The sequence below is a fragment of the Malus sylvestris genome, chromosome 4 (assembly GCF_916048215.2).
Source record: "Malus sylvestris chromosome 4, drMalSylv7.2, whole genome shotgun sequence".
Taxonomy (NCBI): Eukaryota; Viridiplantae; Streptophyta; class Magnoliopsida; order Rosales; family Rosaceae; genus Malus; species Malus sylvestris.
In genome coordinates, this window is record NC_062263.1 from 25,465,996 (window position 1) to 25,584,268 (window position 118,273).

Genomic DNA, 118,273 nt, shown 5'->3' on the forward strand with positions numbered 1-118,273 from the left:
AGTGGTATTTTGATTTGGAAAGGGATCCTCCTAATCCATCAAGTCCGAGACTGAATTGTTTCAACCGATACAATTATTAAAAATTTTAAAAGGACTTCTTATTTGCAGTCGTTAGATCAAATTTTAACGGTCTAGATCACAAACTTGATGGATTAGGTGGAAAGAGATCCGACTTTAGATTTGTTTTGATTTAATATTATTTTTTAAATTAACTTTTTAATATTTATTTAATTTTACCTGCCACATCATCACCTAAATATGGATCATCATGTGTTACATCATCACTTAATGGTAAATTTAACGAGTTAGTTAACGGATGTATGGTATTGAATAAAATGTAAGTAAATGTATGAAATTGAAATATTTTAAAGATATTGTATGAGGTTGCAATTACACTCAAACCTAAGGAGGTAAATGTTATTTACTGTTAATTTTTATTGCTATACAATCCTCCCTAGCATTAGTCCTTAAATCAAATTAAAATATAAATTTTTTGGTACTCCTATTGGCGCTTTAAAACCTATAAGTATCCTCGCCTGATCCTCGCCTAAACCCTAAACCTTAAACCTTAAACCTGATCTGAAGATCCCATAATCATGTCTATTCATCGTAAATTGTGCGATCAGAAATCATTTTAAATTTAAAATTTAAAATTAAATATAAATAGTACCTAACGAAAACTGATCGCACGATGTAAAATGAACGGATACAATTACGGGATCCCCCATATCCCCAGGAAAAGGCATAATAGAAAATTGGGGAGAACCAATAGTAGAAACAGGGAGAAAAGAAGGAGAAAAGGAAGAAGAGGACACCCGACCCCAGCCGAAGCTAGGGCCGGTGCCACTGAAGAGTCTGGAAGAAGATCTCACAGAAGTACTCTCACAGCAGAGAGAAAGAAACTCTCACATAGGAGAGAACTAAATTTTTTAAATGCTTGGTTTACATTTAAAATTTGCATATCCCATTAAAGATACTTTTATGTTGTGTATATGTTTAGCATCGAGTCTGCTCCATTTACCATGATGGCTTTTTTCCCAATAACAAGGAGAAATAAAATCTACGACAAGCAATTCAGTCCTTTCTATTGATTGGGTTGGCACCTTAAAGTGAAGAGTAGTAAATGAACCTACCATATTATAAGTAGTAAATGAACCTACCATATTATAAAGTGAAGAGTAGTAAATGAACCTACCATATTAAAAAGAGACTTGTCCATACTCGAAATGTCATTGTGTCGTTAATCCAAAACAATATATAACGCGTTATTGATTTGAGATACTACAACAATAACTTCATCAGCGTAAATAAGTCATCTTCCCAATCAATTTATTTGTATAACATGCATAATGGAATATCTGATCCAGACTCGAGAGAAAGATTTGTGATGAAATAAGATGGTCCAGATCAGATCATATAACTGGGAAATTGACTTGCATACTTGTGTATTATAGCTAGGCTGATTTTTACATGATAGGCCTTAATATGATTAGTCCTCTTGAAACCATATTTTTTCATCAGTTGTTTACATGCAAATATTGGAAAAGCATTTTCAGTGCCAACATATATAATCTCAGATATGCAACATATGGACCACGTTTCCAACATAGTATGTCTGAATGTAAACCCCTCCTCACCCAAATGTATTATCTAACTTGAATGCATCGATCTTTCGTATTTATTTGTGTAAAATCCACACCAAAACATGAAATGCAGCAAAATATAGCAGTAGATCATCAATAATTAGCCACATCGATCTCTCCTGATTTGGTAATTAATTAATCATGTAAAACAAAAAGAATAAATCATGCTCCAAACATAATGGAACTGATATACTGAAATTTTGGCAAGTGGACAATTAATCTAATGAGAATATTTAGGGGAAAACTTAGTTGGTTTGTTAGACGTAGGGAGTCATTTCTTTTTAAATAACGAAGTGACAATATTTGATTGTACAAATGTTAGTCATTCATAAGCGTTGAACTAATTGACGATTATAATAACAAGTAACTTCATTGTGATGAACTGTCTATTTTTTAAAATTAATAGATAACTAGACAATCTCTAAATCTAATGAATTTTTTCTCGTCTTATAATTATAGTAAAATGATGGTTCTTTCCTTACATGTAAGAAGTCAATCAGTGTTTGCGAATTGAGATCCTAGAAGGTCCAATTTGCGACCAAACGAAACCCTAATAGCTATGGGTGAGCATGTAACATGAGGCATTTTTTTTCCGAACATTATTTGAAATTACTCTAATCTATAAGAAGAGACTTAAGTGTAAAAAAAACATGCACAATACGTACTTTAACCAGCTGACCTAACATACGTCTATTCAACATGAGCCGCTTAGAATAATATCAAGTTCGGTTCCAACTACCATGACCCAAGCCCAAGACGTGCAGTGGTGGGCCCAAATCAGTCACATTGTTAGTTAGGCTAAGATGGAGTTGAGTTTGAGTAGGGTTTTTTTGTCAAATTTGGTTCTTGGTTTGCTGAATGCTGAGGTTCCGAATAACTTTAGCTTAACTACTTTTCTGCTTTAGTTGTTTCAAAACAGCCAACTGCTCCTCATTCCCTTCCCCACCCAACCCTAACAAACAAGATTAAATGGTGATCTAGTGAAGTGGTTCACAGAAATTTCCTACAGGGCCCACCACGAGCGACAGAAACTACACCTGACGTGACAGGGCCCATCAAATGTGTCCACGTTCATCACGGGCCAGGCCCCACCACCGTTTTTACCCCTGCATTCACTTTTGTCCTGGAATTTTCTTCACTAACCTACAATACGAATACTCGTATGACATAAGTATACTACTATTATAACGTTTCGTAAAATTAATGCAAAACGCTGGATATAAGTTTTATTTTACACAATGTTATATTATTGACGTGTAACGGCCCAATAGCGGTCTACTCTTTGTATAAATTTTTGTTCTATAATACGTACTCTTGTATTCATAAAAGTGGGGTCTGTAAACTATTTACATGCAGAACGCTAAAAGAAAAAACTAGGTATATTTACAGCGAAGCATGGGCACCGACACACGATTCAAATATGATAATATATAGGGGTGTGATATCCACACACCCCGTTTTACTTCTCACACATTTTTTTAATTTTCGGTCTTCGGATCAAATGAATTGAAAAAGATTAACGGATAAAAATTATCAATGATGTGTGAGAAGCAAAATAGGGTGTGGATAGCACATCTCTATATATATATGGTTGAGTGGAGTCTTGTAGTTAGGGCTTGAATTTTTAATTTCCGCATTATAGATTACCTAACTTTGAAAGGAATTGTTTTATTTTTATTTTTGTGCCAAATGATATACAAGAGAGGATGAATTGAACCTCATGTTCATAACATAAACGCTCTTAACCAATTTGGACAACCATGTCAAGAAGGATTATAGCTTGTAAACCAATTTGAAGATTCAAGCAGTCAGTCTTTAGACAATTTTGATGAAGAAGCTGTATTTTTAATACATGCAATAGCTAACTTAGGAGATTCTTTCATGCCACGCATTCGCCTGATTATTATCCGAATAAAAGTCATGTTGCAGTCAAGTAAAGACAAGTTAAAAGGAGAAGCAAGAGAATCTAATACCATGGACCTGAGAGGATATGTTTGTGTCCAAAGGAATTATGAGAACAATTGAAGTATACATATCTAGGTGATGGTGGAAAATCCACAAGAGATATTTGCAAAAACTAGGAGATGCAATGCAAGTAGGTCACCATGTTTTAGGTTAAAGTAACCTTTAAAAACTAGGTCGAAACGAACAGTCGTTCATATACATCCAAACCCTAACAACATCGGTTCAAGTGCGTGACCAGAGGTATCTTTTGCGTGCAGTAAAGGAGGGAAAAGGCCTACACATCTGTACCCGGTGATGTCAAAAGTAACGTACCACCGAAATGGAATATTGGCAACAAAATTTTCCACCGTGCCTGAAGCTGCATCGAAACGGGATCATGCATCCAACAGTTTGTCATTGGTTGAAACCATATAGGTATTACTTGGCTCTATTTACAGCTGCACAACATGTGATTAAGAGTAGATTATTGGAAGTAATCAAGGGTTTATTAAATTCTTAATCATGATTAGGTAGCTAAAGATGTCACAAAGTACCTCACTTTTCCCCAACTTTATATCCTTCCTTAAATATTAAATGCACATCTCCATACAAGCTGCCGGATGTCCATTTAGCCCGTCCCCCATACCCTCTTTTTCTATACAAAAAGACACCCCACAGCTTCTCAACATGTCTTCCATCCCAGTACTATTTTCGCTCAAAGTCTTTTAATAATTCTGATAGGATACTCTGATCTGGTATGATCGCCTCAGTTTCTTTACTGTGAGCTGGTATGTCACCTTATCTTATGTACATAACTGAAAGAAGAATCCTAGTCTTTTTTTCTCCTATTGATTCTTGACAAGTATGAATTTTAGCGACGAAACAGTAAGTCCGTCAAGCTGCTCTTCGATCCACTTCGCCAGGACCAGCTAAAAAGGGGTCTCCGATTCGGATAACATCCACTCGCATAAACAAAATAAAAATATGCTCTCTCCATGTCCTTTTCTAGCTGGAATCTTCACAACAATTATGTGACTTAAAACAACAACAAAACCCTTTCCTGTTCTTCCCAGAACTCTCCAACTGCAAATCCCTCCACTTCCTCTCTTCTTTTTACTTTCTTCCCTTTCTTCAACCATGCATCGACATCTCCTCGGAACAGAGGTTAACACGGCGGCGCCGTTGTCCAATGGAAACAGAGCCGCCGATTCGTACGTTAGCGAGGCCAAGTTCGACACCAACATGGTGATCATATTGGCTGCCTTATTGTGTGCTTTGATATGCGCACTTGGTCTCAATTCGTTCGTCCGCTGCGCCCTCCGCTGCAGCCACAGGTTCGCTCTCGAGACGCCGGAGCAGGCGGCTGCGCAGTTGGCCGCCACCGGCTTGAAGAAGAGGCATTTAAGGCAAATCCCAATTGCGGTGTACGGCTCCGGCGTGAATATTCCGGCCACCGAATGCCCCATCTGTCTTGCGGAGTTCGAAGACGGAGAAAAAGTTCGAGTCTTGCCGAAATGCCATCACGGATTCCACGTGAGGTGCATAGACACGTGGCTTTTGTCGCACTCGTCGTGCCCGAATTGTCGGCATTCGCTGCTGAGTACTAGTTCTGCTGCCCCGGCCGCCGCTGCTGTTGCGGCTGCAGATTCAACTCAAGAAGCTAATGCGGCGGCGGAGGGGTCATCGGCAGCCGCCACCAACGAGTCCATCCAGCAAGGTGGCAGAGTAGTCGTAGTGGTTGAGCAGGGGACTTAAACTTTGCCAATTGGCCAAAAGTCATAAACTTTTATTGTTTTATGAAATTTATGGATCTAATTTTGTGGAGGCCAATCAGCAATTAGGAAATAATGGGAGTTTTTCACTTTTATTTATTTTGTATATCATACAAAGAGCAGTATGAGTTCATATCACTATGATGAACTATGTCTTCTGGTGCACTTCTCTGATCATATGTATATTTCAGTTGATAATTAATCAAATCAAAAATCAAATGAACCAATGTTTATTAAGATTTGCAAATTCATAGTCAATTTTTAATTAAACAAAGTTTGCGAGCAGAACCTTCGACAGGTTTGGAAGTTCTCATATAGGGATAAGCACTAAGGTCAGTGAGATCAAAATATACGAGGAGGACATTCCTTTGTAAGTGGTTTATGGATGACGTGTCTATGCACCAAATTTTTCTTGAATTGGAGGAACACTAAACAATGAATGAAATGGACACTAAATTGCATTATATGTTTATTATTTAGTGTCATGAAATTGGGTAGAAGAACTAAAGAGGTTTAGTTCAATTTTTTTGTGTGGACAAAAGAGGTTTAGTCATATCGTGGTCCAATTATACATTTATAGAATGGTGAGTTGGAACGGACTTTATTCCCATAACCATAAATTATCCGAGTGAGGATCCTCGCCGGCCTTTTTGTGAGGATTCTGATGATCCTTAAATCATATCCGTTCATCGTATATCGTGCTGTCAGATATTATCGTAAATTTTTTTTATTTAAAATTGAATATAAACAGTACCTGACGAAAACAAACGCACGATGAACAAATGTGATTGGAAGATTCCTGAGATCCTCACAAAGATGATCCGTCGAGGATCCTCTCTCAAATTATCCCAAAGCCAACCGATCCACGACTAAAAGTGGAGCTCCTCCCCTCATCTTTGTACTTCAAACCAAAAACTTCTATCACTGGTCCTATGTGCAAGAGGATCTCCTCCCTTATATCTGCTTGGCTTTCTTTAGATTTTTTTTCTCTCCAAAGTAAAAATATCAAGACAAGTAGAGCGTTCATTCCCTAAAAACAAAAATTGTAATCTTTCGAACTGATTTTATACACCTTGGCAATAATAAGTGCTGAGTTTAACACTTGTTAACTAGTTTTTAGTCTACTGTTACGTTTCTTCTTAATGTTGAAAGGAATCCTAAGTTCGAATCTTATTTTTCATTGATAAATGAAAAACGCAGCTACAGAGTATCTTAGAAATTGATGAAGCCGGATATTGGGTCGTTTAAATGTAATTTTGATGTGGCATAGGACGAACAAAAGGGGTGTTGGTGGTGTTGGGGTGGTGATTCGGAGCGATAGGGGTGACTTTGTGGCAGCTATTGCAACTAGGCATGTCGCTATTTCCTCTCCTCAGCTGGCCGACACTATGGCAGCTAGGGATGCGGTTTTTTGGTCAAGGAGAGGCAACTACAGGCTGCGGTGTTTGAAGGTGATGCATTGCTTGTTATGGTAGCCCAACAACATGATGGTCATGAGGACTTTTCGCTGTTCGGAATATTCTAAATGATACTCGATCGTTGATTCATTCATTGCCCCAGTAGTGGAGGATTGGTTACAGCGGAAGGGAGACGAATAAAGTGGCGCACAGATTAACACGGATGAGTCTGAGTAATGATAATTTTATTCTTTGGTTTGAAAAACCTCCTAATGTAATTGTGGACCTTCTCTTTGAGGATAGTTTTTCTTAATTTGTTTGGTGCGGGACACTTTTTTTTCTTTTGACTGGGTTAAAATCCCAGACAAGATTTTTGTGGAGGCCCAATGTATGCACCATATCACAATTGATTGTACGTGTTATCTTCTTTATTGGATATCGTACATTTTCTCAAAAAAAAAGCTACACCTACACCTAAACTTGAACACGAAGGAGATAGTATTTCAAACCAATTATGTGTTAACATATGAATAAATTAAAACGCATGACGAAAAATGATGAACTTCTGATATCGTCCCAATTTGGCATCACCCTCCAAATTAGGATTTCATGAGCTTTGTCCTCTAATCTTGGTCATTTTATTTTATGTGGAAATAACTTACGTGCAACTAGAATGTCAAAATAATAGTATCACAAACAAAGCAGGCACTTCCATGTGAGTAAAAACTTAACAAATAAAAGAATGTTATACGTTTCAGATATCTTCTAAAATAAAACGTCAAATTGACAGCATCACAAGTTAATCAATTTCCCTCCAAAGTTGCAAACTAGGGTTTTGTGAGCTTATTCCTCTAAACTCATGTGGGTTTATTTGAGCCATGAATAATGGTCCATTTACTTAAGAAAGTTGCATGGATGACTCAATTACTGCTGTAAATAGCTGATCCTAGTCCTCTATGATTGCAAGTTATGCCAAAGACAATGTGAGAAAACTGTCGACATTTTGTAAGGTCTCCTTGTAACAGCAATAAGTGAACCATGGTCCATGGACCACCACTATTTGTGCCTACTCGTCATGTACCACTTCTTAGTAGGTACTTGTATCGAAGTAAAACCTTTCATCAATTGGAGAGGTGCATGGCTATGGATCTAACGTGATAAGTCAAGGCTAAAGGGGAAGAAATGGATGGTTTATTCACTTCTTCTTGTTTTGGGGTGGATGTAACGTAAAATCATGTGACGTATATAGATCATATAATAGAGTGTACTGAGTGAGCAAAAAGAGTTGGTAGATTCATACCGATCACAATAAATATAAGTGAAAATATGATCGGCAGTAAAATATACAATTCCTTTTATAGTCGACTGATCGCATTTGCTTAAAAGTATAGTAAGTTTTGTTACTGTATATCTATAATTGTAAGGTTAAAGTATTAATAATACTAAGGTTTTTTAGACAAAATAGTCTCTGAGATTGAAAATCAATAGAAATGGTCCCTAAGATTGTCCACTATCCATTATTTTGGTCATTCCGTTAAGTGTCCTAGAGTTCTTGGCCGAAAGTTTTGGCAATTTCAAAGCTTCATAACTCAATCGTTTCTTAACCAAATTCGACCCATAATATATCAAAATGAAGATAGTAAAGTTTAAAACAAGATTATACCTACTTGGAAGCCCAATGGTTGCCGGAGATTGCTGGAAAATAGTCAAAAAGGTGACTAGTCCACAGAAAAAAGGGAAAACTCGCCAGAAACTAGGTAAACTTTAAACGTTCATAACTTCTTCAATACTCAACGAAATCAAGTGATTCAAAAAATGAAAATCATACTTCTCAACGAGACGAAGAGAATGGTAACTTTCTTGATGGCTAATTCATCATGATTTGGCCAGAAAGTGGCTCGAAAGTGGCTAACTCGAGACCAAGATAGCCACTTTCGAGCCGTTTTCCTGCCAAACCATGACGATTTAGCCGTTGAGAAAGATATCATTCTCTTTGTCTCGTCGAGAAGTATGATTTTCATTTTTTGAATCACTCGATTTCCTTGAGCATTGAAGAAGTTATGAACATTTAAAGTTTACCCAGTTTCCGGTGAGTTTTCTAGTTTTCCTGCGGACCAATCACCTTTCAAGCTATTTTCCGCCATTCTCTAGCAACTATTGGGCTTTCAAATAGGTATAATCTTGTTCTACACTTTCCTATCTTCATTTTGATGTATTATGGGTTGAATTTGGTTAAGAAATGATTGAGTTACGAAGCTTTAAAAATTGCCCAAACTTTCGGCCAAGAACTCCGGGACACTCAACGGAATGACCAAAATAATGGATGGTGGACAATCCCAGGGACCATTTCTATTTATTTTCAATCTCATAGACCAAAGTGATGTGTTATGCACATCTCAAGGACCATTTTGGCTAAAAAGCCTAATGCTAATAATATCAATTACTTATCCACATTAAAAAGTGTAGTTAATCACATCGTAAAAAAAATCGTTAAATATTAATGGGAATAAAACCACATATTATAGTTTTTACGACGATTTGTTACTCTTGTAAGACCAACCATTGGTCTAAAACCTAAAATTTTTAGCCAAAAAAAATTAGGTTTTAACCCAAAAACAACTTTTTTGCTCCAACCATTTTAGCCTAAAATTTTAGCTCCAGATTATTAAAGAATGAATTTAGGCTTTTTTTAAAAAAAAAATAATTTTGTAGACTATCCTAAATTCTTTTTAAGAAAAACTAATGAAAACGGCTTGAAAACTTTGAGTTTTAACGAAAATGACAAAATAAAGGGTAAAGTGAATAGTACCATGATTGACTTTTTAGTGTAAAAATGTGGTTTTTCATTTAAGTGAACAGTACTGTGAGCTTTTCGTTAAAATTCCCCTAATTTTATGGACATTTTCACCTAAAATATTTAAATTCCGATAAATATTGAAAAATCACTAAACCGACACATGAAACACTAAAATTAATTAAGAATATGAAACACATGATAGAGATGTATAAACGCAAGACACATGAGCAAACACATGGTTTTGGAAGATGGTAGAAAGAAAAATTAGAAGAATTGTAGGAGAAAAGTGAGTTATGTGTGGATGTTTCAACAAATATATAGGTATTTACAGAGTTTTTGGGTGAATTTTGAATTAAATAATTTTTTATAATTATTTTAACCGTTGAATTTAAATTTGGACCGTTAGATCTTTTTTTTTCCGTTAGATTTAATAATATTCGATCTCAGTCGTTAAATTCAATAAAGTTATAAATATAAAACAAAAATATTAACTAAATTAAATGTGGATATAACCAACAACCCATTTGAATGTGAGCCGTTGATCACCAAAACAGTCGTTGGGCTCAATTTTATTGGCAGACAAGTGGGAGACACACCCACGTGGGTGAGGGCTCCATCACTAATATTGGCCTAAATACTGGGCTAAATCTGGCTTTTTTTAGGTTTTAGGTCCAAATTAGAACTTGGGTTGGAATGAATTGGGGGGAGAATAGAAGGGGAATTATATATTTTAGGCCATGGGTTGGAGTTGGCCTAAGATAAAGTATAATATGAGTGGGAATATATATGATTTGTCTACAAGTTTAGTACATTCTTGTATGTATATCATTTGACATGATATGGGGGATGAAATTAGATATATGAGATTTCCTTTTTTGTAAAAGCAGTCCACCAGGAAAAGAAGTAGGTTTCATTTTGCAAGTGTTTTTAAACGACTGAAAGCATTTTTAGAGAAAATGTTTTTGGATTTCAAAAGTACTTGAAGTGCTTCATGCAAAAAACATTAGTTATATGCTTATTACAAGAATCGCTTCAAGTGTTTTTTCATAATTAACTTACATTTTTACTAAAAAATTATTTCAAAAATATTTTCTCTTAAAACGCTTCTAGTCGTTTAAAAACACTTGTGAAACTAGCAAGTAAGATAAGACAATCCTTAGCACTTTCTCAAGGCCCAAGTTTATGAAACCCATAACACATGGCCCAAACCAACAAAATTTCTTCCTCTAAAAGTAGTGGCTTTTCGAAGAATTCAAAATATGGGACAACGGCTAGTAAAATCTACGAGATGTCGCCAAGCAGATCCACCTCTTCAGCGCCGCTCGTCTTTCTTCATCATGCAAGCAGAGGAGCAGCAAGCATTCAAAATCAACGTTCAAGCCAAATGCAAGAACTTCGATTTCAAATTTAAATCGACACAAATCGTGCCCGCTTGGAAGCTCCACCGAATCTCGATTTCCCTCAAGCTTCGCAAATTTTTTCTCAGAGTGAATTCAGAATCCACAGTTCATCAAACAAAAAAGAATCCGGAATTCGTTGCATCAATTTCTCGGCGGCAGCATCATCCGCAGCAGCAGAAACAATCCTTGAAATCCAAACTCAGTATTTTCAAGAAATTAAGTGTTCACCGCTCTAAGAAGCCTCGGTGCCCAGAAGCTGAATCCACTGTAAATCGACTGAAACAGTTTGCTTATGAGGTACGCATAAATCACAGTTTAACACGTATGCATTTTTTATTTATTTTGTTTAGTTTGGTTGTGTTGCTGCTTCTAATGGTTGGCTTAAATAATTATCTAAAGTATTGTGGAGAACTTGTTTTGGATTATATTCGGATGATGGATGGATGGCCTAAGTTCTTAATTTGATTCACTATTGTTTCACAGCACTTTATTACAACAAGATTTTATGTGGATTTTGAGGTTTAATTTGCATTAGTTTTGAGTGCTTAGATCTTGGTGTTTATTTGTGAGATGTGATTTGATATCTGGTATTTTTTTTCCGGCAAAAGATCATGTAGAGGATTCGCTTTACAACAGTAATTGAGAGCACAATTAACCGACTTAACACATTGTTCTAATTAACTGACTTAACACAGTGTTCTAATACGAGTCAAAAGGTAGTCTTGAAATTTGAAAAATAAAGTGAGAGAATAATGGCTAAAATATTGCTCTCGACTCTCGACATCTCACATAATTAGATTACCTCCTGTCTATAAAAAGGAGTTCAATTCCTCTAAAATGAGGAGCTGAGTTCCTAAATTCGTGCAGACTCTTTTTTTTAACAAATGATATTATTTATCCTAAGGGAGTGAGAGAGTAGTTAAGCATCATAAGGAGTAACGATAATGTGATTCAAACTCGTTTTTGACGAGAATCAAATATAAAATTTCTCATTTATAAATAAAAAGAAATACTTTAGACTACTTTAGTCGAGATTAGGGGTTAATGGACACTCATTATCTCGTTCATAACTTTTTCACGGTGTGACATTATTGGAGGCTTGCACACTTTTTAGGTCAACAAGACTGAACCTATGTAAATGAGCTATCATAATAGGCCCATGTGAGTAATCATTGGACTCACATCGAACCAGCCCGCATTGGATCTTGAGTTGATATGTGCCATTCGAAATCAAACCGAGATTGATTCAGCTTCCAAATCACAAAAGTGCTTTTCCAAAAGCACTCAACAATTTAATCATCACACATGTGCAAAAGAAATTTTTTTGGTTTACTTTTTGTTTTGGTCAATAAAATTATACTGATCCTTCATTTTTCCGTCGCTTAATAAGAGTTTAAATATCAGGTGATGATATTTTATGATAAATTTGTTAATTGTACATTTAAAGATTTATTGTATTCAAGCTACTTTAGATACTTTACGTTACGTTTTATCATATTATTTTGGATTCAGTTACCATAATTGAAATTTGCAATGACAACAACAATTCCTTTTACACAATACAAAAAATACAATATTTTTATTTCTTTTTGTAAATATATTGATCAAAGTATGTAACGAAATAAATTCAGATATTAGGAAATGATTTGTTAAGATCAATTTGTTAACCGTATATTCAAAAATTCACAGTATTCAAACCATTTCAGATACTTTACGTTACATTCGATCATATTGAATGACATTCAGTTATCGTAGCTGAAATTGAGAGCAACTACGACAATCCTATCATAGATACAAATATTTTTGTCCAAGTCTCCAAGATCTAAAACTCCCAAAATCAAAAGTTTGAAATTTGAAAGTAGGGTTCATCATAATTGCACTCGATGATGACCAACCTTAAAATTGTTCCAATTGTACACATATCAACAGTGTAAAGCGGCAAAGGGCCGGATGGGGCGCACACGGACCCACGTATGGGTTTGATGATAGAGAATTACTCCTCCATGGGGCAGGCGCGTGACAATGCTCACCAATTAACTAAAATACAAAAAAAGAGCTGATGTCAGTGGGTCCTACGTGCTTTTTTGTAGGCGGCACGTGGGCCGTCGATCTGCCCTAAGCCCGCAGATCCGACGGTGGAAGTTGCGAGTCAAAGACCCATCACCAAACTGGACACGTGCCGTTTTTAAAATACCAAATGAAAATTTTCAAAAACTTTGACTGGGATGTCACTTCAATCGAGGCGCTCTTCGTTGAAAACCGTGCTGAATCTTTGAATTTACCATTTTGGTCAGATTGTGTTCGCATACATTAAAAAATAGAATGACCAAAACGCCCTCGGATTTGGTACAAGGAAGTGGGGTCTTTTCCCGGTCACAGATGGTGAAGTGCAATGTATCATTGGCAGTTAGACACGTAACCGTTTTCTTGACAACAAGACACGTGTCAATTGTTTTTTATTTTTTCTTTTTTTTTTTTAAAAAAAAGAATAGTTTGTTGTGACTTCGTTATGACAGTTTTTCGAAGGTCGAAAAGGCTCACAAAAATATTTTAATCTCTTCCTAACCATCATCGTGTGACCCACTAACGTCAGAAATCGAATTCAATATGAGTAATGCTAGCCTAGAATTTACCTTCAACTACGGAACCACCTCATTGTGATTGTAAGATAATTTTGACCAAGGTCCATAATTATACAACTCAAGCATTTCCCAAGTAAAACTTTGACAAATCATGGTCGGCCACTTTCAACATCAATAGACGAAATACGATCATTTATGAATTTATTACTCATAGAAGTAAATCGCTTCAAAATGTTTTGTTTAAAAATATTTTTGCTCGTAAGTGTTTTGTTAAAACTAATTTTATTAGTCTTTTTTGCTATTTTAATTCAAACTCAAGGGGTTTTTATTTTTTTTTCTTTTTTGTATTACGTGATTTTGCAAAAACTACGCCTATGACCTTAAAAACATTTTAAGTTTCAACGTTATAATATTGTTGGAACTTGGAAGTGATTTTAGTTAGTAGAAAGCAACGTCAATTCTTGGATTAGTAATCCTAAATAAACAATAAAAATCACTCAAGAATTTCTAGTAAGTTTTTGTTGGTATGAGTGAAAGTCGAATTTAAGACATGCTAATCCTTAATTATACCACAAATTGTTGGTTGCTTTGGTATGATAAAGGATAGTTCAAAAACCAAGAACAATTTGTTTAAAAACAAATAAAATTTATAATTCAAATGTGAGTTTCTTAGAGTGTCTCCAATGGAAAATGCAAATTTGAGATACAAAAATAATATTTACATCCCATTTTACTTTTTCAAAATATTTTGCTTCTTACATTGAAGATATCCTAATACACTTCTAGAGGAAGACAAAGTTTATTGATGCAAACAAAACTCATTTTCCTCAAGGCTTGTATTTAATCCATATTCAAATATGAGCTCAAAAGTTATGGTCATTTTCTTTCCCAACTTTAAAAAAGTTACGAGCACAAAAGTTACAGTCTAAAGATATTCATCTTTACTTGTAAGTGAGATATCTTAGGTTCAATGCTCGTCAAAGACGGCAAATGCTAATTTAAACCACATTATTACTAGTTCATTGTGAAATTTAGTCGACTCTCATGTCTTTTTAATGTAAATAGTATAGTTTATTTATAAATAAATAAAAACCACTAAGGGCAATCTAAATGATGTTCTAGGTGCATGACGTTTCCAATCTCCATATAACTTTCATTGATTCAAGGGTAAAATCGTCAAAATAAAGAGATCCAATTCTGTTGTTTTAGGATAATTAAATAATGGTTTATGGTAGGTTTGACCATTGCTCATTGGGCTCCCTTCCTTTTTGAGACTCTCTCTCTCCTCTTCTCTCTCTCTCTCCCCCAATTCCAATATTCCCAAAACTTCTTTTGTCTACTTTTCTCTCCCTCTCTAAAATCCATCTCACTTCCCTCGCCCTTCCCAATCTGCTTTCTTTGACTTGTTTGAGGCCTTTTCTCCTCCAAAATCCAAGCCGCAGATTCCAATTTGTCCACCATTTCTCTCAAATCCATTTGAAGCTGCATGAAACCTGGTAAATATTTTTACTTTTTTTTTTAATTTTGGTTTTAAATTGTTCATGTATATTCAATTCCCTGTTCTTTTTGCTCTTTGAAATCTTGAAAATGTGAATTTTTGGTGGTTTTTTTTTCCTTCTGCCTGAGATTTTCTCGAGAAAGTTCTGGGCACGTGTGCTGTGGATTCATTTGTCTGTTACTTGTTTTGTTGGTATGCTGCTGATTTGAGGGTATTGTACAAATTGGTAATTTTGTTTCAGCTCCTTGGTGATTATCCAATTGTGATTGATTGGTTTTTGTCTAATTTTCGGGTTTTTATGGATCTGGGCTGGGAATTTTTGTGATTTTTAATGGGTAATTTGTCAAATTTCAAAAGGAGCAAGAATTGATTAATGGGTTTATAGTTTGATTCCATGGGAGTTGAAATTGAGTAGAAAAACTGTTCATTGGTGATGGAGAATATTATGTAATTTGCAAGTTGGCATTTGGGAGATTTAGGTATTTAAGTGATGTGATTTAGATTTCCACTCATCCAAATTATGCAGTGGAATGCATCTGTTTCAGAACCTTACTGTATAATTGGATCCCCCAATTTTTGTTGTTTTATTTTATTTTATTTCTGGAGAAGATGCATATTCCATCTATCAGTCAATTTAATTGGCTTCTTTTGTTTCGATTTCGATATCTGCTCATCCAGCCTAACATTGTTCCTGGACACGACTCTTTTGTGTTCTTTTCGTAGAGTTGTGATTGGTTCGTTGGTTTTGTTTTCGCTCACATAAAATAAGCTAACATCATGTTCACTTTGTTTCTCTGTCACAGAAAGGTAGGCCACCTGCACGCAGAAAAGAGTTTTGAACGTAAAATGGGGTGCTTCACAGGTTTGAAGAGCAAGAAGAAGAAGTCTGAGCAGACTATTCATATTAAACGTGTCCCGAAGGAGCAAAAACCAACTACGTTGCCTGAACCCAAGACCCGGTCATTACAGTCTGCACCCCCGAGTTTTAGGAACAGAGTGAAACCTATTCAACCAGCTAATAGAGTCGTCAGCAATAGAGCACGGGCATTATCAGCGCCATCGACCCTTGATGCGGCAGACCAAGACGATCTCTCTGAATATGAAGAACCAGAAGACTCAAAGTACCGGTCTGGAACAGTGAAGGAACAATTGTCACCGGTTCCCCAACCTCTTCCTCTCCCGTCACCCCAGGTTGCTGCTGCACTGAGGACTACAGGAAGTTTTAAGTCTGTGACTAATAGCGGCTCTCTCTATGCTTCTGGACCATTGCCACTGCCTCCTACAGCAGCACTACCAACTGGAACACTACCTGCCGGAACACTACGGAACTTTTTGTATGAAGAAATAGCATCAGCTTGTCACAACTTTTCTTCAGACCAATGCTTGTCGGAAGGCCTTTCGTCTATTATATATAAGGCTTCCTTTGGAGATGATTCATCGAGCTCAAAGAAGTTTGAAGCTACTGTTACTCGCCTTCACCCGTCCACTCAGGTAACAAATCAACATTCATTTTATTAGGATGAAGATTACAGATCGGATTTGTTGGATTTGTCATTCCCTTTTTCAAAACATGTTTTCACATCTATTCCTTGATTTCCATGCACTGTTTGATTATGTCTCGTGCCATGGAACAAGGTAAATTAATCATGTTTTAGGATTTGCCGCTTGCTTGTACACTTCAGATTGTTTGCGCAATAATCTCACTTTCTTTTTTCTTCTTTTTAGGGTTTAAAGGAGTTCATAAATGAGATAAACACCCTTGCGACTTTGCAACATCCAAACCTTTGTAAATTGCTTGGCTTCCATGCACGTGAGGGCTCGGAACAGAAAATGTTGGTGTATGAGAGGCTCAATCATGGAAGTTTAGACCGGCTTTTGTATGGAAGATCAGACAAGCCTCCAATAGACTGGAATACAAGAATGAAAATTGCTTTATGTGCTGCACAAGGTCTTACTTTCTTGCATGAAGAAGGGCCTTTCCAGGTAATTAGGACTTTTTCTTGAATCTGTTTTTTAAAAGCAGTTGAAATAAAGTGATGCGTGTATAAATGCACATGTAGCTGATATTGCTAGTTGCTCGTTAATTTGGTAAATGTAACTCTTTTTACGTTTTCACCTTAGTGTCAAAATGCTTGTGGTGTTTAGACGTTTTAAGTAACTCAGTCTTGTAAAAGATTATGTCATCACATGTATTCCTACATCTATGTGATGATTGATTTACCTCACATATCTACAGGCGATGTACTATGAATTTTCAACCGCCAACGTACAGATTGATAAAGATTTTAGTGCAAAGCTTTCAGGATATGGTTGTGTCGGCCAAATTCCGGAGGCAGAGATCTCTACTAATTCCGTTGTAAGTTCGTTGGTTCTGTTTCCATTTCAGAGTAGCTATTAGTCTTCAAACCTTGTACGTAGGCACTAATTTCCCACACAAACTAACAATTTTAACATGATCTGATACATCTCTAAATGTGTAACCTTTTTTTTTATCATTATGCAGGCTGTGGCAAATCTATCAATGGAGACACTCGAGAGAGGAATGCTCACTCCAAAAAGCAACGTCTGGAGTTTCGGGATTCTTCTTCTGGAACTACTCACTGGCCGGAGGAATTTAGACAGCCGTCATTCTAAGGAAGAAAGAAATTTAGTTAAGTGGAGCCGGCCTTTCTTAGCTGATGATTGCCGACTTTCACTAATCATGGATCCTCAGCTGAAAGGCCGCTTCCCATCCCAAGCAGCCAGAAGGGTGGCAGACATTGCACAGAAATGCCTTCAGAAGGACCCATCAGAAAGACCTACCATGAGAACCGTAGTTGAGCATCTCAAGATCATACAAGACATGAAGCACTCGTGCAGGTTTCCATTGCAAGAGCCAGCATTTGCCGGAAAACACATGTCAAGATCACCCAGCCTTAACGGAATTCTTACCCCTGCACCTCGGTTAAGTTTCTCTCCTTCACCACCATCAGCCGCCCGTCCATCCATTTCACCTACCAGACGACCTGCCCTACTAATGTCTCTTCCTCCGCGTGCTTGCTCCTCCACCCTCACCTTTGAGGAGTTAGACCGGCAGGAAAGCCGGAAATCATCATCATCGACTCTTCCTAGGGCTAGTGTTGAGGGATTTTGATTGTTTATAATGTGCCTTTTTATCATTTTATTTTTTAATTTGTTGTTCGTCGTGATTCAACACAATATATAGGAGATAAAAGATGTGATTCCACCTTACCGTCGTCTCGTCCGGCAGACGACGAAACAGCGAGGATGTCCTTTTGTAGATATAGTGCATGACTGGTTGTACTGGGAACATCTACTTTCCCTTTACTACGAAATCCAATCAGTTCAGTTTTCTTTTTGTCAAGCCTCCTCATCGTTTTAAGTTTTCCGGTTTTTTGTACACGAGCGATATTATTACTTTAATTTAAACTTAGGTGAAGGGGGGAAGGATTTGAATTCGGGATGCATTTATGTACGTCGAACTTGGATAATATGTTTATGTAGTGTATAAAATATGAAATGCAGAGGTGAGAATTTGAAATTGAGACTTATTTTTTACACATTAATTTACAAGTTAATCTATAATGTAACGTACATTCACACTCTCAGCTTGCAAACCAAAGAAAACAGGCATAAAAGTCTGTAATTACACACGAAACCAGTCGACAAAAATTTCGAAAAGAAAAAAATCGCCGGAATTTCATCATAGAGGGTCATCTTGGATTTGATCCGGCCTTTCTTCACCCCCGGTTTCTCGCTCCAGACGGTGATTATCGTCAAGTTGTTCGTCGGTCTCATTAGCGACTTGTGGCGGAACATGTGACGTCGAACTTTCCTGTTGCTCAGATATCAAGCTGGTAATACCATTGTGTTTCAAATATGTCTCAAGAGGAAGGGTTGCAACCTGTACAAGGGACATCATACTCACATGGTCTGGCCCTGCTTGCAAGTCTCCTTCTCGGCCCGGATGGGAATTCAAGTCTAAAATTCCCTTCCCGGTTTCAGCCAATTTGCTTTGGCTCTTGGATTCTGATTCATTTGCAGACCTGGCCTCGTTATCTGAAGGATCAACGTGCGACGATACAAGCCTAGAAGTGCTGTCTACTTCTGCTTCATCCCTAGGGGCCCATGTGTGCTGGCTTCTGCATGCAATCTCTGCTTCCCGCTCCGACTGACGTTTCTTCTTGTTGATCATCATGGTTTTAAAACGGCGTTTGACTGTCATGCACACGTTGCACGTGCATGTAGGCTTATGTTTGCCCTTTCCACTTGGGGGCTGAATGCACACAATGCATGAGCAGCCAGGACGATGCCTGGGATGTTTTGTTGTTGTAGCAACTAATGCAGCTTCTGGATCAGCCACACTGTCTCCGAGGATTGCAGCATTGGCCAAAGCATCAAGGCCAGGAGCTTCATGCTCCGGGGTTGGCCTAGGGTCTGCCGCTATTCTCCTTTTCTTCAATTCTATAAAAACGAGATGTTAATTCAAACATTTCCTAGATATATTTTGATAAGAAATTTTAACCTTTAATTTTCTCATGAAGAGTGCAATTCTACAAGAGTCAGGAGACTCGGGACCATAACAGATGAGCAACCTAAGTAAATCGAAAGATTTCATAAATGTAGGCACCTGCGATATAGCAACCTAAGTAAACAGATGATATCTGATCCTTAGAAGTTAAGAGAGAAATAAGATGGCATCATACCTTTACTCATTCTCAGAAAATTTTCCAGTTCCCTTGGGCTCAATTCATCTGGCATAGAGCACGAAGACCTGACGAGACAAAGTTAGAGACATATTAAGCACTACTGTTACTGCAAGAAACCTTGTAGGATAAAAGAAAAAAAAAAGTATTGCTAACCTGCTTCGATCCCAAGCATTGTCTGCACATATCCACTTAGATGAAAGTAGTGCATCAGCTGGCAATCTTCGCCATTTAGAGCAACTATCACACTGTACCCATTGCTCTTGTTCCCTAAAGAAGCAAATATATCAATTGAATCAGAACAAGACAAATTGTGTAATGAGTCGAATGGCAAAGGAGAATGCTCTTTGTATGTTCTTACCCAGTTGACCGGACTGTGAAAATACTCCTCTTTCCAAACACTGGAGGTTCCTAGATAATACAAATTTATAGTTATTAATAGCCACACAATCTATGACCATCAAAGTAGTATCTATCAATAGAAATAACTGCATACATAAATCAACAGTATGTTCTCTGGTGACCTGGAAAATCTCAATGAAACCACTTACTTCATATTCTTCAAACTCAAGATCTTCAATCACGACAGTGCTTGGCTTGGAAGCTGGAGGTGGACGAAGCAAATCCTGAGCCTCTTCCCAAGTAAGCTTCAGCTCTAGAGCATCTTGGTTATCAATGAGCAACCTCTTACTCTTGGACCCTATATTTCTAGTTCTTTTCCTCTCAGGAACTAATGACGGCAGCAGCAATCCCTCCCTTGTCCTCCCTTCCTGCTTCTCAGTTTTATTCCAGCTAATATCACCACTAGATGTAGTCAAGTGTTTCGACAGTGCATTTAGATGGGGATCCATGCTTCCCTTAAATGACTGAAGAAGGCCAGGGTAACCACTTATTACAGGAAGGTTCTCAAAAACACCCGAAAACAAAGTTTCACTTGAGTGAGGGCCATTCTGAATGGCAGTAAGATGGGAATCCTGTTTATTTTGATAACTTGCATATCAATAATATATTATCCATTTTGTTAATATGACAAATGAAAGAGGCTTTTACCTGCATTGCAACAGTATTCGATGCTTTCCGAAACCCCATAATTAGTTTTCCTTCAGGATCCATACGACTAAAAGTCACTGTTCAAAAATTAATTAAAAAATATCGCGTAAGTAATGTAAAACATTTCTCCACTGAAGTAATTTCGCTAATTACCCTGGAAAATCATTTAGAAAGAAAATAGGGCCTGACAACAAATTTTTTCTTTTCTTTTTTCAGAATTCACCATAATCAAAGGTCCAAGGTCCCAAGAGGCATTCTAGTGGAGTAAAAGAAAATTCCAAATCTACAAACACACACACACACTCGCAAATAGATAAAAACTAAACAAATGCAGTCACTGAGGATTACCAGTATCTCCAGCCTGCAACTGCATGGACTGTATGCAGGGGGTTACACCCTCCAAAACATACATCCTACTGTTGTTATTCGGCCAGAATCTGAACTGAAACATCCATTCTTTTCCCTTCACATCTTGAATCCTTAACGGAAGCCCCTCTGGTTGAGAGATGGGAGGAAAATATGCCTGCAGTGGTTCAAATTTGACTGAAACAAGAGCTTGTAGAGAAAAATATGGTAATGAATCCAATAAAGATGACGGCAAAGACCACAAATATCAGAGAAATGTTGGGATTAATAAACTAGTAAACTTACCTCAGCACAAGCTTTAGGAAGCACCAAACGACCAATTCGACCAGCATCACTGGCACTTAGCATCTTTTCAAACAAGGGAACAATTGTGGAATTTGAACTTGATAGAAGTTAAGGAAATCACAGGCTGAGTTAGAGGGATAATCATGAAAATTTTCCTTATTTTATTTATGGATTGATGAGGTAGTAATTAACATTTAAATAAAGCAAGAAATGAAATATGGATACTCTCCAGATATTTGCTGTAATTCCTGGTCTGTAATCCTGGGCCAATAGCGGGGAAGTAGCTGATTCCGTCCCCGTCCTTCGGCAGGTGGCCTTGCCACACGTACATGTGAAACCATTGTAGATTTTTCCTCCAAACCTGTGGAAAGGGCCAATTTTGGGGGCTTTGGAAAAAGATGTTGAGGCCTAACTCCTAGTGGGAGTGGAGAGGATGTCTTGCTGTGTTCCCTTTCATCAACAATGGCACTAGGAAAAGGATTTGCTTTTCCCAAAGGTGAACCGAGGGTCATACTCAAATTTGTATGCGGAAGTGATTCATATAAATTATTTATCCCTAAGTTTGCCTTGAAAACTTCTGCTTTGGAAGCTTCAGAAGATCCATGGGGTGCCTGATTAAAATTTGAAAAACATGCGCCTCCAATTTCACCCCCAGGAGGTGGAACATCATCATGTTTCAATTTGAGCATTAGCCCATTTGTGTTGTCGTTCCGAAGTTGAAGCAAGTTCATAAGTCCATTAGAATCTCTATTATTTCCCAACTGCACAAGCTTCAACTTTTCAACATCACGTCCATCCAATTGATTGTCTGTAATATTTGACTGCGGTTCACTGATTTTGGATGTTCCAAGACCATCAGGCTTTTCATCACTTGAAATCTATGCGAACACATTTCAAAATCATCAGAGTACTAAGCTATATGAGTACACTTAAGCATGCAACATGATTCTACTATAGCCTTAAATGCAGGAAATAACCGAAGTTTTGTGATGGTAGAGAATATCACAAGACTTCGGTGTTATTAACCAAAATCAGACCATGGGACGCTTTGTCTTCCATGCTTACATTACACCCTTCTAGCAAGAAATACATAAGAATCCTTTAGGACTGTCACTCCCCAAGGATCATTATAAAAATCACAAATTTACCACCATAACTGTATGTTAAGGTTGATATGACTATAGCAATTGATCTTACAGGGTGAGGTCCCGAATCCTTTGCACATTTTATGCACTTCACACCACCACCGTCAAGAAGATCGAGCAGTAACGTGGAAGCAATGCATCCACAATGTAGATGCTGCAGAGAACAAATTCTATTAAGTGCGTAGTATTGAATGGAAGAGCCAAAGGGGAGAAGTCAAGAAACCAAACACAAAGTTCTTTCTTTGTTGGATAAATGCTCACCTTGCCACATACTCCGCATTCCCTCCAACCAGATTCCTCTGAGTGGTATACATCACAATAAATCGATTGCTCATACACAGACCTAGTGTCAAGGCCAATTCCACATCACAATACAAGCCATAAGCTTTTCAAGTGATCCGCAAGAAAGCATTTAGAATAGGTGTTACCATAGCTTCTAAAAGACAATATAATTCTACATTCTCTCCGTCGGAATAGGTGTTACCATAGCTTTACATAACTTGGTGGTACTGAAGAATTAAATGTATCTTAGATTTTAATTATCGACGCCGATTATTACATCATATCAAATACTACGTGTTAAATTCCATTCGTAATATGAATAATACAATCAGTTTGAATAAATAAGGATGTAAGAGATACAACAAATAACAAATAAAATGCCAAATAAACCAGTAAACTCGTGGAAAAATTAAAATTAAAATTAAAATCCAGACAAAAGCTACAATTTAGCACGTAGCCGTCGAAAATAAAAACCCAATAAGCACATGAAATTACAGACAAAAACAAATAAAAACAAAAAATCATCCAAATCCATGGCCGTAAAATTCCATCTAATTTATTTTCTAAACATCATAAATTGAAAATTTTAATCAAAAGTTAAAGATTCAATTACCAGCACTTGATGCAGAGATTGGCGAATCCGCCAGATCGCAAAGCCCAACCTCTCTTCCACTCGATCGACGTCGAGGTCCCGCAAGCTGCGTTCATGCAAGTCCGCCGCTCCATTTCCGCACTCAAATTCTATAAAATTTCAACAAATTTCAATCCAATCAGTATTAATCCAAAAAAATCCCCAAATCTAATCGTCACGACTTCGGAGAAAGCAAAAAACTCAAAATTGACCAATCAAACAGCAAACCTAAGAACAGAGAACCACAAAAGAGAAGAAATCAACCGCAAGCTTGCAACTTTCAGCTGCACAGAATCAGAACTGCTCCATTTGAGCAGGTAGGAGTGGAAGGCGGCGGCGGCGAGTCCGCTACCACTCTGATTTTTCGGCGGCGGAGGGATTGGAGTGGGATCGGCGATTTTGTCGAGAAGGAAGCGGCGGAATGGTTGAGGACTTGGAGTTGAAATCGGATTCCGGCGAGCAGAGAGTTGGATCGGCGGTTGTTGCTTAGGGAGAAGAGGAGACGTGTGCATGCAGAGTTGAAAATTGAAAGAAAAATACACAACGCATGCACGATGATGATTATGCTTCAAGACTCGGCCAACTAGCCCACCCTCTCTACTCTCTCGTTTTCACTTACTAACCATTTTTGCTTTAAATTAAACCAAAAAGAAAAGATAAATATTTAGTTAAATAGGTTTACTTAGTGAGATTAAGCGATTAAGCGGACGGAGCAAGAGAAACTTACATGCAACTGGAAAAATAGAGACTTAATTGCATGCAATTGAGACGACACCGTAATTTGAACACAATCATGAATTAAATCAATTTGTTTGTGAGATTTATAAGTTGTAGAAGTGAGAGAAACTTAGCGATGACGATGACGAGTAGATCTACTATGTGAGACTGCACTGACGAAAAAGATTTACCTATCATAGACCTTCCACCTTGATTTACAGCAAATTTTGAATTAAATTCATTAGTTTTGAGAGATTTAGCTGAATAAGCGAGAGAAATTTACCTATAATAGACCTTCCACAACTTAGCGATGACAATGACGAGTAGATCTCCTTTGCGAGACTGCGTTGACGAGAAAGATTTACTTTACATGAATGAGCTGATGAAACGAGGGAAACGTGTTACCTATAACGTAAATCCAACTAATACAAAACACTATAAAAAAAAGAAACAAGCGTAACCAAGTTATTAAGAGCAGTATATATGAAATGTGTGTGTATATATTTTAAGGGAGACAACTGGTGATAAGCCACGATTATCCACTCATTTCGAGGGCCGGGAAGACTCACAGAAGCATTTCGGCCTCTCCTGACCACAAATATGGCTTCCAACCAGCAGCATGTTTTGAACCCAAGATCTCCAGTTTTTTATTTGAAAGAAGCCTTGCAATCCGCCCTTTACTACTGTGCCACCAGCTTGTAGTTATGAAATGTATATTTGGCTTCTAGCAAGATTTGAGTCTAACGTTGAAATATACGTCAACATTGAAAAATTGTATTTAAAAAATAAAAATAAAACATTTGAATTTTAACTCTAGCTTCCTTCTTTCCATATTGTTAATATATGAATTTTAATTTTCACTAACAACTGAGTTTTTTAATCCAATATTTTATCTTTTATTGCATGCACTTAGACGTTAAAATTCAAGTTCGAGTATGGGATTGAAGGAGAAAAAAAAATCATCAAACCCTAGGCTAAATAAATGAATTGAGAAAATTAGGGTGGTTGTACCACACACATCTTCTTAATTTTCAACTGTTAGATTAAATAAATTAAAAAGTATTACGTCCGCAAATTAATAATGAATATGACAGTTAAAATGGATAAAAATAAAAATAACACCGGAAAATGCGCCGGTAGTAGCTCTCCTGTCCAATTGCTTATTTCGCATGCAATAAAGAATTAGTTGTGAATTTACAAGTAGCTCACTCTCGCGCCACTTATTTACGGTTTTACCGCGAAGCCCAGATTGTGTGCGGCGTCGAGTTCTGCGTTTTTCGGTCTTCAGGGAGTCTCCGGACCGCCAAACTGCGTGGAGTTTCGCGATGGAATGATTAAGCGAATCGCAGCCGTTAACACGTTTTTGTATTTATGACGCCATAATAGTAGGTAGTGACGTAACTGACGTTATATGTCGGCACCCACCAAAGCGCTGAAAGGGAAAGGGCAGCGCACGCGCTGTCGACGGAAGAGTCACGCCGGCAATTGTGTGGACTGGACGTGCTGCACGTGTTGGAGATGTCGTTTTGGACTATGAACAAGGAATGGGCCGGTGTTTTGGACTAATTAAATTGGTTATGATTGAAACCAAGAATGATTAACACGTTAATCGCAGTATTATAAATATAACAAGGAAACTAAGCAACAACAACGACAATTAAATATCAAGTAGTTGAGATTATCGTTGAATATTTTGTTTTCTCGATTTTGAACTTTATATATGAGTTGTGATTGCGGTCCCACGCATATTACAATTAGTGAAGAACGTTTATAACCAACTAAACTGAGATGGTAAATTACAACTAAGTAAAGGGCTACCTGTGCTAACTTTTGAGTTTAGTTGGGCTAGCCCTGCACGTAGTATTGCTAATACCTTGAGCTACAAGTAGGATTGGGCATGGGGAGTTATGGATGTAGGGTAGGAAAACTTGGGACGTTATAAGTTTGATTTACACAGATTAGATTACAATCTCATAGTATTTCTCTTTCTTAATTATTTTTATAGAAGCGGGAATGGAGAGGGTAGAACAAAATGTAGGACCTTTGGCGCTAATGTATATGCTCTAAACCACTTAAGCTATGAGTATTTTATCCATTCCTCACAGTATAAGACGGTCTAATTTTGAATCTCTCTTATTGATTTAAAACCTCTTTTAAGTCTAAACCCAAAAACATTTGAGGCCCAATGGGCCTTATCATGGACCCATGGAAGTCAGAGAAAGATAAGAAGAGCCCGGCCCAAGCCCAACACAAGGCTCGAAGCAAAGACTCCGACCCACCACAATTTGAAGTGAAAAAAGCACACACCTTTGCTTCTCAAACAATCCACAGCCATGGCGGGAACGGCAACCTCCTTCAACGTCTCCTCCGCCTCCTCCATCCTCAGCCGTCCGTCGCAGATTTCACCGCTTTCGATCTCATCCAAGCCGTTCTTTCTGCCAATGCGGAGTTCTTCCCGAACCCCCCCTGCGTCTCGGATTTCCCAGTAAACTCCTTTGACTCTCTTACTCTTCGATTTTACTTTTTCTTGAGTTAAGTTCATGTAATTTTGGTTTTGGTCAGTGAAATGCTGCCTGGATTGTGCGAATTTCAGGGATAATGGCTTTTTCTAGCAATGACAGTAAAGTGGGTTCCAACATTGAAGTCGATTGAGCTCCTTGGCGAGTTATAGGTACTTATGTTTTCTTCTTCTTCTTCTTCTTCTTCTTCTTTTGACTCATTTTTTAAGTCACTTTTTGAGTTAAAGTCGAAAAATTTGGACCTTTTTCTTATTGGGTACATAAAGTTTTGAGTTTTGATGATATAATTCAATTTTATTGTGTTTCTTTTTGTTTGATAATTTACCATTTTCAGTACTAATCTCATGGCATTTGTGTTTGTTTTCGGGTAAGTTTTACGGTAAACATACTTTAGGGAGCTTGTATCATTTAGTTGGTCTATGAGGGTCAAAATGTACATGTTGGTTTCTCATGGTATTGTGATGGGTATGCGAGATGCGAAAAAATCGAAAGCCTTTTGAATACCATGACGCTTAGCTGATATGAAAACCTTTTTCTTTCGCTGCGTCATGCTTTCAAATCATGTCTTTTGCTTCGGGTAGGGGGATGTTGGTGTGTCGAGCGTTGCTTAAGAAGTTCGGGTTGCGTATAGGTGTACTTGATTGCCATTTGCCTCTATATCTGAGGTGTCTGTTTTTGTTTGTCTAATATTCCCATTGAGGGGGGCTTTCTTTTCTTCAGGGAAACTATTCATAACCCAGTTGAAGCTTACTGGTTTGCTGCCTGTTGGCCTTATGTAGAGTTTCTTCACATGAAACCTGCGAAAGGGGCCGCATTTGCAAGGACCAAAATGCGCAATTATGCATCAGGAAACACTGTTGAGAAAACATTTCGAGCAGGCAGCACGGTAATGTTCATTGACCCATCATTAATTTCCGTGTTCAGATATATTTGAAGTTTATAGTATTTTGTTGCCGACATGCTTAACAAAGTCAACTGAAACATGTAGCATATGACAGTATTTATTTTGTACGATAGACGTTTCCCTCAACCCTCGCAAAGAGGGAAGCCTTGTTGGCTTGGTGTTGCCCTTTTTACATTTTTCTAGCAGTTTAATCTGAGTACCAAGTTAATATTTGTCTTAACTGATCGTGTCACATACTTTACTTTAGTTTATTTCAAACATATGACACTGTTTAACTTTCGGGATCTATACAATGACATATATATACCTTCCCATGTTTCACTGTTTTTGCAGATCAATGAGGCAAATATATACAAGGAAACAAAGCAATTCGTATACAAAGACGGTCCCCAGTTTGTCTTCATGGACCTGGTATTCTTTGCTCGAGTCTCTACTTACAAAATTAGGGAGCTCGTTCTTGTCTTCATGTGGCATCTAATGCTGTAAGTATCTTTATTTCTCTATCTCAAACATGTTTTTACATTCACTTGTCTCAGACTACCTATGAAGAAACTCGTGTAAATGAATCGAGTATTGGGGACAAAACAAAGTGGCTGAAAGAGGGAATGGACTGCAATTTGCTTCTTTGGAATGATAGAGTACTTTCCTTATTCTCTTTGAGCTATCCATTGCTTTCAAGCTATTAGATTTCCAGTTTTTTCTGCAAAATGATGCTCTAGATAGATTGTGCCAAGATGGCTCTTTTTTCCGAGGATAATTGTCCGAGTGCAGCTCTTACGCTCTACCTAATAAACTTAGAGAAGTCTCGAGTAATGTATTTAAATTCATTGACATTATGATAATACATCTTAGATTCATGCTGAGATGAATCGTGGTTGTTTGTATGGAAACTACGGTCTTTGAAAAGCAGTCTGTACTTTTTTGTGTACTTGCAGCTTATCGATGTTGATATCCCCATCACAGTGCAGCTGAATGTGGTTGATGTTGATCCTGGACTTAAAGGTGACACAGCTCAAGGTAATGTATTGAATTTTTGATGTATATTTCATGTATAAAACAGTTACAAGATCAAACATATATAGAAGAAGAAATGGGAAAGAAGAATAGAGGACAAAAGGTAGAGAATAATGGCAGCTAAGCAAGCATGATGATGACCTCCACTCTCACTAACTAGCTTTACAATGATGAGGGAATAACAGCTAACACTAGCAATAAGACTAGCCGAAAGCTCCCTAAACTGAGTTGTTAAAAGTTTTGATGTATATTTCATGTATAAAACAGTTACAAGATCAAACATATATAGAAGAAGAAATGGGAAAGAAGAATAGAGGACAAAAGGTAGAGAATAATGGCAGCTAAGCAAGCATGATGATGACCTCCACTCTCACTAACTAGCTTTACAATGATGAGGGAATAACAGCTAACACTAGCACTAAAACTAGCCGAAAGCTCCCTAAGCTGAGATGTTAAAGCTTGCATTATTCTTCCAACAACATTATTCTTCCAACACTCCCCCTCAAGCTGGATCTAGGGGATCCCTTGAGCCAAGCTTGGACAGAATGCACAGAAACGGAACCGTAGGAAGAGATTTGGTAAAAATGTCAGCCAACTAATCATGACTGTGAGTGTAGTAGGTGGTTATGATTTTGGATTGAACTTGTGCTCGAACATAATGACAATCCACTTCAATATGCTTCGTTCTCTTGTGGAAGACCGGATTGGAAGCAATGTGCATTGCAGCTTGATTGTCACAGAACATAGACATATGTTCATTGCTGGGAAAGCCTAGATCCAACAGAAGGCTTTTCAGCCAAATAAGTTCACACGCAGTGGAGGCCATAGCTTGATACTCAGCCTCTGCACTGGATCGAGCTACGACAGTTTGCTTCTTGCTGCGCTATGTTACCAAATTGCCACCTACAAAGGTGCAAAAACTTGTTGTTGATTTGCGATCAAGAGAATTCCTAGCCCAATCAGCATCTATATATCCCATGATGGCAGTGCTATCATTTTTTGTCATAAGGAGTCCTCGACCAATAGACCCTTTTAGATAACGAAGAATTCTCTTCACAATTTGCATATGAGCTAATGTAGGAGCATGCATAAATTGACTCACAATACTCATGGCATAAGAGATATCAGGACGCGTGATTGTGAGATAAATAAGCTTTCCTACAAGTCTTTGATACTTAGTAATATCAGAGAAAGCTTCACTGTGAGTACTAAGTTGTAGCTTGCTATCCAAAGGAGTACGTGCATGTTTACTATCTATTAAGTCAGAATCCTTCAAAAGATCAAGAATGTATTTCCTTTGATTGAGAAAGAGGCATTCCTGTGAATTTGCAAGCTCAATACCTAGGAAATATTTGAGACGTCCCAAATCTTTGATTGCAAATTTGTTTTGCAGAGCGAGCTTGAGAGAGTGAATTTCTTCAGCATTGTCACCTGTCACTATAAGATCATCAACGTAGATTAAAACGATTACTTTTCCAACTAAGCAATCACGAACAAATAGTGAGGAATCAACACTACTTCTTTGAAAGCTAAACTTTTCAAGAATGAAGCTCAGTTTTGCATACCATGCACGTGGAGACTGTTTCAATCCATAAATAGATTTGTGCAATTTACAAACCATGTCGGGGTCATCTGATTGAGGATGTTCGGGTGGTAGTTTCATGTACACTTCCTCCTCTAATTCCCCATGCAAAAAAACATTCTTCACATCCATTTGATAAAGAGGCCAAAACTTATTAACGACAACTGATAATAGAACCCTTACAGTGTTCATTTTGGCTACGGGAGCAAATATTTCCTTGTAATCCAAGCCATAAGTCTGAGTAAATCCACGAGCCACCAAATGAGCTTTGTGCCTTTCAATCGTCCCATCTGAGTTGAACTTAGTCTTGTACACCCAACGGCTGCCAACTGATTTCTTCCCTTCAGGAAGTTTAACTACACTCCAGGTTCGGTTGTCATAAAGAGCTTGCAGTTCCTCATCGCTTTTTGCCAAATTTCAAGTTCATTTACTTCTTGAAATGTTTGTGGTTCATGAGTATTGTCCAAGGTATTAAGAAAAGAAGTACGAGAAGGGGAAAATTGCTTATAGGAAACAAAGTTTGTAGGAGGATACCTAGAAGTGTAGGTGACATAATCATGTAGTCGAAGTGGAGGCTATCGAACCCTAGAAGGGTTTCGACGAATTGGAACTTAAGGTTCAATATCTGTGGTTTGAGATGAAGGTATCTCATGCAATAGAGTTGGTGGGTTACGTGAAATGGGACTTTCTTGATAGAGGGGAACACTAGGTAATGGAAACATGTCACTCAAAAACTCCCCCTGATCTGCATCACTTAGTTTCTTGGAGAAGTAGGGCATGTTTTCATCAAATCTCACATCCCTTGAAACCATTATTTTCTTTGTGATTGGATTGTAACACTTGTAGCCCTTTTGAGTAGATAAGTAACCAAAGAAAACACATTTGGTTGCTCGAGGATCCAGTTTATCACGGTGGAGAGATTGGTTGTGAACAAAGCAAGTGGACCCAAAAACTCTCAAGTGTGAGAGATCATTCTGTCTGTCCTTCAACACTTCATATGGAGACTTGAAACTGAGTACTTTACTAGGCAATCTATTGATTAGGTAGGCAGCTGTAAGTACTCATTGTGACCAAAATTTCTTTGGTACATTCATATGAAACATGATTGATCTTGTCTTCTCAAGAAGGTCTCTATTCTTTCTCTCAGCAATCCCATTTTGTTGGGGTGTGCCAACACATGTAGTTTGGTGCAGTATGCCATGAATACTAAGATATTGAGACATGTTATGGGACATGTATTCAGTGCCATTGTCGGATCTTAATATATGAATTTTTGATGCAAATTGAGTACCAACCAGTTTGTGAAAATCTTGAAAAACATTTGAAAGTTCACTCTTAAATTTCAAAAGATACAACCAAGTCATCCTTGTAAAATCATCAACAAAGGTTACAAAGTATTTATATCCATCAAATGACTCTAGTATTGGACCCCAAATGTCTGAATGAATGATTTTGAAAGGATGGCTAGCTCTAGAAGTGGAAGAATCAAAAGGCAACCTCGAAAATTTAGACAAGTGACAAACATCACATTTTAACTTGTCCTTACATATTTTTGGAAACAAAAAAGACATTACTTTATCAGAAGGATGTGCCAAACGTTGATGCCAAAGTTGTTGATCTTGAAAAACACTTGAACTGACTTGAAAAAACTTGGGATTCTTAGTGTCTTTAGCCAAGTAGTAAAGCCCATTCAACAAGAAACCTTCACCAATTGTTTTCTTGGTGATGATATCCTGAAAAATGACATTGTGAGGGGAGAAAATGACTAGACAGTTTAGAGAATTGGTGATAGCTCTTACTGATAGAAGTTGAAAAGGAAAAAAAGGTATGTAAAGGGCTGCTGACTCTATGTGTTTTGACAATAAGTTGATTTTTCCTTTTCCTACAACTGTGGCACCTTTCCCATTAGCTACTGACACTTGAGAAAAATTTGTCATTTTTGTAAAATCATGTAAGTTATTAATTTTATTTGTCATGTGATCCGTGGCTCCTGAGTCAATGATCCAATAATCATGTTCATTACTAGCATTTAGGGCAGTAGAGAAGGCACTGAAAATACTTGGGATATCTTTCTGTGAAACATGGTCATGTTTAGCCAGAAAACCAGCAAATTTTCCAAGAAAAGCTGTGTGATTCTTCTCTTCAGCTACAGGAGCTTCATCTCTATTGTTAAGCACCTGTTTGCTGTGGAGATATGCTGCAAAATCATTGTTTAATGCAACATGATTGGTAGTGAATTTTACCATTCCTTCTGTCGACAAGGTAATTGCATGGTTGGCCTTGTAGCTATTGTTGTTCAGATATTTTTGTGTACCCTTTATCTCTGGACCTTTTGTCTCCTTCAAGAACTTAGGCTTCAATTCCGGATGAAGAATCCAACATCTGTCTTTTATATGGCCAAGAGAATCACAGTAGCTGCACTTTAAATCTGATCTTTTTCCCTTGTAAACTTTGCTTTTAGGACGTTTGTTACTAGAGACATAAGCCCTAGTCTCAGAAACGCTGTCTTTAGTCTCTTGATTCATGACTTTCTTCCTTACTTCTTCCCTTTGGATTATGGCACACACACCAGTGAATGAAGAGAGTTCAGCATTCATTAAGATGTGACTTCTGAGGTCTTCAAACTCTGGACCTAAGCTTGCCAAGAGTTGAAAATTTTTGTCTTCTTCTGCTCTTTTGATCAACACAGTGGCATCAATGGTATGAGGACGATAAACATCGAGCTCATTCCACATGTTTGTAAGACTGCCAAGGTGTTGAACAAATGCTTTGCTTCCTTGTTGTAGACTTGCTAGATTCTTCATAAGCTGGAAAACACGGGCAGCATTATTTTGATTTCCATACATCTCTTTTACTTGCTTCCAGAGATGCATGGATGACTCGGAATAACTGAAAATTTCAGCAATCCTTCGCTCCATTGAATTGAGCAACAAAGACATGACCAACTGATCTTTGCACAGCCACGACTCGTATGTAGAAGAAGTGACTACTGGAGCTTCAATAGCACCATTTACATAGCCAAGCTTTGATCTTCCTCCAAGTGCAAGAGATACTGCACGACTCCAGGGAAGGTAGTTGAATTCATTCAACAAAACAGAACTAAGACTTTGATTAGGATTGGCGTCAGAAAATGCTGGAGCATCTATCGAGCTTTCAGTTTCAGAGAGTTCTTCAGCCATCTTGGCTTAGAGCAAAAGAAACTTAGCGAAAACGATTACTAGAGTCAGGAATTTAGAGTTCCTACTCTGATACCATATTGAATTTTTTATGTATATTTCATGTATAAAACAGTTACAAGATCAAACATATATAGAAGAAGAAATGGGAAAGAAGAATAGAGGACAAAAGGTAGAGAATAATGGCAGCTAAGCAAGCATGATGATGACCTCCACTCTCACTAACTAGCTTTACAATGATGAGGGAATAACAGCTAACACTAGCACTAAGACTAGCCGAAAGCTCCCTAAGCTGAGCTGTTAAAGCTTGCATTATTCTTCCAACAACATTATTCTTCCAACAGTAATGCAATTTATGTCCTCTTGCAAATTTCGAAATACCAAATTTAGTACTCTATTAGTGTAAATACCCATCAGTCCATGTCTTGTTTGAAGACATGAAGACTGGTAAAATACCACCGGACCGAAATGCTATTACAGGGTTAGGCCGAGAAGATGAGCTGATTAACCAGCTCTATGTGCAGAATGTCTGCCTCGTTTATCTCTCGGGTTTTAGAAATTTTTAGAATTCGCTATTGCACCGTCTCTCAGAGGAAATTTTTGAGAATGGAATATCTCCTCTTGGTGGCATATTAATTTTCGTTTTCCCGTTCTTAAGGTATCGTTTGATATGCAGACGGGACAAGACGGGACAGAACAGAATGGGATGGGACGGGATCAGACAGGACGGGACGGAACGAAAAGGGAGCAAAGATGCCCTCGGATGGAAACAAGGAGGAAGAAGAAGGAGACGTAGAGGTTATAATTTTGTGTTCCACGGATGTGGAACGAGTCGTCCCAGGGCGTGAGGTGGAACAAAAATTCACCCAAAACTCTTCTCGTGGAACAGCGAGTTCCACCAGTTTTAGGCACACCAAACATGGGACGCAACGCCTCGTCCCACTCTGTTCCATCCCATCCCACGTACCAAACGGTACCTTAGGGTGCGTTTGGTACGAAGACGGGACGGGACGGGACGGAACGAAGGTGTAATTTTTGAAAAAGACATGGGGTATATTTGTCTTAAAATGGTAAAACATTGTGTTCCACAGACGTGGAACAAACCCGTTCCAGGGGGGAGGTGGGACGCAAAAACACCCAAAATCTGTCCCGTAGAACAGCCCGTTCCACCCATTTTTGGCGCACCAAACGCGGGACGGAACGCCTCGTCCCGTCCCGTCCCACGTACCAAACGCACCATAAATTCACATGTGTTCTTGCCCAGGAGGTGGAACAAAGCGAGCGACTCTTGACACCGGTGCTGTTGTCTATGTCCCGCTGTTTGTAAATGTAGGTGATGAAATACTGGTGGATACCAGAACCGGATGACTCGTGCTGAGAAAAATTAGTAGAGTTCTGCCTCAGAGATTTCTTATCATCGGCCGCGGAAATTTTGTACTGTATTTTTGTTCACTATGCAGAGACTTTACTGCATTTGACGATAGAGCCTAGAAATGTTATCTGTACATCAAATTAGTGGAAGAAAGAAATGAGCACGAGCAAAGTTTTCTCATTGTTGAGGTTTTTTATTAGGAATTACACCTCTCTTCAACGCCGCGCCATAAACGCTACAAGCACCGAGGAAACTCCCCTGTCGATTCAGTTCTTGGATTACAGGGTTATACGATACCCTACCGGTTGCTCTACCCCCTTCGAACATGATGCTCAAAACTAACAATGCCTCGAATACCTTTCCCTCAACACAAAGGCCTTGAATCACATTGTTAAAGGTGACGATCCATGGCGAATGCCCCGTTCGAACCATCCGCTGCAAACTGACCAAAGACTCGTCCATCTTCTTCCCCATGCAAAGACTCTGGATCATGAGGCCATACGTACTCGCATCTATACCCGAATGCCCGCTCTGCATTTTCTCAAACACTTGGTGTGCATCTTCCAAGAGGTCTTTTTCCTTCCATGATATCCTACACAACCCTCTCACAAGATTGTTCATCAATCTCTCCTCCACTTCAAACCCATTTTCCACCATCTCCTCATAAACCCTAACCGCATTTCGAATCTTCCCCCACTTCAACAGTCCATGCAGCAAACTACTGTAAGTGATACAATCAGGAATGCAGTTCATCTCCTTCATCTTCTTCAACACATTGAGCCCCTCCATGGGCCTCCCTTCCTTGCAGTATCCATGAAACAGAGCATTGAAGCTCACCGCATCCGGAATCAACCCGGTCTCCATCGCTTCCACGAGCAATTCCATCGCCTCATCCGATCGACCCACTTTACAAAATCCATCCATAACAGCAGTGAATGTATATATATCAGGTTTCACTTCATCTTTCTTTATTCTCATCAGCATATCATATGCATCCTCCACTCTCCCCACATAACATAACCCCTTCAGCAAGCAATTGTAAATCTGCACTGTGGGCTTCAAACCAACCCTACCCATCACCTCAACAACCTCCATAGCCCTCTGCAATCTACCCCTCTTGCAGATTGCATTTACCAGAATAGTAAAAGTTGCAGGATCTGGGTAAAACCCATTTTCCACCATGTGGGTTAAAACCCCTCTGGCCCCATCCAGATCGTTTTTACCGCAGTAACACCTTATCAGGATGGAAAATGTTAGAGAATCTGGCACCAACCACAGAGCTGATGATATTTCATCAAACAAGCTCAAAGCAATATCAGGCTCTTGTGCTATTACCAGAGCCATCAGCAGAGAATTGAATTCAGATGCGGTTTGAAAACAACCATCTTTTTCAAAAACACCATGAATTTCACTCGTTTTTTTGGAGGGCATAGCTCTGATTCTGTCAATGAAATCCTGCACCTGCAATCTGCTGGCTGGGTCGTCAAAACTTGGATTTGGGTTTTCGTTTTTGGACTGAAAGATGTAATCTTTTGGGGGCTTCTGGTGGATTTTGGTCGGATTTGTAGCTGAGGATGAAAGTGCTGCGGGGAAAAGCAGCTTACTGCTGTATTGGGTTCTGCAGAAAGGAGATGGAGATGAAGATGGAGATAAAGAGTGAAAAAGTGTGCAGGGTGCTGGGTACGAAGAAGGCATCAGTGAGAGGTCCATTGATAATTTCTGGAGTTGTGTCAGCTAAAGCTTGGAACAACAATAAAAATTAAAAAGTTTTAAAATTTTGATTAGATTCGCGGAAAACGATATCAAATACCATGTCGTTTTTGGAGAAAATTTTGTGTACACTTGGATAAACATGTCATCCGTACGCTTACACTCAACGACGAGCACCCTCGGGTTGGTGAAAGTGGGTCTTTCTGGTAAAACTCTAGCGTGGCTGCATGAGTGGATGTATAAATGACAGTGGTTCTTTAAGTGGATTCAAGAATTCCACCGGCCATTGAGACGGACAGGAGAAAAACTTACTTTACATCAAAAATATTATTATGACATGATGGTGTTCAAGTTACTTATGAATTGTTTTGTATTTTTAATTTTTTTTTAAATTCCATAAATAGCTTAAGATACTGTCATAATCACATTTCGTTGTAAATCTTGTGATTAACGTTTAAATCCTCGTCAATCACCAAAAGTTTGCAACATTTCATGTACGCGTATCATGTAAAAATGTGCATAGAAGAGGCACTTACAACAGGAACTAAAAACATGGAATGAAACGTTGGAACTTCAGACACTATATAAAAAGTTTACTAATTCCCAAATGCTGCGACTTTCAAATGCGTACAGATCTACTAAATGTCTTCCAAAACCTGGGGTCTTTGGCATCCGGGATTGGGATGTCCTTCTTTTTTCCACCCATTCTGCTCAGAATCGGTTTGATCATCTTCCTCAGTACCTTGTTAAACCCCAACCGACGTCTCTTCTTCGCAACCAAATGTGGCGGTGATGGTGGTGGAGGTGGAGGTGGCGGTGGCGGTGGCGGTTCTGATGGACCTTGAGTGATTAAAAGAGGAAACTCGGACCGAATGTACGCCGGCTCGGAGAGACTCCGACGCAGCATTGCCTGGTTGAGTTGCAACTCGATGGAGAGCCTCTCGAAATGGTCGAGCAGGGAGCTCTTGTCGTCTCCGAGCTTCCACAGTTTCACCTGATTTTTTGCTTCAACTTCCTTCATCGCCTTCTTTGCCTCCACCATTTTCTGCACATTGATTGTGCTAATGGAACCGAGAGAGTACTAATAACCGAAGAATTTGGTTTACTTTTTTGATGTGGGGAGATTAAGGATTCGGATTCATTTGAAGTCTGCAAGGAAGCAAGGAATATCACCAACATGGAATCTGAAAAGGCTGTCATAATTTATGCAGTAGGTTGCAGTACCGGTCCAATATAATTCCTCCAAACGACAGAGGTAAATGTAGAGGACATTAATATGGAGCACCTTAAATCTAGGGAACTTGTAGAGGCAAAGAGACATGCGAGATGACTATTTTAAAGTGAGATTTTTATGAATTCTTTATCACCTCACAGTTTAATGTTAATTCTTGTGCTAATATTATAAATTATTGTACCAAAAACATGAAGTGGCAAAGTGCATTGCGAGTCCCAAGTTTGAGAGTCTCCTTTAGCATTTTCAAACACTTGTATATTGGACAACTGGATTTTAACAGTTTTAATCTGGTCATTCAAAAACTAGTGCATCATATACATATGTGTATCGCAGAAAAACCATGCACCATTATCAATTAAAATTTCAAACAATTTTTTGTTGTGTGATACTTAAATGCGATTACACAATACAACTCGTTCGCATGTTATAATTTACGTAAATGTTTAATGATATGGACCAAAAGGCAAGAGTTTAGAAGCCAAAAATTGGAGTCATGACTTTATTCTTTCTTGCATCAAAGATCTTGTGTTTTATTCCATAGATATCAAATCGACACTCTTTCCGGTGTTCAAGGCTTGTTTGGCACACAAGTAATATAGATTCATTTGCAATAGCAATTGCCTTTGTGTTCTTTTTTTTTTTTTTTTTTTGTGTTGTTTCTAGTAACTTGGAAGCATTATATTGTGAATTAGATCTACACTACACCAACACTAGTACAAGGATGACTTGTCCGGTCACCTTGCTCCTTTTTTTTTCTCCTTCTAATACCAATAAAGCCATTAAATCACGTTCTACTAGTCAAAACGTCTAATCAGAATAAGCCTAGATTAATATCATTTCGTACCTGGAGAAGAATTCATCGTGAAAGAGCTAATATTTCGATCTTCTCTTCTCTTAATTTCTCATAGTTCCGCTCTCAATAAAACAAGCTCCTCCTATCATGGAATCAGTTACAACAATTTCTTAAGAGGTTTTAACCATCTCTTAATCCAAAACGTTTTTTTTTATTAATTTATCATTAAATATATTAATTCCATTAATAATATCTATCTAATTACTTGTATATCAAAATATATATATATATATATACACCAAACACAATTTGGTCTCACTCGCATTAAGAATAAGCTCTTACATTCTTCCATATGAGAGTCTCCTAAGTTATTATTGTGCGATTCATTAGAGTTAGGAATCGAACCCATAACGTGTCATATAAAATACGAGCCAAAAATTCGTCTCCAAATTACTGAACCATCATGTGGTGTGGCTGATCAAATTATTAGTTTGTTTTGCTTAAAATTCATTAAGATATGACAAATTGCACAGAAAATAGCAACATATTAGAATAAATAAACAACAGTAATAGCTAGGAGCAAATAATGGTGTATTCAACAGTAATAGCTAGGAGCAAATAATGGTGTATTCAACAGTAATAGCTAGGAGCAAATAATGATTTGTAAAGATTCTATGTAAAATTTTAATTCAATTCCCTCAAAATCTCATGAGGAGATGTGAGATTTGTGAATGCTTAAAATACACCACAAAATCTTTCCAATTCCCTCTAATTCCTCCACTTTTCCAAATTCTTGAAATTCAAATTATAATTGAATTCTTTACAATTCTAATTGAATACACCCGGATTTCTAAGGATTTTAATAAACTATCTTAAAATCTTAATTGAATACACATTAAATTTCAAAGAATCATTTAAAATCCTAATAAAATTCATTAAAAGATTTAAGATTCCTTAAAATCCTTATCGAATAGATTCTCTTAATTTTTAATTTATTTTAATATTACCACCATCACATCGTATCTCAGTTGGCACAATTACTAGTTTGCTACGTGTCCCAAACCGTCCGATTGGAGTCTGGAATTTCTCTGCGCCTGCGAAGAAGCTGACTTCGCCAGCAAACCAGCGTCAAATCTCTGCAAGCACACAGATTCCAAATCCAAAACCATAATTCTCGATCCAAATCCCCAAACCCTGAAATCCCAATTCTCCCCAAACTCAAAATCCTAACACAATCCAAATCCACCTCAAATTCTAACCCATCTCGTCGTTTCCACCCAAATCTGCAGATTTCATCTTAATTCATAAATCCTGCAACTTTATCCCCAAAATGCGATTATTCGGATCGGGATTCGGAGCAATTTCTAGGGTTTTTCCGCGGAGAAGCTGAATCCGATCCGAAAAGGAGAATCGAATTCTGAATTGAATGGATAGAATCGGTTTTCTGGCGGTGTTCTTCATCATCTTCGTCGTCGTCGAGGTTTCCGATGCTACTTATCTTCTCTCCAAGCACAGAGTTTTGATTGGTGAGCCTCAAAACGACACTACGGCAGTACCAGTAACTCTCTTTCCCTCTCTAGAATATGAATTTCTTACTTTTTAAAGGTAAAAAATCGCAACTTTATTTGTTTTTGAAAATTATAGGAGAACGTCAAGGTTAAGGAGGATTCTCCGGTCCCGAGTCCGCTGCTGCCTTCTACGGTGTCAAGATCTGGTGGAAATGGGTCGGATACTAAGCCGGTTGATGATCCGAGTAAGGACAAAGTGGAGACTCCGCAACCCACGAAGACTACGAAACAGATAGTGGATCAGGTCCCCAAGGGGGGCTTGAATAATCAAACTAAAAAGGGTGAAGGGAATGATCCGGAAACAGAAAAGAAGGATCCGGAGCCTGACAAGACATTGAAGAAGGATCCCGAAACAGAAAAGAAGAAGCCGGACACTGACAAGGTGGATCCTCAGCTGGTTCATGACAAGTCAAAGGATGATAATGTGACTCGTTCCGTGGATGAAGGTGGTAAGAAAAAGAGTAAGGAGAAGGAGAAGGAGAAGAAGAAGAATGATGATGTGACCCAATTGCCAAAAGAGGATAAGGAAAGCTGTGATGGGGTAATCAAAACATGTGAGGTCAAGGGTGTGGCGATTGCTTGCATTAAGAGCTTCGATAGTGGTAATGCACATAACTGTTGATGCTATTTCACTGACATTCTACACTAATTGGTTTGCAAGAAAATGTGTTTTGTTGTGAGATGGAATTCAAAGATGAAAACTTAGAAATTATTATTGATTGGTTGGTTATGTCTTTGCATAAAAATCAATGCTTCTTATTTATGTAAGCTCCAGATGGTCGAAAGTCATTTCTTGCGAGTACTATTTGTTATCCCTTTTCTTTTTTTGGTGGAAAGGCATTGCCATTCAGTACAGGCTATATATTTGTAATTACATATAATTTGGCTTGTTCTATGACACAAGGCATGATAGGAAGGTTCGTAATGAAGTTTATAAACGTGATGCTGTATCTGAACCATCAATCAGTAAACATGAATATATTTTCAGTTTTGATGGAAAGATGAATGCCCTTGGGTTCTAAATCGCTATGTCTATAAGATTACTTTGAGATTATCTGGGGATTTATCTTGGATGTTGAAAAGCTTAAAGGCGCCACTGTGTTAGTTACATATCAGACTTGTTTTTTATGTAGTTGTTGTATATACTGTGATAGTGTGATCTTGCAGACCGTTTCTGTGACATAAATAGTTGATACTTTTTCCAGAGTTCTACCTTTCATTGTTGTTTATTCAGTTTGTTCAGTTGACCTAGATTTGGGTGTTTTATTGAAATATGTTTGGACTTAAAAAACAAAATCTGGCTTGCGGAGTTTGATGAATATAAGGAGCGGAATTAGACCTGATTTCAGTTTAGTGTCAGACGTATCAAAAGCTATGTACATCTTTTGAAACTGTTCTCTGAGGGAGAGGTATTCTCTTAAGTTTGCATGGGTAGTTGGAGATGTTAAATTGCATTTGTGCCGAGTGAAATTGCATCGACTTACCAATTAGCTGTGGATTTAGAGTAGTGTAGATCAATCAATACCACCTGACCTCATAATTATTAGTGAGATGAAAATACACTAATTTTCTGTTCTTTTCTCATGTTACAGGGTCCAAAGAAGTGGCCATTCTGGTCCAAAACGTAGGAGACAGCACTTTGAAGGCAAAGCTTTCTGCAGATGATGCCAACAAGGACCTAGAGATCCTCAAACACAAAAATAAAAAGGTAAAGATCATAGCATTCTACCAGTGTTCATAGGATAATAATCGAAGCTTTTCAATGTTGGATGACAACAAGGTTCTAAAAAACGCTAGGCGTTAGTCGGGCGGCGAGTTGGGGCCTAGCACCTAGGTGGACTAGGCGGATTTAAGTAAATCTATTATATTTTGTATAAAAAAGTCTTTCTTTACACTTCAAATATATATAATTTCATCATAAACTACAAAATAAAATGACATATATATATTATGAAGTATTGGAATATAATGAAAACATGGGGAACAAGCATATAATGTGTGTTCATTTAAGTATTAAACAAGTCTCTTACAAGTTATTAAAAAAATAAAATGCAAAATGAAAGTTATCTATTTTCTGTCTAAGTGAGTCGCAACCTAGGCAAGTGCCTAGGTGAGTCTGGACGGGCTAGGCAGGCGCCTCAACAGGTCTAGGTACCCTTTCTTAATTTTCAAACGCCTAGGCATTAATCGGGGTGGTGGCCAGCCGACTCTGCCTAGACGGGGATTTTTAGAATAGTGGATGACAAATGCTGTTGTATCCAACAGTCAATAGTCTTTGACAAAAAAAGAGTCAAAAGTCTAGGTACATAAGAGAATTCCTCGTCATAACTCTGCTACTTTGTTATTGGTTTTCTGTGGTGATGTATCTTTTCTTCTCATTTCTAGACAACAACAATAAAGCCTTTTCCCACTAAGTGGGGTCAGCTGTATGAATCCTAGAATGCCATTACGCTCGGTTCTGTGTCATATCTTCCGTTAGATCCAAGTACTCAAAGTCTTTTCTTAGAGTCTCTTCCAAAGCCTTTTCTTCTCTTTCTAAAAAAAGAAAAAAATTTGAAAGTCGCCATGTGATGACATAGTTTTCACCTTCTGATTAGACCACAGTCTTGCACTTTTCTTTGTTGTGTGGGTTTCCAAACACAAGAATGGCAGTCTTTTGTAAATTCCTGTGGGAACAGCATAATATTTTTGGATTGGCCTGAATGTGTAAAAAAAAGGGAAAGAAACATGACCAATAAGACTACATTTGGTAGCGTGTTTTTCTTCTCAGCTAAAAAAAACGAAGAGGAGAGGAGAGTGGAAGGGAGATAGGAAAAATAACAGACTGATTTTTAAAAGAAAAATAAAAAGCATAAAAAGTAAAAACTATTTTAGATAGTTTTTTGTTGTAGTTCTCTTCTCCCTCACCAGCTGGTAAAAAACAATTCGATTCTTCCTCTCTTATCCTCTCTCATCGAGCTTTCTCCCCTTAAAATGTTGGGAACATATTAGAATTGTGGCTGAGATAAGCGGAAGGGAGATGGGAAAGTTTATGAGAAGGGACATACATTCTACACTACCGGTGTTCTCCTTAGAACCGAAATGTTGATAACCCTGTTTCTGTTTAGATGACCAGCCGAATTGATAATACCATGCAAAAGACTTGCCATTGGATACATGACCTTACTTAAAGTTTGTTGACCTGCCTTGTATAGGTTCATTATTTGATGTCCTAAATGAACCATGGAATTATACTTGTGTTTTCTGTCACTGTTACGTGGGGCGTAAGTTGGCATTCTTTTTATAATCAAAATTGATCTGTTTACTATTTCTTTTACAGGTCAATATATCAGTTGATATGGGCAAAAGCACCACAATAACACTAAATTCTGGAAATGGAGAATGTAAGCTTCTTATGGATCCTCTCCCTCTGGCATCTGAAGGAAACTTAGTCATGCGTTTCCCTTCGCTCGAGACTGTAGCGACCCCAATCAATGCTGCCTACTTCTTGATTATTACGGTGCTAATTTTTGGAGGAACGTGGGCTTGCTGCTTGGTCAGGAAGAGGAAACAACGTACTGGAGGTGGAGTTCCATATCAGGAACTTGAAATGGGATTGCCAGAATCTGTTTCAGCAACTGCTGTGGAAACGGCTGAAGGTTGGGACGAAGGTTGGGATGATGATTGGGATGGCGATAATGCGGTGAAAACACCTGGGACGCATCTGGGAAGCATCTCTGCGAATGGCCTTACATCGAGGACCGCGAACAAGGATGGGTGGGATAATGATTGGGATGATTAGTTAGTTTAGAGCAGCTCAAAAGAAAGAAGAAAATGGGAGAAGAAGAAGAAGAAGAAAAGAAGGACGAGGTACGAAAGAACAAAGTAGGAAAGTCGAGATACAAAATGTAAAACCTTTGTTGACAAACTGCATTGTTGAAAGTAGCGGTTTTCGTGTAACAGTGAGATCCCAGGAATTAGGTCTGTATAAGTGATTGATTTTTACTGTAATTGCAAGAGGTAATATATTTTTGGCCAATGTAGTACACACTTTTGCTCCACTTGGTTCGGTTACTTCAAATTAATTTCAACAAGGTTAAACTTGAAGTCTTTACGTGACTCGTTCTATAGGTTATACAACCCTAGTAATTCAAGAAGTTTCTACAGCATCCTGGTTCGTTTAACACTGCATACGGGTGCCGATGAAGATATAGTGATTCTTGCTCGCTTATCATTGTGTTCGGGACACACAACACGTCACTTTCGGGTGACGACGTAGCTTTAGCACAATTTCGTTTACAACTTTAGCAATTCGAAAAAATAAGTTAGGGTAAAAAAGACATGTATGGATTAGTCTATTTACTTTTCTCATGGGAAATGGCGTTAGAGCTAAAAATACCGGATCATATTATCACACAATGAAAACTAGAAACTAGACACGATGGTCTCATTTGTTGTCTATGATTGAGCTGGACTGAATAGCTCACTAGATTACGTTGAAGGAATAAATGCAAGACGACTTTCAAATTTTTGTCGAAGTTGAAAGTAGAACATGCATTACATTTTCATGGAATCTTATCGTTTCCAATATGTCTATTTTTATGAGAGTTTGGAAGATATATATTTTCTTTATGACCAGTCAATTTAATTCCTTTCACTTTAACATATTTTGAAACTTGAGACCCATTTCTTTCTTCAACGTACCTTAAATCTAGTGAGTTATCTAATTCTACACACCAAACACGGCCGATATCTTCCCGGGGTTTCCCCAAATACAACAGGTAATTTCTTGTAAGCTAGGCAGTAAACTTTTGCCTTATAATATCATACCTCCTGTACCTGCAACGCTGCAAATTATAGTTATGCACTGTGGAAAGCAAACAAAAACAGTAACAGATGGGGAAACAGAAGAAAACCCCAGCTCGAATCGAATGCCTTTGCCTTTATACAATTTGGTTCCCATGTTCTAGCTGATAACTGGGACCCAACTGGAAAATACAGATAGTCGATATGGTGCTGTCTACTTCCCCTTTTTTGTCAGCACTCACCAGGTCCCCTCTGAAGTTGACATCACATCACTCACGTCCCTATCTCATCTCCAAAGCATACTTTCCTTTTACTCTTGCTTATGATCTATGAGCACATCCAATGTACAACAACAGAGCCAAACATACTTGGGTGACTTACATGTACTCGTAGTGTCACTGTGGTGGTCGTATTTCGTATCAGTAACGCGTTGTCGTATAGAAGTATTCCTCAGGTACCATCGCAATGACATTTAGAGTGTAGGTAAATTTTTCTTAGATACTAATGACATGAAACGAGAAGTGAAACAAGTAGAATTAAATCAGTCAAGGGCTTGATACTTGAGAGAGATTTGAGATTGAGTAGTGCTTAAGGGATATTAAGAGGGCTCGAGAACCGTTCGTGATGTCTTCAAGTGTCTATATTTTTATATCTTTAAAAAGATCATAAGTCAGTAATGAGAGATTTTTTAATGTGTCGAAAATACTGTCCAATACATCAAGTGTAATAATACAATTAGTTGGAAACTTAAAATAACAAATTTAACCAATTACAATTAATATATCGGACTATGTTTCTGACATATTAAAAATGACTCGCCGTTAACCAGTTAGTAAAGTATTGATTTTTCGAATTTTCATTAAAAAATAACCTAACACAGTTTAAATTCGATGGAGTTGGGACATGAACAAAATACAGTACTTTTTGGTATGATGATTTTGCCTTGACAGGAGTCTCACTCACGCATTTAGGTGGTTAGTGGAAGCGTGGTGGGTCTTTCACTCATTCTGTTACTCCTTGAAAAACACCAAGAAGCAAAGCCGACAACTTTCTCCTCCCTAAATGCATCCATTTCCAAGGTGGTGTTTTATTTTCTCTGTCTTCTTGGCCTTAATCAATTCGAAATTTTTTTATTATGTTCTGATGTATTTTATATATTATAATTTTTCATTGTTAGATTCTTGACAAAAAAACTCTAGCGTGGATGATAATCTCATTGACTAGTTTAGATTTGGTTGCACTTGCATTCTTACGAGAAATTCTGCAATATACTCAGGGTATTTTCCGCTCTCACATGACGAGAGCTGGAGAAAATGAGATATACACGCAATTGGACTCAAGATTTTGCCGGCCGAGGATATATTCTCTTATGCTCTTTAAGTTATCCATCACAAAACACAACAGAATATACAACCAGTTGCACCTTAGTCTCTCTACTATTAAAAAGGTGGTTTATTTGTTTGTTTTGGTTGCGTGATTATAAATCAAAATGTTCTTATTGTAATGTACAGGACATGGCATGATTGCGAATTTGCCGTGCACTACGAATAATCACTTTTGGAAAAGCGCTTCTAAGTGGCTTTTGAGGACGAAAGAGAGACCCATGTGAGGTGGTTTCATGATGTTCCAAAGGCCGCTTGATTAGGTTCCCCTCTCGGGTCCAACGCCATTTGATTAAACAAAAGCTTCACATCTAAGTGTTAATTATTATTCACCACGTTTGCAGGAAGTCATAAAGCTTTTCAAATTAAGAGAAAGATTAAACAACACACTAATCTTGATTAGGGTCAGTGGAGTACACATAAATATGCACATGATGATATTAATTTTGAATGATAAAAGTTAATTTTTTTACCACGTTTCACCTACAAATTCTTCAACTTGAGTAAAAAGATACTGTAATTAGAGCCTAGTAGTAGGACTAAAAAAAGTAACATGGCCAACAAAAAAAAAATAGAGGGTATAAATAAAGTAATCTGGCCTAGTTTCCACATATTTTTATTTGTGCCGTAAATATGACACGGTACAACAAGTGTAATATGATATAATTAGTTAGAAACTTAAAAAAAAAAAAATCCAACTAATTATATTATTACACTTGATGCACTGACTGATGTTCCTGACATGCTGAAAAATCTCTCCCCTAAAAATGCAAATGATGATGTTGCTTTTAATCTTTTGCAGTGTTTTTATAAGGAAAATTATGGGTATTATTCTACTTCGTCTTTTGAACTTTTAATTTGGTTTTTTAGCTTTTATGAATTATATCCATTATTCTATTTTGTCTTTGAACTTTCGAATGTCTTTTAACTCTCATAAACTTTCAATTTATGTTAATGTCGGGAGATAGCGACACAAATTGACATTTTAAGGAGGCTCAAAACCAAATTAAACGTTTAGAAGGCAAAGCTGAACAAGGTCCAAAGTTTAGGAATCATTGCTAAAGTTTTACATATTTTCTTTATTTTGAGGCACTATCTTTTAGTGAGAGTATTGAACTCCAGTTTAGTCTCTATTAGTATCTCCTTTTAATATTGGCCATGCGTTTGACTCTCCCCTCTCTATTGGTAAAAAACCAAGGACATTATGAAACATAGAAACGGAGAAAGACTTACATACACTTCCCGTACGCCACAAATAGCACGATGACATGTAGGTAACACACGAACACAAGTCCAGAGACGGATCGAGTAAATTGTTGTTTACACTCAGAGATCTTCAACCCAAACCCTAATTAAGTTGTTCAATTTCAAACCGGTGAAAAGCAATCCGGCACCTTATAAGTGCTATAGAATTAAGTGGGGAAAATAATACAGAAATAAATACATTACTGAAAAACGGATTTGAAGACATGGAGATGGAACTCCAACACTCTGTATTCTTTTTGCTTTTGCTTGAAACAAAACCGGATTGATCTTCACCGGAACATGGCGATTACCTGTTCATTTTCTCAATCTGTAAACTAAATTTATTCTAATTCTTCATGGCCTTCTGAAGGGCATTGGATGAGTTCTAAAATGTTGATCACTTCACTCATGTCCGGGCGATTTGATGGCACTTGAGACGCGCATATTAAACCCAGCTTTACCACCGGAATTGCCTCCTCTGCTGGAAAATTGCCAAGGAGATTTTTGTCAAGGCATTCCTCCACCCGGCCTTCCTCGAGCGCTCCCCTCACCATGTCACAGAGTACTATCACGTCATCCTCCAAATATTCGACAGGCCTCTTTCCAGTCACCACCTCCAATACCAGGATTCCAAATCCATACACATCACATTTCTCAGTAATCTTAACCGTTTGACATGCAAACTCAGGCGCCATGTAGCCAAGCGCGCTTTGGATTTTGCTGCTTAAGATGCACCGGTCTAGTGTTGGCAACAGCCTTGCCAAGCCAAAGTCTCCCACCTTAGGCTCGCCATTGCTGTCTATCAAAACATTAGTTGATTTCAAATTGTAGTGGATTATCTTCATTTGGTGCAAATGAGCCAAACCCTTTGCCATCCCGAGAATTATGTGGAACCTCTGCCGCCAGGTGAGACAGGTTTTGCCAGGTCCGTCATGCAGATTCTTAAACAGACTCCCGCATGGTATGTATTCATAAATGATGAGCTGCAAGGACGGAGTCCAGTAATACCCTTCTAGTGCCACAAGATTACGGTGCCTGATCTTTCCAAGTCCTTTAACTTCCCTCTCGAAATCTTCTTGGGACTTGATCAAACTTGAGACTGTCAGCTTTTTTATCGCAACTGAACGCCCATCTCGAAGGGCTGTTTTGTAAACTACTCCAAACCCACCACGACCAAGTTCGCAGTCCTTGTTGAGCAAGGCTTGTGTCCCAGCACCAAAGTCAGCATCACCAGAAAACATGACAAGCTTGCCGTAGTTTGGATCATTAGCCGGGGAACAACTATAATCTTCCCCGCCTGATAACTCAAGAGGAGCAGCAGAACGTGACAATGAAGACCGCACGTGCATATTGAGGACCGTTATAGCTATGACACCAATGGCAATGAATACAGCTGCACCAATAGCTATGAGAGCTGATATGCTGAATACGATCTTGTGACCATGAGTTGGAGAGGAAGAACCATGGACGGGGTTGGATGAATTAGGGTTGAGGACAATGGGTTTGGGGTGAACGGAAGGGCAGGCACGGGTAACAGCAGATCCACATAGGGATGGGTTGTCTGAGACAGATGATGGCGGGATAGTGTTGAAGAATCCCCCTAATGGCAGTTCACCCTCAAGGTGGTTGTGGGAGACATTGAAGTAGAGGAGATGGGAAAGATTTGTCAGCTCTTTCGGTATGCCTCCTGAGAATTTGTTCAAAGACAAGTCGACATATTGAAGATTGGTAAGGTTAGCAAGGGCTGTAGGAATAGGGCCAGTCAGATTGTTCTGCGATAGAATCCTGTATAATTCGAACACGCAAAAGAAAAACAATTCAGATCAATTTAAGCTCCATCTATACTTGTAAGTCAGGTGTTGCTTTCCGTTCGTTATAAATCGTGTGTAAAGGAACATAACTGAAGAAGTAGACATAAGAAGAAGAAGAGCGCTTACAGATTTGTCAGAGATGAGCACTTTGCAATTTCGGCTGGAACTTTCCCGCTTAGAAAGTTCTTCTGCAGTCTTATTTCCTTGAGCGAGACTGCCCCTCCGATTTCATCAGGAATGCTTCCATTGAGCCAATTGTCACTCAAGTCGAGAACATATGCCGCCTTTAATTCACCTATACTTGCTGGAATCCAACCCAACAGATGGTTCCCTGACATATTCAAAAACTGCAAGCTACTAAGAACACCAATGTCGGATGGAAGCACATCAGAAAACGCGTTCGACGACAAATCCAAGACCTGCAGGCCTCCATTAGAAGCTGCCATTGACGCCAATGAACTGTACTCCTCACTTCCACCTAATCGGTTGCCATAAAGCGAAACACTGCGCAGACCGAGCTTAAAAATCCACGAAGGAAGCTTACCTGCTAACAGATTATGGCTAACATCTATGGCTAGCAGATTGTTGCAATTTGCCAACGTATCAGGCAAGCTTCCAGTAAATCCATTCCTAGACAAGTTCAAATTTTCGAGTAGCTCGAGATTTCCTAATGAACTTGGAATTTCACCAGAGAAATTATTACCAGACACATCCAACACCTCAAGGTTCTTCAAATCGCCAAGCCAATTCGGAACTTGCCCCGCAAGCAAATTCCCCTGTAAGCTCAGAGAAGTGCATGAATTGAGCCTCTGAATCGATTCCGGTATTCTTCCAGAAAACAAATTCTCACTAAAATCAAGCAACTTCAACTGCAAACAGCTTCCAAAGTCCCCAGGAAGCTGTCCTGAAAATCGGTTTTTTGCCAAGTTAATCACTCTCAAATCATACAAATTCTCAATACCTTCAGGAACTTCACCCTCCACCAAGTTATCCGCCAAGTCTAGCGACTGAAGCATCCTCAAGTACCAAATCCCAGACGGCAACTTCCCGGACATCCGATTCGACGAAAAGTTCACATCCACCAACGTCTGGCACAAGCTCAGGGACTCTGGAATCCGCCCAGTGAGGTTGTTTCTGGCGAAAGAAACCACCCTGAGAGACCCACATTGCATGAAAAACTCCTCCGGGACCGACCCAGATAGGCTATTCCGGCTCAAATCGATAACCTGCAAGCTCCCGAGGTGTGGGAGATCCGGGTTTATGAACCCAGTGAAGTTGTTGTCGGAAAGCGAGAGTCTTTGGAGATTCTGCAGCCGCAAAAGGCCGCGGCCGATGTGCCCGGATAGCGAAAATCCGTCGAGAACAACCTCGGCGACTCTGCCGGTTGTCGGGTCGCATTTGACTCCGACCCAGCTGCAGGGACTGTCGTCGTCCTCGTTCCAAGAGGCGAGCTTGGCTTCCGGGTCGGAAAGTCCCGCCTTGAAGACGATCAGGCCCAGAACATCGTCGTTGAAAACGGTGTCCAGGGCGAGTACCAGAAGAGGAGCAAGAAGAAGCAGAAAACAGAGCTCAAACGCCATTTTTTTCAAGTCTGATAAAATCCCATGAAAATTTCAGAAGTCTGAAAGCTTGAAAGTTGTGAAGAAAAACAGAGGAGGAGGATTCTTGGTGGAATGTTTGAACTGAACAGAGAAATGCAACTAAGGCATGTGTGATAATGGGCGAAGAAAAAGGGCAAAAGGTAAAGTGATCAACCCACCAACATCAATCACAACACCCTTCCACTTTTTCTCTTGCTTTTTTTTAACCCTTTTTTTTTTTGTTGGGGTTTTTGAGAAAACCAGTGAAAAAAAAAGCAGAAAAGTGATTAAAGGTGGAGGCTTTGAGGTGGGAGAGTGGACGGGGGATATGGGTTTTGGGGGAGGAGACGGGAGGCGGAGGGTGGCGGGGCAAGAGGCGGGAGAGGGGTGGAATTCGAAGTTCAAACCCTAGAGAGGGAGAGGAAGGGAGGGAATTGAAGAAAGGGTGTCAGGGAGTCTGTTGGGGTTGGTGTGGAGAAAGAAGATGAGTGGGAGATGAATAATAATGGTTGGCGTGGAGTGGCTCTGATGGCTCTGGCAAGAGAGTAAAAGCGAAGCATTCAAAGCTTCTAACGGCGATGGCAGAGAGAGAGAGAGAGAGAGAGATAGATAGAGAGTGAGTGAGGAATAGTGTGAGCTCTTTATTTTATTGGCTTTATTGGAGTTGTGCATTTGGTCAAACTAGAATCCAAGGTGTTATCCACTTGGCTTTTTGGGCAATTACAACAAGACATTTGGTAGTGTTGCTTAATTAGTAGAGAAACATAAGTAGGGCATTCTAATAAGCTGGTTGGTCAGATAATTTCATAAACGAACGGGTTTTACTGTATTTGAGTACAAGACTTGCAAGACGCAAGTATAGTTCTCAATACATATAGACACGGTCATATTTTTTGGACTTATACAGTTTTTATCTTTAACTAAAACAGCTCTTGCATTGGGTAAGATTACGTGAAATTAGGTAAAATCAATTTACAAAAGGTCATATGTTTTTCAGTTTTTTGTTAGAATGTCTTAAAGATAAGGTGGTCAAACACATGATTTCAAAATCCTTGATACGAGATTCTCTTAAGTAGAAAAATAAAACCTAATCGACCCAAGACATTCTTTAAATTCGAATATTCATCAAATATAAAGAACAAGAAATAAATCATACAAGAAAAATACTATCTTGAAAACTTCTTATTTCAAATTCGGAGAAACAAAACTCAAAACTTGTATCGAACCTAACTCAAAAATTAATTTCTGCTTGAGCACACTTGCTCTAACTATCTTCTTGACGTCTTTTCTTGCGGTAAACATGTTACTCAAGCGCATGTGTCTCCATCTTTACAGTCTTTACTTTTTCCTTTTGTCCTACACCAGAAAGTACAGTCAAAGTTCCTTATAGAACTAGTCGACCAAGTACTAGACACCAAGCTTTGGCTTTGTTCAAATACTCTAAACCAACTTACACCAACTTCTTTTCGACCTCTTCTGTTTTTGTTTTGTTTGACTTCTGGAAGCTCAAATCTATGTGTTTTCCCCAATTAATTTAACCCCGAAGCTTCCAAAGTGCAAGAAAATTCTCCCTACTTGTTTCGAGTTTCCACACCTACATATTTTGTATCTTCTGTGTGTCTCGAGTTTCGATGTTTCAATTAAATGTGCTTCTTGGGAGGATTGGGAGTTGTCAGAGATGGCAGATGAGTGGCGTAACTGGCGCATCTTTGATTAGTAATTCTAAATTAATTAATCAAAGCTTTGTCAAAGTTCTTTGCTTTAAAATATGAAACGAGAATTCTGAAGATTTTTCAATTATATCTATCCATTATATATAGTGCGATTAGAAATTATTGTAAATTTTTTTATTTAAAATTGAATATAAACAATACCTGATGAACAATGACCGTATGATGTACAATGAACGAATATGATTGGAAGATTCCATAATCCTCATAAAAAAGATCTATAGAGGATCCTCATTCTAAAATATGGAAGCCATGGATTTCTAGAAAAGCACAAAGAATTCGTTGGAAGATTGGTACTCCTATCTCCCAAATTAAAGAACAATGACATAAAAGGTTGAGGGCCTAAAACTTATTAGGCCATTAGAGTTGGACTTTAGCGAGTCTCACAATGTGCGTGATTGGTTTTGTCTTAAAAGTTATTAAAGCATGATCGGTGTTTAATATATCGATATGTAAATTTATTAAAATATTAAGGATATATAGATACCGATTACCTTTGATAGAAATTATGAAAATTTGTAATGAGTGAGTATGTCAACTCATTTAGATTTAGTCGAAATTCTCAAAAAATTCTCAAAAAATTTTGAAAGTTCGAAATCTGCAATGGGTTACAACAAATTTTATGTAGTGAATCAATAAATATCCTTGATATTCATGGTTTTCCAATATTTTGCTGATACAAGGTGAAATTTCTATTTCAACCCCCTTCCTTTTCTATATCAACGAAAATATCGACAATTTCACAGATATTTTAAATACATATTTAATTAAATGAAGATGAGGTGTGCTAAATTTTACTAAATGAATGAACTTCACAAAGTTAGACATAAAATTTCAATTGCCTAGATTTTCCATTGGGCTAGTGCCCCAAGTGGCTTCGCCCTTGTGCTACAGTGTTCCCTTTATTGGCAAACCATTGTTACTATGTTAGTAATTGGCAAGTCTGTCGTGTAACTCATTGTATACGACGGACTTCTTTATCAGGCTGCTCTGCAAGCCTTCGAGTGGCAGTCTTTGGTACGGTTCAAGCGAAAATCTTCGATCCCATAGTCTCAAAGAAGAGACTGACAAGCAACATGCAACAGGAGGCTTGCACAAACAAATGCATGTGGATTCCCTTATGGTTTAAGCTTTCTGCTTTTGGCTTAGTTGTAAGAGAGAGCCTGTTAGCAAGCTGGAGGTGCCTTGCTTGCCTTTTGATTCCAAGCATTGCAAATATGGTTGTCCTTTAATTTGCATCTATTCCTTTCTTTGCTCATATATCTTGCCCAATGTTTTGTTCATGTTCTGCAAGAAATAAAGAATGTCCCAAGAATTCAAACATACACTTACTACAACTCTGCATCATGGTAGAACGTTTTTCATCCATTCAGCTTCGTAGTTCACGTGAGTACAACGTTTTACCTTTTTATTTGAGTAGAACCGTTTGCATGTGAAAATAATATCACAACAACAGTATCTCAAGTCAATCACGCACTGTTACGTGAGAAAGTTAAACGCATGACAATGCGTGACTGAATTATAATATTACCGCATAAACTTCTTGGGTGTGTGTAAGTTTCATCCCTTCAAAGATCATGTGTCCAATTATCCCTTTCTCTAAATAGGATTACGGTAAAAAAAATGATGGAAACTTATTAGTGATAGATCATAGAACCAAATGATTATGTTCAAATCATACGACACCCATATTAATGTCGTTTACCGAAACACAAGCACCACCACGTCTGCACTTCAACAAAAAGATTCGGTGGGCGCGCGTGGGACAACTGACCACATACTGATTACGTGTCACCCAGACATTAGCCAGATTCCTTTCTCCCACATCCAGGCAACCAAACACGCACTAACTGGCGCGTACCTCATCCCCTCGGCGCATTTTAGCCCCGGACCCCCTAAAACCCTTCAACTTCCCCTGTTCACTATTTTATAAATTCCCGTCTAGCGCTGTCTAGACATTAAACGGCTGACCACAATCCTAATTAATATATATGCGTTCATAAATTTATTTGGGCATCAGCTTAGACCGCTTAGTTCGCTTCGTAGAATTTCATCAAATTTTCCAACTTGGACTATAAAAATTGCACCCTTCGCCGCATTTTAGCTACCTCTCCTCGTCAGCCTCGCCTCAGTTTCAAACACTCTCTCTCTATCTCTCTCCGCTTTCTCTCTCTAGGATTGATTCACGATGAGTGTGACATTGCAGTTCGTCTCGCTCTTAAACCCTGACCCTAGCAGCTGTGGATTGAAGAAGTCACCTTCGCGTTCTTCTCTGCGGTTTGGACAATTGATTGCAGCACGTGGTTACGGAGCCTCGCCTATTGCCGTCCCGAAAGTGCATTCCGGCGCTTCTCTGTCCCTGCACCGGCGGAGCTTGTGGACTCGGCCGATTGTCGCCGTCTCTGCTTCCCAGGAGGAATCTGTAAGCTGAAATTTTGAGTTTTTTCTTTGTCAATGATGGAATTATGAGTGTTTGGTTATTGGTAATAGTGTTTTGATTTGGTTTTAATGAGAAATGGGGGTTTGAGGTTAATGCACGCGAAGTGTTTGATTAAAGAATGCTGGTGCTTGTGTGGGATTGTATCAAGTTTCGATTTTGGCATATGGGAATTGGGAAAAAAGTATGATTGTGGTGATGAATGTTTTTGGAAAATCGGGTTTGGGATTTTAGTTTTCATTTGTCCAGTTCTTTTGACTGGATGTTTGGTTATGCTATCCTGATATCATGACCATTTACTAAGAAATTTGGGACAAAGCGTTACAAAATGTTGGTTTCGGGTTTGTTTGAGGTTTATAGGAAGGTAGATATATGGATGAGCCGGGTTGTATTAATTGTTCATTGGGGACGCAACTTGTCCACTTATCGTGAGTCGTGACATTAAATTGAATTTTTGTTCTTAGCAGCATTCAGACATTGAGGTGGAGGATGAAAACAGCAATGCCAAACCGAAATCTGAAGAATCAGAAGAAGCTTGGAAACAAACTCTGGGTTCTTTCAAAGAACAAACCTTGAAGATGCGAAGCCTCTCGCGGGAATTCTCGAAGAAAGCATTGGTTATTATGAAAGATACTTCGGAGCAGTTAAAAATACATGCTGATAAGGCAAGGGATTTGAGTGGGATAGCAAATGAAATCAGTGAACATTTTATCACCATAGCTGAAGCCAATTCCCCTGAGCCAGTGAGGGAAATTGTTGAAGCATATCATATATCAACTATTGATCCCAATGATGCTGCGCAAGTCCGCGACTTTCGCGTTGGGATACCTTATGGTATGTTTAACCTATGGAAAAAGACTTGCCTTTTTTTTTTTTCACCCCAAAAGCTTTTAGTAAATTTATGTGTCTGTGCCTGTGCCTATGCCTTGTAGGTCTTTTGCTTTCTGTGGGTGGATTCCTTTCCTTCTTGGTAACGGGAAGCATTTCTGCAATTAGGTTTGGGGTTATCCTTGGTGGCACTCTTTTGTTTCTAAGCGTTTCAAGTTTAACATCATATAGAAAAGGAGAATCATCTCCCTTTTTCTTGACAGGGCAGACAGGTAAAGATACATATTGGAGCTTATCCAATTTAGGTTTAATTACATGATTTAGTTTATCTTTTGTATAATTTTAATAATTTTTTATTGTATTATTGGACCTGCAGCTATATCCAGTATAATTTTTCTAAGGGAGGTAATCGTTCTGGCTCAGGTTAGAAATTCTTTCTTTTTCTAATTTTTACAATTCGGTTTCTTTACTAGTGTAATTGACATGTCTTCCAAATTTCTGATATTTATTGTTTCTGTTTTTGTTTCTCCTATTTGCAGAGACCATCGTTTCCGAATATTTTAACAACCCTTGTCAGGTTATCTGATTCATGCGTCTTCTCATTTTTGTGATGCTATTTACTTTCTTGCCTTTCTTTAATCAGAGGAAAATATATTGTCTTTGTAGGACATAGAGACAATGATATAATTACTAAAAGAGTTTTTATTTTCGCTCTCAAAATCCCCGTTCTGGAAAGGTAAAAAATAACCGTTCGTTTTGGGAAAGACATGATGGCATCTAGTTTTAAAGAACAAGCTGAGAGAGGGAAAATAATGGAAAAGACTGGCATGGTTCTTTGACTGTTTCCGACTAGATGGTCTCTAGATGATACAGATTGCCGACTCCCGCCTAACCTTTGGATGCACACCCATGAGCAACAATGCGCACTTTCCAGCATAAAAATGTTAAGAGTGCATTATGTTTATTTGAAATGAAGATAAAATCATCGTGTTTTTTAGTAGCTAATACCAAAACCGTATAGTGTGAGTTTTTGATTTCGCATGTTCAGAATATTACGAGTTTTTAATCATTATCCTGCAGAGCTCAAAAGAGTTTGTTATCTGATAATATGGTTTTTTTCTGTGCAGTGGAGCAGTTGTAGCTTTCTATTTCAATAAGATTGTACAGAATCGCAAGGATCAAAAGGGTCCCAACTTTGAGAAGGAGACAGAGAGTTAGAGAGCGTTCAACGTGAGTTTGCAGATCGTTTCTTACATGAGGTGCGGTGCGATGCTTCTTTTATGTAAATGTACCAAGAGTGATCGAAACTGGAATATATAATATGGTTTGGTGTTTCCGGCAGAGCCAAGTAACCATCTCCATCTGCGCCGGGCTAATGATATTTGCGGGAAAGCAGTAGCTGTGAGAGAACGTTTATGCGCTTCTGTTGGGAACGAGCAACAGAACTTAAGGCGCTTTTCTTTCTTTCTTTTTTTCACTTTGTAGTACCATCATCTAGTTTATCAGGGCAATCATTTGATTTTTATATCTGTAATAATATATGGTGTTCTTGCTCCCCTTTTCGGCATTTCCTACTAGGGACTTTCTTGAGCGACTTCGGGTGTTCTAACTGTTAAATTTTATTTTAAAATATAGAAATTAAGATCGAATGATTATAACACCTGGAGTTGTTTCCTCGACACTATTCTCATTTTCTTAATTAACTTATTTATTGAGGAGCAATTCATTAATAACTTACCAGGAAAAAGGCACATGTCACATATGCTGGGAGTTTAAAGGAGTTTCTTTTTTTCATTCTTTGGAAAATAAAATAAGTGAAAAATAGCAGTGTTAAATGACAAAAGAGTCTGTCGGTATCCTATTAAAAGAATTTCATCAATTTTAAAAACATTTCTTAAGAATATCTATTGAAAACAACTATTTTTAAGACTCAAAAACTTGTTTGGTATGGGATTTAAAATTATTTTCATATTGCAAAATTTAAACTGGACAAAGAGATCAAAAGAAAGGGGGTCGCAAAAGAAAGGGGGTCGCAAGAGAGGGAGAAAGATGGGAGAGGTGGAAGAGAAAAAAAAGGATCAGAGAAGATAGAGGACCGGAGGAGATAAAGAGGAGGAGAGAGAAGAAAGAAGAGAAGAGAAAGGAGGGGAGAAGAAGAGAAAATGAAGAGAGGAGAGAGATGAAAAAAGAGAGATTTGGAGTGAGAGGGGAGGGGTGAGAAAAAAAAAAGAACTAAGCTAAGTTTAAAAACTCTAAACCACATCAAGTGACCCAGTGGTAAGGGCGCGAACTGCGACTCTCCAATAAACAAAAAAAATGTGATAAGTCTTAAGTTTGAGGCTCCGAGCTAGTTAATTTGCTATAAATATGGGGGTGAGTGATTTACTTTTCCTAGTGAACAAACTAAACCTACTTAATGGCTGGTTACTTCTGCCACTTTTAGGGCTCATTTGGGATTCCTCAACTAAAGATCAGTCACCATTGCCAAGATGAAGCTCCCCATAACCTCTATGGGCTAAAAAAAAAAAAAGTAACCGTGACTTGCCAATAGTTGTCCTCATTTTTTGTAAAAATAAAGGTTTAATTCTATATATATTTTTTAAAGTTAGTCTTGAGTACAAATTTTTAAAATAGTTTTACCAAACGAGTTTTTAAGACCTAAAACTTGAAAAGTGTTTTTAAGTTAAAAATGTTGAATTCAAATAGAATATCAAACAGGCGCTAAATTACTCCTACATTTTAAATTTCTTGTTCAACCGTATAAACTTGGAAAAAATAAATGATCAACTTTGCTTCAGAGAGTGAAAAAAAATGCTGATTCCAACGGTAAAATGTTTATTACTTTGAATAAAAAAACTAGTTGGTATCTAATGTTTCCTACTAGAATATATAATGTGAAACGCTAGATGCACATCTAAAACGTTACAATCTCACGCGAAATGAAACAAATTGCCAGCGCCTAGAGGCGAGAGGAGGACATAGGATTTCAGGACGTTGGTTGTCTTCCCTTTTCTCTCGGACAGCATCTTATGTCTTATGAATACGTCTCTCCGCCGGTTTCAGATATCCCCGCGGGCGACGTGGCTCGGAACTTCTCCTTGATTATCCAACGGCATGTACTGCGCCATGATTGCCCGGATCTCCGAATCCATGTATCTCTGCACAAGAGAGATTCAACAAACCACTTTTAGGACGGACACATCGTCGAAAGTGGACTCGTAGAGTGAACTGGATTTACATACGTATTTTTTGCATCGAGAATTTGAGAGTAAGGAAACATACCCGGATTCGGTACTTGTAAACTGCGAAGCCCCCAACTCCGACAGCACCCAAGCAGAGAATGATAACCCAAATTAGGCCCCAGCTAGACCCAGAACCACTTCCGTTTTTACCTGCTTAAAAAAAGTACGACAGAAGGTAGGAAACATGTGTCAAACATGATTTAATGAGAGGAAACACACAGCAGGGATTCTATCATTTAGATTAAATCTCCGTATGAAAAGGTAGTTCCAATGTCACAATCTAATGAATTGCGAGGTTGAAATGGCTGACTAGTTTGGTAAGAAAACTACACCAGCTGACCAGCATGTCATTCAAATGACTAAAACAGAAAAGAATTGAGAATACTCACCTATACATGCATCATTTTCTCGCATGTACAGTAAACCGCCACCGCAACTGCACTCGTAACTTCCCCAAGTATTCTTGCATTTGCATTGTGAACATTGGCAAGCCGTTTTCTCCTTGCACTCATCAACATCTGGAACATGAACAAAAGCAGAAAACCGGGTGGGCGAATTCATATCAATACAAGAGAATAACGTCCTTTAGTTGGTTACAATATGAAATAAAGCACCAGTGAAAGGCGGTAGCAGATTATGCGGAAATCCAACCATTCACCTGGGCAATGCGGGATGACAACCAAGAAGACTAATTAAAATCATAAGTATTTAACTTGTAATACCAGTGGTGGCCTTCAAATCCAAGACCCTACATTATGTGCTCATTTGGTAGCCTTATAAATTTAATATTTTATAAGAAACGACCGAGAAGTAGCCTTACAAACTTAAAAGTCCAGGAAGTTGGTAATCTTTGGTTGATGGTAAAACAGTGTATAGAAATGTGGTATAAACAGTTTCTGGTAGAAAATCCATGGAAATGGGACTGGGAGCTTAAGCTAAATATGCTTAACAAGCCATCGAGAATTACACTAATTAGAGACATCTAGACATAGCAGGTACCTTCACATGTTTTCTCTCCATCACCCTTGAATCCTGGTGGACAACTGCAACCATTTGTATGGTCATCCTGAACATCCATTAATCAGAAATCATAATCACTTTTACTTGAGGGGGGAGATAGACTCTTAAAATAGATTCATATCCAAACTTACACGACATGCAGAGTAAGTCCTGCCAGATCGGGTTTCCTTCCAACAACCTCCATTGTTTATTCCACAACGTAATGCTCCTGAAGCTGCTCAATCAAACAAGCAACATAATGGCTTGAGTAAAACAAAACAAGTACATAAAATGGCATGTTATTTCAAGAACCCAGTCCTAAAACTTCTGAGCATAATGATGGTACTTGTAACTTTTCTTTACAGCAAAAGAAAAATGAAAGATGAAAAAAGGAAATATAAACGAAGTAATGTCCAGTAAGTTAGAGACTATAACCTTGACTAAGATCATATAACCTCTACTGGCAGTACACGTGAAAATTTGGAATTTATGCCGCAACTAAACATATATGACATTCAAATAATTTACCTTCACAGTGAGTATAACCATCACCAACAAACTTTACGCCTTGCACAATAGGGCATTCGCACACTCTTCCGCGAAATGTATCCTAAAACAAAAGAACGCTCGGTAAATCCCAAAAAAACTCAAATATCAATAACTCTGAACATCCCCCACACCCACCCACCCACCCACACAAAAAGAATACATGAATGAAAGTTTACGACAATAGATACCCTGCACGCGGTAATGTTAGCAGCTTTGTCATGCCAGCAACCTCCATTGTTCTCTAAACACTCATTTGTCTGTACATCTGGAAAACACAAATAAACAGGCAAATGAAACCATCTCAGAGATAATAGAGTTCGCGCCAAGTAAGGATATAATTCTGCCATTCGATAATCTTTGTAAAAACATGCCACCCAGATATGGTTGGAAACTTATGATACCGTTACAAATACTTATTGCAAGCCTGCACGCACACATACATTCAAGTAGCACGGTTTTTACTGGAAGGGGCATCATCATTTTATTAAATAAATTATACTGCAGTTGGTTTTTATTGTGTACAAGAGTATTGTTTTGGTTGCTGGGAATCACCCTCTTTATAATAATGGTAAGTACAGCAAAGACAGGTAAGCAGTAGATTCAAAATATTCACATGTATCATCATATAAACTCACACGTGAAATAACAGAATCAATTGACATAACATACCAAAGAAAAACATAGGAAACAGTCATAGAAAAACAAGGCAAATGAGGACCTTCACTTAAACAAACAGAGGGCTCAGTGGTCTCTTGGAAACCAGCACAGATGGCTTTGAGAACAGCTCCTTTGTCCAGTTTCCCTTAACATACAAAAGGAACAAACGTGAGACAAGAAAAGTGATGTGAATAAATGCCTAACGGGATATGTAAACAAGTTGTTTTATACCTCTATACTGTCTGTTGTTTATTACAAGAGTTGGCAATATCGTAACATCTCCACGGGTGCCTTTGCCAATCTGAAACTCGATTTGAGAAGTGAAATATGAGAACAAAGTAACACACTATATACAAAAAATGAAAAGATGGAAAGATAAGGCTAGAACATGTTAAACAGTTCCCAAAAGCCCAACCTGTGCATCCTGTTCGGCCTTCAGAACTGCATTCTCCTCATCCGCTTCAGGGTCGCCAATACATTTCTGTATCTTCTTAAGATCAGCACCTTTAATGTTACAGAAAATACATTGAAATAGTTACTTTATGATCCTCAGAATTTAGCAGAGTAAATGACAATCCACAAAAACTGGCCAAGGAGAGATGAAGATTTTAGGCAACTCGCATCAAAGTTTTTGACATTTAATGAATTTCTATTACATTGACCGAGCCTAAAACTTTCAGGCATATAATAGCAGGTAAAAAAGAAAAATGATCACATGAACAATTCACTCACATACTCCAGTTAAATATTGAAGAATAACGCAACAATTAACACAAACCAAGAAAATAGAATTATGGCAAAATATAGACAGCCCAATCATAGAATTGCAAATAAACAAGCCATCCGAGAGATGGCACAAGATGGCAGTTCAAACTGACAAGGCAGCTTAAACTGGCAGATTGATATAATTTTCCAAAATACAATAGAATTTTAAAACTCGAGAAGCGAGCAGAAACAACTAGCAACAGAATCAAAATGCAAATCAGCAGAAATATTAAATTGTATGTAGGCTAAAGAATATATCTACAATGCCGCTAACAATAGTGCATTCGTTAACCAAATTTTGACTTTCTATAGATGAGCTGTTGCTACCATACCAAGGGATTCAATAACTTGATTTGCACACTCTTCGGTGTACTTCTTATCTTTCATTGGGCAACGTATCGCAAAGTCAGTTACATAGTCCCACCAAAGCCATGGCTTTCCACTTTCATTGGCCACTTTATATAAGCAAGCTTGGCGGAGATTTTGAACCACAACATCTTTCCCATCATAACCTTTACTGAAATCTTGCTCGGGATCTGGAGCACAGTACCTCCCATGGTTGATGCACTGAGACTTGCACTGTTTGCTCAAAACAAAAGCTTCTGGACAGTACCAGGTTATATAGTGTGGAGTAAACTGGGTGTACCCCTTCCGCTCAAGAACCTGAGCTGCTCCTTTAAAGCTTTTCACAAACTCAATCTGGCTATCACACTTTGGCCCACACTCATCATTGCTATTCGTCCAGAACTCATACTCAACACGTTCATCAGGATGTGGAAGAGCCTCTGTCCAGTCTAGATTTATGTTGACCATCTCCCCACCTGATAGAGATTTTTTTATACTTTCTCCCAACTCTTTGCTAATGAGAGCCGAGGGAATTGTGATTTTCTGCAGATAATCAGCATCCGCATTTTCTTCTTCAGGATTGTCCATGGTAATCAACGGTTCATTCCTGTCATCTGCAACAAGAATAGCAGCCGCTCCCCCTTTCTGCGCATTCCATGCCTTCAATGTGAAGTAACAATCTGCCAGGACATCACATTCAATCAGTCAAATAACGAAAACATTACCAGTGAAGGGGCACAGAAAAATTACATGCATGTCCATAGAAATGTCTCGATTAAAACCATCCGCTTACAGACTCGCAGAATTGAGTCATTAAAAAACCTTCCAAGTGCAGAAATAAAGGAGGGTAAGGGCTTGAATTATGAATACCCAAGAACCATAACAATAACGAATAAGCAACCAACCGAACCCAACTTGATCAGTTATCAATCATGTGATTAACTTTTAGAAAATACTTTGGAGTTTCGACATAAAACCACAAGTATGAACACAAAAAACACACCAAACTATTCCCATATAAATCAACTGCAAATTCCATAACACCCCATAATTGTTTCTACACGATTTTGCACACTGATACCAAACTATTTGTCTATTACCATAAAAGTTAACAATTTAGTGAAAAATATAAAAAATTGAAGATTCTAACATCCTCGATCGACAAGCAGAAAAGTTAACCAAACTATTTGTCTATTACCATAAAAGTTAACAATTTAGTGAAAAATATCAAAAATTGAAGATTCTAACCTCCTCGATCGACAAGCAGAAACGTCGGCAGACCACCGGGCTTCGGTTTGAAGGATTCATCGAAATCTTCAAACCCTTTGCATGCCTTCTGATTGGTCTTCGGATAGTACACAGTTCCGACCAACGTTCCTCCGTATTGAGGAACCCCAAAGTTCCCAATCGCACATTCGTACAATCCCTTCATCGAGCTTGGAGAAGTCACCTTCAAGCTGTTCTTCTCCACCACGAACCTCCCCACACAAACCCCACAAAGCAGAAACCACACCCCCACTAAAAGTCCAAGCTTTTCCTTCATTTTTTACTCACTGAAACACTAAGCCTCCAGTTTAGAAGCCGAAACAGAGAGACCCAGATCAAATGATTCAAAACCCAATAATCAAAAACGATTGTTTCGAACCCAATTTTACAAATTTACAGAGAAGAAAAGGGAAGTTTTCACGGATTTCCCCGAGAAAATATGGTTTTTCTCAAAACCCAGATCGCAAATTTGGTAATTAAGAAGGGAAACTTGTTCCTGTGCTCTGCAAGTTTTCTGGGTCTGGAAGTTAATTTCGTGGGAAAGCGTAGAAAGGTCAAAAAGACGTAGTTTTTCTTTCTTTTTTCGAGAAGTTATTTTATTTATTCTTTTGGTATTTAGAAGTGAAAATGTTTTAAATTTAAATAGTTAAACGAAGAAAAAATAGTTCTCAAATTATAATTCTGACATTCTTTTTATTTTCTGAAATTTCCAGGAAACAACGAAATTCCAATTTCCAATTCTTTTCCAATTGCGTGTAAATTGTAAATTTGTAATTGACATTTTGGCTTTAAGCTATTGATAAAACAGATGGGCCCATACTGGAGCAACATATCGATGTTTCGTTATGCTTTGCATGCAATCCAAGTGTCTCTTTCTCTGTGAACTCAAAAATAAATTCAGTATATTAAGAATACGATTTAGTGTATCCAAGTGTCATGATATATAAATAAATGATTAAATATTAGAAAATTTTATTATGATATTTAATGTTTCGAATGTTGTGTCGGCATCCTAAAAAATAATAAAAAAATTACAAATTTACGGGTATTTAATCAAAATTTTAAATAAGGTATCTCTTCTTAAAAAAAATTATGAATTCACTAGTTTATGAAACTTTACAAGAACTCCATCAAACTCCACATGTTTATAACTTTTTTAAAAACCTTCAAAATCTCAACTGAATACACCATCATTAATTTGTGGCAGAAGTTCATAGTTATTAACAACGAAAGCTTTTGTAATGTTGTCTGACAAGGACAATTCTAAATTTTTAATATGATGAAATGATCGTAAAAAAATCACATCTAATTAGATAAGATTTGTCATACGAGTAATGTGATCCAAATGTCTCTACACAAGTTTTATTATATTAATATGTATCTTCTGTATGAGTAGGTAACAAATCACGTACCAATAGAGATAGACACATTAATGTAGCATATGCAACATATAATAAAGAAGCTTATTTCCACTTTTAGGCTTCAAAGAAACACTAAGTAAATCTCCAACCATAAAAGTATTTCTCATTGAGGATGTTGAAAAAGATTATTGAATGTTTTGCTGTCTTAATAATTGGTTAAAGATACCATGTAAAAGCATTTATAATGGAAATGTCAAAAGATAAATGTCAAATATCAATTTGATGGCTCATGTGCAATGGCAAATTTTATCTTCCTCCAATTTGTATATTTTTTGTATCAATGATATTTGTAGGACTAATGGTTAAAAAGAACTCCATTAAAGTAATTTTTTAAGAATGCATTAGTGAGATCCAAATAGTAAAATAATTAAAAAACTTAATTGACAACCCATTTCTCATATGTCAAATTTAACAGCAAATTTTTTTTTATATCAATCCATGTACGATTGGTATATGAATTTGAACTTCTTTTTATCTTCAAATTTAATTGCATAGCGCTTTATTTTAGGATTGACATCTCCTCAAACTAATACGATCAAAAGAATATGGTCCTTGAATAAAGATAGAGAACACTACTTTGGTTTGGTAGTAACTTTACTGTTTAGTGCATGCTACTTCTGCCAAGTTGCATGGTATGGGAAACACGTGGTTGGATACAGGCCAAGAGGATCCTCTACGGATCCTTTTGGTGGAGAAATTTTTAGTTGTGACGGGAATATAAATAGTACACCACATGTTTTTATGTAAGTGGTGGAAAATTTTAATTTTAAAGTAATTAACCTTTTAATACATATAACTCACCATTTATATAGGGCCATGTAGTGGGGGGATCAGGATCTTCTCCTGAGCAAATGAAGAGGATCCTCCTAACTGGGCCCATCGGGCCGTTCAAAATTTATCCAACAGCTACAAACAGGGCGCTCCACTAAAAATTATAATAATTGTAGCCGTTCGATAAAATTTGAACGGTTCGATGGACCTGGTCAGGAGGATCCTCTCCATTTGCTTAGGAGAGGGTCCTGATCTCATATGGTGTACCACCTTGTGTGACGGTCACACTGAAAAATCTCTCATTTTGGTGAGGATTATGAAGATTTGTAAATCGTGTCCATTTATCGTACATCGTGTAGTTAGTTTTTGTTAGGTGTTGTTTGTATATAATTTTAAATAAAAATATTTAAAATGATTTTTGAATGCATGATGTATGATTTATGATAAACGAATATGATTTATGAATTTCCGAAATTTAGGATGAGAATACAAGATCACATCTGGGCACATTTAGTGGCGGCGGTCCTGTACCCAAATTTAACGCAATTCATGGGCCTCAGACAAAGAAAGGTAATGATATGGTTGCCAACATAGCAACATCAATTTACTTTATACTTTTTATCCAAAATAATTTCGACATAACTTTTTATTCAAAATGTTTTCGACATGAATTTTTAATTTGATATTTGAGAAATTGACAGAAATAATTTTTTGAGATTGTTTACCGTTATTTTAATCATTTTGTAAAAAATATATATTAAATTGAGAGTATTATTGTCAAATCAACTCTTCTCTTAAGCTGGTTGTTTCTTCAATTTAATGAAAAATTTTCACTGAATGATTTCAATGATTAACTGTGAACAAAATCTCATGAACCAAAATATAAATTATAACAATCTTATAAATCATTATAACTATAAAGCTCTTACTTTATTTTAGCCAAATAAAATATAAATATATCACGGTTAATAATGTACTTTTATTCAAGAAAAATGAAAGGATGGATAATAATTATTTAATATGCGAAACTATTGTTTTGATAAGGAAAGACGAAAACAGAAATAGTGGTTGATCCACATCAATCATTGATCATTTGTTCATTGATTGTGTAATATTTTATTTTCCTTCAAATAATTTCATACAGAATAACACACTAATTGGGATTAGGTGGATAACCAAATAACCGATCTAAAGGGTCAAAAAGCATACATAAAAATGGGAATGCAAGATTCCCTACACGGGACATTTGTATGGATTTTAGTTACTTTGTTTGTGGTTTTGAAGTTCTCATAGGGCATTTTATTGGTACAATTGTAGTTTTTTTACGACAGATCTTGATGTGTATTTTTGCTTGTCTAATCTTTTATAACATTCACTGTTGGTGTAAAGAAAAATAGCTATAGACAGAGTAGAACATAACGAAGTTCTTAAGGTCTTACAAATTGGTGCAATTGCAGTAAGGCCTAACGATAACCTATTATAGGAGTCAGTGTTTTTCGTGTGGCCGCATGGGCTGTGTAGGTTACAAAAAAATCATTCGAATTGAAAATTGTTTAATCATCCACATGTATTAAATAAGTGAACGATTCACCATGAATGTATTACTTGGTACATTTGAATGACTAAATGATTTCCGATTGAAATGATTTTTTGTAGAAGTAATCTTTAAAAGAAAATTAATAAATTGAACGTTATGAATATGAATTTCGTACTGTCAAGATACGTTATTCGTAAGGAATAAATGAGTTCATCCTTTTAAGGGGGGGGGGGGAATGCAAGTATTATTCAATATAATTAATACAAATTAGCCTATGATTTTAGGATAATACTGTATCCATCTTTTGGTGGATGAGCTCATTTCCCCCACTTGCAAATAAGGTATTTTGAATGTAGAATTTTCATAACAAAACAATTCAATATCTTAATCTTCATTTGAAGATCACCCTACAAAACATCATTCGAATTGAAGATAGTTTAGTCATATAAATATATCAAATAAATTGATGGTGTAGGTACCAAGTAACAATATTCATGATGAACAATTGATTTATTTGATACAATAGGATGACAAAATGATCTCTAATTCGAATGCTTTTATTGTAGGAATGTTCTTCAAATGAAGATTAAGATATTGAACGGTTTTTATTATAAAAATTCTACAGTAAATTTATGTATTTGCAAGTAGGAGAATGACTTCGTCATCCAAAAAGGGGATGCAAGCATTATCCATGATTTAATATCCTAATTAGGGGTGGGCAAACGGGTACAGGAACCGCGGGTCGGGCCGGGTAATCAAGGTTTAGGATGGGTACGGGCTGGTTCCTAATTTTTTAAAAGAGAAAGGGGTTGGGCTGGGCCGAGGCTTTAGAATTTTAGGGGCGGGCCGGGTCTAGAAGAATAAAAAAACAGGTACCCTAACATCCCAATTTAAAAATATTACTGTCTCACTCTCCGAGGCTTCCCGTGAGTTCTCACTCTCGAAAACTGAGAACATTGTTAGACACCCACCCCCATTTTTCGCACCTACTTGTACTTATCAGCTACAAAAGTCCTACAAGTTTATAATTGCATCAACATATTAAAAAAATAAAAAATTGATCTCTCTCTCTTTAAGTTCACCTACTGGCTACTGGGTGTGGCAGAGCCAGGGATTCTCAATCTCGATGCTTTTTCTCCCTCTCGGAGAACACACACACACACACACGCACACACACACACACCCAATCTTTCGATCATTCTCCCTCATTCCTCTCCTTGTTTCTTTTTCCCCATCTCTGCAACTCTCATTCCTGGAGCAGACACACTCCACCGTGACCTCCACCACAGTTTCTCACACCTTCTCGAAGACTCTTTCCTCTCCTCAGTCTCCTCCCTTTTTCTTTCTCTCTGCCCCAGTCTCTCTCTCTCTCTCCCAACGCCTCTGTCTCCGGTTTCTCACACCTTGGATTTGTCGATTCTCGACCTCCTCCCTCTCAATCTCTCTCTCTCCCCCAACCTTCTGATTTTTTATTTATTTATTTATTTTTGTTTGGATTGAGAATTGAGGTTTTAAAACAATTGGGTTTTGGTTTTGGGTTTTTGGTTTGGATTTGTAGGTGTTGGAAGATCTTGCAATTCACGGATAAGAGGTTCCAGTCTGTGCATGATTTTACCATCGATGTCGAGTTCGGAGCTCGAATGGTCACCATCGATGGTCGTCCCTTCTTGTTTTCTGTTTGGCTACTGAGAAAATAGAATTTTCGTGGTGAATCAATTGGGTTTATGGTTTTGTGCCAGATTTGGAAACGGCGCGGCAAGCGGAAGTGGGTCTTGATGTCGGAGATCGAGTTGAAGATCTGGAGGATGGTGAGTCCGGGAGGCGATCAAAACCGGAAAAAAAAAAGGACTCGTGGATCCGTCCCGACCCGGCCCGTTTCAAATGGGCCGGGTTAGGTCTGGTTCCAATAATCAGATTTGCAATACCTGGCCCGATCCAGCCCGTTTTCTTTTTAAGCGGGTTCGGTCCGATCTCTCCAAATTTAGGCCCGGCCCGGCCCGTGCCCACCCCTAATCCTAATCTTACATTTTTCTCACCACGGAAGCAGGGATGCCTTAGATAAACATTCCATATTAGAATAAGGAAATTCCATTGGCATATTGGAAAGCTCACAAACACTTCTTAGTGTGTGTGTGAACACGGAAAATTCCTGAAACGAAAGAGACAAAAACAACGTGCACAAACAAATATTTGTATTTGATGATTTTGGGTTACAATCTCTCTCTAATTTGATCATCTGATTCGATCTCCGTAAAGTCTGTATTTGTGGATGTGTGATTGATCCAAAGGGCCGTTGGGCTTGATCTAAGGATGAACGTTTCTTCAAGGGCTGCGAACTTGATCTTGAAGGTGGATTTGAGCGGATCTTCAAAGGGGCTTTTGGGCTTGATCTTTGAAGAACAGTGATGAACGAATCTCCAAGGGCTTTTGGGCTTGATCTTGAAAAACAGTGATGAACGGGTCTTCAAGGGCTTTTGGGCTTGATCTTGAAGAACGGTTGGATGTATGGATTTGTCGACGTTCGTTGATCCAAAGGGCCGTTGGGGCTTGATCTTGGATGAACGGATGATGAACGATGGTGCTTTCTTCAAGGGCCGTCGGGGCTTGATCTTGAATTGGTGGATGGTTGATCCAAGGGCCGTCGGGGCTTGATCTTGGAAGAACGATGAACGAAGAACGAAGAACACTTTCTTCGAAGGCCGTCGGGGCTTGATCTTGAATTGAATGATGAACGAAGAACGCTTTCTTGATTCTTCGGGAACCTGGATGCTTGAGAGCTTCGGAGTTTCAGAGCTTCAGGGCTTCAAGGTGTAATATGAATTGGTCCCCCTTGAATGAATGAAATGGGCTTGTATTTATAGAATTTTCCAAGGCCTAATTTTGAATATAATATCCCAGATGAAATAAGTCGTTTCTGCCAGGTGTTGACACGTGTCCTATTTGATGACTTTTCCAACTCATTTCAATTGTCGTTTAGTCACACGCCACGTGTAAAATTTATGTAATACATGAGCGTTGACACTTTGATTTATCAGTCAACATTTATTTACCGAAATTTCGATGTCTACAAATGCCCCCACTTCAAGGCACGTCGTATACATGTGCTTGTTACGTGTAGGAGATGCGTTTTGAAGTCCCTTACTGTAGATGTCGATCCAAGGGCCGTCGAGGCTTGATCTTGAATTAGGCTGGAGATTTCTTCAAGGGCCGTTGAGGCTTGATCTTGAATTGGGCTTGAGATTTCTTCAAGGGCCGTTGAGGCTTGTTCTTGAACTTTCGTTTGAAATTTTTTCAAGGGCCGTTGAGGCTTGTTCTTGAACTTTTATTTGAAATTTCTTCAAGGGTCGTCGAGGCTTGATCTTGAAGGTTGAAATTGGACCACAAGGAGCTTCATGTGGTAGATGATCTTTGGCTTTGGTAGTGGGTGAATCGGCACGTATTTTGTTGCGCTTGTTGACTTTCCACAGCTTTGATCTTGAACTGGGTTGAAGGATTTTCTGGATTCCTCCAATTGTTGATTTTCCACAGCTTATTCTTGAACTAGGTTTTGATTCAAGGGTGGTAGACACTTAATCTTGAATCGGACTTGTGATTTCCTCGATGGCCGTCGAGGCTTGATCTTGAATTTGGTTGGAAACTTCTTCAAGGGCCGTCGAGGCTTGATTCTTGAAGGTTGACTCGAACACATGGCAAGCAGGCACGAGGTGAAGGTGATGACTTGTTGCTTTGTTCAATCTTTCTAATTCACACCTGAGCAGTTTGGTCAACAGTATGATCTTCAAGATTGATGGGCTCTTCTTCCAGTTGGTGACTTGATCTTTAAGGATTTGATTCAAGGGTGGTGAATCGGCACGTGCAACCCACAACGCCTAGTAAGTCGACCCAAGAATTTGAAGGTCAAAACGAGTTCTTCATCTCAGACTCTTTCTGCCGAGTTGACTGAGCATGCTGCATTCTTCTCTGCTTGTTTCTTCAGGCAGATATGGCAGCTTCTTGAGTTCTTCAGCTCGGACTCCTTCTGCTGAGTTGACTGTGCAGACTGCATTCTTCTCTGCTTGTTCCTTCTGCACCTTGTCTCCACATGCTGCAAGGTATCATTTTCACTTGCCTCATCTATTCTTCAGGCAGATGTGGTAGCTTATTTGGAAGTACAGCAGCAGTGGGAGACGAGTACTCGAGAGCAGTGCTAGGTAGGCAATCAGGGAAGGGTTCCAAGCAGTCGGTTCCTTACCCGAGTTTGAGTGGAAGTTCCGGCATATTGTTTTCTTTATCCTTGTCTTTGTAGGTAAAAACAAGGACAAAGGAAAGGACAGGGAGAACGCATGATATGAGATACTCTTGCTTTCTACCCTGGTGATATGAGATACTTTTGCTTTGGAGTCATTGGCTTGCAGAGGTACCCCAAGGAATAAGAAACATTGAATGACTCGAGAGGCTTCGTTGGGAAAGCATTTTTAGAGATGAAGAAAGGCTCTATATGTCTGCCTTGCTATGGAAGGTGAAGGTGGACAGTTATAGGAAGTTCTTTGATACCTGTAGAGGTACTATTCTTTCACTCGTGTCGGCAACTAACGCGTGATTTGAACAGTAAACTTTCACGTGCTTTCTCCTTCACCGAAAATCTTCGACAAATTGCCCGTGATTTGCGCAAAGTTGAGTGTGCATATGATAGGTGATGACGCGGCTGAAAAAGACTGGCGCCTCTTCGATATCTGGGATCGGTTCTTCGACAAATTACCCGTGATTTCCGCAAAGCTGAGTTTGCGTGTGATGGGTGCCGACGCGTCTGGAAAAGCAAGATGCTTCTCCGATTTCCGAGCTTGCCTCTTCAATTTTTGAATGGCCTCTTCGAATTCTGAGCTCGCCTCTTCGATCTCTGAAATCTCGTCGAGTGCTGATTTTTTTATAGAGGCATGCAGTTCGTTTCAAAGCACACTTGAATTTTCGCTTGTGAAAACTCCCTTCTTGCACTTCTAAGATCTTGATTTGTCCGATTTCTTCTTCCTTCAACACTTTGAAAATGTCTGGACCCTCCGACCGTCGTTTTGACTTGAATCTTGGTGAAGAGGCAGTCCCGCCTTCTCCAGACAACATATGGCGCCCATCCTTCATATCCCCTACTGGTCCTCTTACCGTTGGGGATTCGGTGGTGAAGAATGATATGACTGCTGCGGTGGTGGCCCGAAACCTTGTCACTCCCAGAGATAACAGACTACTTTCCAAACGGTCTGATGAGTTGGCTGTTAAGGATTCTCTGGCTCTCAGTGTGCAGTGTGCAGGTTCTGTGTCTAATATGGCCCAACGCTTATTTGCTCGAACCCGTCAAGTTGAATCATTGGCGGCGGAAGTGATGAGTCTCAAACAGGAGATTAGAGGGCTCAAGCAGGAGAATAAACAGTTGCATAAGCTCGCACATAGCTATGTGACAAACATGAAGAGGAAGATTGACCAGATGCAGGAATCTGATGGTCATATTTTACTTGATCATCAGAGGTTTGTGGGTTTGTTCCAGCAGCATTTGCCTTCGTCTTCTGGGGCTGTACCACGTAATGAAGCTCCAAATGATCAACCTCTGGCTCCTCTTCTTCCTGGAGTTCCGCTGAGTGGTGTGGCTTCAAACAGTCAACCTCTGACGCCTTTTCTTCCTGGAGCTCTGCCGAGTGGTGAGGCGCCACCTGATCGTCCTTGAAGATCCCCTCTTGTAAATTTGATTTGATTTTTTTATTTTTTTTATTTTTTTTAGGTATGTATAATGCAAATTTATGTAAAATTTCCAGAAAAAATAAATAAAAACGGACTTTATTTCTCTCAGTGCATTTGTTTTTGTTTTTTGTTTTGTTTTGTTTTTTTTTGTTTTTTTTTTTTTTGTTTTTTTTTTTTTTTTTGCATGGTGCTAGCCACCAAGGATTCACTATATATACATATATATATATATATATATATATATATATATATATTCACATGATGCCCATGCCGACACCACCATTCCCTTCTCATTTTTTTTTATTTATTATATATATATATATATATATATATAATTTTTTTTTCTTTTTGCTGGCACATGGTGCGATGTCCATTTATATATATATTATTATTTTTATTTTCTTTGCACATGGTGCCTGATGCACCATCCATTTTTTTTTTTTATATATTTTCTTTTCTTTTCTTGCACATGGTGGTGCTGATCCACCAATATTTCACCATTTCTTATTCTTTCCAGACTGGTTTGTCCCCTTTCATTTTTTTTATATATATTCCCCACATGGTGCAGGGAGGATGACGGATGAAGCATACACAGAAGCTGGAGCAGCGGAGGGCATGAATAGGTCATTTCTCTGCATGTAGTGACGAGTATGAGGAGCCAGTGCCGACGATGCAATTTCTGTGTTCGAGGAGTTCTCCTTGAAGAGGCTCCGCGTTGTCCACGACGGCTCATGCAGGTTCGGTGCTAAAGCCATGAACACCGTCAACGTTGATTGACGGTTGCTGCTTGCAAATATCTCCATTGGTGGAGACGAAGAGGATGCAGAGCTGGTGTGGAGACGACGACGAGATTGCGTTGCCCCGTGTGGATGATGCTGGTGGTTAGGCAAACCTAGAGCCTCTCAGAGTTCCAAGCCGAGCTTATCCAGCTTGCACCTCAGCTCAATGGCGATCACGTCCTCAGCACCTACCTTAACATTGGCGAGACCATGACACTGCATGAAGCAACCATTTACGTAGAAGTTCGTGCATGGAGTTTCACGGAGACGGCGATTGGGGTCTTTGTCGAAGTTGCACATGAACTCGACTTCGTAGGAGGAGGATGAGAACAGTGAGAGTAAAAGTTGGTGGCGTCGGGAGTGCTAGAGCTCCCGGGATCCATAGAGGAAGAGCACCGGTGGGCTCGCTCCGATTGAATAGAAGTTGGCGGCGATTTCTATGTAAGTCACAGCTTTACAAACCTCATCGACGCTAATTATGGAAGTCGAACTGAATGGACAGAGACGGCGGAGCTCAGCGGTTCGTCGGATGACGTGCTTGGAGTCGTCGAGGTCGAGCTTCGAATCTCTCTGCACACCCATTCTCAAAAACTTCCTCTGGCATGGCGGCGATGGGCCTGGTGTTGGTCGAATCTCTTTGCACACCTATTCTTAAAAGCTGTTTATTTTACTGTGCAAGATCTTTGAAGGGTGGCCTCTATAACAGCATTCAAATCCAGGTCACTTTGTTTATAGGACCGGGCTTTCTAAGACATCGGGGAAGAGCTTTCTTTTACCACAATGCAGAAGAGATCTTTTGTATGTCTCTGACGCGAAGAGGGAGATGTGGGTGGTGTGTTGTCTAACCCCAGCAAGTAGAATCCTTGGTTTACTGTAATTCCAATAAGCGCAATGAGGAAGAACTGGATGAGAAAGTTTAGAGTCTGTGCAGGCCTGTCATTCTTCTCTAGAAAATAGGCAAAGGGAAGGAGGAAATTTGGGCTTGGAGGCTGCCACTTGGGCTTGGATGGCCTCTTTTCGAGAGGCTTGCTGCTGATGGATATACATACATACATACATACATATATATATGTATATGTATGTAAAAGAAATCCCTTTTTTTTTTTTTTTTTTTTTTTTTTTTTGGTAAATACATAATAACATATGTATTCATTTTTTTTGTAATAAAATTGACTCTATTTAATAAAACACTGATTTTTTTTTTTATTTTGATATGACTGAACTCGAAGTTGAATTATCAAGCTGCCTACGTACCCTTCCAAAGAAAGAGATCAAGTCAAAACGTAGTTCGAATACATACATATTTTTGGTATTTTCTTTTTGTGCCGTTTGCAATTTTAACTCATGCAGGCAAGGAGTGTTGGTGTCGTTTGCAGTTTCAACTCGTGCAGACAAGGAGCATTTGGTGTCGTATTGCAGCTTCAGCTCGTGCAGGCAAGGAGCGTTGGTGTCGTTCGCAGTTTCAACTCGTGCAGACAAGGAGCATTTGATGCCGTGTTGCAGTTTCAGCTCGTGCAGGCAATGAGCGTTGGTGTCGTTCGCAGTTTCAACTCGTGCAGACAAGGAGCATTTGTGCCATGCAGTTTAGGCTCATGCAGGCGAGGAGCTTTGTGTCCTGCAGTTTAAGCTCTTGTGGACAAGGAGCTTGTTTCATGCAGTTTAGGCTCGTGCGAACAAGGAGCATTTGGTGAATTTGTCAAGCAATTTTGGAGAGGCGTTCCTCGTAATTTTCATAGCAATGAGCCTTGACCGAGTGATTGAAGAAGTCTTCAGGAAAGAAATCACGCATTGTGATGGGGATGGACGATCTATGTGTCGAAATTTCATCATCTTCAACACGTTCATGTTGCTTTGAAGGTTGACAAGAGCTGCTTTGCCCCCTTTCCAATTGGCGGACATGTGGAGGAAACGTATGCTTCTTGTGCAATTTCTTAGGAGTGACTTGAGTCCATCCTTCAATTTTGCTTGTCTTGGAGGATGCCCCCAGCGGTTGAGGTGAAAACTTTGAGTCGGAAGAGCCAAAAGTGGAGGTGGTATAGTTTGACTCCACCATATCGTCAAGATCTAGCTCGATGATTCCTTTCTGAGCCAGCTTCATGATGAGATCTTTCAGCACGAAACATTTTTCTGTCGGATGACTGATGAAGCGGTGGAATTTACAGTATCTTGGACTGTCGGTACGATTCATCTCTTCCGGCCGTCTGCACTCAGGCAAACTAATCACCTTCTTGTCCAACAGGTCATCTAACATGGCAACCACATCAGAGTCGGGGAATGGATAAGTCTTCTCCTCAAGCTCCTTCAAAGTGCGTCTACGCATATCTTGATCACGAAAAGCTTCGGTTTGAATCGCCTTGCCTCGTGTGGATATTTTGACGGTAGATGTGTTTACCGTCATCGCTTCCTTGGTGGGTTTCCATGCAGCCTTTTCCACCTTCGTCCCAAGAACTTTGTCGTTCTTGTAGTCGGCGATCGGTTCTTTCTTCCCATGATGGGCGATGCTCAACTCCATGTCATGGGCGCGAGTGGCCAATTCCTCGAAAGTCCGTGGTTTAATGCCTTGAAGGATGTATTGCAAACCCCATTGCATGCCTTGGATGCACATCTCGATTGAAGAGGTTTCCAAGAGCCTGTCTTTACAGTCGAGGCTTAGAGTGCGCCATCTGTTGATGTAGTCAATGACTGGCTCGTCCTTCCACTGTTTTGTGCTCGTTAGCTCTAGCATGTTCACAGTGCGGCAGGTGCTATAGAAGCGGTTGAGGAATTCCCTTTCCAATTGCTCCCAGCTGTTTATGGACTCAGGCTCTAGGTCCGTGTACCACTCAAAGGCATTTCCTTTCAGCGAGCGCACAAACTGCTTGGCGAGGTAGTCTCCCTCCGTCCCCGCGTTGTTGCAAGTTTCAACGAAATGTGCAACGTGCTGCTTTGGGTTTCCTTTTCCATCAAACTGCATGAACTTTGGTGGTTGATAACCCCTTGGCATCCTTAGGGCATTAATCTTCTTGGAATAGGGTTTCGAGTAGAACAATGAGGTATGTGAGCTCCCTTCGTACTGTGCCTTGATGGTGTTGGTGATCATCTCCTGCAGCTGCTGGATAGAAAGAGATCCTATGAGTGCCGCTGCTTGGTCTGGCTCCGGCTTCCCATCGATTTTCTTCACCGGGGGTTCTTCGTCTCCGCCAGCTCCTCCCTTTAGTGGATCATCCTCTGGGTCGGGTTTATCGCCGTTCTGCGCCTCCAGTCGGTTGACTAGTGCTGCAATTTGCAAGTCTTTTTCTTCCACAGTTCGGGTTAGCCTTGCGATCGCTTCATTCATTTGAGCCAGTTGTTCTTCAACGGAGGTAACGCCGATAGTCATGACTTGTGCGACTAATAGACGTGACTTTCCTTTAGACATCCAGGATGCTGATGAAGAACGTCGTTGGCTGCTTTGGGATGTCAACTTGTGTGCCTCAGCAGCATGCTTCGGTGCCCCCAGCAAGGTCAGGTTGATGACAGACTCACACCTTTGATGCTCCCCTCGCTCTTTTAGCGGCACCAATTTTGAAGTGGCATGTTGAGGAGCGGTTGTGGCGCCAATGGATTGTCCGTTTGCGGCAGAAGTGCTTAGGATCCTTCCCTCAGTGGTTGCGAGAACGGCTTGTCCCTTGCTTGATGCCATTGACTTTGAGGTGTGTTTGGATTCTTTGAACGGAGAAAGAGATGAGAGGCAGAGATTGTCCCACTGGGCGTGCCAATTTGTGAACACGGAAAATTCCTGAAACGAAAGAGATAAGAACAACGTGCACAAACAAATATTTGTATTTGATGATTTTGGGTTACAATCTCTCTCTAATTTGATCCTCTGATTCGATCTCCGTAAGGTCTGTATTTGTGGATGTGTGATTGATCCAAAGGGCCGTTGGGCTTGATCTAAGGATGAACGTTTCTTCAAGGGCTGCGGACTTGATCTTGAAGGTGGATTTGAGCGGATCTTCAAAGGGGCTTTTGGGCTTGATCTTTGAAGAACAGTGATGAACGAATCTCCAAGGGCTTTTGGGCTTGATCTTGAAGAACAGTGATGAACGGGTCTTCAAGGGCTTTTGGGCTTGATCTTGAAGAACGGTTGGATGTATGGATTTGTCGACGTTCGTTGATCCAAAGGGCCGTTGGGGCTTGATCTTGGATGAACGGATGATGAACGATGGTGCTTTCTTCAAGGGCCTTCGGGGCTTGATCTTGGAAGAACGATGAACGAAGAACGAAGAACACTTTCTTCGAAGGCCGTCGGGGCTTGATCTTGAATTGAATGATGAACGAAGAACGCTTTCTTGATTCTTCGGGAACCTGGATGCTTGAGAGCTTCGGAGTTTCAGAGCTTCAGGGCTTTAAGGTGTAATATGAATTGGTCCCCCTTGAATGAATGAAATGGGCTTGTATTTATAGAATTTTCCAAGGCCTAATTTTGAATATAATATCCCAGATGAAATAAGTCGTTTCTGCCAGGTGTTGACACATGTCCTATTTGATGACTTTTCCAACTCATTTCAATTTTCGTTTAATCACACGCCACGTGTAAAATTTATGTAATACATGAGCGTTGACACTTTGATTTATCGGTCAACATTTATTTACCGAAATTTCGATGTCTACAGTGTGCCGTAACCAACTTTTCATATAATTTGTGACATGCTACCTAAATATTTTTGCTACTAAGTTCTGTCCCGTTTGTGTCAATGATCGTAAAATGAAATGTTTGTAAATTGAAACTTGGCCAATCTTGATAGGAATCTTATATACATGAAAACTCCAATCATCAGCCAAAGAATGGGTGACGACTCGTGCGTGAAGGGAGCATAGAATGCTGCCTGTAAGACCTTCAAGTACACGCATGGTTGACGATATCCCTCTTTCGTTATGCAGTTATCCAAATATACTCCGTCAAGAGGCAAACACAAAACCAAAAACATGCTAATTAATTCCCATATGTCATCCAAATGAACACACGTTTACAATTCCAAAGCTATTAATTTGCCATCAAATATATCGAAAACTATTCAGAACAACAAAAAGAGAAAAGGGACAACAACTTTTAAAAGGTTAGTGAAAATGTGTTTGGCGATGATGGTTGTATCTGTAGTTATCCAGTCCAAAACACTGCAGAACAGGGAAACAAGCCACAAGCATGCGTCTCCCGATTCTTCTGAAAAATGAAGAGACTAAAGAAGGACAGCAACAACCCCACAAGAAGAGGTCATCACAAGGACTGTCTCCACGGCAGTGGCGGCAGTGGTGATCATGTTGACCCATGTTCTTCGTCTTCCCCCAACTATTAGACAATCAGAAAACCCCAACAATCAAAAACCAGTTTTAGAACATCAATGAAGAAGCTTTAACTGAAATATGTACCTGAATGAAAGAGAACTTTGTTGTTGTAGAAATATTAAATTGAATGGGATGATTTCATCCATAGGGTAAACCCGTTTATATCTACATCACAAGCCGTAGGCTACAAAGAATATGATTCCTAAGTAGGAAATATACTTTTACAACAAATTACAAATAAATACTTACAAGGAATCCTAATTAGGGTTTTAATATAGAGAACTTTAACGAAAAACTTCCGGTATTATTCACTTTAATGAAAAATCACATTTTTACATTAAAAGTCAATCTTGGTACTATTCACTTTAGCATTTATTTTATTCTTATCGTTAAAACTCAAAGTTTTCAAATCATTTTCATTATTTTTCCTTTTAATATATCACAACTTGACGACATCGGAAATAAAAGTTAATGAAATCGGTGCTCGTTAGCCCTTTTGTCAAAATGTCGGTTGGTTGACCGAGGACAATAGCGAACACATATATTAGTCCAACTCCAATATGTTTAGTGCAACTCAATATGGTTGATGTAATTGTACGAGCATGAAAGGCATTAATTGAAGGAATCCTAATTAGGGTTTTAGTCTATCACACTCTCTTTACACGATGAAAGAACTATAACGTCGATGCAAACCAGGACGATTCTATGATCTATCAACTGATCCGAGCAGTTGGCAATACCCAGTTGCTTCATTCTAGGGCTTTGTGTGAAGCAACTTGCGTTCGGGTATCAAGTTATTTATTTTATCGAACGTTTTAATAACATCCTGTGGCTGTAGTTTAGTGGTAAGAATTCCACGTTGTGGCCGTGGAGACCTGGGCTCGAATCCCAGCAGCCACACAACTTAATAATTTTTTATTTGCTTTCTCTGATTTTGCTTTTCAGGCTGCAAACCCTACCTTACCTAATTTTATTTTACCTTTTATGTTTTTTGGGAAATAGAAAAGGCCATTTGGGTGGAGGATTCGAACATCACTAACACAATGCTAAATTAAATTTTGTTATAAAAAGCAAGATACATTAGGTACCATTTGGTGCGCATAAGGGACGGGACAGGATGGAACAGATGTTCCATGAATGATGTAAATATTGAAAAAGATAAGGGGGAAATTTTGTTTTAAAATGTTATAAATTTGTGTTCCATAGATATAGAATCAGTCGTTCTAGGGACAGGTGGAATGAAAAATAAACCAAATTTCGTCCCATAGGACGACCCGTTCCACGGTTTTTGGGCACACCAAACGTAAGACGGAACGCCTCGTCCCATTGCGTTTCGTCCCGTTCCGTGCCACGTACCAAACGGTACCTTATAGTTCAGTTTGTAGACCTCTGCTCTTATGATTGGATTGTCACGGAACTCAGCATTGAAAAACTCGCAACTATACTAAAGAATTGCGTTTGTAAGAGAGAATTGGCTTCAACATGACCAGAGGGGATTTTCCCTTGCGACTTCTCCTTACGTTTCCCTTTTTTTCTTCAAGAAACCTTTACGGTTCTTCCTTCAATATGCATTGAATCTACTGAAGCATCAAACTTATGATGCACTCGTTGCATATGAGAAAAACCCCCAAAATTAACCCTAATAGCGAGCCCTTTTCATACCAGAACCCTCTCTGTTCCATTTTTCTCTCACCTTCTCCTTCCTCCAGAAATCTCAGCGCAGTTTGAGATGGTGAAGTGGGGAAGAAACACACAACCCAAACGGAAACCACACCGCACCTTGCTTTTCCAAAGGCATGTTGGGCCTCATTTTACCCTTGATGGGTTCTAGATTTGGGCTTTCCAGGCTATTGTCTACTTTTATAATAATGGGGTTTTTTGTCAAATTATTGAAGCCCAAAAAAGTAGGAAGTATAAAGGAACAGGTGGCGTTTATTAGTTATCAGACAAGTCTCCCAATAGAAGCACCAATGCATCTAGGAATAACACATTTAGATGAGAAATTCAAGTAAAGAATTAACTAAGAGATTGAACAAATTCTGAAGAATGAGAATATGAATGATTTTACCTTTTCTAATTGATCACAAAAACAAAAAGAATGTCATTTCTATTAGGATTCACACATTTAGAGTATTTGTTTTTAGTCTGATATGTTAATTTAGTATCTTTACGGTATGTTTAAGAAAGTAGAAGATGAATTAGTCATGAAAGAAACTCATTTTTCCAATCGCAACAAAATGGTATGTCTTACTTGGTGTGTTAATCTAATCAGAACCTAATCACCAAAAGTTTAAGCTGTCCATGCTGTAAGTAGCCTTTTGTTTAGTGGGCATCAACCAATCTCTACTTTCGTTTGGCTAAACAATATTATCGAATTTAGGTCAACTTACATTAGCATGCCCATACAAATTATTTAGAAGTTTGATGCATTGCTCAAACCCTAGCCACAGAAAGTTATAATGTCAATCATACATCATTCCACAAGTGCTCAACCCTCTTCCTCATATAGGCTTAACCACCTCCAGAATATTATTTCATATATACCCTCTTATTGGGTGTCACAAGCATGCCTTCCATCCTCTGAAACAATATGGAAGTGCTTGTTTATTTAGACACCATTTTAGTCCCCTTGAGCTTCTTCCTTCTGATAGGCTACCATGTCTATCTATGGTACACCTTCAAGGCCAAACCCTCTCTTACCACCATTGGAATTGACTCAATGAGAAGAAGAAAATGGTTTCTAGAAATTATGGAGGTAAGTCCAAGACCCTCTTTCATCATCCCGCTCGAAAAAGCTTCCATTTTTTATCCTACAGAAGGAAACTTTAATTCTAGGTTTCTATCTGTATCTCTTAATTATCTGATTTGCAGGCTGATGGTATGAAGGGGATGCTGGTAATCCAAAGCTTGAGAAACACTCAGATGGTGGCAATATTCACAGCTTCTACAGCAGTTGCTTTAAGCTTGACTTTGGCAGCTCTCACCAACAATGCTTACAATGCAAGTCACCTCGTTATCAAAAGCCCATTTTTTGGTTCGCAGTCTGGAAGCATCTTTGCTCTGAAATATGGGTTGGCCTCATTTCTCATGTTGTTTAGCTCATTATTCAGCTCCATGGCGACCGGGTTCCTGATCGATACCATTTTTCTAATAAACGCTTCTTTTGAGTTCTCATATTCCGGAATCACAGAAACCCAACTTGAAAAAGGGTACATGTTGGCTCTTATTGGCAACAGGTTGCTTTGTATTTCCTTTCCCATGTTGTTGTGGTTGTTTGGTCCAATGCTTGTTGCATTGTCTTCCCTGGCCTTGGTTTGGTGGCTTTATGAGCTTGATTTTGCTGCCAAACTCAGCACAAGCAGTAGGCAAAGCCTTAGTTGAAGAAGAAATCAAGCATACATGCAACATGTACGTACGTATATTTTTGCAATAGGCATAGGGCTTGTCTTTCCCTAATTTTTATACATGTGCCATCAGCAAGTGTAGTTACAGGTATCACCTTTTGAAATACGACTTGTAGATGCAACAGACAGTTGCAAATTTTGAATATTGATGCATTGTGAGCCTCATGTGCATTAATATATAGTCAAAATTGCGTGGACTCACAATGCATCAACTGCAAAAAAATGTCGTTTGAATTTTATCGGCTTCTGTATCGTTTTCCACCTCTACAGAGAAACTTCCCTCTCGTTTCATTTGACATTAACATTTTAGAAAGATAGAAAAAGGAGATAGTGAAACCGAGACAGAGAAGCATTTTCCCATCTTTATCTTCCTTTGGACAAAACACATAAAAAGTAGCTATGTGGTTCACAGGGCGTCTCTGACATTTTGGAATCCTGTGCAAAATTAATAAAAAGACCCTCCTTATTTAAAAAAAAAATTGGACAATATATTCATGTAGAATTTAATGTATCAATATTCAAACTTAATTGAAATCAGCATCTCACTCTTATTAATTGAATAATCTCCGGTTGCCATAAAATTATGATTTAAGGTTCATCCATGAAAAGCAGAGCACGAATGAAAAAGAGATACGAAAATATGCTTGTATTTGTGAAAGAAGGTAATACACAAGTTTAATCAATTGTAATATAGATAAAATCATATGATGATGATTTTTCTTTTCAGTTAAAAACTTTTTTATTAGAATATTTATACTCATGGAATTTATAAGAGGATGAAATTTTTTGCGACCCTCAAAAATTCAGAACCCTGGAGCACTGCACATTTTACACACCCCAATGCCGCCTCTGATATTTCATTTCATATTCCTTCTGAAATTGTGTTGTTACACTTAGCATTGGTTAATTTATAATAATAAAAGCAAGTCTTTAATTTGAAGTAGATACAAAAGCACCCAATTAGAGAAATACGCACATAAGAAATACAAACCATATTTTCATTACATGTGGCTGAAAATTAAGAATTTTCTAAAAAAATCGAAACGAACTTTATGACGCAATAGTTGCACTAGTTATGCAACTTTCAAGATCAAATAGTCCAATTAAAATTAAACACATTAGTGGACAGACCACTGAACCAATTCTTAGGCTTTTGCATATGCCTCCAACCCTACATCAAACTTTAACGTCCATTACGTAAATTCCACAATTCTTCCAACCAATTGCAACACATTCCCAAAACGCAATTGCTTGTGACGCACATTCCACTACCTTACCCCTTTTGGCTCTCTTACAAGTCGTGAATAAATTGGATGCATTTGGCCGCCGATTCATCTCTGGTTCTATTCTGAAATTAAGCTTCACAGAAATTAAGATGGGAGTGATCGCTTATCTAGACAACGTTTTGGTCCCCATGAGCCTCTTTCTCACAGTTGGTTACCATGCCTATCTATGGCACAACCTCAAGAACAAGCCCTCTCGTACCACAATTGGGATCAATATGCTGAAGAGGAGAGCTTGGTTCCTAGAGCTAGATGGGGTAATTAAGTTCTATAATTAAGCTTAATATACATGGTTTTTCTTTCTCAATAGCTTAAATGTTTAGGGTCTCATGTTGTCTAATGTGAAATTATGGTCTCTTTTGCAAGCGGTCCTGTTTTTGACTTTCATTCCTCACTCATTTTTTGTTTGTCACTCTCCAGTGGGAAAAAGTGCAAGCTTGATATACATTGTTGACTCATTCTCTGACAGTATAATTAAGCGTTTAGCAGTCTAATAGTTGTTTAACTAAGCATATATATACATCTACTTAATCCTCTTAATACTATCATTATATCTTACTTACATGATTTATAGTTTCCTAAATTTATATATGATGTTGGAAAAATATTCCAGGGTGATGATAAGAAAGGCATGTTAGCAGTCCAAAGCTTGAGAAATACTCTTATGGGGACAACACTCACAGCCACAGTAGCAATTCTTATTCAAGTCTCGCTGGCAGCTCTAATAAACAATTCCTATAGTGCAACGCACCTCTTCAGCAATACCTTTTTTGGGTCACAATCCACCAAGATTTTTGCCTTAAAATATGGCTCCGCAGCTTTGTCTTTGTCAGTTTGCTTCTTGTGCAGCTCCATGGCGATTGCGTTTTTGATCGATGCCAACTTCTTGATCAATGCTTGTGATCAGGAGTTCTCATCTTCTGGACACGCAAGAACCATACTTGAGAAAGGGTTTATTTTGGCTCTTGTAAGCAACAGGATGCTGTGCATCACTTTTCCTATGCTGTTGTGGATGCTTGGACCTGTCCCGGTTTGGTTGTCATCTTTGGCGATGGTTTGGGGGCTTTATGGGCTGGATTTTCCTGGCAAGTTCAATAAAAGCAATAAGCAAAATCTCAGTTGATGACTGAAACGAAATATTTAGACTTTGCCTGCAGTAAATATTGGAACTTTTATTTTAGCTTGTTGCTCAGTTTGTGTTAGCACTAAAGGAACTTGGCACCAAAATAGAAACAACCTTACGTGCTTCAGTTGAAAAATGAAGCATAGCAAAATTGTCTAAGAGCGTCTTTTCTCTTGCATTTAAGTTCAGATCCTCTTCTCGTAGAGACGCGGCCATAAATGGAATAGGTAGGAATGATCACCGTTAAATCTTAGAACGTAAACTGAGCAATTCGTAATGCACCAGAAAATAGAGAACTTTACAGTTGAACCGATGATAATATGAATGATTGTTGAAATACAACCCTAAAGGTTGTTTATATAGTCTAAGAAAATCCTAAGTTCAAACGAAAAATAAAATAGGAAATAATAAAATTATAAAGACTTCCTAAATTATCAAAATTACTGAATACATGTTTATGGCGAGTCTCAAGACTAATAAATTCAGAATTTTTGGTGCAAGTCTTGATACTAAAAACCCATAGATTTGTCTCTTCTTTGTTTTTCTCTTGTGGAGTTATCAGAAAAGTCCAAAACATTAACTTTCAAGATATGACATTAGCAATAATCTTTTAATCTTGAAACTTTCAATTCTTCAATCACTTTCCTTCATTGAACGTCACTTTCTTCTTTTAATTTTATTACATCTTTAATAATTCAATTTCTGGCCCACATCATGTAGTTTTCATTCAATTAGAATATCGCACATATAAAAATAAATTGACTTCGATGTGCCATTTTTGGACTTCGATTTGTCAACAGTCGAACAACAATTCTACACAGATGTGGGTGCAACCGCGTCCAAAATAGTTAATTTTACGCCTCCATGATAACTTGTTTTCCCCAACTACTTATTCGCTCTCAACCCCATTAGAAGACTTGAAAGAAAGGAGTGTGCAAGCGTATACCATTGCTAGCTGCCAACAAACATAGTGATTGAGTGTTGGTTTGTGTGTGTTTTGCGTCTACAAGAGACTTCTTAACCAAGAGATTGTGTCGTTATAATTGGGATACTGGTCCAAGTGGTGTGCACCAATCTGACCAAACTGACCAAACCGATCGACTGATCCAAAAACCGTAGTAACCAATTCGGTTTGATTCAAATGATCTACAAAAATCGAACCATATTGTAATGAAGTACCTTAATTACAGTTTGGAGCTTTTGTAAACCAACCTAAGCCGAACAGGACCAACTACTTGCATATTTGCATTTTATTACTTTATTTACACATGTATTCTTTTTACTTGCTAATAACCACATATGAATGTTGAATCTGAAGGATAATGTGACTAAGAAGTTACTGATTTTTAAGTTGCAACTAATATACTTAGGATTGTTTGATGTTGTAATTGAAAATGAAAATATGTAGCAACTGTGAAATTTTTTTATTGTAATTGAGCTATCAAAGTTGAGATAATGACATTACTTAGTACTACGTCTAGTGGTATCTCTTCACTAGTAAGTAAGAGATCTTGAGTTCGATTCTCACCAAAGACGAATGTGTACCACATTATTATGGCTAGTCCATTGTGAGGTTTAGCCCACTCTCCCCACTCCGTTAGTATAGATAATATCGCTTATTAAAAAAAATTGAGATAGTGACACGGAAATTTCTTTTATTTTAGCCTTTTGGGTCCAAACTGCCCGAATTAAACAGAACCAAACCTTCAACATTAATTTGGTTTGGTTTGATTTTCTTAAGGATTTTTGTCACAATCGGACCAGACCAAATTGTTATATTGTAATTAGTTTAGTTATAATTTTAGGGTAAAGCCGACCTAATTTGGACTGTGCCCACTTCTACCTGCCTTGGTCTATGTTATTTCTTTTCCTCAAGTGCTGAGGAACTTCACAATTTTATTCACTATTTTGCCTAAGAGCAGGGATAAAGTGAATAAACACTAGTTTTAATTATTCCATCGATAAAGAGCAAGCATAAAATTTGTAAAAACTGTAAGTAAAAACAAGAAACTAATAAAAATAAGAAACCTATATCTGCCGCCAAGCGAATTTAGAACACCTTGCCCACACAACACTTCTTTGTAATGATTTTTGTCCTTGGTTTGAAGAACGTCCTGATTTCTTAGCAGATCTTTTGCTTGAGAAGGATCCCTTTTATGTGTAACTGATCTCTTTTATGTGTTTCTCTCTTCGAGTTTTTGGGTTTCAGCTTACAACTCACCATTTAAACTTTAAGGCCCAACTTGCACAGGTACGAGGAAGTGAAAGGATTAGGTCATTATTTAACCAAAAAAATATGAAAAAAGGGTAATCAAAAGAAGATAGACTTACATGTAATGAGTTCATCGTCATCATGACATTCTGGTATAATAATATAATATCATGTGTAAATTTTTTTTTATTTCTATTTACATTATTACTGGGACACCACGTGACGACAACACGATCCATATGAATTGTTCTCCATAAAAAAACAAACCTATTTTTCATATCCAACCAAACCAACATTGACTAAAACATTGTGCTTTCTTGTACATTCAAATTTAAATCCCCTCCTACTCATTTTAAAATAGTATGTCACTTCCTTTCCTTTTCGTCGCAATGACCAAGAGAAGCTAATACATGAGCATCAAAGTCTATGCTTTCCAAGTTTCTGTGCCGACAATCAGTGGCAGATCCAGGAAATAATATTAGGGGATTAGTAAGAATAGCGCGCACAGTGCGAAATTTTTTTTATACTAGAAATAGCATGCATATTATCATTTCATCGAGTCTTGGTAGGTCTGAAGTCATTTGAAAATGCATACTACAGACATGTTAATGTAAGTAAGGGGCAACACCCAAGGTATTCATGGACATTCATCAGGTTTTGGTAGGCCTGAAGTCGGTTGGAGGGCAAGTATGAAGCCAACTCTAATCTTCAAAAGGGCAACACTCAAGGTATCCATGGACATTCACCGAAGTTCGGAGGGTCAACAGGTGTCTATGGACGTTCATCGAAGTTCCGGGGGTCAGTTGACCTCCCTTGCCCCTTAATGGATCCGCCAGTGCCAACAATGTATATATATTGCATATTTGATTTATAGATAAATTCTTAGGATTGTCATGTAATGTGTGTATACTGTATTAGGATGACCCGTCATGTAGATCCTGTTTGGTGGGTTGAATGAGATAGGTTGTAATCAATTAAAATGAACTTGAGTTTAGTTCGTTGTTTGTTGTGTCAAAATGTGAGATGGACTGGACTAGACATGTTCATAATAGAGTGGGTTATCTAACTAATCTTTATATATGCGTTACATGTCCTGTCATATAAGTCTCTGCCAATCTAATCCTGTCTTTAATATCTAATCTCATCCAATCCACCAAACGAGCGTGTAATGTATATACTTTCCTCGCGCTAAGAAAATGATATTCAATCTAGATTAATTAATCACGGAGGGCTACGCGCGACTTACACATTTTAAATGTATTTATATGTGATGATTGGTTCAATGTATAGAAACATTAAATAAAGGCGATTATCATCTCTAATAATACAGACAGTAATTTAAAGTATTATATCTAGAATATGTAAAAAAAAATGTAATAAATAACAGAGAAGATCCTTATAATGTAGTTGCAACTAAAAGCTAAATAAAAAGTGTAAAAACAATCCAAGAACTTCAATTGACCTTGATACACTTGACAACAAAACTTATCATGAACCCATATTGTTCCGTCATGTAGTCTGTACCCCCAAAAGCTAGCGCGTATGTTTTCAACTATTTGCAAGCAAAACCCCATATATAGTTCCACAAAATCTTGGCGTGATTGATGTCCAACTCTCTGCAAAAGAAGAAAAAGATTTTCAAATGGATTATGGAACTAAAACAACGCACCATTCCACCAATTTTGATTTAAAACTATCAGCAACTCACTAGGAGAAAAATGATGAAAACAATAGAGACTATTGAGAAATCTTTTTTGGACGATTCAAAAGTGAATAGCATAAAAAAGACAATTTAATTTTTAATCTTATACCCTAATATTTTATAGGTGAATCCATTTAGTCAATCCGTCATCATCTGATCATCATGTGTGTTTTTTATCATAATCCTCTTTCTCCTTTACATTTGGCAGTTGTGTAGATTTGCATCTCTAGTAAAAAATTTATTCTATTGTACTTTGTTTGTTGACAAAGTATTTTGCAAAAAACAAATAAGCATCGGTGACAAAGAGTAAATGAAATACATATTATCAAACTGAAATGCATACCTTAGAATGATTATTCCCACCATCACAGCCTTGTTGGTTCGATATAAGTTTCACTAAGAGGAATAAAAAATCATGAAAATTAGTCTCAATATAGAGGTCAAGCAACATTTAACAGTAAGGAGAAAAAGAAAAGAAGTATCATAAAAAATAGGACCAATTGAAAATTATGGAAAGAAAAGAGGAATAAAACTCAGTTAATTTCACCAAAGAAATTTTATCATCACAATAGAATACTCAAACACACGGTAAACCTCATCTTACTATTTCACAGCAGAATAAGTAAATCTTTTCCTTGAAGTTGAATGCTCTCCAAATGGAGAAGAGCTTGTTCTTGGTCTTTAGAATTCCTCTGGACTCATGTAGAAAATCTCAGTTTAAGCCCTTCAACCATCCTTACAATTAGGAGTCTCTTCCTAATTTCTTCCTTCATCCTAGACATATGCTCTCTAAAAACTACAAACTCAATGAAGACACCTTCCTCATAAATACGATTTCTCAACAATATGCTCCCTAAACAAATAATATTGAACACTCAAAAATGTCAGGTTAGTTCTATAGTATGCAAGGAGTAACAGTTCTAGTCTTACCTATTGGGAGAATAATGTAAATTCGTGAGGGCATATCATAGAGACAAAAGATCGAAACAAATGGCTTACTAATTGAGTTGACTCCCATCTGAAACAAAGGAAGCATGCCAACATGCAACATACCTGAAAAAGTAAATGTTAAATAAGAAGAAATGTTGGAGAATCTATATACATGAAATATTCAGGATTTAAAAAACATAATCTTCAAAAGCGAACAATGACAAAATCACATACAATGATTCAAAAGAACCTGAATCATGTGATGTACCTTGTCCTTTATGATGAGCTTGCTGCAAGAGGACCAACACTGAAGGCTTGAGCAAGAAGCTTATCACTCATTCAAAATTAATTAGAAACAAAATGAAATTTGAGCAATTGATCTTTTGCAAGGCTGACATGCATACAATTCAGAGACGATGGTTTACCTTTTTGTTTATAGAAGTTGAAAACATAATCTTGAGAGACAATGAGATTTTGGAAAACCGAGGAAATTTGATTAAAAAGGGACATGAAAATGAAATTGGAGAAATTTGTGGAAACGTACAGTGGTTTCCAATCGCCCCTGCAGAACGTGGAATCGTTGGAGAAAACTGCTTCTATCTCTAGCTTTGGTAGTTTATCTTTCGTCAACCACGTTCTTTTTTCTTATTTTTTTTTAATGTTGATTTTTTTTTCAATAAATTGAATTATAAATTTATGTTGTTTTGACAAAAATATCCCTGCTGTTTTGATTGCATTATTTTCATTCAGTTTTAGATTTTTTTTGTTTGAGGGTTGTTTTAGTCCAATTAGTTTTGGTGAAGCCATGAGACACCAAAATTATCTTCTGACTTTCTAATATTAGAGATTAGAGATTAAGCACGTGACTTCTAGATAGTTCAACTTAATTTCCTTCATAGTATAAAAGTTTGCTTCAGATATGGAAAATCCATGATCCGCAATTAAAAAAACAAGAGAGGGGCTCACGAGGTTTACTTTGTTTTTGTTGAGCTAATTAAGATATATTTATGGGCAAACCGACTGTTGAATGAGATTAAATATATCTAATTTTCTACATGCTAGATGTTACATGTCACGAAAGCACATATGCCACCTCTTACGTTCTCAAATATTTTTTTAATAAAAATCAGACTCTCAACAATAAAAATATGTTTTTAAATTGTTAATTGCTTCCCGTCGGCATAGGTATGTTTTCTATTGTTTCCCGACACAAAAATAGAAAAGGAAAGCATAAGAAATTAGTGAGGATCCTCTTTGTGAGGATTTCTCGAATTCTCAAATCACATATGTTCATCATTTTGTTGAAAATTTGATATTACCCCTTGAAACTATATTTTCCCCTACTAAAACCCATCACTTTTTGTTTTATTGAATGAAGCTCGTTGACTAGCCTCCAACTAAACAAATTCTTTAATTAAGTTTGACTTTTCAAATTGTGTATTTTTCAAATGCCTAAACTACCCCTATTAATACTTGGATGGTTTTTGGATTAGTTACTTGTTATATGCATTTAATTAATTTTATGTATTTTACAAAATAATTCATGACATTCATTGTATATTCAATGTATTAACTTTCAAATCGTTATATAATGTGCCGATTAAAAAATAATTATACTAATTTCATAATTTTGTGCAATAAATATATAAGTTAATTTACCTACCAACACAACAATAAAACTAAAACGGCTTCGGCTAATACTCCAATCCTTAATACACAAGACAAAAGCTATATGTTCCGCACAATTTTCAAAATAGTCTAATTTATCTATTCCATCAAACCAAAATGTAAAAGGTCTAATTTACTTCCATTTACTTCCAAAATGGTCTATTTTAGCTACATGATTTATGTGCATTAGATTAAAAGCTTATTTAATTGCCTACAAGCACAAACCCACGTCATTCGAACATTATCTAATATCATTTAATTTTTTTTTGGAATAGGTAAATTAGCATAATATTTTACAAGTAGGTAAAATAATTTAATATTTTACAAGTAGGTAAATTAATTTAAATGTAGGTAAATTAGTATAATATTTGTATGTGGATAATTACATGATTCAAAATGCAGGTAAATTAGTATAATATTTTATAAGTAGGTAAATTAATTTGTATGTAGGTAATTACATGATTCAAACAATATTATTTTTTCCGTACAAGATATGTCTTTTTTATTTTTTTTTAAATCTGGTAAATTAATTTATATATGTTGCTAATATTTATGATACAAGTAAGGTAAAATATCCATAATGGATTTAATTGCTCATCATAATTAGGATGAGTAATAACATTTATTGACCAAATTAGGATTTTGTGGCATAAGTTGTAAATGTATTGTAATAGTTGGTCATATATTTGTCTATATGGCAGTCTATTTGAAATTTGGGTTTTATTTAAATTTAAGTGGGTTTATTTGGAAAATAGGAGTTTCAAGGACCTATATCTAAAAAACCCTTTTTTTTTTAAATTTAAAATTGAATATAAACAGTTCCTGACGAAAATTGGCTGCACAATGTACGATGAACGGATGTGATTGGAGGATTCTCGGGATCCTCACAAAGAGGTTCCAACGATGATCCTCTCATAAGAAATTACGAGGAGGATCCACGTGTTATGAGTTACAACAATGGCCCCACACGTTTAACACAATTATCTCATCATTTGTATAATAACACATGGTGTACCATCCCGTATTTTGGATACGCTGAATATTTTCTCAATCTCCAGAGCATCTGAGAATGTTTTCAAAAAGGTACAGTATGTTTGAGGCAGGGGTGGATCCACTTTTGGACCTAGGTGGTCCCGAGACCACCCGGACATCCGAAGAAGCGCCTGTGAAGACTTTTATGGACCACCCAACGGTTTGGACATGTGGCAAAATAGAGAATACACCATAGTTATGTAGATGTTATATAATATAAGCTTTGAACCAAAAAGAAAATTCTAATTTCAAACAAAGTGGAACAGAAAGAAGACCGTCATGGCTTTGCTGTTCTTGGACCTTGGTTATAAAGAAGAAGAAAAACTTTCTCTCTCCATTTCCCACGTGACCAATTCCTGTTTTACTTTTCTCTTTTAATTGTTTTCCAATTAGGTTGTGCTACCATAACATTTTACTTAGCAAAGAGATGGTGTATTACTCAACCAATATTTTTATACCATATGTTTAACACTGTTGTTTTTTGTTTTTTTTTTTAAATCTTATAAATTCATACGATCTCTTAAAAGTATTTCGTAAAGTACTATGAACTCGTAGTCACTTGCACTTTCATCACATACCATCAAATTTACTAAAATATTAAAGGAAGAAAACATGATATTTTTGTATGTTATATGTTATAATCATAAACCCCAAATTATCAATACAAGTATAAGTTTTTTATAAGTGTAAATAGGCACTTACTTGTATGATACATAGTAAATTTACTTAAATTCGCCTCGGTCTTTACCTAGACTCTAACTAGGCGCATAGGGGCCCCAACTCACCATTATACTAGTGCCTAACGTCCCTTGATAGAATCATCCAATGTTAAAATCCTCGATTTGGCGTGATGAATCTTGACTATGTTTTATAGTTTTGGGTGGCTTTGGCTTTAAATAATCTCCAATCGAATGCAGATTAGATGGAAACCCTAACCTACTACAAAACAAAACAATGAACAGAATTCAAATAAGGTCCTAATCGGATTTAAAGCCTTAGTGGCAGCCAGTCAACTTTAGCTTAATAGTAAAATAATAGGAAAACTAATGAAAAGGGCTTGAAAACTTTGAGTTTTAATGATAAGGACAAAATAAAGGGTAAAGTGAATAGTACCAGGATTGACTTTTTAGTGTAAAAATGTGGTTTTTCGTTAAGATGAACAGTACCGGGTGCTTTTCGTTAAAATTCCCTAAAATAATACCACTGTTAGATAAGCACGAAATTTGACATTGGCCTTAGTTAGCAATCTGTAGCCATAGTTAGGAAGTCAACTCCACAAATCAAGGAGTTAAATATGTATAAAACAATTGTATATATGACGTACTAGCCTAGTAAACATATATAGGATAGCTGTTACTCATCCGTGTCTTAGTTCTTCACCTACATTATAATTTCAACCACTATAAAAAATTAAAAAATTAAACTGTTCCCACTCACTATTATTCTAAAATAAGAATGTGTTATTTTCCCATCCACTATTGTTCCTTAAAAAATGAAGTTCTATTTCTCCAACAACAAATTCTTCTATGACGATAGTCTACCAGGAAATTAATGACCCTCCAAATGATCTGGTACTATGTGATTATGCACTTAAATAACTACAATTAATATTCCATCATCATTCAATTGTTAGCTTCTTACCCTTTAATTGGAAGGGGTGTGATATCCACACACCCCTTTTTACTTTTCTCACACCTTTTTGGCTTTCGACCGTCAGATCGGATAAATTAAAGAAGATCAACGGACAGAAATTAACAAGGGGTGTGTGAGAAGTAAAAAGGGGTGTGTGGATAGCACACCCCTAATTGGAAAGGGCATCTACACTTTTTCATTAGAGAATTCCTTGTATCCTTGTCCTTTATGTCTTTTTGTGAATCCGGCTTACATATTGTCCATTCCTTTCACAACCCTAAGGCTCTTGTTACCCTTCGCGCCCAACCTATTATTATTATTAGGGAGACTTTTGATGCGGTCCCTATCTATAAATATTCTTTGATTGAAATCTTGTTGGTTTTCAATTTTTGATTGAAGTCCCTGAAATTAATGTGATAATTTATTTCTATGTACGTTACAATATTTTTTAAATTAAAAATTAAATTTTTTAGTTTTTTTATATAAATGAGATTTTAAATAAAAAAAACCATAATTTGTGGGATTAAAAATATTAAAATATAAATATACTATTGTGTGTGTGTATATACATGGGTACATTCATCAAAATTAACCAAAAAATTATTGTATCAAAACATGGGTACATTCTTCAAAATCACAACAACAAAAAAAAGATATTTGGCTTAATAACATTAGTAAATTTCTTCAATTAAACTTGACATGGATACATTTTAAAATCAAATAAAAAAGAATGTACCCATATAAGTTTAAAAATGGATTAGAAAAAAATTGAATAGATTTTATATAAAAAAATGGTATATTTTACATATAACAAATTTGGTATATTTAAGAATGAGTACATTTTAAGATTAAAATTTTGAAAAAATTACATGAATGGGTACATATAATTAGCATGGGTACATTTGGTAAAATAAAAAATGGGTACAAATAAAGTTAAAAAACAGGTACAAATACAAATAAAACTTTAAAAAATATGGGCACAAAAAGAAATTAATATATGGGTACAAATTAAAACTAAAAAGAAAGTTGATACAAATTAAAAAATGATTGCAAATTAAAAATGGGTACAAACTAAAATTAAAAATATATGATAAAAAAACAGTGGGGTGAGAATAACAACACTTGTGTATAATATCATTCGAATGAATACAATCAATTATTCAAAAAATCTTCTTTTTATGATGATATCAGAGCAGGCTTTCTTGCGTACCTGAATCTCTTCTTTCTCAACGTTTTCCATTGTGGTTGAAGCTTTCAAGGGTTGCTCATCCTTGCCTTCAATCACTGATCTTTCACTAGATGATTCAAAGTCCAGGGACTCCACGATCGATACGTCGAGTCCATATTGTGTTCATTGTAAATTTTTAAGATGGTAGATGCAGGGGTAGAGATGGTGATTGTGGTGCGAGTTGTGTTGTTTGCAATGGCGGTTGAGGTGGTGGTAGTAGTTGTGACAATAGAAGTGTCAATAGTGGTGATGGGTATTGGTGTGGTGGCAATACAAGTCTTACTTCTCTATCTAGACTCTCTCTCTAGCTCTTCATCTTTCTCACCGGTTTCTTTTCTTCTTCATTTTCTCTCCAATTCTCAAATATTTCATTGTAGTTGATATATGTTGAGAATCACTTAACAAGAAGACAGAGAACAAGGTTGCTCCTTTTTCTCCTTTTATTTTTTTTCGGAAAATAACAGTGTTTACATGATTTTTATACCCTGAGAAAGCAACAAGTTTCTTCAAAGAAACTGAACATACATATGATTTTCCTAAATCCAATTTAAAATTCAAAATCCGTATTGCGAAACTTCATTCTCGAAGTAAGACTCGACAATCCTTGAAAACTCCTCGTCGTAATCATACTGATCGATGCTTGATGAGAACCCGCTCATGAAACCAGAAGACTCAAACGCCGTCAGATCATTCGACACAAGATGATCACACGGTGATGAATGGTTGTGGTCACTTTTCACCATATGATCAGTTGTTGGCATATCTTCTTTAACGGATGAGAAAAAAGGGTGCTCTTCTTTGTTTGTCAAACAGTTGGCGTTGTCAAAACAAATGAACTTTGAAGAATCTCTAGGACTTGCGGAATTCAAGACCAATTCCGAAGCGTTAAGGTAGTCTTTGCAGGTGTGATTCCCAAAATATGTGGTTCGAAACAGTGGTGGATGATCTTGAATTTGTTGCACATGTTTGGTTGCTTTGCACTCGAATTTGTGAGTGCATCTGAAGTAGTTTCTGCATATATACAACACATATAACTACGGTCAACTTCAATCTTGAACCAATTACCACTTTAATTATTGCAGTTTGTAACAATTTTACTAGATAAATCTTATATATGTATGTACCTTGAATGCTTGGCACTACGAATAAATTTCTGTCCGTACTTTCTCCATTCATGACCATCGTAAGTCAAAGCAGGAGTGTCTCTAGTCCAAGAGTTTTGTAAAGTCTTTCTGTAAGAAATCAACAAGTTGCAACTCCTTGTTAGAACTTTAAAATTAATTTATAAATTCATTGAATTAGGCAAAATTCCCATTTATCGATTTGAAATGAAAGGTTAAGGTTAACTGGCACTGCTACCATGGTAAGAGGGATATAGGAATTGCATTGCCATGGTGTAAAAGGGATTATAGGAATTGGATACTTTGATCATTACATATAAGGAACACCAGAAGCATCCAATTTTTTTTGTCAGAATATGGCATAACATGAGCATATGAGCAAGTGGTAATCTTCACTCTTTTCTCTCAATATAAATTCTGTGCATTATTGAATAAATAAAATAAAATTATATTCGTACACAGGAATCTAACAGGTGTTGTGAATAAATGAATTATAACTACAATTGTTCACACATTTACATACATCTAACAACTACTTTGAATAAATTAATTATGGTTGTTCATATCACGCCATCAGATGATTGCCAAAGTAAAACTCTTTAGTATTGTACGTTTCATACACAAATGTCCGATATTGAATTATCAATTAATCATACATGGAAAGAACTTTATCACTTTGAACAATATGTTAATGCAGATGTTGAATTGACCTAGGTAGTAATTAACAAGAGAAATATAACTAATTACCTTCTCTTGTAAGAACCTCTACGATCCTTGAAGGTTGAAGTGCTCTTACAACTGATCTGCTCCTCAGTATAATCTTCAGACGTAATAGCAGGCGCAGCATGAACATGATTAGCATCCCAAGATGATGAATCTGCACCGCCACCATCACCACTACCACCACTACCACCGTCACTAACACCACTACCACTACCACCACTACCATTCCCTTGAATTTGATCAGAAACAAACTCTTGATCAGACTCCTTCCCATTTATAATCAAAAGGGTATTCACAAATGACCCCAAAATCTTATTAACAATACCTTCAGCCGATCCCCCCTCAGCACCATCAACAAGAAATGACCTATTTTCAAAAATCCGACTAAGTTGACTTGCCAGTTCACGCCCTTGGATCAACTCCTCCATCGCTCTCTCCCTATTCGGTAGCACACTCTCCATCGCTCTCTACCTATTTGGATCAGCTCCTGTTTATGTATATGTTGGAGAGTTTCTGGTGCGTGCTTAGCTGCAGCCAAAGCGATAGATGGGAGGTATCCTTTTATATCCGTCAAGAGGAGGTCCTCATGTTACAATCTTACAGACTCCAGGCGATTAACGTGTTTCTTCCCACTAACGGCTGGATGAGCCTCCACGTAATGCTAAAAATGTTGTACGACGTCATTGCATGAGGTAACCCTGATGTCGTCAGCCAGTGGTTCCTTACCTGTCCTTGTCTCACCTTCTGGAAACTTTAATCATTTTCTATTTTGCTCACTTTTTTTAACCAAAAATTTAAGCCTCAAGTCGTTATATCAAGTTATCTTATCCAAATTCTGAAACAATACTCTCATCCCAATTGGACCATATAAAATTGTTGGCCAAAATGACGATTGCATCCTCAGGGAGATTGTGTGATTTGAGCCTTGATTAGATTGTTATGTTATAAATGATTAAAAGCGCGGCATTAAGACGACATTTAGGTGGTAGTTGAATCTCCATTGTCCTTATATTCATCATTTCACATTGTAAATGTGATCATGTGATAGTTATATATAACCTTTTATATATTATGATTAGCATCATTGTATTACAATATATTGTTATAATTTTTCATGAAGCATAAATGAGTTTGGTTGGAATATTCAAATTTCACAAGATGAAGTCCTCATGCTATTTGTGCATAAACATAAAAGATTTTAAAAGAAAAACAATATATATGTAAGAGTGAGAAGTTAGGGAGAAATGTCAAAGAGAGGAATAAAGAGAGAAAACATGGCAGTGGGGGGAGAGACTTTTTTCTTCAAATTAGAGAGACGCTTTGATGAATGTGGGTGAGAAAAGAAAGAAAAAAAAAACATTTTTTTGTGCAAAATTTTGTTAATGCCCATGATTTTTAATTGACTCAACTATAGATTTAGATTTCATCTTGACATTAACTTGTAAGCAAAAAGACAAATTATTGTTAACAAAACTCGATTACAATTGTTTTCATGATCTCAGTAGAGAACCCTCCTTCTAGTAAATTAGACTAATTTGATCTGCACCAGCTCAAATATTCAAGTGCTTTGAATTATACGGCCCTGGTCTTAAGGGTAATTTCATCGATCTTAAGCAAGATTTGTGAACTTGTAATTGCAAACAATTTAATAGGTTTCGTTTATGAAAAGAATAAACAATAAAAATAGAATAATAGCTAGAGCACTAGCCTCTACCATACTCAAGGGAGGATTTTAGACAAATATTTGAGATCAAGGAAATGCAACCACGTGTATTGTCGACCCAGATGGATTTACTCGTGAAGAAGGTTTTATATGGAATGGGTTCACCGTGCACAAGCCATGTACACCATGCACAAAATCGAAATTACTAAAATACCCACACATAAATACTAAAAATCATCAGCCCATTGCATCACTTTTTTCTTTTGGAAGATAGGACTGTGGAGAGAGCTCTATGAGCTCTGGTTTTCTGGGTTGAGCTCAAATTTCGAAGAGAGGGTAGTCCAAAAAGAGGTGAGAAAAGTGAGCTAGGTTTTGGGTTGACCTCATACCTCTGATTTCGAACAAAGTGATGCGAGAAAGAGGTGAGAGGAGTGAGCTGGGTTTTTCAGCATATTTTTTTGTTTTGGCCAAAAAGTTCCATTTTTTCCGGCGACTGAACCTTCGGCAGACATAATAAGGTAGGGTGTTTAGTTCCAAGTTTCTACATCAATGATTTATAGAATAAATGGTTTGTGTAAGCTCAATTAATACTTAAAAGTTAAATTAGGGTTTGTGTTTCATGTTGGGGCCTATGGGTTGTGGAATAAACTTTACTTTTTGACGTGCTACAAAGCTAGAATGGAACAATTTTTGGTTCAAGTGTTCAATTGTAGAAATTTGTGAAATTTTTTCCATAATGTGCATGTGGTGTGCATGGCTAGAACTTAATATGAGAAGTGGGAATGTCTACTAGTTATGATGTACGTATGTTGGGTCTTAGAATTTAGCGAGTATGACCACAACCTAGTTGGCCTCGGCGAAAAATAAAATTAAGAAAAAGCTTAGAGAACGTTAAGGGTCATGCGTGTCTATGAAATAACGACAACGAGTATCATGTTTTCCACGTGCATGGTTAAGTGGTGGTTGATATACGTAACAAGACTTTTCAAACTGTCATTTGTACTATTATTGTTGTTAAAGTTTTTTATTAATGCGAAAAAAAAAACTTGTTGCCCGATCTCCAGTTATGTGCATATGATGTGCATGTGGTGTGCATATAGGTACCATTTTTACGTGGGACGGGACAGGACGGAACGGGACGAGCCGTTCGGTCCCATGTTTGGTGCGCCTAAAAACTGTGGAACGGGTTGTCCCATGGGATGAAATTTGGTTGATTTTTCGTTCCACCTCTTCCCCCTGGAACGACCCGTTCCACATCCGTGGAACACAAATTTATAACATTTTATGACAAAATTTGTCCTTATCTTTTTCAATATTTACATCATATGTTCCGTCCTGTTCCGTCCCGTCCTGTCCTGTTCCGTCCTGTCTCGACCCGTCCCGTCCCGTCTGCGTACCAAACGGTACCATAATGTATATGATGGTGACATCATAAGTGATGACGTCATTTTGCTTATTTCGAAGATAGAGCTGTGAGCTCTAGGTCTTTAGGTTGGCTCAGATATGTGACAATATTGTGTGTATGTCGTGTACATACAGTGAGCATATCCTGAAATATTTATCCAACAAAACACTAATTTTTTTCAATTTTCAGTAAACACCATCACAACTTCAAACAAGGTAGGGAATCCCATGATATAGAAGAGGGAGAAATTGATTAAATTTTGTTGCACTATTACATCATACAACTTCTGGGTTTATTTTCGCCTTTTCCAAATATGAAAAAGCTCACTTCTTTAATCCCACTAATCTGCAAATATTGGAAGGAAGAGAGCAAACAACAAATGGGTTTTCTTGTTATGGTGGTGTTGACCCTTCTTACCCATGATGTTCATAGAGAAAGGGAGAGAAAGAGAGATAAAAGGGCTTTGTTCCCAGTAGACACTGTGAGTGCACCAGCAGTTAATGACTAGGCTTTATTCCTACCCTCAATAAGAGTCCAGTGCTGGTGGCCTCGAGCCTCGATTGTTTGCCATGTTGTCGGAAAACGGCCAAACAACTCGCAACCTGCTTGAGTTTCAATCCCAACAATTGTGGATAAGATTTGTGACAAGGCTAGATGTTTTGAACTCATAAGGATGAGATGAAATTGGTGGTGGCTTCGTTTTGGATGGTATTGGTCGGGATGACTGTGCACCATGTGTGCACAATGAGAACGAGAGAGAGAGTGCGTGAGGGAGAAAGTGAGAGAAGAGATAAAGGGAGGGAGAGAGAGTAGAGAGAGAAATCAGAAAATGAGAATAAATAACCCATTTATATATGTGGGCAATTAAGTCATTTCAAGGTGTAGGAAAAATCCTATTTTTGTCTGATTGTTGTTCATGGCATGTGCATATTCAAAAAATCTTATTTGCATATTCAAAAAAATCTTATTTATGTCCCAAGATTATGAAAATGTCATATTTCTGGGTATTTCCCTAGATTTTTTGTCCAACAAAGTATTGTTATGCGCAAGTTTTGCATTATTAGATCTAACGTCCGTGGTAATGAACTCGTTCCATATAAATTACTTTTACACTCATGAGTTTTGACCATTGAGTCATTGACTTACTTCAAATGTTCAATAGTTCAACTTTTGGGTGTAAGAAATTGGTAACATGCCTAATTTTTTTCTTCCCCCTATTGAATGTATTAATTCCAAATCGAGAAAACAAAGGACATTGTATGTAATTATACGCAATTGAGTTACTCCATATATTGTTAATTGGTTTTATGGTGGAATCTCAACTTCTTCATGGTATCAGAGTAGGTTGTCCCTCATGTAAAGACCAACAACTACACCTGCTGCACTTCTTTCAGTTTGTGTTGTCCACATATTTGGCTTGAAAATTCGCCACATCTAAGGGGGCGTGTTAAGAGTATGAATCCCACATCGGGGAAACAAGGGACATTGCATGTGCTTATAAGTAATTGTGTTACTCCCCATATTGTCATTTAATTTTATGGTGGAACCTCAACTTCCCTCCCACACAAAACATGCCTAGTTTATTATATGCTACTAATTTCACAGGTGTAAGAAACGAATCCAGATCCTCGCCAGATCCTCTTTGTGAGGATCCCAGGGATCTGTGAATCGTGTCCCTTTATCGTACATCGTACGGTCATAAATTATTTTAAATTTTTTTATTTAAAATTATACACAAACAATACCTGACAAAAATTAATCACACGATGTACGATGAACGGACACAACTCACGAATCTCCAAGATCCTCACAAAGAGGATCCTATTGGGTAAGAAACTCTCTGTCTCTGGCTAAAAACCGAAAATTCATGTCTGCTTGTAGAAGTCGTGTAGGAATTTATTTTTTATACATGTTTGTACAAATTATCTCTAATTAATGTATTGGTTACTGTAAAATGTAGCCGTGCAGTACCCTTGGTACTTGTTCGAGTTCGTCAATAGCAATATCATTATCGCTTCTTGTACCACATTAAAGATAAATGCTTGGGAAATTATTTTTTTGTATCATCTGACGTGACAAGTGATATTTATATGTCACGTCAATTAATGAATTTATCTAGTTGAATATCATTTGTACATATCACTTCCATAAAAAATAGTACAATAATTTGGAATAAACATGTGATCTCTTTAGCATTTCTCATATTAATATGATTAGATCTCACATCCATTATTAAAAGGGTGCCCTGGGGCACATTTATTACATCCATCTCACATAAATAAATAATAAAAAAAATCTTCTTTCATTTAAAGAATTTAAACAAAATTATGCCAATGCTACGCTGATCAGTCAACATAATAAAGAGCCAATGAAATAAAAACATGTGTTCAGCATCGACACTAAGTGTGTGATAGATGGTTTATTCATCAATTATAACATTACACCTTAAACTCAATCATTAAGGGAAAAAAAAACCAACTAATTAACTTGATAATCGAGAAAGATTTCAAACCAAGAATCAATTACACCATGACAAGTAGATAAAGCTTGTAGTTGTCCGATTAAGCTCTTGAAGACAATTTTAAAATTTATAGTTGTCTTGATTACACACCTTAATTGTCAAAGGAAGTAGGTTTCGTGCTTACACACCTTTGCCATGTGAGTGGATTATTCTGCTCTTGAATGAAGTGGACCCTCATCACATTGTAGGATCGGCAAATTAATCAATGGTCTTCAGTCGTCTTGCATAGACCATAATTTGGACGGTTCAAAATGTCAACGAATTTTGAAAGACAATACTTAACTCGTGTCTATAAAGAGTTATTTAAACTTTTAAGTTTTGCGTTTTTAGTAAGTTACCTCTGTTTCAGAGTGAAATTTTGCAAGTAGAAAAAATAATGAATTTTACATTATTGAGTATACTTTTTTATTGTGTCAAAAGAGCGATTTGAACTATTAATTATAATTAATGATTGTGTTTTGTGAAATCTTTAAACCCTAAACCTTTTTGTGACCTTTTTCTAATAAAAAATTTACTTTATTAGGGAGAGGAAAAGAATTTGAAAGTATTACAATAATTTAAGAAATTGAGTGTTTTGAACCCGGAACGCATGGGTAGAAATCCAACACCATATCCAGTGGCGAAGCCACGTGAGGGCGAGGAGTGGCGTCCGCCACTCCCCTCGCCGGAAAACATAGCCCCAGCGCAGGTTCAGCCCCTCCCCTCCCGGAAAACCCAACCCCTCCATGGCTGTTCTACCTCCGCCACTGTGGTGCACCATGGACCTGTCCTCGGTTTAAGTTCTTGCTTGGGAGGGTCCTAGGGTGTGCATGTGTATAAGATTGTGGGTATGGATGTTGCTCACGGGTAGAGAGGGAGAGGGTGAGGGCGACTTGAGGGAGAGAGAGCTCGGGGAGCTTCGAAGAAGAGCAGAAGAGGGAGTGAGGGGAGAAAGGAAGAGAGATGAGAGAGGGAGTACGGGAGAAAGGGACATATATCAGGGGGTGGGCCTTGGGCTCACCAATTAAGACCCCAAAACTATTTTTAATTAGGAGTGGGGTGTGACATCACATGTAGGCTTATTTGTATTAATACATTACGAACGATAATAGTTGTAACTTGTTTGTATTAATACATTACAAACGACACTTAAATTTTTTACTATATAAAAGGATTTTGTTGTCTACATATTTTTTGGAATTTTGTACGCTTTTAAATTTCGCCCCTCCCCTTGAAAATTTCTGGCTTCGCCACTGACCATATCTACTAGAATATTGGACCACATGTAAAATCATTAATTCTAATTAAACTTCTTCTAAACCCTTTTGTGACCTCTTTCTTCTGCTGTAGTTAACCTATTACTACTAATTAGTATGGTTTGTGAAATCATTAAACCCTAAACCCTTCTGTGACATCTTTTTTCTGCTGCAGTTAACCTATTAGTTCTAATTAGTGAGTATCTTTTGTGACAACTCTAACCCTAAACCCTTTTGTGACCTCTTTTTTCTTCTTTTTTTTTTCCCCCAAAAAGAGGTGGGGGGGGGGGGGGATGCAACACGAGGACTTCCCAGGAGGTCACCCATCCTAGTACTACTCTCGCCCAAACTCGCTTAACTTCGGAGTTCTGATGGGATCCGGTGCATGTGAGTTGGTATGATCGCATCCTCTTTTTTCTTCTTCAGTTAAGCAAATATGTAAAAGATAAATGATGGAAAGTTACCTTTCCTGGGTGAAGAAATAGAAAGAAAAGCCTCCAAAATTCAATTTCAAGGTAACTCCAACAAGCCTTGACAATGTAAAATGATTGATGGTGGTTGTGATATTAACAAAGTTTCATGATCCTTGAATCTGAAGCCAAAAACAGCTAGCTGTGATGCTGTACTGTACGGAATAGAAAATTGGACCAGTTGCTGATATTGCAATATGAGCACATTTGGTGCAGAAAATTCCGGTCACCCCAGGAATGGGTTCACACTGCTCAGAATTTTGTATCAAGTTATAATGGTTTGATCATGTCAACGAGAAGGGAGGAGTGGTTGCATGCTACTTGATTTTTTATTATTTGGAAGATACGGTTTGTAATATGATGCCAAAAACTGGTCAATGCAAGAGATCATCCAGTACCGTGCCCGCTAATTTGATTAGGAATTTTATATAAACCCACCTTTAAGCTTTAGTTGTTATCAAGGTCAATCGGAATTGGGGTAGATTTTTTTTCCAGGAAACACCATCAACAAATTTCAAAATGAGACCAGTTTAGAAATGCTTTTGTGAAAAATACTTCTACTTTTACTGCTTTTGTTAGGAGCATAATAGAACTTTTATTTAAAATTCAACAGCAGCTTATACGCGTCAATTTCAATTAACACTCTTATTATACCGGTGAGTTTAATAAGTGTGATCCTTATTTTATAAAAAATAAAAATGATCGCATCTATGTATTACACTCGATAATTGGACTTATTTTACTGAACTCGAATTTTCCGATTCACATTTAAGAAATCTCTATTAATTAAATAGAGTGATTTATTTCTCTTCTTTCCGTGAAATTACATAATAAGGTCATGTGTCATGAGAACAAGTTACATGACATTGATTCTACATGGCATCACGTGCTATGACATAAAGACACGCAGATAAATTTTCACATGTCTTTATTTTATTGGCATAAGACATGTACTCATGTCAGACAAGTCTTTCACCAAGTGCCCTTCTATGTTCCTCCCAAAAAGATTTCCCCATTACCATCTCCAATGGTGGCTTATAACCTAAATTTTCTCCTTTCCCCCCCCCCCCCCCCAAATCCACTCCAACCCAAAACCTAAACCAAACCTAAAACCTAAAACTTAAAATGAAGATAAATATAGGTCACAAATTTAGCCCACAAAAGCTGCTGGGACCCACGGATGAGAGTGAAAAGTGGGCCTTGTCCTGTAGCCAACGGCTACTTTTCTTCATCGGGTGGTGGTGGTAATTGGACTGTTGGTTAATCCAACGGTCCACATTCAATTTTTGTTTTGTTTTATATGTTTATTGAATCCAACGGCTTAAATCGAATATAATCAAATCTAACGGTAAAAAAAAAGATGTAACGGTCCAAATTTAAATCCAATGGCTAGAATAATCATAAAATTTATTGGAATTTAAATATTTTTTCCAACGGCTAGAATAATTTTTTTTTTAAGTTTATGTGGTTTATCATGATTTTCATGTATTGATTTAGTGATTTTTCAAAATTTATCGGAATTTAAATATTTTAAAGTTAAAATGTTCATAAAATTAATTTAGGATAGTCTACATAATTTTTTTTTTAAAGTTAATTTATAAAAAAATTAGCCTTAATTCATTTTTTGATAATCTGGGGCTAAAATTTTAGGCCAAAAGGGTTGGAGTAGAAAAGCTGTTTCTGGACTAAAACCTAAATTTTCTGAGCTAAATATTTTTAGGTTTTAGGTCAGGATTGGAGATGGTCTAAGACCAACTCCAACCATGGCTTATAACCTAAAATTCCTCTTTCCCCCCACCCCCCCAAAACCCACTCCAACCCATGACCTAAAACTAACCTAAAACCTAAAACTTATTCTGAGGCCAAATACCAGCCCCATTTTAGGTCACAAAGCAAACTGGGCTCCACCAAATGAGACTGAAACAGGGGCTGTGAAGCCCACCGCCTAGCTTCTAATCGCCCTCAGCCCATGCACGCACCAGAGAGTAACATAAGCCGGGCCCACCCACGTGGGGTTGTCCCTCGGGTGTCAGCCAATTATGTAGCCCAATAGCTACTTTTCTTCATCCAACGGCTCCATTTAAATGGGCCGTTGGTTAAGCCAACGGTCCAGGTTCAAATTTTTTTTTTTTTAGTTTTATATTTATATATTTATTGAATTCAACGGCTTAAATCGAATATAATCAAATCTAACGGTAAAAAAAAGATCTAACGGTCCAAATTTAAATCCAACGGCTAAAATAATTAAAAAAATATATTTAACTTAAAATTCAACCAAAAACTCTATAAATACCTATGTATTTGTTCAAACATCCACACAAAACTCACTTTTTTCCTACAATTCTTCCAATTTTTCTTTCTACCATTTCCTCTCATTTCCAAAATTTTCAAGATAGCAAAAGAGCATGTTAGAGGTCGTAATTGGACCTTTGATGAAGATATTGCTTTATGTTTGGCATGGATTTCTGTTAGTGAAGATGGTGTCGTCGGCACCAATCAAAATAGAAAGGATTTGTGGGGTAAAATCGTTGATAAGTTCTATGAAAACTCCAACGCCGGTCGAAGGGAAGTTGGTGGTGTTTATGATCGGTGGAAGATTATCAACAAAGCATGCACTTTGTGGAAGGGAAGCTCAGAGAGAGCCATGGTTGACATGCCTAGTGGAAGGGGCGCCTCAGAAATTGTCAGTTTCTTTGTTGATATTGTACTTGTCATGTACATAATAGTATTTTGCAACTAATTATTTTTATGTATTTGTTGCATAGGGTGACAAAGCAATGGCAATTTACAAGACAAGAACTACAGCAAAAAATCAAGCTTTTAAGTTACATAATGCTTGGAACATCCTCAAGGATTGTCCGAGGTGGGGAACCAATGCGAATCAACAATGTGGAAGATTATTTCATAATGAAGCCCCACCCCCAAATGATGTCAATGAAGGTGTGAATTTTGCCGACAATGAAGGTATTGACCAAATGAGCCCAACTTCTTCTTTGCCAAGGCCCTCGGGTAGAGATAAGCAAAAGGAAGCAAAGAGAAAATGGAGGTCCCAAGATCCGATACGTGCACAATTTGCTAGCGAAATGGCAAGAATGAACGAAAACCAGTGTCGTCGGCAAGAAGAATCGGCCCAAATGTTTTTAGCCATGAAGCAAGAAGGGGATAGGGAGCAAGAAAGGTACGAAACTAATTTGATAATGGAGGACCTCGACAAATACACTCCAAAGAGGAAGAGATACTTACGTGGTAAGCAAAAAGAAATTTTACGAAGGAATGCCACAAGGAGTATATTTCAAGATGATGATTCATCTCAAGACTATCTCCCAAGTCCACCACCAAGTCAAGATGATGGATATCATTATTAGGTTTATGTAGTCTATGAGTTTTCGATTGTATTAAGTTTATGTGGTTTATTAATTATCTTTTTTTTTTTAAGTTTATGTGGTTTATCATGATTTTCATGTATTGATTTAGTGATTTTTCAAAATTTATCGGAATTTAAATATTTTTAGGTTAAAATGTTCATAAAATTAATTTAGGATAGTCTACATAATTTTTTTTTTAAAGTTAATTTTAAAAAAAATAGCCTTAATTCATTTTTTGATAATCTGGGGCTAAAATTTTAGGTTAAAAGGGTTGAAGTAGAAAAACTATTTCTGGGCTAAAACCTAAATTTTCTGGGCTAAATATTTTTAGGTTTTAGGTCAGGGTTGGAGATGGTCTAAGAGCATTTCCAATGCAAGGACTCAAATATTATATTTTGGTCCATATACAAAGCATCTCAAATGCCACTCATATTGAGTTTTGAACTTTTGAGGCAAAGTGAGACCTAAAATATGAGATTTGAGTCCAATGTGGAGCCCATGCCACAAGAGAAAATGTTATTCATTCAAGAAAAATGAGATTTGAGTTTTGAGTCAATCATCTCCCATGCACAAACTCAAACTGTTAAAAGTTTTGAGTCCAATATTTTCTACTTTAATGCAAAAACTCAAATCTTAAAACTCTAAATGAGTCTTAAGACTTAATTAGTCTTTACATGGGACGAGAAAACCACAATACATAAATTCACTATCTTTTTACAACCCAAATATAAAAATATAGATTCAAAATTTAAGTCTTGCATTGAAAATGCTCTCAGAATCCTTTTTGGAAATTAAACTCAAAATTCCCAACGCATTCTTAAGTAGGTGCCTTACTATACGCCAAAATTACTTTCATAATCCTATTTTTAAACTTTTCTTTTAATATTATCATAAACCTTTGTAATCTAAAAGCCTAATTAGACGACAAAAGATAATTTAAGGCATCTCACATGAACAATTTTGAGATTTGAAAACGAAAAAATTAAAAAAAAATATATAGTTGAGTGGTATTATTGACACTTTAAAGATTTTATCGTGCACTTCTTATATAATAATTTTATTTTTACCAATAAAAAATATTAACAATAAAAGGAAAATTCTAAAACTATAGGGTTCTTTTTTTATTTATTTCTAATTTTGTGCATTTTGTTTCTATTAATAGACCGTATCAAATTTTATCCCCTTGAATCCTTTGAAGAAACTTAGGGGGTCGTGAATATCTTTGTATATGAGGGTTGAGTATTCAACTTCCCCAAAGAACACGCTTTGCATGGCGGGAGTCCAACATAGGGATGTAACTTATGCCCATGTGAAGATTTGAGGATACGGCGCATCATGTCACGTCCATGATGTCTCAAACGGTCATGTCAAAGCAACAAAGTGTCTTGGAACTCATGCATAAGGTCGGCCACACTGTGGGCTTCTATGCCGCGAGTGGTTGTGATGTACAGCCCACTCGGCAGACGTTCCAACTTCTCGTGAATACGCTTCTGACCATATTCGTATGAAGTGATACAAAGAAATTCATAACCATTATCTTCAGTGGTTTCAATATGATATTGATTATCTTGAATATCTCTAAAACTCAGCAAAGTTCTTCCGGAACGTGGAGAATAGAGTGCCTCCTTAATGGTCAAGATTGTACGATTGGACAACATGATACGTGCCTTTCCGTATCCTTCAATCAGGTTGATGAGCCTGAGAGAGTTGTCAAATGAGTTTTCTTGGGTATTAAGTTAGTAAAATAGTGTCGTTCACACAAGATGGTGTGCATGGTTACACTATCTGCCAAACAACTAACTTCCCTACTTAACATACCTAGAAATAAATTGATTGAATTGGTCACATGTATAAATATAAGTCAATTCATTCAATTAAGCAATTCGAGAAAATAATATCCATTCAAATAACAATCCATAATTCAAAACAAACCAAAACCAAACAAATTATTCCAAATACTTAGAAAAATTGTTCAAAATTAAACCATAAACCTAGAAAAATAGGGGGGGTAGGGCCGGCCATTCCTAGTGGGTTTGGCCATTAGGGGTAAACACCCTACAAACATGTCTAATTTATTCATCCATAGGAGCTGACGCCTCCTGAAAATCTGATATCTCCATTGATGTAGTTGCATCTTCCGGATGATCCACATGTGCAAAGCTAGACTCACGATAGGAACGATACATGGCAATAGCCTCAGGGGAAGCTCGGCATACGCTTGACCAATGATCCCTTGATCCACAGCGATAACACATGTCCAGTTCAGTAGAAGCAAGTTGAACGGGAGCTTTGCCCCTGTTCTTGAGGTTTGGGGCTTAGGGACTAGTGGTGGACGATGTTGGGTCACATTTCTTCCCTTAGGTACTGCACTTTGTTGACCTTGGTCCTGTGGTGGGGCTTGCCACCCATTGCCACGGCTACTACGATTCTTTCGTCATTTATGGCTGCTAGAATTAATCTCATGCACTTCAAGTGCGACGTTCGAGCCAATTAGTCGAGCTTGATGATTCTTCATCAAAAGCTGGTTCTACTTTTCAGTGAGAAGTAAAACAGAGATTAAATCCGAAAACTTGGTGAATTTATGTGCCCTATATTGTTGTTGCAGGACAATATTGGTGGCATGGAAGGTCGAATACGTATTCTCCAGGAGATCTGATTCGGTTAGTTCCACTTTGCAGAATTTCAACAGTGAACGGATTCTACAAACTTCAAAGTTGTATTCATTTACGGACTTAAAGTCCTAGAAGCGAAGATGCTGCCAGTCGTGTCTTGCTTCAGGCAAGTATGTGTCTTTTTGGTGATCAAAACAATCGGCCAAAGCAAGCCAGAGGGTGCGTGGGTCCTCTTTAGCGAGAAACTCAGTCTGCAATGCATCATGGATGTGTCTTCGAATAAAGATCATTGCAGTAGCCTTCTGAGCTTCGTCAACAGGTTTGTCGGCAATAGGTGTCTTGATGGTAGCTCTAATACCCTTTGCAGTCAGATGAAGCTTCACGTCTTGAACCCACTTCAGATAGTTTCTTCCAGAGACTTTTAGAGCGGAGAAATCGAGCTTGTTCAAGTTCAACATGTCCCTAAAACAGAAGGAAAAACGTGATTAGTCATATGGTAAGCCATAGACATATATCGTAGAACATACAAGTTCTATAGACATGTATTAGTTTAATTTATACATGAAAACTACAGGTTTCATGTGGTATGTTTTGAATGAAAACTTCAGGTTTCAAAGGCACTAAATTTGAAACTATAGGTTCAATTTAGTTTTTATGAACAATTAGTTCATAATGAGAGGTTTCTGCAAGAAACACAGAATGCAACATACTAATTTAAATATAGTGGATTTGAGGTTCTTCGGGAACTGAAGTGTGAGAGTTTCGTTACTACGAAAGTATGTTACGGTTCAAAGTATAAAAATAAATTATTGAATCGTTAATGTCAAAAAGTGATCTTCAGGTCAATAATTTTGGATTCATTATTAGATTAATGGACTGCATGTCACTTTTAATTAATTCAATAAATCAGGCCATACGGGGTTGATTGTAGAAGCTAAATAATATTATTGGATAAAAAAATATAGCCCCAAAAATATTTGGGCTTGGGTTGGGTGCCTTGAGTAAAAAACAAGGCCCAAAAGGGCCTCGGGAGTGGGCTGCAGGCCACCGGAGGGGGTGGGGTGGGAGAAACCCTAGCAGCAACTGGGTTTCAATTTTGGCCTAAGGGAGGGCACGGCACAAGGCCCAGCGAAAGCTGGCCTGTGGGTTTGGCACGGGAAGCCCAGCCGCATGGGCTGGCTACAGGTGATGCGCGGAGTGGGCCACAAGGACCAAGCCCAGCCTTGTGTGTTGGCGCGGAGGACACGGGTCGTGACACGGGCCAAGGTGCAGGATGAGGGCCTGGGCAACACAAAACCCATTAACCATAAAGGTTGCTGTGTGCAAGGGGAAAACCCCAGTCAATCTGGGCTGGTTAAATGGCGTGGGCCATGGTGCAAACGGGCGAAAGGCTTTAAGCCCATCAGATTGACCCCAGGCTGAGGCCTGGTTTTTGCGTGCACAGTGATGGTGCGGTGGGTGTGCCGCACCATGTCCAATTCCCCTTTTTTTTGAAATCCCTTAGGGTTGAGGAAACCCTAAATATGCTTCTAATTTAATTTTATACATTGACTCACATATTCCACATAACAATTTAATTGTGCAATGCATGAAACAAATATATATATATATATATATATATATATATATATATATATATTGATAAATATATGAACATATACAATATATATATATATATATCGAAAGGAAAATATAAACATAGAGAGGTTCATGCATTATGGGGAATGTTTTCATGCTTCGTGAACGTTTCAAATATCTTTTTTATTTTAAGCGAACCTGATTAGCGGAAAACAAAAATAAGCCTTTGAATTTGGTGGAAGATAGCCTCTTCCTATGATACGTCAATTCCTTAGCTTTTGGCAAGAGCGTGCTGATAATATGTTGTAGGCCTATTTGATTGAACAATCTAGGGTTTAGAGAGAGAGGGGGGGCCGGCAATATTGAGGGGGAAAAGAGAGTGATTTAATTATGAGGTGTGTTTAATTCACCCCATTGTGCCGTTATTTATAGTAGTAGGATAGGTAAAAACTTTTCCCGTTAGGATTACAACATTTAATAGGTAATCTACTCCTAATATGAATATAAGATACATTCTCATATCTACTATGATTTACACAATCACATTCCTATTCTAAATATAATTGCAACAAATTAAGAATTGTCATGCATTGTATATGAAAAAAGTATATGTTGAGCATAATTAAGCTTCCATGAATCACTTCACAAGAAGAAATAGAAAAAGGTTGCTTCTTCTTTTCGTTTGTTTTTTTTTTCTTTCGAAAATAACTGTGTTTACATGATTTTTATACACCAAGAAAGCAACAAGTTTCTTCAAATCACTGAACGTAAAATCCAATTTACTACACGGAGTAGCTGGCTACTAAGTATGCACTCATCATCAAAACTTAATTCAAAATCCGTATTGCAAAACTTCATTATCAAAGTAAGAATCGACAGCCCATGAAAACATGTTGTCATAATCATATGAAAACCCGCTCATGGGACTAGAGGACTCGAACACCGTCAGATCATTCGACACAAGATGATCACGTGGTGATGAATGGTTGTGGTTGCTTTTTAGCATATGATCAGTTGTTGGCATATCTTCTTTGACGAACGCTTCATTTTTAACCGATGAAGTGAAGGATGAGAAAAAGGGGTGCTCTTCTTTGTTTGTCAAACAGTTGGCCTTGTCAAAACAAATGAACTTTGAAGAATCTTTAGGACTTGTGGAATCCAAGACCAATTTCGAAGCGCTGACGTAGTCTCTGCAGGTGTGATTCACAAAATATGTGGTCCGAAACAGTGGTGGATGATCTTGAATTTGTTGCACGTGTTTGGTTGCTTTGCACTCGGATTTGTGAGTGCATCTGAAGTAGTTTCTGCATATATGCAACACATATAACTATGGCCAACTTCAATCTTGAAACTATTACCACTTTAATTATTGCAGTTGTAACAATTTTACTAGATAAATCTACTATATGTATGTACCTTGAATGCTTAGCATTGTGGATAACTTTTTGCCCGTACTTTCTCCATGCATGACCATCGTAAGTCAAAGCAGGAGTGTCTCTAATCCAAGAGTGTGAAGTCTTTCTGCAAGGAACAAGAAGTTGCAACTCTTTATTAGAACTTTAAAACTAAAATATTAATTTACCGAATTAGGCAAAATCCCTATCTATTGATTTGAAATGAAGGGTTGAGGTTAAGTGGAAATGCTACCATGGTAAGAGGGATATAGGTATTGGATATTTAGATCATTAAATATAAGGAACAACAGAAGCATCCAAATTTTGGCAGAATTGGCAAAACATGAACCTGTATGAGAGCAAGTGGTAGTCTTCACTTTTTTGTTTCAATAGAAATTCTATGCATTCTTGAATAAATAAATAAATAATTATATTTATCCACAAGAATCTAACAGCTGTTATGAGTAAATTAATTATAGTTATAGTTGTTCACACATTAACATAAATCTAACAATTGTGGTGAACAAATTAATTACAGTTGTTCATACGCGCATGATGATGATTGCCAAAATAAGGGACTCTTTAATGTTATGCGTTTCATACACAAATGTTTGAGACTGAACAATCAAATCATACATGGAAAGAGTCTTTAACTGGAAATAAAAAAAAATCACTTTGAACACTATGTTAATGCAGATGTTGATGAATTTTACCTAGGTAGTACTTAATTAGAGAACCCTATAACTAATTACCCGGATCTAAAGGACCTATAACTAATTACCTTCTCTTATAAGAACCTCTACGATCCTTGAAGGTTGAAGTGCTCTTACAACTGATCTCCTCCTCAGTATAATCTTCAGACTTACTAACAGCCGCATGATCATGATTAGCATCCCAAGATGATGAATCTGCACCGTCACCACCACCACCACCACTACCACCGTCACTAACACCAATACCACCACCGCTAATTTCAGTACCACCACCACTAACACCACTACTATTCCCTTGAATTTGATCAGAAACAAACTCCTGATCAGACTTCATCCCCTTTATAATCAAAAGGGAATTCACAAATGACCCCAAAATCTTATTAACAATACCTTCAGCGGATCCCCCCTCATCACCATCAACAACAAATGACCTATTTTCAAAAACCTTACTCAGTTGACTTGCCAGTTCACGCCCTTGGATCAATTCCTCCGTCGCCCTCTCCCTATTTGGTATCACACTCTTCATCGCTCTCTCCCTATTTGGAACAACTCCAGATTATGTATATTGGAGAGTTTCTAGTGTGTGCTTGCTGTGGCCAAAGTGATTGATGGGAGGTAACCTTATAGATCGGTCAAGAGGAGCTCCTGATGTTACAAGTTATGATCCTCTCCGATCTCAAGAAGTAAAAAATTTAGACCATTCAAATTAAATCTTACGGTCGTTATTATCCGAATCCCTCTCCCCTAGACGGTCCAGATTTAGTTTCTTGTGCTCCAGACGGACAGTGACATGGAACACAATCTGACATGCTTATCCAGCTTAACGTCTTTCGTCCCACTAACGGTTAGATGAACCTCCACGTAATGCTACAAATGTTGTACGACGTCATTGCCATGAGGTAGCCCTAAAGTCGTCAGCGAGTGGTGTTCTTACCTGTCGTTGTCTGACGTTATTTAATTATTTTTTATTTTACTCACTTTTTTAAACCAAAAATTTAGAGAAAATTATATAATGATTAATTCAATTAGAGTAATGGTCTTTCAATTAAAAATTCATGTCCATTGGTCTCTTAATTCATCAAAACGTACAATTATGCTTCTTTTCGTCAACTCAGTCAGAATTCCGTCAAATTGAGTCATGTTGGAAGGATCATTGTTACAATTAGGTTAAAGTTGAAGGATAATTGCTCTAATTGAGTTAAAGTTGATGAATCATTTTGTTTTCCATATTTGCCCCTTGATTCAGCCTCACATGTGTGGCACGTGATTCATCTTGACGGAAGTTCTAACGGAGTTGACGAAAATGACTATAGATGCACATTTTGAAGAATTAAGTGATTATTGGTCATGAATTTTTTAATTGAATGATCATTACTCCAATTACGTTAAAATTGAGGAAACATTATTACAATTTCCTCAAAAATTTAAAAGTCTCTAAGTCGTTTTATCATATTATCTCCAAATACTGAAATAATACTCTCATCCCCAGTTGGACCATATAAAAATAGTTGGCCAAAATTACGGTTGCATCCTTTGGGAGATTATGTGATTGGAGCCTTTGAGGTAGATTGTTACGTTATAAATGGCAAACAGAGTGGCATAATGGTTTTGTTGATAAGATATGAGGAGAAAATTTTCATTATGTGCTGAAACAGATGGTATATCATGTCTCATTATATAAGTGAAGAGAAGTATTATCTTTTAAGTTGTTAATTTCCTAAAACAAGTCTCACCACTTATATAATGACAAGTGATGTACCACTCCGTGTTCCAAACACATTGAAAATATGTTGGTGGTAGTTAAATCTCCAAGGTCCTTGTTGAGAAGAGATCTTCTCTGGATCTCTTCTACCAAGGTCATCGAATCAAGTTATCCGGGTTTTTGAAATTTCATTCAACGGTAAAAAATTATTATAGCTTTTAAAGGATCAAAACAGGTGGGCCGTTGGATGAAATTTTAAAAGTCCAGATCATTTGATTCGATAATCTTGGTGGAAGAGATCCAAATAAGATCTCTTCTCGTCCTTGTTCTGTTCAAGTCTCAACGTGGGGATTAAGCATCATTGTAGCAAAACTTCTTATATATTAATGGGTTGGTTGGAATATTCAACTTTCAGTAGACATGTGTATAAATATAAAAGATTTAAAAAGAAAAAGTACATAGGTAAGAAATAGAAGCTGGAAGGAAATACGAAAGGGAGAGAGAAAGAGAGAAATTGTGAGAGTAGGAAGAGAATTTTTTTTTTTTAAATAAGAGATATGTTTTGATGAAATGTGAATAATGAGAAAAAAAATAAGTAAAAAAAAAATTGTGCAAAATTACTTTGATGCCTATCATTTTTATTTGAAAATATTATCTTTCAATTAATTAAGCATGAAAGGGTTGTACTAAAAAAAAATATTATGCGTGAAAGGGTAATACTTCATCAACTTTTTTATAGAGTATTTTATTCATACGTAATATAAATATTGTCAATATTCAACTTTGGTAGTGCTTGTAATAGATGTAAATCATGATGTAATGTTAATTACATGCATTTCTAATATAACTAATTATTCTTCCCTTTTTTACCTGGATCTCTAGTCAGTGGTAATGTGATCAATAAATACAGTATGAATAAGAATTGGTTTGATTACCTTCCTTATCTTGAAAATTCCAATCCTATTTCTTAATTTTACATTTACATCATCTTTAATCTGGTCGAAATAGGATTTGTTACTTATAAAATTCTTCAACAAATTTTTGTTGACATATTATGGGTGTGAATACTACTATTCTCATTAGAGAAGTTTGAGCATTTTGACACAAATTAAATCTTACACTTAACGTGTTTATTGGGTGAAATAATAGGTAGATTCAGATTAAGCAAAAGGACAAAGTCTCTTGGTAACCAAAACTCGATGACAATTCTTTTCATGATCTCAGTAGAGAAACCTCCTTAAAGTAAATTAGACTAATTTGATCTGCACCAGCTCAAGTACTTTGTATAATGCAGCCCCTGTCTCAGGGGGTAATTGCATCGATCTTAACTAAGATTTGTGAACTGTAATAACAAACAATTTAATAGTTTTCGTTTATGTAAAGGATACAATAAAAAATATAATAATAGTTAGACCACTAGCCTCTATTGCACTCATGTGATTTTAAACAAATGTTTGAGATCAAGGCAATGCAACCACGTGACCCGGATGAATTTATTCATAGAAAATGACTAAATAGTATGAATTCCAAATTGGAAAAACAAGGGTTATTTTATGTGGTTATAGGTAATTGAATTACTCTTTATATTGTCAATTTGTTTTATGGTGGAACCTCAATTTTTTCATGGTATCAGAGCAGGTTGTCCCTCATGTGAAGCCTAACGCCACACCTGCTCCATGTCTCCCAATTTGTGTTATCCACATGTTTAATTAGCTTAAATTCGCCACACGTGAAGGAGCATGTCAAGAGTATGAATCTCACATCGAGGAAACAAGGGACATTGCATGTACTAATAAATAGTTGGATTATTCCCTATATTGTCAATTAATTTTACGGTAGAACCTCCACTTCTTCACCACCCTCCCTCCCTGGCCCATAAAACATGCCTCGTTAATTATATGTTACTAATTTCATAGGTCTAAGAAACTCTCCATCTCTGGTGAAAAAAAAAATAAATAAATAAATTCATATCCCCTTGTAGAGGTCGTGCAGGAATTTATTCTTTATGAAAGTTTGTACAAATTATCTCTAAGTTAACGTATTGGTCATTATAAAATTATCCGAGAGGTACCCTTTGTACTTGTTCGGGTTTGCCAATAGCAATATCACTGTCGCTTCTTGTAAACGAAAAACATCTCTAACCACTGGTGAAGAGGAGGAGGTAGAGCGCCTTTGCTTCCTCTCCTTCTCCCTCCTCTTTTTAATTTTTTTTCTTTTCGTTCAATGTCTTCTTTTTGTGTGAATAAATATTATCGTTTGGTGATTTGGTATAAGCCATGCTCAAATATCTTATTTCCCATCATTTTTTTCTGCTCCTCCTTCATATATACTGTT

At 37.6% G+C, this 118,273-nt stretch overlaps 14 protein-coding genes, 2 long non-coding RNA genes and 2 other non-coding genes across 27 annotated transcripts; 9 read left to right on the forward strand and 9 right to left on the reverse strand.

Annotated features, from left to right (window-relative positions):
- Nucleotides 1-4,058: 4,058 nt before the first annotated feature.
- On the forward strand, nt 4,059-5,596 carry LOC126619920 (RING-H2 finger protein ATL74-like). The gene has a single exon (XM_050288362.1). It carries the CDS (start codon nt 4,725-4,727, stop codon nt 5,340-5,342), a length of 618 nt encoding a protein of 205 aa, XP_050144319.1. The 5' UTR covers nt 4,059-4,724; the 3' UTR covers nt 5,343-5,596.
- Nucleotides 5,597-10,812: 5,216 nt separating this feature from the next.
- On the forward strand, nt 10,813-12,428 carry LOC126618264 (uncharacterized). The gene is made up of 2 exons (XM_050286314.1): nt 10,813-11,250; nt 12,068-12,428. The coding sequence occupies exons 1-2, from the start codon at nt 10,813-10,815 to the stop codon at nt 12,089-12,091; spliced, it is 462 nt and encodes a 153-aa protein (XP_050142271.1). The 3' UTR covers nt 12,092-12,428.
- Nucleotides 12,429-14,783: 2,355 nt separating this feature from the next.
- On the forward strand, nt 14,784-18,397 carry LOC126619901 (probable serine/threonine-protein kinase PBL1). Of its 2 annotated transcripts, none has more exons than XM_050288333.1 (5): nt 14,784-15,031; nt 15,837-16,524; nt 16,759-17,016; nt 17,270-17,389; nt 17,537-18,397. In XM_050288333.1, exons 2-5 carry the CDS (start codon nt 15,880-15,882, stop codon nt 18,164-18,166), a joined length of 1,653 nt encoding a protein of 550 aa, XP_050144290.1. In that variant the 5' UTR covers nt 14,784-15,031; nt 15,837-15,879; the 3' UTR covers nt 18,167-18,397. The 2 variants fall into 2 exon arrangements, with proteins under 2 accessions (XP_050144290.1, XP_050144291.1); XM_050288334.1 differs by lacking the exon at nt 14,784-15,031 and adding an exon at nt 15,116-15,512.
- Nucleotides 18,398-18,567: 170 nt separating this feature from the next.
- Nucleotides 18,568-24,116, reverse strand: LOC126619895 (B3 domain-containing transcription repressor VAL2-like). Of its 4 annotated transcripts, none has more exons than XM_050288323.1 (13): nt 23,763-24,116; nt 23,481-23,608; nt 22,847-22,928; nt 22,638-22,739; nt 21,666-22,318; nt 21,441-21,537; nt 21,138-21,312; nt 20,790-20,866; nt 20,291-20,713; nt 20,101-20,150; nt 19,896-20,009; nt 19,740-19,807; nt 18,568-19,497 (listed from the first exon to the last, which is right to left on the reverse strand). In XM_050288323.1, the coding sequence occupies exons 2-13, from the start codon at nt 23,591-23,593 to the stop codon at nt 18,737-18,739; spliced, it is 2,715 nt and encodes a 904-aa protein (XP_050144280.1). In that variant the 5' UTR covers nt 23,594-23,608; nt 23,763-24,116; the 3' UTR covers nt 18,568-18,736. The 4 variants fall into 4 exon arrangements, with proteins under 4 accessions (XP_050144280.1, XP_050144282.1, XP_050144281.1 ...); XM_050288325.1 differs by having other exon boundaries at nt 20,291-20,605; nt 23,727-24,116; XM_050288324.1 differs by having other exon boundaries at nt 20,291-20,689; nt 23,727-24,116.
- A 2,704-nt stretch (nt 24,117-26,820) lies between these two features.
- On the forward strand, nt 26,821-28,812 carry LOC126619924 (uncharacterized). Its single transcript, XM_050288365.1, has 5 exons — nt 26,821-26,886; nt 27,514-27,620; nt 27,972-28,049; nt 28,175-28,276; nt 28,574-28,812. The coding sequence occupies exons 2-5, from the start codon at nt 27,525-27,527 to the stop codon at nt 28,673-28,675; spliced, it is 378 nt and encodes a 125-aa protein (XP_050144322.1). The 5' UTR covers nt 26,821-26,886; nt 27,514-27,524; the 3' UTR covers nt 28,676-28,812.
- Nucleotides 28,813-34,939: 6,127 nt separating this feature from the next.
- LOC126619902 (pentatricopeptide repeat-containing protein At5g16640, mitochondrial-like) lies at nt 34,940-36,675 on the reverse strand. Its single transcript, XM_050288335.1, has one exon. It carries the CDS (start codon nt 36,490-36,492, stop codon nt 34,960-34,962), a length of 1,533 nt encoding a protein of 510 aa, XP_050144292.1. The 5' UTR covers nt 36,493-36,675; the 3' UTR covers nt 34,940-34,959.
- A 2,876-nt stretch (nt 36,676-39,551) lies between these two features.
- Nucleotides 39,552-44,173, forward strand: LOC126619907 (uncharacterized). The gene is made up of 4 exons (XM_050288344.1): nt 39,552-40,077; nt 40,164-40,689; nt 41,680-41,795; nt 43,407-44,173. The coding sequence occupies exons 1-4, from the start codon at nt 39,946-39,948 to the stop codon at nt 43,866-43,868; spliced, it is 1,236 nt and encodes a 411-aa protein (XP_050144301.1). The 5' UTR covers nt 39,552-39,945; the 3' UTR covers nt 43,869-44,173.
- A 3,416-nt stretch (nt 44,174-47,589) lies between these two features.
- On the reverse strand, nt 47,590-51,523 carry LOC126619894 (leucine-rich repeat receptor-like protein kinase PXC2). Its single transcript, XM_050288320.1, has 2 exons — nt 49,437-51,523; nt 47,590-49,284 (listed from the first exon to the last, which is right to left on the reverse strand). Exons 1-2 carry the CDS (start codon nt 50,888-50,890, stop codon nt 47,841-47,843), a joined length of 2,898 nt encoding a protein of 965 aa, XP_050144277.1. The 5' UTR covers nt 50,891-51,523; the 3' UTR covers nt 47,590-47,840.
- Nucleotides 51,524-54,564: 3,041 nt separating this feature from the next.
- Nucleotides 54,565-57,545, forward strand: LOC126619912 (protein FATTY ACID EXPORT 3, chloroplastic-like). Of its 5 annotated transcripts, XM_050288352.1 has the most exons (7): nt 54,566-55,042; nt 55,522-55,891; nt 55,990-56,157; nt 56,262-56,308; nt 56,425-56,462; nt 57,013-57,144; nt 57,228-57,545. In XM_050288352.1, the coding sequence occupies exons 1-6, from the start codon at nt 54,809-54,811 to the stop codon at nt 57,101-57,103; spliced, it is 948 nt and encodes a 315-aa protein (XP_050144309.1). In that variant the 5' UTR covers nt 54,566-54,808; the 3' UTR covers nt 57,104-57,144; nt 57,228-57,545. The 5 variants fall into 5 exon arrangements, 4 of the variants coding, with proteins under 4 accessions (XP_050144311.1, XP_050144309.1, XP_050144308.1 ...); XR_007622180.1 differs by lacking the exon at nt 56,425-56,462 and having other exon boundaries at nt 54,565-55,042; nt 56,262-56,290; XM_050288351.1 differs by having other exon boundaries at nt 57,013-57,545.
- Nucleotides 57,546-58,700: 1,155 nt separating this feature from the next.
- On the reverse strand, nt 58,701-64,301 carry LOC126619898 (vacuolar-sorting receptor 1-like). 2 transcript variants are annotated; one of them, XM_050288328.1, is made up of 12 exons: nt 63,691-64,301; nt 62,430-63,122; nt 61,748-61,836; nt 61,564-61,633; nt 61,394-61,477; nt 60,864-60,940; nt 60,655-60,736; nt 60,279-60,361; nt 60,127-60,193; nt 59,517-59,645; nt 59,168-59,280; nt 58,701-59,043 (listed from the first exon to the last, which is right to left on the reverse strand). In XM_050288328.1, exons 1-12 carry the CDS (start codon nt 63,983-63,985, stop codon nt 58,945-58,947), a joined length of 1,881 nt encoding a protein of 626 aa, XP_050144285.1. In that variant the 5' UTR covers nt 63,986-64,301; the 3' UTR covers nt 58,701-58,944. The 2 variants fall into 2 exon arrangements, with proteins under 2 accessions (XP_050144285.1, XP_050144287.1); XM_050288330.1 differs by having other exon boundaries at nt 59,168-59,277; nt 63,691-64,299.
- Nucleotides 64,302-78,853: 14,552 nt separating this feature from the next.
- On the reverse strand, nt 78,854-79,384 carry LOC126619935 (uncharacterized). The gene is made up of 2 exons (XR_007622192.1): nt 79,308-79,384; nt 78,854-79,227 (listed from the first exon to the last, which is right to left on the reverse strand). It is a non-coding gene; the product is annotated as an uncharacterized LOC126619935 (long non-coding RNA).
- A 667-nt stretch (nt 79,385-80,051) lies between these two features.
- Nucleotides 80,052-80,123, forward strand: TRNAH-GUG (transfer RNA histidin (anticodon GUG)). The gene has a single exon. It is a non-coding gene; the product is annotated as a tRNA-His (tRNA).
- Nucleotides 80,124-81,729: 1,606 nt separating this feature from the next.
- LOC126619917 (uncharacterized) lies at nt 81,730-82,864 on the forward strand. The gene is made up of 2 exons (XM_050288358.1): nt 81,730-81,978; nt 82,095-82,864. The coding sequence occupies exons 1-2, from the start codon at nt 81,814-81,816 to the stop codon at nt 82,602-82,604; spliced, it is 675 nt and encodes a 224-aa protein (XP_050144315.1). The 5' UTR covers nt 81,730-81,813; the 3' UTR covers nt 82,605-82,864.
- A 998-nt stretch (nt 82,865-83,862) lies between these two features.
- LOC126619916 (uncharacterized) lies at nt 83,863-85,090 on the forward strand. Its single transcript, XM_050288357.1, has 2 exons — nt 83,863-84,167; nt 84,524-85,090. Exons 1-2 carry the CDS (start codon nt 84,003-84,005, stop codon nt 85,031-85,033), a joined length of 675 nt encoding a protein of 224 aa, XP_050144314.1. The 5' UTR covers nt 83,863-84,002; the 3' UTR covers nt 85,034-85,090.
- A 3,429-nt stretch (nt 85,091-88,519) lies between these two features.
- LOC126619934 (uncharacterized) lies at nt 88,520-89,958 on the reverse strand. The gene is made up of 2 exons (XR_007622191.1): nt 89,291-89,958; nt 88,520-88,861 (listed from the first exon to the last, which is right to left on the reverse strand). It is a non-coding gene; the product is annotated as an uncharacterized LOC126619934 (long non-coding RNA).
- A 5,877-nt stretch (nt 89,959-95,835) lies between these two features.
- Nucleotides 95,836-97,870, reverse strand: LOC126619911 (WRKY DNA-binding transcription factor 70-like). The gene is made up of 3 exons (XM_050288350.1): nt 97,306-97,870; nt 96,562-96,669; nt 95,836-96,448 (listed from the first exon to the last, which is right to left on the reverse strand). Exons 1-3 carry the CDS (start codon nt 97,740-97,742, stop codon nt 95,992-95,994), a joined length of 1,002 nt encoding a protein of 333 aa, XP_050144307.1. The 5' UTR covers nt 97,743-97,870; the 3' UTR covers nt 95,836-95,991.
- A 6,525-nt stretch (nt 97,871-104,395) lies between these two features.
- On the reverse strand, nt 104,396-104,514 carry LOC126620396 (5S ribosomal RNA). The gene has a single exon (XR_007622436.1). It is a non-coding gene; the product is annotated as a 5S ribosomal RNA (ribosomal RNA).
- Nucleotides 104,515-112,742: 8,228 nt separating this feature from the next.
- Nucleotides 112,743-114,899, reverse strand: LOC126619910 (WRKY DNA-binding transcription factor 70-like). Its single transcript, XM_050288349.1, has 3 exons — nt 114,306-114,899; nt 113,547-113,651; nt 112,743-113,434 (listed from the first exon to the last, which is right to left on the reverse strand). Exons 1-3 carry the CDS (start codon nt 114,761-114,763, stop codon nt 112,963-112,965), a joined length of 1,035 nt encoding a protein of 344 aa, XP_050144306.1. The 5' UTR covers nt 114,764-114,899; the 3' UTR covers nt 112,743-112,962.
- Nucleotides 114,900-118,273: the final 3,374 nt, after the last annotated feature.

Bases quoted from the DNA above. Each gene is read 5' to 3' on its own strand.
- LOC126619920 (XM_050288362.1), top strand. From the start codon at position 4,725: ATGCATCGACATCTCCTCGGAACAGAGGTTAACACGGCGGCGCCGTTG.
- LOC126618264 (XM_050286314.1), top strand. From the start codon at position 10,813: ATGGGACAACGGCTAGTAAAATCTACGAGATGTCGCCAAGCAGATCCA. The intron at 11,251-12,067 runs GTACGCATAAAT...CACACTTTTTAG, and splicing joins TGAAACAGTTTGCTTATGAG to GTCAACAAGACTGAACCTAT.
- LOC126619901 (XM_050288333.1), top strand. From the start codon at position 15,880: ATGGGGTGCTTCACAGGTTTGAAGAGCAAGAAGAAGAAGTCTGAGCAG. The intron at 16,525-16,758 runs GTAACAAATCAA...TCTTCTTTTTAG, and splicing joins GCCTTCACCCGTCCACTCAG to GGTTTAAAGGAGTTCATAAA. The intron at 17,390-17,536 runs GTAAGTTCGTTG...ATCATTATGCAG, and splicing joins AGATCTCTACTAATTCCGTT to GCTGTGGCAAATCTATCAAT.
- LOC126619895 (XM_050288323.1), bottom strand. From the start codon at position 23,593: ATGGAGCGGCGGACTTGCATGAACGCAGCTTGCGGGACCTCGACGTCG. The intron at 21,538-21,665 runs GTATCCATATTT...ACTTCTATCAAG, and splicing joins TTACAGCAAATATCTGGAGA to TTCAAATTCCACAATTGTTC. The intron at 19,808-19,895 runs GTTAGCAATACT...TTGTCTCGTCAG, and splicing joins AATGCTTGGGATCGAAGCAG to GTCTTCGTGCTCTATGCCAG.
- LOC126619924 (XM_050288365.1), top strand. From the start codon at position 27,525: ATGAAACCTGCGAAAGGGGCCGCATTTGCAAGGACCAAAATGCGCAAT. The intron at 27,621-27,971 runs GTAATGTTCATT...CTGTTTTTGCAG, and splicing joins CATTTCGAGCAGGCAGCACG to ATCAATGAGGCAAATATATA. The intron at 28,277-28,573 runs GTACTTTCCTTA...GTGTACTTGCAG, and splicing joins TGCTTCTTTGGAATGATAGA to CTTATCGATGTTGATATCCC.
- LOC126619902 (XM_050288335.1), bottom strand. From the start codon at position 36,492: ATGGACCTCTCACTGATGCCTTCTTCGTACCCAGCACCCTGCACACTT.
- LOC126619907 (XM_050288344.1), top strand. From the start codon at position 39,946: ATGGATAGAATCGGTTTTCTGGCGGTGTTCTTCATCATCTTCGTCGTC. The intron at 40,078-40,163 runs GTAACTCTCTTT...TGAAAATTATAG, and splicing joins ACGACACTACGGCAGTACCA to GAGAACGTCAAGGTTAAGGA. The intron at 40,690-41,679 runs GTAATGCACATA...CTCATGTTACAG, and splicing joins CATTAAGAGCTTCGATAGTG to GGTCCAAAGAAGTGGCCATT.
- LOC126619894 (XM_050288320.1), bottom strand. From the start codon at position 50,890: ATGGCGTTTGAGCTCTGTTTTCTGCTTCTTCTTGCTCCTCTTCTGGTA. The intron at 49,285-49,436 runs GTAAGCGCTCTT...CGAATTATACAG, and splicing joins TGCTCATCTCTGACAAATCT to GATTCTATCGCAGAACAATC.
- LOC126619912 (XM_050288351.1), top strand. From the start codon at position 54,809: ATGAGTGTGACATTGCAGTTCGTCTCGCTCTTAAACCCTGACCCTAGC. The intron at 55,892-55,989 runs GTATGTTTAACC...TATGCCTTGTAG, and splicing joins TCGCGTTGGGATACCTTATG to GTCTTTTGCTTTCTGTGGGT. The intron at 56,463-57,012 runs GTTATCTGATTC...TTTTCTGTGCAG, and splicing joins ATTTTAACAACCCTTGTCAG to TGGAGCAGTTGTAGCTTTCT.
- LOC126619898 (XM_050288328.1), bottom strand. From the start codon at position 63,985: ATGAAGGAAAAGCTTGGACTTTTAGTGGGGGTGTGGTTTCTGCTTTGT. The intron at 60,737-60,863 runs GTATCTATTGTC...CTTTTGTTTTAG, and splicing joins CTAACATTACCGCGTGCAGG to GATACATTTCGCGGAAGAGT. The intron at 59,281-59,516 runs GTGAGTATTCTC...ACTTTTTTTAAG, and splicing joins AGAAAATGATGCATGTATAG to CAGGTAAAAACGGAAGTGGT.
- LOC126619917 (XM_050288358.1), top strand. From the start codon at position 81,814: ATGGAAGTGCTTGTTTATTTAGACACCATTTTAGTCCCCTTGAGCTTC. The intron at 81,979-82,094 runs GTAAGTCCAAGA...TCTGATTTGCAG, and splicing joins GGTTTCTAGAAATTATGGAG to GCTGATGGTATGAAGGGGAT.
- LOC126619916 (XM_050288357.1), top strand. From the start codon at position 84,003: ATGGGAGTGATCGCTTATCTAGACAACGTTTTGGTCCCCATGAGCCTC. The intron at 84,168-84,523 runs GTAATTAAGTTC...AAAATATTCCAG, and splicing joins GGTTCCTAGAGCTAGATGGG to GGTGATGATAAGAAAGGCAT.
- LOC126619911 (XM_050288350.1), bottom strand. From the start codon at position 97,742: ATGGAGAGTGTGCTACCGAATAGGGAGAGAGCGATGGAGGAGTTGATC. The intron at 96,670-97,305 runs GTAATTAGTTAT...GATTTCTTACAG, and splicing joins AGAGGTTCTTACAAGAGAAG to AAAGACTTTACAAAACTCTT. The intron at 96,449-96,561 runs GTACATACATAT...GTATATATGCAG, and splicing joins CGTAGTGCCAAGCATTCAAG to AAACTACTTCAGATGCACTC.
- LOC126619910 (XM_050288349.1), bottom strand. From the start codon at position 114,763: ATGAAGAGTGTGATACCAAATAGGGAGAGGGCGACGGAGGAATTGATC. The intron at 113,652-114,305 runs GTAATTAGTTAT...TGTTCCTTGCAG, and splicing joins AGAGGTTCTTATAAGAGAAG to AAAGACTTCACACTCTTGGA. The intron at 113,435-113,546 runs GTACATACATAT...GCATATATGCAG, and splicing joins CACAATGCTAAGCATTCAAG to AAACTACTTCAGATGCACTC.